The 132,790-nt window shown below is 44.0% G+C and overlaps 5 protein-coding genes across 6 annotated transcripts; 3 read left to right on the forward strand and 2 right to left on the reverse strand.

Moving 5' to 3' along the window:
• The first annotated feature begins 7,842 nt into the window (after positions 1 to 7,842).
• Hcs (holocarboxylase synthetase-like protein) lies at positions 7,843 to 34,388 on the forward strand. Of its 2 annotated transcripts, none has more exons than XM_075673476.1 (10): positions 7,843 to 7,997; positions 8,385 to 8,597; positions 9,065 to 9,421; positions 11,369 to 11,551; positions 11,670 to 11,941; positions 14,217 to 14,272; positions 16,315 to 16,475; positions 20,011 to 20,125; positions 22,740 to 22,959; positions 29,310 to 34,388. In XM_075673476.1, the coding sequence occupies exons 2-10, from the start codon at positions 8,451 to 8,453 to the stop codon at positions 29,470 to 29,472; spliced, it is 1,674 nt and encodes a 557-aa protein (XP_075529591.1). In that variant the 5' UTR covers positions 7,843 to 7,997; positions 8,385 to 8,450; the 3' UTR covers positions 29,473 to 34,388. The 2 variants fall into 2 exon arrangements, with proteins under 2 accessions (XP_075529591.1, XP_075529590.1); XM_075673475.1 differs by lacking the exon at positions 7,843 to 7,997 and adding an exon at positions 8,091 to 8,304.
• Positions 34,389 to 35,911: 1,523 nt separating this feature from the next.
• On the reverse strand, positions 35,912 to 63,468 carry LOC142561823 (zinc finger CCCH domain-containing protein 15). Its single transcript, XM_075673479.1, has 10 exons — positions 63,329 to 63,468; positions 60,910 to 61,011; positions 59,914 to 60,004; positions 59,320 to 59,460; positions 57,498 to 57,589; positions 53,764 to 53,955; positions 46,173 to 46,319; positions 44,576 to 44,695; positions 42,152 to 42,236; positions 35,912 to 36,102 (listed from the first exon to the last, which is right to left on the reverse strand). Exons 1-10 carry the CDS (start codon positions 63,398 to 63,400, stop codon positions 35,996 to 35,998), a joined length of 1,149 nt encoding a protein of 382 aa, XP_075529594.1. The 5' UTR covers positions 63,401 to 63,468; the 3' UTR covers positions 35,912 to 35,995.
• Positions 63,328 to 111,953, reverse strand: Ahcy (adenosylhomocysteinase). The gene is made up of 9 exons (XM_075673478.1): positions 111,755 to 111,953; positions 103,025 to 103,215; positions 95,324 to 95,452; positions 85,451 to 85,550; positions 80,939 to 81,051; positions 76,452 to 76,659; positions 75,315 to 75,520; positions 73,671 to 73,838; positions 63,328 to 69,861 (listed from the first exon to the last, which is right to left on the reverse strand). The coding sequence occupies exons 1-9, from the start codon at positions 111,783 to 111,785 to the stop codon at positions 69,703 to 69,705; spliced, it is 1,305 nt and encodes a 434-aa protein (XP_075529593.1). The 5' UTR covers positions 111,786 to 111,953; the 3' UTR covers positions 63,328 to 69,702.
• Positions 63,744 to 67,277, forward strand: HSPC300 (haematopoietic stem/progenitor cell protein 300). The gene is made up of 3 exons (XM_075673480.1): positions 63,744 to 63,877; positions 63,965 to 64,047; positions 66,949 to 67,277. The coding sequence occupies exons 1-3, from the start codon at positions 63,757 to 63,759 to the stop codon at positions 66,976 to 66,978; spliced, it is 234 nt and encodes a 77-aa protein (XP_075529595.1). The 5' UTR covers positions 63,744 to 63,756; the 3' UTR covers positions 66,979 to 67,277.
• Positions 111,954 to 121,567: 9,614 nt separating the features above from the next.
• LOC142561855 (uncharacterized) lies at positions 121,568 to 122,881 on the forward strand. Its single transcript, XM_075673481.1, has 3 exons — positions 121,568 to 121,872; positions 121,985 to 122,039; positions 122,174 to 122,881. The coding sequence occupies exons 1-3, from the start codon at positions 121,865 to 121,867 to the stop codon at positions 122,792 to 122,794; spliced, it is 684 nt and encodes a 227-aa protein (XP_075529596.1). The 5' UTR covers positions 121,568 to 121,864; the 3' UTR covers positions 122,795 to 122,881.
• The last annotated feature ends 9,909 nt before the right edge of the window (positions 122,882 to 132,790 follow it).

The following is a 132,790-nucleotide window of genomic DNA, read 5'->3' on the forward strand; positions in this document are numbered from 1 at the left end:
GCCCATGAGATTAAAGGGGGACACGCGTAGTGCGGATGCGAGTGAAAGCAGTCCGACCAAACGTAAAGAGACGGCGGCAGCCAAACGCAGAAAGCGGTTCGAGATGAGGCGAGCGCGCTTGTGTTACACGTGCCAGAAGCCGGGTCACTTTTCGGCGCAGTGTCCGGAAACAACACCAAAAGTTGTGTTTTTTTCAATAGGCAGCACTGACGAGAACATGAAGCTTCTCGAGCCTTACATGCGAGACCTCCTCGTGAACGGGAAAGAGTGCCGAGTGCTTCGCGATTCCGCAGCTACGATGGATGTAGTTCACCCGTCTTATGTAGAACCCCATATGTTCACGGGCAAGTGCGCATGGATCAAGCAAGCCGTGGAAGCTCATAGCGTGTGTCTGCCGGTAGCAAAAGTGCTTATTGAAGGACCTTTCGGAGCGCTTGAGACGGAGGCGGCAGTGTCATCTATGCTGCCACCCCAGTACCCGTACCTATTTTCAAACAGGTCCGATCACCTCCTGCGCGAGAAGGGGCTTTTGTTTGGTGAAGCTAGTGTTCAGGCCTTAACCAGATCGAAGGTTCGGGAGCTCGCTGCAAAGGCGGTAGTTGCGGGGCCGACGTTATCAAACAACGAAAAAGGGTCAGAGGCGCAGCAAGCTGATATTCCGAGCACGCCCGAACTGAATAAACTTGAGTCTGTAACGTTAAAGGCGCCAGATACTGGAGAGGAAACGCCCGACGCGGGAAAGTTAGAAGAGCTATCTACTGATTTGCTCATCGCGCCTACGTCAGACGGACTTGATAGGTTGCTAAAAGTCAGCCGGACGGCTTTGATAGCCGAGCAAAAAAAGGATGGCAGCCTGGAAAACGTGCGCTGCAATGTCAAAGAAGGTATCGCCAGGAAAACTGCGCGTTTTGTGGAAAGAGGTGGAGTCCTGTACCGGAAGTATCTAGACCGCAGAGGAGTGGAGTTCGATCAGCTGATCGTGCCTCAATGCTATCGTCAGGATCTGTTGCGCTTGTCACACGGGGGTTCGTGGTCCGGACACCTAGGAGTTAAGAAAACTAAGGACCGTCTCTTGCAAGAGTACTATTGGCCAGGGTGTTTTCGGGACGCAGACCATTTCGTGAGGACATGTGACACTTGTCAGCGGGTGGGCAAACCAGGGGACAAATCGAGGGCGCCGTTGAAATTGGTACCTATCATTACGGAGCCTTTTAGACGGCTCGTTATTGATACAGTGGGACCTCTGCCGGTAACAGCCACGGGGTACAGACACATTTTGACTGTGATCTGCCCAGCGACAAAGTTCCCTGAAGCAGTGCCGCTTAAAGAACTCAGCTCAGTTGAGATAGTTAATGCACTACTGTCCATATTTGCGCGAGTTGGTTTTCCTGCGGAAATCCAATCAGATCAGGGCACAGTGTTTACTAGCGCTTTGACGACAACTTTTCTCGAAAGGTGTGGGGTAAAGCTGTTACACAGCTCAGTGTACCACCCACAGTCGAATTCCGTTGAGAAGCTCCACTCCGTCATGAAGCGCGTGTTGAGAGCGTTGTGTTTTGAACATCGAACTGACTGGGAGCTGTGTCTGCCTGGGGTGATGTTTGCTTTAAGGACCGCGCCGCATGCGGCTACGGGGTTTTCGCCAGCTGAACTGGTGTACGGTCGCTCGCTTCGATCTCCGCTTCGCATGCTTCGAGAATCATGGGAAGGTAGGGGCGACGACCCAGTCGTGGTGGAGTACGTACTTAAGCTCCTCGAACGCTTAAGAAGGGCACAGGAGTTGTCAGGTGAAGCAATGACAAAGGCCCAGCAGGGGGCCAAGGTTTATTATGATCGGACAGCCAGGGCCCGTCGTTTTGAGGTTGGCGATGAGGTCATGATATTGCGCACATCGCTAAACAACAAACTAGACGTGCAGTGGGAGGGCCCAGCACGAATTGTTCAGAAACTGTCGGACGTTAACTACGTGGTAAGTCTACCAGGAAAGCGGAAAGCACAGCAAGTTTACCACTGTAATCTGCTCAAACCTTATAGACAAAGGGAAGCAGTGGTGTGCATGATGGTAAACGTTCCTGAAGAGCTTCCGGTCGAGCTTCCGGGACTAGGCTCAGTGACGAACAGGGAAGACACCGGTCAAGTCATTAGTGACCTTATCAGTAAAGCACCGCTGTCGCCCGAGCAGAAAACCGAACTACACCAGCTATTACAAGAGTTTCAAGGTCTGTTCTCTGAGAGGCCTGGTAGGACTTCTGTACTTACTCATGATATAGAACTTACCTCCACAGAGCCAGTACGATCCAAGGCGTATCGGGTGTCACCCCGCCAGAGCGATATTATGGAGGCTGAGGTAAAGAAAATGCTACAGCTCGGTGTTATTGAGGCAGGTGAGAGTGATTATACCTCCCCTTTGATTTTAGTTGAGGTACCGGGCAAGGAACCTCGTCCTTGCGTCGACTACCGCAGGCTTAATTCCATCACTAAGGATCAAATTTATCCGATCCCTAACATCGAGGAGCGCCTTGAGAAAGTTAGTAGCGCTCAGTTTATTTCCACCCTAGATCTTGTCAGGGGTTATTGGCAGGTTCCACTTACAGAAGAGGCTAGTAGGTATGCGGCGTTCATTTCACCAATGGGAACATTCCGTCCTAAAGTGTTGAGTTTTGGTTTGAAGAACGCGCCATACTGTTTTTCAAGTCTCATGGATAAAGTGTTGCGGGGACAGCAAGAATTCGCTTTACCGTATCTAGACGACGTAGCGATATTCTCCGCATCCTGGTCTGAGCATATGGCACACTTGCGGGCAGTGCTAACCCGCCTGCGCGAAGCGGGCTTGACAGTCAAGGCTCCTAAGTGCCAGATAGCACAGGCCGAGGTTGTCTACCTCGGTCACGTGATTGGTCAGGGTCGTCGCCGCCCCTCTGAAATAAAAGTGGCCGCTGTGCGAGACTTTCCGCAACCGCGCACCAAGACCGATATTCGGTCGTTCTTGGGTGTCGCCGGCTACTATCAGAGGTACATCCCTAGGTACTCTGATATCGCGGCTCCCCTGACGGATGCTCTAAGAAAGACAGAGCCTCAAACAGTCGTCTGGGACGAGACCAAGGAAAGAGCTTTTAGCGCCCTAAAGAGTGCCCTAACAAGCCAGCCTGTGCTACGATCGCCAGACTATACAAAAGGGTTCATTGTTCAGTGCGATGCTAGTGAGCGAGGCATGGGCGTTGTACTGTGCCAACGGGAAAATGGAGAATTAGAACACCCCGTCCTGTATGCTAGTCGTAAGCTGACCAGTCGTGAGCAGGCGTATAGCGCCACCGAGAAAGAGTGTGCGTGTCTCGTGTGGGCCGTTCAGAAATTGTCATGCTATCTAGCCGGCTCGAGGTTTATCATTGAGACGGATCACTGCCCTCTCCAATGGCTGCAGACCATCTCTCCCAAAAATGGCCGCCTCCTGCGCTGGAGCCTCGCTTTACAACAATATTCCTTTGAGGTGCGTTACAAAAAGGGGAGTCTCAACGGTAACGCCGATGGCTTAAGTCGAAGCCCCTAACGTAGGAATCAGCCTCAAAATTGTTTGTTACTGATGTTTTTCTTCCTGAGGCAGGATTTTTTTTTAACATATTGCTTTTGTTTAGTGTTTCAAAGTGATGATATGCTTTCTAGTGCAATTTTTCAATTTGTGGACGCGTTCTGAGTGATGCTAGACTACTGTAAGGAACTAGGCAGTGGTATAACAAGGGGAAAGAGCCTGGCAGGGCTTAGTGAGGGTTGTGCCGTGCTTGCTGACTGAGCGGTTGAGTTTCAGCGTAGTTCTAACGCTTGCCGGGAACGAGAACAAAAATGTGAACTCTCCCGAAGTCACTTTGCAGTGTCCCGTGCGAACCTGAACGAGAGAACGAGGCCTTCTCTGTGCGCTGCGCTCAAGAAACGTCGAGGGACGCCCGACTTCGGTTAGGAGCATCATCGAGCGACATCCCTCCGGACAGCGGATGCAGTCCCCTGTCCATCGGGATCTCCTTCCCCCGGCGGGGCGGTCTGTTGCGTTTCGCCTGCGACACGTGGTTTTGCCGGCGCGACTGCGGCGGGGCGGCAGACATTTTGGCCCGATCATCGTCGCCGCAACACTCATCGCCAGGTGTTTCCAGGCGCGACTGCGGCGATGCGACCGCCTAGGGATCATCCTCGCATTCCAGTCATTGTGCCCGAAACAGGCGATGCCAAAGCAGGGATCTCATTCCAGTCATTGTGCCCGAAACAGGCGATGCCAAAGCAGGGATCTCGTTCCAGTCATTGTGCCCGAAACAGGCGATGCCAAAGCAGGGACCATCCTCTCATTACAGTCATTGTGTCCGACCGGCAGCGCCACGACAGGGTGCTACGAGATCGTGCTCAACATGGTGCTACGGCATCGCTACGACAGTGTGCGTCACCATTAGCCCATTGTACATTCACGTGCTCGTCTTTTGAGGGGTTCCTTCTTGCCCTCAACTGCGAGAGTATAAAAACAGCTGCCCCCGGACGCCAAAAGGAGGGCTCCGATTTCTTCTGTGGAGTGAAGTGCTCTCCCGTCTCTCTACTACGGTCAAACCTGACCGCCAACTCTTTGCGATGTTAAAATAAACAAGTTGTTTCGTTGTTACCAGTCGACTCATGCTTTGCCGGGACCTTCGGATGCTTCCAGTTGTACCCCAGGCCGCCAGGCCAACGCTACCCTTGGGGCTTGCGACCCAGGTACAACCACGGGCGTCAGCGCCGAGTTCCCAACAGATCGTACCAGCGGTCGGATCCAAACAGTATTTACGTAAGCGGTCTGTACTCCTTAATTACGCAATGCCTATATGACTGCTGGTATATGACTGAATCAAATGCTTTTTCGTAATCTATGAAAGCCATATAGAGAGGCTTATTGTACTCTGCGGATTTCTCGATAACCTGATTAATGACATGGATGTGATCCATTGTAGAGTATCCTTTCCTGAAGCCAGCCTGTTTCCTTGGTTGACTGAAGTCCAGTGTTGCCTTTATGCCTGCCGGGAAACCAGGAATTTCACCAGATGGCGTCTTGCTCATGTGGCGGGTCTCTAAAGTCTACGATTCTGTGCTTTGGAGTGTGGTAATCAGTGATTTCTAATTAATTATAATTATTCCAGACACTTCAGTAACTCAACTTGTAACTAAACTTATGCTCTGATATCATATCTATAAAGAAACCCAAGACTTTTGCACTGTACTATTTTTTAAGATTTTATTTATTTATTTATTTTGAATTTCGTCCCTGGTTGTCTCGGAAGCTTCGGAAGTGCTGCGCAAGAAACAGAAGTGTCACTCGTTGCTCGTGCCATTAAACAGTATGAAAGCGCAGAGACAGTTGCTTATTTTAGTTACAATTTTCTTTCTTTCTAAAACAAAGGCGTGCGCAGAAAATAATAAGCTTGGTTCCAATCTGTGGAGAGTTTTTGCTATGCCACATAAACAATAAAAAGATAGTAGGGGACCTCCTCATCTGGAAGAAAGCGGAGGAAGAGCGTGCAGCGGAAGCATGAAGAAGCCACAATTGAAGCACCACCAGATGGCGCTCACGTCTGCGCATCCGCGGCACCGGCCGTGTGGAGGAAAGAAAATAAACAGAAAGCTCGCCTTCATGCATAGCGTTCGCCATACGTTCGACGCAAGCGTTTCTCACTAAAGATTACGGTTGCATATGCTGCAAAAGCGGTAACTGTGGGGATAGCGCCGCGCGCTGTGGCTCTAGCTGCCAGTCGGTGCGGTGATCGATACGATGTCTCAATATATATCGCGAAATGAAAAGACGAAATTTCGCATTAGGGAGTATCGTAATCGTCGCTGATTTTTTTTATTTTTGTACATCTGTTTCTCTATAGTAGTTGTCTTCACTTATCAGTGAAAACAATACTTGGACGCCTATGAGTGCGTAATCGAAACCGAATTTTCTCTTCACTATAACCACTGTATGCGGGTTCACAATAAGGATTAAGCAAAGCGGTCGAGCCAGGCATGGATCCAGAATAATACCTTCGATTAAAGGAAGGGGGGGGGGGGCGTCATGAGAATAACTAGGCTAGCCTTCCCACCCCACTCTGGATAAATCGTTGTCTGTATATGTCAGTGAGTTGAGCATGATCAAGACTGCATACAACCAGAGTCCTTCCATGTTTTTTCTGGTCACGAAACTGCCGCCTCAGTTTCATATAGCGCCAGCGCCCGCCGCTAGAGGCGCAACCGTGCATGAGAGGGCATGCGAACGCCGCTGCCGCTGTGGTTGTGTGTGGGGCAGCCTCGGTATTCTAGCTTTCTCAACTTCCTCAACCATCGCTTTAGTTTCACGTAACTATTTTTAACATTGAATATAATTAAATTACTGCCTGAGCGTGTCTTCTGCGATGATATGAGCGCACGGGACGAAAAAAAAAAAGCCGCTCATAACATGGAGCTTGCGGCGGTCTCAGACCGAAAAAAAAAAGAAAGATCTGGAATTTTAAGAGCCAGAACCGCTATACGATTATGAGGCACGCCGTAGTGGGGGACTCGGGATTAGTTTTGATCACCTGGGGTCCTTTAAAATGCGCCTAAATTTAAATAAACGGGTGTTTTGCATTTCGCCCCCGTCGAAGTGCGTCCGCTGTACACGGCCGGGCGGTCTCGGTCCGGATTTCTTCATCATCGCCGTTCGCCTCAACGCTTCGGTGGGCTCCGCTTTTTATTATTTGCCTTAAATTAAACACCGCGCATTCGCAACAAAACGCCAGTGGTCCCACTTATCACCAGATGAGTAAGCGCCAATTCTCCGTTGCGCATAGCGCCAGATTGTTCGCCGAGCACAGCTGTTCAGTTTCTGTTAAACTGTGGTAGAGAAGGACTCTGTGGGCAGTATCTTATAACGAGATCAAAAGAATGAAATTGCTATTGCAAAGGGCTGCTACCGTAGAATACTTCATGACAAAGAAAAGCGAACTGAGCTGCTCCATGCGCTTAAGATTTCTTGCAAAGCGATGCCATTTCTGAATAAGATAATGCAAGACGAACTTCGCTACTAAATGTCTTCGGTGCGGCTTTTAACAACGGATTAAAGCGAGCCTGAAGTGTTAGGTTCAGTTGAAACTAGCTGTAATTAGGCAATTGCCTTAGCAAGCAGTCGTTTAGAAGCGTCAGTAAGCCCAGCACTTATTCACGCTGCTCGTGGTTTCGACGCAGAAACGACGAGACTAGGTATTTTGGTTCTTAATTCGCAACTATTTACAATGTGTTAAAATGTTGCAATCACCGGTCCTGATATTCTTATCATGGTCGAAAAATGAAAAAAGAACTTTATAATTCGATTAAGAAAAGAAATAAAACGTGTTGGTGCAAAAACAAAATACAAGCACGATCATTTATTTATCATGTAAAACAAGCGGAGCGAAATACAGATAGTACAGAGGCGTCCGGTCATAAATGGTCCACCATTCACAATGCAAGAAGTTTGTTAAAAGCATCTTTGAAACGGCGTTAGTCTGGAAGGACTCTGATACAACCTAAGCATCACCAGGCGACAACGGGCTTCCTCGTTGCCTCATATTCCAATCTGGCCGTGTTTCAACATATTTGTAGAATACAGGGGTCGACATATGCCGGTAGGCGCCCCACGAGAGACTGCTGACAGTATCTATCAACAGAGGGGTTTTTCGAGCTGATTGTAACAGCCGCGGCGATATAGTCAGGGGTAGTCAGGAGTCGGAGTTGTTGCACTATAAGAACGCATCGAGCGGCCGTGGTTCTTGTTACCGCAGCTATCATCATCATGTTTTTGTATTATATCATTATGTTAATTTATTTATTGTAGGTTTAATAACCATTGGTAGTAGCAGTAGTGACGCTAAGGTGAACTGTATCGACAGCTAGGAATATCTCCGACATTTCAATGAACCTGAATTAAGCGTATTCCTTCCGAACGACGATGCAACGTGAAACTTGCACCACGTTTTCCTGTGATTGCACATGTGGTAATGTTTTTGGTTTTCGCACCATTTTCTAAGTTACCTAAAACATATATAAATATATATACATAAATTTCCCTCTCTCGTCGTTGCTTGTATGAACCACCTGCGCGATGTAGCATGTTTGAGTGTTCCGTGGCGTGGTTTTGCAGTGGCGCCAGTGCTGCGGCGCGTATTGCGCGTAGTTGTGTAGATTTGCGTTTCTGATTTTCGTCGTCTGCCTGTATGCGACCCTTATATTTTAACGTCATACCTATAAATGATCCTACATGTCTTTCGACGAGTGTCCTTTCGGCCGCATTCGTACTTCCTGGTGCGTTCGTATTGGCCGCGTCTTGGTAGCTGTGGTGAGGGAACTGTGGCCATTCGCTAACTGCTGGGTTTTGCCTGCAGCTGCCTTTGCGTGGGGTGGCTTCTCCCGCTGGAAGTTATGCCAGGGGCAACCTAGAATCAGCCGGAATGGCTCCGCAGAAGCCCCCAAATGTGCTGATATTCACTGATGAAGATGTCGGATCAAACCAGCCTCGTTTTCACGCCGTGAAGGAAACCTTGAGCATGTGCCTCAGCCCCGATAACTACGCCATTTATTCTCTGTCTGAGAACCAGGTCTGTACCTTTTTACCCGTGTCAAGAACGTTCACAATAGGTAGCACGAAACTTCCTTTCTCGTCTCTGCACACGACTTTTGTTAGGTGGTGCCGGCGAACTTCTTTGTGTTCACATAGAGCAAAACGTAATATCACCCAGGCCAATGAGAAAACTGCTCTGCATTCTGACTGGTACTGTTAATTAAAGAATTAGTCATTCTGTGTATGTAGAAATGTACCCCGAAATTATCTCTGAATGTGTAGTTTAAAATTTCGGATTATAACTGGTAGCTTTGACCACTATCTGTGTTTTGCCTAGGTGGTAAGTAAACTTTGCTTGCTGCTTAGCATCTTGGCTGCACACAAACTGACAATGCGGTTATTGTAACAAGACCTGGAAATGCGCAGCATGGTTAAATTTAGGTGCGCTTCTCTTTTGTCATTGTTTTGTCACTGCAAATTCTTCAATGTTCATCTTATTTGCAGGTCAAAACTACTCCTTGGTTGACCAACACTAAACTCCTTATTGTTGCATGCAGTGAAATGAGCAGCACAACAAGGCGCATCATTACTGAATATTTTCTACGTGGAGGGAATATTCTTGTCATGGCTGCAAAACTAGACTTGCCTGGTGTTAGGCCACTGGAACACATTTCAGGGCATCAAGACATTGCCAAAGTAACATATGACACTGCAGGAGACATTGCCGTGCTGAGAGGTGATGTAGTTTACCAGTTTGACCCAGGTACAAGAGTTAAAACATTGGCATGTGATCAGGACGGTGCCGGCCTCCTATTTGAGCTGCGAGGACGTGGCAGCAGCGGATTAGCACTTCTATCTCAGGTAAAGGCTTTCATTTCATTTTGCTTCAATATATTGGATAATCTTTTAAACCTATTTTATGTGCAAAAAATACTGTCATGCTAAGGTAGAGAGAATAAGCAATGAAAGATACACTTGTTGCATGTTGTGCCAAACAAAAAACGTTGCCTTAGAGATGTCAGAATTGCCTTTTTTGTTTATTTGTTTTTCAATATGGTAAAAAAATTCTGCATCACTTTCAAGAAAACACAATGTAGTTACATTACATCACAGTGTTTAAGTATGGGCACTGATATTATTAAAGAAACGTCTGCAAAGTCTGCTCTTGGTTTTTGTGGTATATGTAATTAAATGTTTGTGCAAGTCAGTTTAAAGAAATGGCGGGTGGAAGTCGTACTATAGAGTCAACATACATTATGAACAGGGTGATGGTCACAGGTAAATATTTCCTAAATTTCATGCATTGGCATGATCAAGCAAATAGGTTTAATGTTCCAGTTGTTCCTTTTATGCAACTGTCCCTTTTATGTTGGGAGACAAGGTAAGCCCCAGAGGCTGCAAACTTAGAGAGTGCTGTGTTGGCATAATGATTGTACACAAAGTGCCTAAAAGGGTTAAACTTGTTTCAAATTGGGGGTCCATACCCACTTTCTTAGAAGAAAGCATGTAGGGAGTTGTACAAAATTATTTTGGAAATTAGTTGTGAAATGAAAGCAATGTCAAATTTGCTTTTGTACAAGCAGCAAGAATAATTCATGCTTGTCCTATTAGCACCTACTTGTTAATGGTGCATCAAAGGACTGTGGCATTCAGCTGCTAAGCTCAAGGTAGCAAGAGTGGACATTTGGACTTGGCGGTGCTATATTCTAAAAGCAAGAAAAAAAAAACAGTGGTGTTAGGGCCATCTGTTTCTTTGTTGTTGTTTTTTTCCTCGCTCCTAGTTTTATCAAGGTTGCAGTCCAATTAAAAGCTGTGGCAGCAGCTTTCCAGCGAGAACAGAGTTCAACAGTGCTCACATGTTAAATTTCAGTGCGTGTTAGAGGACCCCGAGTGGTCTCGGTATTAATCCGAAGACTTTTACATTGACATTGATTTCGGGTAAATGACATGAACTGACATTTTGAACTGTTCAAGGACATGACCCATTTTTAGCACCATGCATGAATCCTGTTGAGGTCATTCTGTAAGTATTTCTTGGAAATTATACAGTCTACAACTTGTAATGAGGAAGGCAAGGTAAAAGCTGCAGATTAAGCAGCTTGACTGGACCCACTTCCCTGACCACTTGACAGCAATCAACAAAGCAGCTTAGTCGTACACATATGTACAAAGAATGGTAAACAAATAACATGAATAACAAGCGCATTCAGAACATAAACACCAATTAAGAAAGAAGCAGTGACTACCTATACACCGATTAATTACACATAAGCATTAACTCCTTGTTCGACATAACACAGAGGGAGCCTTCACTTGCATTTGTTGAGTATGTGTAGCAAAAAATATTCACTACAATTATAGCCATACTTAGTACATGTCCTTGGGACATACCAGTATTTGCTATGTCTTCTAAAGTAATAGGTATGTTTTTCGGTAAATTTGCGGCAGTTTTCATTTTAGGACATTGTTCATAAAGTTCTGCTTTAAAAGCAGATATGAGTTGGTAGTCGTAAAATACTGTTACTTCTTTAATGTTGTAGCTGAGGAATAAACTAGCGGTTTGAGCATTATAATCAAAACTAGCAATTGCTGACAATCTGATTTTCTGAAATGAAACTTTTTAGGTACCTTTTGTGCACTTTACTCTATATTAACACTGCAGTGTCTCTCACAGACCAGTAGTTGTTGCTTTGGGACATAAAGCCCCCATCTGTAAATCAACCTTGGTGCGTTGTGGACTTCATTATGCAATTTTAATGGTGTTTTTTGCTTTTTTTCATAGTTTCAGTATTCTGCTCCTTTTTTCAGATTCACCTGGAGTTTGATCCTGTATTCTTCAGTACATCTGAGGATGTGTTTGCAAAACTCAAGAAAGCAAATGAGAGCAGGATATCGATGTTGCGAAACATACTGTCCACATGCTTTCGCTTGAATTGCAGCATCAGTATCTCCCACAAGTTGTCAACAGGAAATGTGTTTGCAGCAGACAGGGTGAGCCAACGATGGAGGTTGAGAGTTTGCCTCACTTTGGAGTATGTACTTATTCTGTGAAGATTTGGTTTTTAACTAAACCTCCTCCCCTACTTTATCTTTTCATCCTTTTATGCAGGCGGTGCTTCTGGATTTTTTGTCTAGACCACAAACTACTTCTGGTGCATTTGTGGATGGCGGCACCACTTTTCATTATCTCACAGCAAACAATGCCGCATCGATGACACCTACAATTGACTGCTTGCCTGTGATCATCCCGTCTAGCGATACATTCTTCAGCTGTCCCTCTTTCAACAGTGCAATTTATTTCACTACATTGAGGACACACAGCTTGGGCCGACTAGCCCTTTTTGTTGAGAACGTAACTACCACCATGGCAGCTATAAAAGCGTGAGTTTAAATTTATTTTCCAAGTGTACTACAGTTTTTTTCTTGTTGAACACACTTTTCATTTTTACATAGTAGCCTCCGTGGAGTTTTTCACATTTGACATATTTCTGACCCTGCGTGCCCATGAACGTACTTTTGAGAAATGTGGAATTATCATTGAAAAGACATGACACAGTATCCTTATTTTTCTGTTGAATGACAAAGTTGCTGATTACCAACATACTTTATGCAGAGGTGTTTGTTGTTACAGGGGCCCTGCACAACAATTTAACAAAGTAAATAAACCCGCCCGGCCATTATGCCATCTCATGAACACCTCAGCCAAGTGTTCACAATTGCATATGTCTGAGAGCATACAATCTTACTTCAAAGTTGGCATGTCTGCTCCTGAGGCCATTTGAATTCTCCAGCAATCTTGGGTAACAAGATCGTATGGTCACAAAGTAAATTGGCGGCTGTTGGACAGGCTTTGTTTAATTGATTCAGTTGCAGTGAAATATCAAGCACCAGCTCATCAACAGGTGTCATAGCAAGAAAACAGATTGAGAAAGCATTATAAATAGGGGGGGTAACACAGTGGCAGAGAAAAAACTGAGTGAGTGTGGCTAGTGTGAATGAGGCTTAGCATAGTGATAAATCACTGGTAGGAGAATTGTTCACACTAATGAAGTTCCAGCCTCCGTGCTCAGAATAATGAAAAAAGAAAGCCTGAAAGCCATCAAAGGGCAACTTAAACAGGCCCTACAACACTGCTTCAAAACTGAGAACGCACTGGAGTTGGTATGATGCCTTGCGAAGGATATATTCCCGAAGAAATGTTTTTAAAAGAACCTAATAATAACTGATGTATATATAGAGCATAATATTTACTTTTACCATTCCTTCTCAACACAGCGTTCCCTCGTAGTTGGGATGTGGGACTGATAGCAGTCAACTGCATATTGACCCTTTCTTACTTCTTCTTTCTGTGGGGTGATTACGGTAACCTTTCAAGGTTCGCATCTGACAAAGATGCCGATGAGTGATAAAGGGCTGGCAACAGGACGGGCAGGACGCTTTAGCAATCCCTGCTTGCTAGAAGATTGGGGGGGGGGGGGGGGGGGTGCATGTGTGCACAGCAAGCTTTTCTCACTTGAGGGTAAACAATGATAATGAACAATTGCCCCATGGCTAGCGTGTATTTGAATGTTCATGGCAGTGTTTTCTGCAGATTGTCAACATTTTCTTACACTGTTGAAAAAGTGTTGCAGTGGCCTTTAAGCTCAATGTAAGATCACTGGTAATAAGGCTTCGCGTGATTTCTCAGAGGACAGGGCATGTTGATGAGGCAGCTGTCTTTATCTTTTAGGGGTTGTTTTTGAATAATAATAATAAAGCAAAATTAGCAATGCGCCTTTAAAATGTCTGTGCAACAAAATGTCTGTACAAGCAAAAAGAAAATTGCTTCCTTGCCGCCTCCTGCCGTATACGAGCAGCATCTTGTTGCATCGGTTAACAACAGTATGATGCAAGACAACATGTGTTGTGGGGCAGCAAACATTTACACTGCTGTGAACAAGGCCAGAATTTGCTTAATTTTAAAAAAAGTTTATGACTGCATTTTTGCTGCTTCAAAGGATTACAAGACTAAAAGCAGACCATGAAAATTACTTTACAACATTTCAACAAGGTAAAACCGATAACAAAGGATGCTTGCTGAGGAGAGATGGCACAGTGGCAAAAGATTAAACTTTTTCATACTGTAAATGTGCTGAAAATTTAATTGGATTGCTCATTGTGGATTATTGAATGCCTGCCACTGCGGTTAATCATGGTTAGCAAATATTGTCCTCAGTTGCATGTCTTTAATTATTGAAGATAATCATTGCTCAAACACCTCATATAGTAAACATGCAAACTTTAGACTGTGCCATCCGCTGAAAATGGTGGCATGCTGCTGCTGCGCACACATCTCTTTAGAGAGCAGTAATTTTTTTAAAAACCAAGCTCACATTCATGTTCCAGCATTAAATATCAGCAGCATATACTTTTTGATCAAAATCTAAAGTGTCAGTAGACATTTCTTGGCCAGTCTCATCCAAAAATGCTTTACTATTCTTGCTATTAAAATAGTGTCACCAGCAGCTGCTGTTCTGGGCTGCCTCGGCACATGATGCATCTACTTTTGTGGCAGGTTTTTAGGGACTGGACCAGAAATTTCAGAAGCGGTTGTGGGTTATGATGCACAGAACAGTGACATTTGGTCAGTAACATGCGTTTACTCTTTTCTGTGCAGTTTACAATCTATCCATGGATCTATTGCTATTGCCACACGTCAGCTGAACGGAGTAGGCAAGTACTGTTTTAACATGGAAAGCTGTTGCAAAACCATTTAAGGTACAAAATCAGTGAAATTGGTTTTACTGAGTATGTTAGGCTGATGAGCCCAGCATACCTTTGTGTCATCAGGAAAAAAACAAAAAAGAAAGAAATGGAGGGTGCAATAAAAATTGTTCATTTTTTATTTTATTTGTTAATTTTTTTCGCCTTGTTCACATGCAAGAGTTGACTAGTCTATCGATCCTAACTTTGTAGGTGATCGCAAGGTTGGTTGGAAAAATTGCTCTTCTGAAGTGTTTGTTTGAGAGTGTTAGTGAAGGCATTTATTTTCACCATTTTGATAGAGACAGACATCTCTTCTTACAAGGAGCTTGACTGAGAAATTTACAGCAGCGATTTTGTCCTAGCCCTAGAAGTATTCGAGGTCTACTCAATCTAGATGGTAGGTGTACTCATCACTTAGTGCACATCATGATGTTGCTTAATGGCTATGTCATTTCACTGCAAAGGACAAGATAAATAATGGGTTTGACTCCCACCTTGGTAGCCACATTTTGATGAGGGCAAAATGTTAAAAACAGAAATTTTGGTTCATGTCCAAAAACCTCAGATAGTAAAAATTCACAGCACTTCTATAATAGAATAGAGATGTTAAGCCTATCAGCTGATAACGTTGTTTCATTGTCAGAAAGTCTGCAAGACACTTCTCATCCACTTGCAGGCATGGTGCTGAATCATTTGATGCAGTTGACCAGTATGAAAGGGAATACTTATTCAGTATTCAAAGAGCATTTACAACAAAAGTAAATGCTCTTTCAAACCTTAGCTGTTGGCAGTTGCTGAGTAGTTCTTATGTTGAAGAATCTGACCTGTGGAGCTGCATTCATTTCAGGAAAAAAACAATGATAGCTAACAGTTTTGAATAAGGTTTCCTTTTTTGTATTGTTTCCAATTCTATAAAGGTTCAAAATGTGCTAAAATGTTTTAATTTGCTTATTCTCAGCCTTTGATCAAACCTTACGATTGAAAGTAATACTACTAAAGCAGGCAGGATGACGGAGAGTGTTTACATAGGTGCATACTCATGCATTTCAGAATTGCCATTTGTCAGTCTTAAATTCCAGAAGTTTTCATGCAATGATTAGCTCTATTTAACATTGATGTAGCCAACAAATGTGGCGAGTGTTCTGAGGTTTAAATTACTTGACATACTGTGTAGTCCTATCCCAGAAACTAGCTCAAGATATTTTTTAACTACTAGTCATAACATGTATAAGTTATGCTTACAGAGCTTTTATACTGTATTTGAAGTGTATTTCACAAGGCCTAGAACCTGCTAAATTTTTTGATCACAAAAGTAGTGTTTCAGGTTTACCCGCTGTGCTTTTGACAGGGACAAGTGAAAGAACGCAGGACATGTATCACACACCTTGTGATGCACTTTTTGCCACATTAGAAATATATCTTGGAAAGCTAAGGTTCAGTCCACATTGCTATTTATTTTATACAAATAGTTTCCTTGACATTATGCATAGAGTTACCATACTTAAATGAACATGGCCACATATAAGTGGCAGTCTAGACACATAATTAATTCACTATGGTTTGCTTTTAAATTTAAATGCAAGAGCCAGTCATATTTGGCAGTCCAAACTTTAGATAAATTATTGACAAAAGCACTGAGATGCATTGTACTGATATGGTTCATTAATAATCTAGCATTGATCTATGCCCATGCTATTCTTTGGTCATGAGAGTCATGACTTAGTTGACAGATTTTAATATGGACAAGAGTTGCAAACTAGGTGGGCTGGCATATCTGCATCTTGGCAAATAAACAGCACAGTGACTGATGACATTAAGAAAAAAAATGAACAAAAATGAGTGCTTGTTGAGTGTTCTTGCAAACAGGGAACCTTGTTGGCTTCTTCAGTATAAATGCCTGTCGTTACATGCACTTAATATTGTTTTTGTCATTGATTTTAAGAAAATAGCTGATGAAGCTGTACTTAAAAAGCAGCACCAATAAGTCGTCTGTGGTCTTGTAATTGCAGGTCGAGGAGGAAATGCCTGGCTTGGCCCTGCTGGCTGTGCCATGTTCACTGTGTGCCTGCAGTTGCCACTGCATTCACCTCTGGGCCAAAGAAGCCCTTTTGTACAGCATCTTGCTGCCCTGGCTATGGCCAAAGCTGTTCGTAGCACACAGGGCTATGAGGTACTGCATCAGTGGCGAATCGCCCTGCTGATTGACTTGTCATACATTCAACTTGCTGATTCTTGTGTGCAAAACAGTTTTGTTTGAATCAAAAATTTACATGTGCTAATTAAAAGTGCAGCATGTCGTCACTTATCAGTTTATTTATGTCCACTGCAGGAAGGGCTCTCCAAGTAATCTTCACTTAACCCTGTCTTGCATCAACTGGTTTTCATCCTATGCTTGCAAATTTCCTAATCTCTTGACTATGCTTCTCTTGGTACCCATTCTGTTCCTTTAGTAAATGACCACTTATCTGCTCTACACACTACATGGCCTGCCCAGTGGCACTTATTCCTATTGATGTCAACTAGAATATCAGCTACATGTGTTTGCTATCCATGCTATTGTCATCCCGTCTCTTGATGTTATTTATGCCTATCATCATCTATTTCATTGCCCATTGCAGAGTGCCTAGCTTCCTCTGACGTTTCTTTAATATACCGTATTTACCCAATCCTAACGCGACCCTGAATCTTTAACACGCACCCAATTTTCATGGGTTTAAAGTAAGGAAATAAAAATGCAGTCGAATGTGACATGCTCCTGATTTATAACAGGAATATACAGCACACACCCAATGTTCGCAATCAGAAAAAAACATGACGTGCAGAATTCACCTTCACAAAAGGCAATTTTTTAATTAGCTTTCATAATGAAAGTGGCGTGCCGTCATCATCATTTGCATTTCATTGGCCACAGATACCGAACGCACAGGGGTGGTAGTCTCGAGCGATCACGTTTTGATATTTTTTTCATATTTTTGGTAACTGTGCATTGGACTTGTCGATGTAGGCGGCCGAAAGTGTTCGTAGCACAGTGCCTGAAACGCTAGTGGTCATATATGCCAACGCATCCAGTGCCGAGTCACAAGCCGTCTCGCGAAAGTGATAGTATGTCCGGGAGTCATAGACCGAAAATACCGCTCCAGATCGTAGTCAAGCGTGTGCAGCTTAAAAGGTGCACCACAAAAGGTGGAACTAATTCTTTTACAGACAGTTGTATCATTTGTATTTCACAGACACCATTGCCATCTCATAATTCACGACATGGCAGTGCCTGAGCAAGGGAAAGGGGAGCACATAAATAGCAAGGAAAGGAGGAGAGGAAGAATTGGACAACGTAGTTCACTGGTGCATGTATGCATGCTTCCTTTCAGAGGTGTTTTTGCCACTGCATTCTTGACCCGTCACTGACTATAGCTTCAGAAACAAATTTTAAGGATGAAACCTTAGGTATAGATGTTGACGTTGTAGCACTGTTAAGAGTTCAGCCCAAAAAATTTTTATGTTGACTTTGTAGTGACTATTGCAATGAAGCTGAAGACACTGCTTTGACCAGTTAACTTCATGTCCATCTGTTTATGGATTCTAGTGTGTACTTGCTCATGGTAATTTCTGATAAATATATGAATTTGCAAGACAAAAGATATGTTAATATTGAGCAAACAGAAGGGCCACGCACTGGAATTAGTATGTGAGAGCTGCGTGAGCAAAGGCCCACACACAGGTTCAGGAGTGTTCACATTTCATTAAAAACAGCTTTGTTGAACAGAGTGCACATGGTGCTGTGAAGCAGTGACCTACACGACTTTGCTTTCTTGGCCTGAGTGGTGGAATGAATTGCTGATATAAAATGGGGGCTTTCTCTAGATAACCGAGTAAAGGATGCTGAGTGAATCCTGTAAACAAAAATCATTCTGAAGCTCTGGGCCAAAGCAAGGCTAAAATATGTAAGACTGCAATGCCAAGGAAACTGCTGAGGAGTGAGATGTAGAATGTACAATGTGAAGGGAATGCTGATCATTGAGACAAACAGGCTCCATTCGATAGCTTGCATGAACTCTTCATGTGTGACAGTGTTTTCCACATAATACAAGATGATGATTAATTAACCCTTTCAGGGTCATTGACGTAAATGTATATGGCGCCGTGAAAAAGTCCAAAATGGTCTATGCTGTATATTTACGCCGCCATCTGTACGTTTAAAAAGTGCGCTGATTTCCTAACTTTTTCTTTCCTGGCATGTGTTGCCACTATGGGAATACAGGGAATTTTTTTCTAGTGCTTCCGTCTTGGTTTTCGTTGCATGGTTTGCTCCAGCGAGTCTATATATTACCGCTTGCGCATTGGCGCGCGCGTAGACAGGCAGCGGTTAGTTTGGGTTTTGTTCGACAAGCGATTTCGGCTTCTTGCGCTCGCAAAACTGATGGCTGTCTCATTACTAATCGCTCACAGGGTGACCGCCTGTTACGCGATCGCTCGTTTATTGCTCATACGGGTGCGCATACGAAGGATGCCGCCGTGCATGCGTTTCCTTTTTTTTTTTTTTTTTCTGGAGACTCTCGAAAACTAATTGCCTATGGTTGGCAATAAGATGAAGATTAGTAGAAGTTTGTCACACGTTTTGCTTTTTTGACGGGCGCACAACCACACAGTTTTCTTGAGTGCACTGACCTACGCAGTTTGATTACGCTATGGATGTATATATTACTGTAATAGCAGGAACATTTGAACTTGCGAAATATTCTCGTGTGTGCATTTTCTAAGCCTTGAACTATGTGTATAACAGTGCATCAAATTTTTAATTATAAGTTTATTTCCTTTTTTTATTGTTGTTATTCATGAATAAACAGTACCTATTTACCAACGCAAAATATTTTTTTCTCACTTTACGGTCGAGCTAGAAAAATTACGGAAATTTTTTTCGAAATAGTTCCCTCTGAAAAATTTAAATCTGCAATAAAAAAAAAAAATTGGCCCTGGGCGGTCACTTATGGTGAAAAGATTGACCCTGAAAAGGTTAACTAGCAGGTTTCAGTGTGTAGCGCAGTGAAGTACTCTCACTGGTTAACAGCTGGCTGAAATGCTGAAATAGACTGTGCCATCAGTCTAAAGCAGGCAAGCGCTAGCAGTACTGCCATCTTCAGAAATAGAGGAGCATTCATGTAATGTGCTGTTGGGCTGCTGAGCACGAGGTCGCGGGATCGAATCCCGGACACGGCGGTCTCATTTCGATGGGGGCGAAATGCGAAAAACACCTGTGTGCTTAGGTTTAGGTGCACATTAAAGAACCCCCGTGGTCGAAATTTCCGGAGTCCTCCACTACAGTGTGCCTCATAATCAGAAAGTGGTTTTGGCATGTAAAACCCCATAATTTAATTTTAGTTAATGTAATGCAAGGTTGCCTGATTTTAGGGCGAGCAGGTGATAAAGGAGTGGCTAGTACGTACTGCTCTCGTGTGCTCCCAGTTTTATGAAGCTACTCCCACTCTACTGAGCTATCAATGGACCATTTGACTGCTGCTTTTGGTGGACAGCTGGAGAGCATCAGTGCTGACGGAAGAATTTTTAGAACACTTGAAACGTAGAAGTGTTTCTGCTTTTTCTGTGGATTTTGATGTAACATAGGTAAAATAGCAAGGTTGTCAATACTTGATTGATGAAAGTACTAACGTTATAGATGTGCTTATAACTGCTGCTTGCTTTCTTTTCAGATGGTAAATATCAGAGTGAAGTGGCCAAACGACATTTACTATGGGTCCCATGTGAAAATAGGAGGTGTCTTGGTCTCATCAACGGTTAACAAGGATGCCATTACTTGCTTTATAGGTAACCTCAATTCTTAATAAGTAAAAATGTTGGTTATGAAGAGTTTTCCCCTACACTACTTACGCTGTGTACAGTTATAGGAACTGTTACAGTAAAATCTTGATGACATGACCCTCATCCAAAACAAAATTGGAACAGCAAAGAAATGTGTGCTATTGTTGATGTGTGTTCAACTCTTGTGGGATAAGAAGCCTGTGGTGACCATGCTTGAATCTCCCTCACCGTGTCAAATCATTGCCATCTCAGCTTCATTTTCAGTTTTAGAAACAAAAATTAGCTGTAGAGTGTGAGGTAGGGTAAGTAGAAAGGATGTCAAATCAATGTCATGCTGTTCACCAAAAACTGTCAAGTCACAAGGGCAGTATATTGTTGTCATGGAGCAGCCATGTGTATTCACACTGATAAGGTTGTTTTATTCTCACACCTTGCCATAGATACATTGAGGAACAGATTCCTTATAGATCAAAATTTTGTGGGACCCAAACGGGGAAAACAAAAGTCAATTATAATTTTATGTTGCTTCTCATTTGCCTATTCGTCATTAATCAAGAGGGGTTTTGACTTTTCCATTGACTTGCATCAGTAGGTGTAAGCCTAGGCTTTGTCACCTGTAATAAAAACTCTAATGACATTTGCAAAGAATGCTGGAGTCGTTTGCAGGAGTGAGGTCAGAGCAAACGTCAAGTCTTTGCTGTTTTTGATCAACGTTCAGTAGTCTAACCATTAGTATTGATGCATTATCTCACTAGCATCAGTGGTATGACAATGGTCCTTTCAGGTAATTTGACAGGCTTTCTTGATGATTGTGAATGTTAGGATTGGCACATTGCAAGGTGTGATGCAGTAAAGATGAATTATACAAGGTGTTTTGTTTGACGTAGTAGTACTGCGGAAACCCGCAAGGTGGAGAGAAGCAATTAATAAAGGGAAAATCATACATCCACCTGTTCGTAGCAATTGCTACAAATTGCTAAATTCGTCCCGGACCAGGACGAATTTTTCTTCAACTCTGAGGCTTTTCTTTCGAGGAACCCGTTGGGTTTCCTTTGTAGCAATTGCTATGAACGGGTGGATGTCTGATTTTCCCTTAATTAAGGTGTTTTGTTACGGCACAAAAAAATATTAAATTGGAACACGAACACTACACTTATGAGAAGCTCAGTCAAATACAAGGGGTTATAAAATAAAGCTTGTCAGACTTCACAAGTTCGCTGGCAAAGGCTGAAGACTTACGGTACTGGTGGTGCCCATTGCGATAGAACTATCTTTGGTGAAGTGATGCCTGACATGGAAGGGAAGGATGGCAGAATGGGCAGAAAAAGTAGATGGTGCCAGGCTTGGCAGACGGCAGCAGGCAGCAAACTTGAATGGATGATGGCAGCGGTCTCGATTGTGACGGCAGCAAACTCGTACCGCTCCAACATCGCGCTTCTGGCGATGAGCCGAGGCACTCTCCGTCCTGTAGACGTGCATGCTCGGTCTTCAGAACAGTCCACTTAGATGCGGGTTCGGCTGTCCCTGCGGACTTAGTCACGCCCACCTGGTACGGTGGCATTTGAACAATCTCGTCCGACTGCTATTCACTTGTGCTGCTACGAGCAATTTTTTCTTGCACTGCACGAGATCTTCACTTCCTGTTTTGTCATCCTCTTGTTAGTGTCAGCTGCTCTGTTATCTGCTATCCTTTCTGCCTAGCAGTCTGCTATGTACTTCGTCACAATGATCTCTGGTGTTGTACTAGTCACCTGTGGACTAGAGCATTTCTCGTCATTAATCGAATTTCTGTGCCTAAAACCTGGAAAACCACTCAACAGTTTGAGGACAACATGTGGCTTCTACCCCAAAAACCATCTTCAACATTTCATAACATTCTGCTGTAGAGTATTTATTAACTTGAAACAGAACTTGAGGCAATTGCATTGTTCAGAAAACTCCACCATGATTATATTTGTCAAGGAAGAGAGGTGCATCTCTATGTAGGAGCTAGGATACCACCATCCTCTATGTGCTCATGATGCTGGCTTTCAGCACACTAACCCATCGTACCTCAGGTACAATACCCCTTGCTGCCGGTGTGCTAAAAAAGTCTTGCAGCAGCACATTTAGTCTGGAAACTTACTGTCTAGACCTCGTACTTTAGCCCCACAAAGTAACCCTGTTCTTGGCACATTATAGCTGAAACTGGCTGCTGCACCTATAAGATCCAACTTTACTTACCGTATAAACCGTAATATGGGTCGGCCTGAAGTATAGGTCAAACCCTGCCGTTAACTTGGCCAGACGATGACTCCAGTATGCTAAAGAACACTATATAAGTTGAGTGGCAAGTTTCGCTGTTCTTTTTCAGGGGAAAATCTAGACCTATATTCCGGTTTATACGGTACTTTAAGGGTGGGTGTAAAGTTCTTTGGAAACATTTACTTATCTGGAATTGCAAAGATCACAGGGTCATGTATTTTGGAACCATTTTAAAATGAAGGCTTGTCAAACTATGTTGGGACATGCTGATTTTCAATAAAAAGTCAGTGATAGAGCAATCCTGTTCACGTTTCCATCTTCTTTAGTGCACTTTCTCAGTTCTCTGATTCTGCTCTTTCCTTGATTTGTTCCCCAGGCTGTGGCATGAACGTTTCCAACAGCCAACCAACCCTATGCATCAATGACATTGCAAAAGTAGTGTCCTGTAAATTTAATACGCAGCAAGTGGTTTGCCCGCTGACACCTGAAGAAGTCATTGCTAAGGTGTTAAATGAAATAGAGTTTTTGGTGGCAACATTCCAAAGTGGAGGGAGCAGCATGGTATTACAAGAGTACTACAAGTACTGGCTCCATGGGTGAGTACCATATCACTTTCAGAGACCAACTCTAAACAAGTGGTATCCTAAAGTTGCTTATTTGTCTTGGATTATGCCCTCAAGCATATCTTTCTCTGATATGAAAAAAGCATGATGCGTGTGGTGGTCCTACCTTGTGTCAGGATGAAATTAATGCACTTTAGCTTCAGCGCTTTATCTCGTGTAAGGTGATGTTTCTTTGTCCATCTCTCAGTTGAGTTGCTTTTGCATTATGCAGTGCAGTCTGTATGCTTTATTTTTCTAACTGCTTCTGACAGCTTGGCTTGTACAATGCATGCCATTGCTATTTTTTCTGCCAAGATTCAGTGCCATTTGTGTGCTTCAGGCACTGTGCTCACAAAGAAGTCGGATACTTAAGATCACCACTTGGTTAGCACTTATGAATTTAAAACTATAATAGGTAGGGGCGGAGAGTTTCCAGTGCTGCCCCTATTCATTTATTTGCTGCTAATGTAGAAGTGTGGAAACCACAATACTTCCCTAGCCAGCCATGCTGAAAAATAAATGAGGCTGATCATTTCTGCTTTTGAGCAGGGGAACTTGAGCTTTGAATGCTCTCAGAGGTGATAGCTATGACACTTGACCACTCTCTACTGTAACAGAAAATTTCTTAATGTTTAGATATTTATGAAGTGTTAAAGGGCGACTGAAACAAATACCTTTTACAAATGGGCATTGTTTGGTTTAAATGGTGTTCTTTGGGAACTATGAAGTGAGCCAAATCACGCAGTATGAGTTGGCATGAATCCAATTCCTGCGAAAGATAAGGTGACACAGTTTCAGTATTTTTTTGTGCCCTAAGACCAAAGCATCTTACCTGCCTTGGTGGCATAGTAGCTCTGGTGTTGCGTTGCGGAGCCCGAGGTTGCGGGACCATATACCAGCCACGGCAGCTGTGTTTCGATGGTTGTGAAATGTAAAGACATCCTTGTACTGTGCTTTCGAAGCACGTGGAAGAACCCCAGGGTGTCAAAATGAATCTGGAGTCCCCCACTACAGCCTGGCTCGTAATCATACCGTGGGTTTGGCGCGTAAAACCAGATAATTTAGTTTTTTAGAGCATCTTGCATCTTCTTACTTTTCTGCCAGTACAGTGCATAAGTTGGTATAACTTTTTAAGCTTCGAAATTGCAGACTTGCCCAAGTATATTGTTTATACTGAGATATGCTGTTTGCTGTACAAAAATTTCGCGTTAACTTATTTGGTTAAGATATATAAAATTGGTCTTAATTATCAAGAGTATAACTCTGATGCATATGGAACTTGCGTGCAATTATAAATGAGAAATGTTTCAGTATGGATGCACGTCTGGTCCTGTCCATCTGGCACCTGCCTTCTGCCTAAGCTTGTAATTTCTAGAATAACTGTTCTACAATGTAGAGTGCAATTTGCATTAGAATAGCTGCACTTAGTTGCCACTTTTGGACCTATTGTATTGTGCTAGATAAAATTAAGCCATGTTCATTAATTAGTCACTCACATACTTCTGCTTCAGTGTCAGGTATTCTTTGATCTTGACTGTGTATAGGTCGCCACAGTTCAGCCCTGTTTGTTAGGCTGCCACCAGAGTGTGGTGCCCCCTGTGACCTGTGTGTGTCTGTCTCTATATATGTTCGGGTCGAATAAAGGAGGGTCATTCCCTTTTCGTCTAAGCAAGTGGCGGTACGTGGCGGTCCGTCCCTGCGTGCCCGTGCCCCGCGACATGGTGTCAGAAGTGGCCGGATAATGCCCCCCTGCTTTAGCCTTCACCTCATAGGAAGGCACCAACATGTCCCTCGAGACCGGCGAGCCGCCGAAATTGTACGGCGTCAACTTCCAGCCGCCGGCACTGTTAGACTTCGCGAACCCGCCAACGTGGGCAACATGGCTCAGCCGCTACGAAGACTACGCAGCAGTTTCAGGACTGACGCAAGCGTCGGGAGACATGCAGGTACGCTCGCTACTGTACTGCATGGGCCCGGAGGCCCGCCCGCTTCTCGAGACTTTCTCGCTCGATGTCCAGTCGCTCGCTTCATACCAAGCCGTTGCTACCAGCTTCACTCAGCACTTCGTGCACCCGGCAAACAAGCTTTACGAATCGTCACGGTTCCACAGACGTGTTCAGCTACCCGACGAAAGCATCGACACGTACTACGCAGAACTGCACAGGATGGTTAAGCGCTGTAACTATCCGTCAGCTGCTGTCGAGGAAAGGCTTGTACGCGACCGGTTCGTCGTCAGCCTCCGCGACTCCCATCTCTCGGACCAGCTGTGCCGGACGCGAAGCTGACACTCCAGGACGCTTGGACACAAGCCCGTCAATCCGAAGACGCCAACAGGGAAGAGGCGTTGCCCCAGAATCGCACCGAGCACTCCCGCGAGCTCAACCTCGACGCCACAAAAGCTAACAAGTTCCCCTTTCGTCGTCGCTCCGGCACAAAGCCTCGTTCGCCGCAGCCGCAAGCAGAGCGCTCACGCGAGCCGTCCACTTGTGAATTCTGCGGCCGCGCGCCTCATCGACGTTCAGACTGCCCTGCCCGACGCTCCGCCTGCAACTTCTGCAAAAAGAAAGGCCACTTTGCCGAAGTATGCCGCTCGCGGAAGTTCAAGCAGTACAAGCTCAGCTCCATTCACCTGCACAACGTCGCGACGCCCGCCGCGGCGAAGTTTGTCGACGTCACCGTTGACGACTACACAGCGCAGTTCAAGGTTGACTCCGGAGCCGAAGTATCTCCCGTTCCCAGCGACTTTCCTACGTTGGCCGACAAGCTTGACCAAGTCGACACTCTGCTCACTGGTCCGGGAGGACAGCCACTGCGCGTGCTGGGCTCATATGTGGCACGACTTCAGTGGCAAGGGAAGGCAAGCTGTCAGCGTCTCTACGTGATCCAGTCTCTCACTGTGCCTCTTCTGGGACTGCCAGCGCTCCAAACCCTCCAAGTAGTTCGATTTCTTGATCAACTCAATACTTCAAAAGCGACGCTGCACGCCAAGCTCTTCAATGGATTGGGCGCTCTCAAGGACGAATACAACATCTGGTTGAAACCCGATGCTGTACCTTTCTTGCTAAGTGTACCTCGCAGGATCCCCATCCCGCTGCTCGAGATCGTCCGCCGCGAGCTGGACAAATTGGAAAGCGCAGGTGTGATCCATAGGGTTGACAAGCTAACACCATGGTGCTCCGGTCTCGTCGTCGTCCGGAAAGGCGATGGTTCCTACCGGCTCTGTGTTGACTTGACACAACTAAACAAGGTCGTCCACCGGGAACGACACATTCTACCAACTGTCGAGCAAGTTCTTGGCCTCCTTGGCGATGCAACAGTTTTTTCGAAGCTGGACGCGACCGCAAGCTTCCACCAGGTGAAGCTCTCTGAAGACTCCCAAGAGCTTACGACATTTATCACCCCATATGGTCGATACTGCTTCTGCCAGCTCCCCTTTGGCATCACCTCCACATCAGAGTACTTCCAAAAGCAGGTGGCAAGAATCCTGGAGGGCCAAGAAGGAATCGCCAATATGATAGATGATATTTTGGTTTTTGGACGCACCCGCCAGGCACATGACGCCAGACTGAGCCAGGTGCTATCTAGCCTTGCAAAAGCAGGTATCACATTGAACCAGGACAAGTGTCGTTTTTGGGTACCCGAGGTCTCCTTTCTCGGAGTTGTCGTCTTAGCACAGGGCATCAGGCCAGATCCGGGCAAGGTCGAAGCAGTCAAAGCCATGGCAGCTCCAACGGACGTCGCTGGTGTTAGAAGACTGCTTGGAATGGTGAATCATCTTGCCAGGTTCTTGCCACACATCCCAGACGTCACAGCGCCCATCAGAGCCTTACAGAATAAGTCTGCGAGTTGGGTGTGGCAGCACGAGCAAAAGGCAGCATTCGAGAAAATCAAGGAACTCTTGACGTCAGACAGGTGCATGGCCAAGTACCACCCGTCGTACGCCACTACGGTGTCTGCAGACGCAAGCTCATTCGGACTCCGCGCAGTTTTGCTACAGACGCAACCCTCAGGAGAGCGCCGCCCAGTCGCGTTCACTTCGCGGTCAATGACCCAGACCGAGCAGCGTTACAGCCAGACTGAAAAAGAAGCAGTGGCAACGACTTGGGCTATCCAAAGGTTCGACGAGTTCGTCCGTGGCATCCCCTTCGACGTCGAGACTGACCACCTGCCACTCGTTCCACTTCTAGGCAAGATGGAACTGGACATGTTGCCGCCTCATATTCAGAGACTACGGCTGAAGACCATGCGATACCAGTTCCATACGCTGCACATGCCAGGAAAGTTGCTAGCCACAGCCGATACGTTGTCGCGCATCACCTACAAGCCACCCATTCCTCTGGACACTATCGAACTTTTTGCAGCACAGGTAGTCGGCTGCACGTCGGAAGTCTTGCCACTCAGCCCTAAAGACTTACGACAGGCACAAGAGTCCGATGGCGAGTGCAAGGCCCTGGCCTCCTACTGCCAGCATGGTTGGCCACAAAAGACCAAGATACCACTGCACCTCTCAAAGTACGCCTCTGTGGCAGACGAGCTCTCTGTCTGCGACGGTGTTCTGCTGAAAGGCGCCCGGATAGTCATCCCATCGTCCCTTCGACCAGCGGTCTTGACGCTGTTGTACGAAGGTCATCAGGGCATCAACAGGACCAAAGCCCTAGCTTGGGAGTCAGTTTGGTGGCCTGGTATCTCGGCAGAAATCGCCTCTCTCGTCGCCAACTGTGAACAGTGCGCTTCCATCCGCGTGAACTTTGCCGAGCCCCTGCTCTCCACGGCCCTACCTGGACATCCCTGGGAATTCCTTGGAATGGACTTGTTCCACCTCAACGGCCAGACGTTCATCCTGGTGGTGGACTATTACTCAAGGTTCCCTGAGGAGCACGACAGCTCAGGCAGTCATCGACTCTCTCAAATTCATCTTTGCCCACCATGGAATCCCGCAAGAAGTCAGGTCAGACAACGGCCCACCGTTCTCGTCGCAAGAGTTCGCGGCGTTTGCAGCGCCATACGGCTTTAACCACAGGACCAGCAGTCCACACTACGCTCAATTGAACGGAGAAGCGGAGAGGATGGTGCATACAATCAAGGACCTGTTTCGCAAGTCAAAGGATCCTCATCTGGCTCTGCTCAGCTATTGGGATACTCCAGGAGTTGACGGCTTTAGTCCAGCCCAGCTGTCGATGGGACGCCAACTCAGAACCAGAGTCCCAAAGCAAGACTCCCAGTTACGTCCCAACTGGCTGCCAACGAAAGACGTCGTCGCCAAGGATATGGCTTACAAGCAGAAGCAGGCCGACAACTACAACAGGCATCATGGAGCTCCAGACTTACCGCCACTCCAAACAGGTCAGCGTGTCTGGGTACGACCTGATCAAGTGCAGGCTGCGGTCCTCAGTCCGGGGCAAAGACCAAGAAACTACTTGGTCGAAACTGAGCGAGGTGGCACCCTACAGCGCAACCGGCATCACCTAGTGCCTTCTGGGCATACTGCCTCTGGAGAGGAACGACCGCCACTGCAGCAAGTTCGCTGTCAGGAACCTCAGCCTGCCAACATCGTGGAATCAACGGTCCCCCTCGGACAGTCTGTGCAACAGTCCCCTGCAGCCAGGGACCGCAGTGATGGTGTGACACGAACACGTTTCGGCCAGCCTGTTGTTCCGCCGCGCCGTTTGAACTTGTGAAACTTTTGACGCGTTTGGCTTCCTGAGTTCCTCCCGTCTAACCTTCAATGTTTCAAGGGGGGAGATGTAGAGGTCGCCACAGTTCAGCCCTGTTTGTTAGGCTGCCACCAGAGTGTGGCGCCCCCTGTGACCTGTGTGTGTCTGTCTCTATATATGTTCGGGTCGAATAAAGGAGGGCCATTCCCTATTCGTCGAAGCAAGTGGCGGTACGTGTCGGTACGTGTCGGTACGTGCCTGCATGCCCGTGCCCCGCGGCACTAACCACGTGACAGACTGTGGCTAGAACTGGCTTGGCTTTGGCTAGTGCCATTTTGACCACGCCTTTCCCAATGGCACCATCACACAGTGGTGGGAAACTGCTCTGCCAAAATAAATTTGTAATCGTTCACAACTTGAGAGTGCTTCCATGCTAATGTGAACATGAGCAGAGTTTTTTTACGTGATTACTAGAGCTTGTGATGGAGTCATTAGCAGCATGCTCTAGTTCAAATGATTCAATCTAGTACCAACATTCCAGCTCCAACATAACAAGCTTCATTTTCTGATTTTCTCGATGGGCTACCTTTTCTTGAAGTCGTCGTGTGACACTAGTTTCGGTGAATTAGCTTGTACCCGAAATATTTCACTCGTTTGGTGACTTGCTTTTTTTTTATTCTCACATTCCAGTGGCCAGGAAGTCACCCTGCAAGATTTCGGATGCAAGGCTTTAATCAAAGGCTTGGATGATTATGGCTACTTATTGGCGGAGTGCTCGGGGAAGCTATACAAATTGCAGCCTGATGGAAACAGCTTCGACCTTATGAACAATCTTATCGTTACAAAAGTGTAGCATTTATCCGTGTTATAACATTCCTCACATAGTTGAACCTCAGTGTAATGAAGTTGCATCTTGCATCAAAAATGTGCAATGAACACAAATCTCTGCAGTCCCTGAGCACATGAAACATGAGTGGAGCAGGCTGTAGGTGATGCTCTGCTAAAACTGTCTAATGTCTTAAAGGGATATGGAAGGGAACTTTTCAATTAAGCTACAAAAGAAAACACTTCAGGAATTACGAACAGGTTAGTCTCACCATGAGCTGAGGCCTCTTGGCCAAAAAGCATACAAAGGCAAAAGATGGGTGGCACTGCTGTTGCACCTCCTCCTTCTGTGTTCATAGATCTTTGCTATTTCTAGCTGGGGCTTGTTAATCATTCATTAGCAAAATATGATTAGATTGCATTTTCAAATGAGCAAGGACTCAACCTGCTACTTTTGTTAACTCTCCTATGCACCCACCATATTAGCTCTGTGGCTATGGCGTTCTGCAGCTGAGCACGAGGTCGTGGGTTCGATTCCTGGCCATGGTAGCCGCATTTTGATGGCAGCAAAACGTGAATACACTCGTGTGCGTAGTCAAATAAATCCGGAGCCCTCCGCTTCGCTACGAAGTTGCTTTGGGACTTTAAACCCCATGAATCAAATCAATCAACTTTACCTTCAATAACCAACCTTCAATTTTTCTACTAATAAGCCATCTTTATCTGCCAAATAGATGCAGAAATAGATGCAGTCTTTTCAGTGTCCCTTTAAAGAACCGTGAGGTGTCCTTGATGAAGTTAGCAAAGAATATTTCATGCAATATCATTGACACTAATTCCTGGAAAGGAGTGGATTGATTGCTGGACGCTCCTTTGAATAGATTGTGTGCATGTTACATATCAGCTTATTGCTCATGGACATGTAATTAGCATTTTGCTTATCAGCTAGCCCAAGGGTGTGGAATTCAGTCCTAGTCGCACGTTGAAAAACCCCAGGTGGTCAAAATTAATCCGGAATACCCCGTGCCTCTTAATTATATCATAGTTTTGGCACACAAAATTCTGGAATTTGTTTATATTAATATCAGCTGTTGGCAAAGGTCATTCTACAATGTGTATAAATGTTGGGTGTCAGACATTTTGAGTTAACAAGCTTATGTGTAGAGTGTTTAGTCATCATCACCAGGCCAAATGTTATTTATTAGTGCATTGTGAGGAGTTGGGAAGTACAAAAGAAAAACTGCACATTCTGTCCACTGGGTGGTTCCAACGACATTCTAAAGTCATAAATAGCAGAATAGCTGCTGCAGAAGCACTTTCTCACTGGTTGCAAGACACTCGGCAGGAACTGGCAGTGCAGGTGAGATAGCTTGTGCAACCAGGAGTGCATGCTCCCCTCACAACAAAAGAAAGTCAAAGGAGCCCAGCAGGGCATGTTGCTCTGACGCATACTCGTATCTCCTGTGAAAGATAGGCACTTGCCATGGCAGGGAGAAGTGTTAAGGAAAGGGCATAAGGGAGGAGCAAGGAGCATTTTTAAAATGTGTGAAATTAGCCACATTTGTAATTATTTTTTAATAGCATCATGCATGCAAATAGCCCAAGAATGTATTCTGTTGTTCACTGCATTTGATGCTGTGAACAGTGATATAAGGGTATCAACTACAATGAAATACGTTTTTCACTCTTGGCACATAACAGTTGATGGAATCACCGGCTGACTATTCTTTGTGCATTTTATAAATAAATTTGATAACAGGAACCCAGTAGAATAGTGCGCTAACGACATAGATGACATGGTCTAGTTTTTTCGTCTCTATGTACCTCCCCCAGTGCAAGGTACCAACTGAACTTGCGCCTGGTTAACCTCCTTGGTTTTCCTCCTTTTATGCTTTCTGTCTACAAGATGTGTACAAAATTAAAATTTGCAATAATGTTGGAGCCTGAAATGCTGTTTGCTTAGCTGTAGTTTTTTAATGCTCTCTTATGGCTTTTCTTTTTTTCCTCATTGCAAGTATGCTGGATGCTACAGGGGCGGACAGGACTGTAATACCCGGCCACTCTTATGTAGATGCTTTACCTTTTTTAAATATTTATTTTTATGTGCTTTTGAGCATGGTCTATTCTTCCAGAAAGTGAAGTGGATGATACTAAATGATGGAATATGCCTAAGATTGAAGTACAGAAAAAGGCAGACAAGGGTGCTTTAAAGGGACTTTCCAGTACTTCTTCAAGACAGTACTAACTGTGGCTCAGATAAGATTGAAATGTTGTTTGAAGCAAATGCAAGAACGGCAGATATTGGCTCATGTGATCAGCGGTTATTCAACCAAGAAATTTCAAAATGCAAACCAACAAGAAGTTGCTTTTAGCCTTTAATCACTATTTGCACTCGCCTACTGTCGCAGCCTATATGAAGCGCCTATCACATATATACGTGGAGGGAAGTTCACATGCCATCATTTCCTGTTCTTTGTATGTTTCTACAGGCATTGATGATGGCACTGTTGCTACATGCTCACAACAACCATGTTGAGTAATCTAAAGGAATTTTTAAACAACAGAAGTGAGCACTTTCAAAAGAGAGACAACTTGCCAATGCATGCCAGTTATTTATGGGAGCCGATTTTCTTTCCTGTCTGTCCTCGCACACCTGCTCATCTCTCTTGGCCATTCTAGCCAGAGAGTATCCTACAAAAGGGGCTAAAGAGAACTCTGGCACTACGATCATTCAGCTACTGTAGCAGCAATGGGTAATATACATGGATTTGTACAATCTTTGTGCTTGTGACATTTTTTTGTGCTTTATTTTTATGAATTTCCAAGCAATTGTAGTTTTATAAATTTGGCTAGGCAGTAAGTCTTAGTTTAGTGCACATGCATAACTATTGCATATAGTTGCCTTTATAACACAATATAGTGTTGAAAATGAGCAGTTTACAAGTCTCAAAGCCATCTGAAGCCAGAAGGATGAAATTTAGGCAAATCCATTTACCGCTCTTCATTTCCAGACTGGTTGAACTGGCATGCTTGCGACTCCCATAGACTCTAGTGCCAAGGTTCCTTCTAGTAATTTTTGTAAGAAACTGATTCTAGCCACTCAACCTTCACGCCAACTGTGTGCTCTCCCTTCACTGGATAATTCAATTCATTTGGAGGTGGTCACTCCCAGTAATGCAGCAAATATGTAATGACAAAGCCCACTGAGGATCAACCAGAGTGTGGTTGGCAACAATTGTAATGCTGAGGTTGAGAGAGCATTCCACAGCCTGCTTTTTCCCTTCAGTTGTTGCAGGGCACATTGAACCCCATGAGAGGTTGTGTGTAGGCTTGATCACGGCTGTGAAGTTGTGCTGCATGGTTGTAACAAGACGCAAGGGGGCATGATCACACACAGAGCCTCCTGTGGGTGTGATGGTGCTCTTTTGTTTGTGTCTTACATTTTTGCAGTGCAACTTCACAGCCACGATACTAAACCTGTTACCCAAACCACCTTCATGTTCTAATGGGCAACTGCTCTATTTGTGCAACACTATTTCATCTAGCCTTCCTGCCACCGAAGATCCTGTGGCTCTGTGCACAGATTTTATTTTTTTTCCTGCTGACTATAACGGGTGCATTTTTCATGGCTGCATTTGTGCACATGCAGGTGCGCTTGTCCAGTTATGAGTGCAAATGTGGTTGCATTTAATAACTAACCACCTGTGCTTTTAGCACTGCACTGCACACATTCTTGCTAGTGTGTCTTTTCTGAGGACAAAACTTTTGGCGACTGTGCAGCTACCATGCTTGCTATAAAAAAAAAAAAAAAGCCATCTTAATAGAAACAGCTGAATGCAGCCTTGGATTTTTTGCTACCCATAACAGTGGTTCAGTGGCTATGGCATTCTGCTGCTCAGCAGCAGAGTGGCCTCCTATAGACACCTTGCCTTGCTTTAGTATGTTGAATCCCAAGATTCAATCATTTCCTACTAAGCCCATGTAGGCTGAAGGCTAGCAGGTTGCATAGATGCATTTTGCTGATTACTTATGTGTGGTAAGGAAACCTTGCATTTCTTTTGCTTCCTTGTGGAAGCTGCCAATATGAATGTGCAGTGCACACAGTCCTCGTTAAGTCAAAAGAGCAGTGCTGGTTTGGTTTGCTAAACTAAGAAAAATGTGTGTTTGTTAAACCACAATTTCATTGCATTGAGGTTCATTATGTTGAGATTTGATTGTGTCATGCCTTTTATTTTTCTTGCCACCAAAGATGTATTATTATTTATGCTTATCTTTTTCTCTTCTTTTTCTTTTGCTAAACACGAGAGAGAGTGATTGAAGAGATTGCATTCCGTAATTTGTATGCACAAAGAACATGTTCTAAGGAGCATGTTCAAAATTCATAGTCATGACAGTCTTTCACAAATAATTGTTTGTTGTTTCCATAAATTGCGGCTTGTTGTAGTGCATTTATGTGTACAGTATAAGTTAGGAAAAATGCCCATGTTTAGGCTACTTTTGTTATGTGGTATTTTTTATTTCCCTGCTGCATTAGTACACTAAACGTTTTATTTTCATAAGCTTCCTCTAAATGGGTGCAGAAGCTTTCTTTCCCACCATTTTACTGGTTTGATCTTCATGACTTCTGGTGGAGGTGCTACTGTGTTGTGGAACTTTATGCTGGTCTACTACACCTGGGATGCCTTTATTTTCTACAGGAATTCTTCAGCATTTCTCTTCTTTGTCCAGTCAAAAATTTTTATTTCAAAGCACAGATTTAATACTCTACAATGTAGCTCAGCCCGTGTTAGCTGATGCTGGCAGCTGGGTTACAGTTTTAAAATCTTTTGGCTTCAACCTTCTGGGGCCTGCTTTGCGACATTTATATGTTTGTAGTTTTTACCCTACCAATATTTGTTACCCATTGTGATATATGTTTTAAATAAACAGTATTTTGAAAGAGTGTGTAAGTTCATTGTGTGATGCTGTACCCTTAAACTCCAGCAGAACCGATCTCACGATAAATGTTTTATCGATTTTAATGCAATTGGTATTGAAGCAATGTGGTGACCACCGTATTCTTAACGCCGAGATGTGTATGCATCCGGGCTCCTCTCTCGCATTTCCCACTGAGCCATCTAGTGGTGCCACTACAAAGTCTGCGTGTGACTTGTGTTCGGTCCGCTGAGCATTGGATAAATTTTTAAGGATCTTTTTTTTTTTATCACTGAAGAGTGGCACATACGTAGTGGCAAATACCCAGTTACTCAAATTACCATCAAAGAGGCTAATTGAAGAGCAGCACATACCTGGTGCCACATACCCAGTGACCAAAGTTGGTCCGACGGTTGGTTTTGAACCATTTCCTCAGCACGTTAGCCCAATCTGCTACTGCAGTAGAATGAAGCTATACCAACGGACTGCTCTCCACATCAGGCCAACCAATGCAGCATCAAAACCCATTGGACGCCGCAAAGAAAGGTTCACTTTAAAATCTTGTGCAAGCAAGGTGATGGGCGACAATCTGTTGTTGGTGGCCTCCACATTTGTTCTTGTAAATTTACGACATGGTGCGTGTATGTCGTCCGAGAAATCTAGCAATATGCGGTACGGCGTCCAAAATTTCGGGAGCCATTACGCATTGTTTTAGTATTAGTTCTATGACTAAAGAAGTCTGTTTAATCTGAAAGGTGAAGCAATGATAGCAATAGCAAAGTAGTGAACTACAACAGTTTTTTTGCTTACTAATTAAATAACAAGCACAGAATCTTGCAAGCACAGGCAAACATGAACAGACCTTTCTCGATGACTGCGAACACTCGCTACCACAATGCTGGCGCAATGAAGAGCACAGGCAGAGGGAACCGAACTCTTTGTCTGCTTGATGCTTCAACATGTCTTCGAAGCTTGAGATTCCACACTATGTGCGCAGGAAGACAGCGCACATTAAGCCACCAGCCATCTCGGCTCGCCCAGTTTTTGCCCCTTCCCGCGCAGATTACTTCCAATGCTCAGTCACAGTGACAGCCATGTACAGCCATGGCCGCACACTTGATCATGTTACTGCACACTCCCCCCCCCCCCTCCACACACCCCTCTCCCTCGCACACAATTCAGTTACAGAACTTGACATTGTTCACCTAGGAAGAACAGTGCTGCTGTCTGTTCTGTTCTGTCCTTATGCTCTACCCTACTGCATTTCTTTGAGCTAAAAACTGTATAACGAGCTTGGACTGCAGCAACTTGTGCTGCTCTCTCAAAACTGTGCAGTGTACTTGTTAAACAGTTCTCTTGCTAATGAATGGAAAAAAATAATCCATGAGTGCAGCAGCTTACTTTTCAGCTAGCCAATGTCAGGTCCTTTAAGACAAAAGTAGACAGGTAGGTGTCCCCACTACATGTGGCCAAGGTTCTGGAGCAAAACCTTAACATTTTGCTTTCCTGCCAGAAACTCTTGAGCAACAGCGGAAAGATGAGAAAGAGCACTGTTTCAAATTTGTTTCACTCATGTCCATTTATTCACAAAAATAAAACTGCAACAAGCAGCGACAAAGTCCAATGAACCTACCAAATCACTTAATTGCAAGTTCCTCCAACTCGTCTTCAAGTTCTTCAAGATCTTCCAAGTCATCATCTTCAAAGAGTTTCTCGTCAATTGGTACAGAAGTAGCCATAGAAGCTGAAATGACAACAAATGTATTCGTAAGTGCCAGCGAGGTTGTGCACAAATGTGTGAAGTGTCACAGCATAATGAAAGGATCAAAATGATAAAGGGAATGTTGCTGAAATTGACCTCCAGAGCACTACATGTTACTACACACCCTATAAGATGTACCCCACATAACTGGAGATAAGCTTTTAAACAACAGTCTCAACAGCTGAATGGGTGAAGCAATGCTATTCACTGTCGCGTCATGCAAGTTGGTATTTTTTAGAGCGCAGCTCTTAGGAGCCTGTTCCTGCATTGAGCCTTGGCACGCCTCAGCGTCCCTAGGCGTAACAAAGCGAATGAGCACAGCGAAAGATGAAAGAGTGAATGTGGAGGAAAGCGGAGGAGGGCGCAGCAGAACCATGAGGGGGAGGGTATGGTGAAACCGTGAGAAGCGTAGTGCCGCACAAGATGGGCTCTGTGGCAACGATGGTTATGAGATGGCGCCAGAGTAGCGCACATTGTCTGTTGACTGATGATGCCACTCATACCATATATGGAAACAAAGCATTGCATGAACGGAGATCTGTCTGTGGTGGCTGCTGTGATTCGCACACATGCATCGTCCACATGCTGCCTCTCGCTATTTGCCGATTAGCGAGACAGTCGCGCCACACTTAGCTCCGTTTGCAATGTGCGACATGAGACAGGTTGTCCACGCAATCCAATATATTGCGAAATGAAAACACGTATAGAGTTGCGCTTAAACTTTGCATTAGGGAGTATCATAATTGTCATTCAACGATGTTGTGCCCTGCTCAATTTAATTAGTGAAAATATCACTTGAAGGCTAGCTTGCACGCAGCAATGCTTCAATCCTACTGCAAAAAATCAAATCGGAGCTTTTAGAGCGCAACTCTTAGGCGTCTGTTCCTGCATTGAGCGTCGGCGTGCCTCGCCGGTGTAACCGTGTGAACGAGCACAGCAAAAGATGAAAGAGCGAACGCGAAGTGTGGCGAGGGATGAAATACGGCGAGAGCGCAAGGAGGAAAGCGGAGGAAGCCACCGTGACGCACCACCAAATGGCACTCGCATCTGCGGTAGCGGCCGTGTGCGGGAAAGAAAAAAGAACCAGAAAGCTCACCTTCGCGCACAGCGTTTGCCGCAAGCATTTCCCGTTAAAGATTATGGTTGCATAAGCTGCAGTTGCCAAGAAGTGTCAACAGTGTGGCCGGTCTATAAATAGCGCCACATGCCATGGCTCTGCCAGTGAGTGTGGTGATCGGTGCGATGCCACAATATACCGCGAAATGAAAACACTTATACAGCTGCGCTAAAATTTTGGATTATGGAGTATTGTAATCATCAGTGATTTTTTGCCAACATGTAGCCCCATTGAAGCCAAAGGCCAACTCTCCCGATTTGTCCAGAACACTCCCGAATTCTGACCAATCCTTCCGATTGTATACACGGCCATAAATCTCCCGAAAAACAGCCCCTACTTCTGCGAAAAAATAAAATAAAATAAAAATACAAATAAACACGCAATGCAGCACAGACACATCATGATTGCCATTATGCACTGGGTAGCTAGCTGAAGTCGTATTTAAATCTAAGCCATTTGTGTGTAAGTAGTGTAGGCCTAACTCTGTTTGCTTCAGATCAAGAGATGCATTGAGCAGTGCGTGTGAGGCAAAGGTTTAATACAGTGCAGTCTACTTATAACGATACCGATACCGATACGATACTTATACGATATATCAGCTATAACGACATGCTGATTTACGAGTATCTACTTATGCATTAGGGCTATGAGAAAAAAAACATATATAACAATATGCTATGACTGCATGTCGGATAACACAATCAAAATTTTGCCTTTTGGCTTTTCCAAGTTCCCCTTATATGAACGATGCCAAGATGGGGCAAAAAATTTGCCTACGTGAGTTTGTATCTGCTGCCATTACCGCACAGCACAATTGCAATAGCCACAGAGAGCATTGCAAGTTGGTGCAGTGTGCCACAAAATGGCACCAGCTGCTTTGCACTTGTATCGCCCATGTTCATAAATTACATTGCGACGCAATTTTGTTTTTTCCCGCTCTAGTCGCAGTACATGAAACTGGCTATATGTGTCCAGAGAAGAGAAAGAAAGAAAATAGAAAAGTGAAAAGCGAAACAGCATGGTGTCGGCTGCCCTTTCTACAATCTCTCTCTCTCTCAGCGAGCGTGGAAATGCTCTGCGGAAGCAGCCCCAAAGCAGCGGACAGCCTAGTTTGCAAAGCACAAAGTTGTGTCCCTTGGGACAAAGCTGCGAACTTTGAAAGACTAAAATAAGTATGAGCCCATGCAGTCAGTGATATTGACAACTCTAAAACTGGGAGCGCTGCGATCATGAACCAGTGGTCATGCTGATCAACACAAAAGGCGAACTTTATGCACCATGGCGAAGCCACCCATGATAGTGAAACCAACACGGTGGAAGCCACTGACATTACCGAGCTCTGGGAGCACACAGTTACTGACGATGAGACAGTTGGTGCTTCAATGGAGAAGTTTCTGAGTGCAGATAGTACTGCCTCATTCTGCGAAGAGATCTCTGATGAGGCAATCAGTGTCATGGCAGACGCGGCACTGTGCGAACGAGGCAACTAGAGCAGTGGCAGTGATGAGATTGACAATGACCCATCTTTGACCCCAATGTTCACGTAGAGTGCGCTGTTGTCGATCGAATCACTCATTGATTTCATGTGCACTTAAGTATTGCCGCCAGTGCTCATGCAGCAGCTGGACATGATACACACTGTGGTTGTAAACTTGAAACTGCTGTGAAAGCAAGTGCAGATTTCTTACTATTTCAGTGCGTCAAACGTTTGAAACGGTGTATAGAGGTATAAATAAACATTTTATTTTCACAGCCTACTTTCTACATCTATTCCTTAGTGCAAGGGGCAAATTTGGGTTCAAAGCTACAAACGTATGTTATGCAGATTTTCTTTACAGCAGTCGTCCTCAATTTAAGTAGAACCCTTTTCGTAAGCCTCCAGGTCTCTGCCCCGTAGGTGAGTACTGGTAAGACACAGCTGTTATACATTTTTCTCTTGAGGGATAATGGCAACCTGCTGTTCATGATCTGAGAATGCCTGCCAAACACACCCCAGCCCATTCTTATTCTTCTGATCATTTCAGTCTCATTATCCGGATCCGTGGTCACTACCTGCCCTAAGTAGATGTAGTATTCCCTTACCACTTCCAGTGCCTCGCTACCAATCGTAAACTGCTGTTCTCTTCGGAGACTGTTAAGCATTAGTTTTCTGCAGACTAATTTTTAGACCCACCCTGCTGCCTTGCCTGTTCAGGTCAATGAGCATGCATTGGAATTGGTCCCCTGAATTACTAAGCAAGGCAATATCATCAGCAAATTGCAAGTTACTAAGGTATTCTCCATTAACTATTATCCCCAATTCTTCAAATCCAGGTCTCTGAATACCTCCTGTAAACATGCTGTGAATAGCATTGGAGAGATCGTATCTCCCTGCTTGGCGCCCTTCTTTGTTGGGATTTTGTTGCTTTCTTTATGGAGGACTACGGTGGCTGTGGAGCCGCTATAGATATCTTTCAGTATTTTTACATATGGCTTGTCTACTCCCCGATTCCGTGATGCCTGCATGACTGCCGAGATTTCGACTGAATCAAACGGTTTCTCGTAATCAATGAAAGCTATATATAAAGATTGGTTATAGTCCGCACATTTCTCTATCACCTTACTGATAGTGTCAATATAGTCTATTGTTGAGTAGCCTTTACGAAATGTTGCCTGGTCCTTTGCTCGACAGAAGTCTAAGGTGTTCCTGATTCTATTTGCGATTACCTTAGTAAATGGTTTGTAGACAACTGACAGTAAGCTGATCTGTCTATAATTTTTCAAGTCTTTGGTGTCTCCTTTCTTATGGATTAGGATTATGTTAGCGTTCTTCCACGATTCCGGTACACTCGAGGTCATGAGGCATTGCGTATACAGGGTGGCCAGTTTCTCTAGAACAATCTGCCCACCATCCTTCAACAAATCTGCTGTTACCTGATCCTCCCCAGCTGCCTTGCCCCTTTAAATGCAAAGAAAGCCTTCCCCAACGCTTTCTTTACTTCTTTCGGCGTTACCTGTGGGATTTCGATTTCCTTTAGACTATTTTCTCTTCCATTATCGTCGTGAGTGCCACTGGTACTGTATAAATCTCTATAGAACTCTTCAGCCACTTGAACTATCTCATCCATATTAGTAATGATATTGCCGGCTTTGTCTCTTAACGCATACATCTGATTCTTGCCAATTCCTAGTTTCTTCTTCACTGCTTTTAGGCTTCCTCCATTCACGAGAGCATGTTCAATTCTATCCATATTATACTTCCTTATGTCAGCTGTCTTACGCTTGTTAACTTAGAAAGTTCTGCCAGTTCTATTCTAGCTGTAGGGTTAGAGGCTTTCATAGATTGGCGTTTCTTGATCAGATCTTTCGTCTCCTGCGACAGTTTACTGGCATCCTGCCTAACGGAGTTACCACCGACTTCGATTGCACACTCCTTAATGATGCCCACAAGATTGTCGTTCATTGCTTCAACACTAAGGTCCTCTTTCTGACTTAAAGCCGAATACCTGTTCTGTAGCTTGATCCGGAATTCCTCTATTTTCCCTCTTACCGCTAACTCATTGATCGGCTTCTTATGTACCAATTTATTCTATTCCCTCCTCAAGTATAGGCTAATTCGAGATCTTACCATCCTATTGTCACTGCAGCGCACCTTGCTGGGCACGTCCACATCTTGTACGATGCCAGGGTTAGCGCAGAGTATGAAGTCTATTTCGTTTCTAGTCTCGCCATTAGGGCTCCTCCAAGTCCACTTTCGGTTATCCCGCTTGCGGAAGAAGGTATTCGTTATCCGCAAATTATTCTGTTCTGCAAACTCTACTAATAACTCTTCCTTGCTATTCCTATAACCTACGCTATATTCTCCCACTGACTTGTCTCCAGCCTGCTTCTTGCCTACCGTGGCATTGAAGTCGCCCATCAGTATAGTGTATTTTGTTTTGACTTTACCCATCGCCCATTCCATGTCTTCATAGAAGCTTTCGACTTGCTGGTCATCCTGACTGGATGTAGGTGCGTACACCAGTACGAACTTCAATTTGTACCTCTTATTAAGTTTCACAAGACCTGCCACCCTCTCGGTAATGCTATAGAATTCCTGTATGTTACCAGCTATATCCTTATTAATCAGGAATCGGACTCCTAGTTCTTGTCTGTCCGCTAAGCCCCTGTAGCACAGGACGTGCCCGCTTTTTAGCACTGTATATGCTTCTTTTGTCCTCCTAACCTCACTGAGCGCTATTATATCCCATTTACTGCCCTCTAATTCCTCCAACAGCACTGATAGACTCGCCTCACTAGATAACATTCTAGCGTTAACCGTTGGCAGGTTCAGATTCCAATGGCGGCCTGTCCGAATCCAGAGATTCTTAGCACCCTCTGCTGCGTCACAGGTCTGACCGCCGCCGTGGTCAGTTGCTTCGCAGCTGCTAGGGAGTGAAGGCCGGGGGTTTGATTGTTGTATTCATATAGGACGTAGAAAGTTGAAGGTAGAATATAGTAGAAAATTAACAGTGGTCAAACAGTTAATAGCGGTCTTTGTACAAAGACAAGTCCCCTTTCCGAAACATTGGTTCAAACTACAAGCTCATTTTTATTTCTAGTTGACAACCACAAGGAGCGATGACTATAGAAGTCTCACTAGAAATTATTACAAACCAAATGGCACAGAAAAAGGCCATAGTCTATGTGCTGCTAGCGTAAGCTGGTTATGATCAGTTGCAATAATCATCACTTTTATGAGACAGAAGCTTTATCAGGAGGGGCTAACAAGCTTCAGCACATCTAAAATGTCGTAAACCCTGTAAAAGTGGCACAACTTTCCCTTAAAAGTGCACAACATTTCCTTTAACTAAGAGCTGGACATGTCTCAGTTATTTTTTGCTGCGCCAACATTTGACACTGCAGTGTTTAGAGAACATGCAAAACTAACATTACCTATTGGTGAGGAAGCTGCAGCTGCCATGTCTCCACTTTGCAGTGACTCTGCCATCAAGTTTTCCAGGGTGATCTCTCTTATAACCTGGTAACCAGAAGCACAAACACTATAAAGAGCCATGGCACAATTATGCTAAACACTAATTTTATTAAATAGTGGATTAGCCTTTAATGCCAAATTTTAAGAATTTGGTCTTTTGAGATAAATGAGCGTGCTGCCATGTTCTAAGACAACACAAGTTGTACATACGTCCATGTGCAGACTTGTTAGTTATTGAGCACTACTTTCTGTCAAACACATCCAGGTATAAAATATAGGTACAAATACAGCAGACATACATATGACGTATACTCATGACTGTGAACTTTCACTAAAGCTTTTATACTGAAAGTATTATGTATTAATAAGATCTTGCCATGGCCTGCAGGAAATGAAATTTCATATTCTTACTAAAAGTTATTTCAAAACATTTCGGCAGTCTTTATTTATAGTGCTTAGAGATTTCAGAAAGAAAAAGAAATAAGCATTTATTTCTGAACTAGTGATAAAGTGAAAGAGATCTCTCTTTGCCCTCAGGTGAGCGGCTTCCTCATTCCAGGAATCTGTGGGCTCTCGCTGCCACCCTGGCCCGGTTCACCAGCTTTCACTAGTCATCCAGTTCTGGGCAAGACAGCATGGTCTCCCACAGTTCTTCTTTGTCCTCTTCTGCCTTCTCTTCTTTGGCTGTTTCTTCATCTCCCGTCTTCGGTTTCTGTGGGGGTCCCGCGGGCATGTGGCATAGGGTGCCCGGGACTCCGCAAAACTTGCAGAGGTATGGGAATTGCGTTGGAGATATTCTATGCAATAGGATACCGTTAAACATAGGAGTTCATTTACATTCTTAAAATAACCATGCCTTCTCTGTTGAGTTTCAGGTGAGGTAGTGGGCACATTCTTTGTTCGAGTCTATGGTGCTGGAGAATATTGGTGTATTTATTCGAGATGTCTTCCTGTCTTGTCACATTTCTGGTCCCCTCTGGCAGAAAAGCCCAGCTTGTATGCTCCCATGCTGCAGTGTTGGCCGCTTCGTTCTCCACCAGGGACTCGTGTCTCGGTGTCTAGATGATGTAGGTCTCTGGAAGATCTCCTCCTCTTCAATTACAGGTTTTGGTAAGGATGCTTAGGGCTTTCTTTGAGATTTTTCCTTTTTGGTAATTGTGACACTGCTTGTGAGTCGCTGATTATGACGGCGCCAGTGCATGTGGAAATGGTGAGGGCGATTGCCATTTCTTCTGCTGTGTCTGGGTCCGCGGCAGTGATCATGATGGCAGCTTGTTCCTTGCCCTGGGCATCTATGGCACTCAAGGCAAAGGCTGAGCGTTTCATGACATTTTTTTTTCTCTCATCACACTCACAGTCGAATATACACAGCAACCGAGATTTTACAGACGCCTTTGTTTGATGGCACAGGAGTGCGAAAGATATTCAGTTAATTCTGAAGTATCTTGGAGCTTTTGTAAGTTTAAATTCATGTATTTATTTTATTATGACAAAAGTGCAAAAACATAAACAATAAAGTGACATTGACATAGTGATTCCCACTATTGCCAGAATCGGCAATTTGGTGGATCCAGATGGAGAAAAAAAAAAAGAACAGAATCAGAGGAAAATAATCCCTACAAAATATAGACCTAGAACTATGCTCCTGCAAAGCTGCGTACTGTCTTTTGGGCCCATTTATTTCCTCAATCAGGCCTCTTCCTTAGCAAGCTAGCCTTGAATGTAGGACTTGTTTTGGAACACCATTGGAAATGCAGATGGCTGTACTGCCATTTCGTTCATGTACACATGGGAATGCAGCTATTTCTTGGTATATTGCTGCTGCAATGCTGCAAATGAAAGAAGCTAAATAATTCAGCACAGATGCCGCCGCTGAACACACAAGAAAACTAATTCGTGCCACAATGTGACACTTTGCAGCATACCTGTCTACCTGTCTACTAGCACCCCTGCGAAAACCATGGCCAGGGCTGTAAACAACAAGCTCTCTCGCTCACCCGTGCTTGCCAGCTCAACACAGCAGGCCGTACCTAGCGTGCTTTGACCGAGCAACTGTATGATAGCTGATCCCAGTGTAGCAGAATTATATTTTCTACATTAATGAAGTTATATGGCGCAGCGCCAAATTAAGCCATAATATGCCAAATACTCTTTATATAAATTAAATGTATACTAGGATCATAACCAAAAAATTTAATTCATATGTTTCCTGTAATTCCTTTTGAGAACTGAGATTCGAACTATCAGCAGACTGCGGCTAAAACAAGGCATTACCTACGAATATTCAAAGTGAGCCACAAGTGCAGATGAAGAGTGAAATTTGTATGAGATTTTTAACAAGCACAGAAAGAAAGCAAAGAAAAACAATAATCAAAGCCTCTCACCTCAACATTGTCTTCCTCACCGTCAAACCGAGACAAGTCATATGCTTCTTCACCCTCTTCATCCTGGCCATCATCCTGTGCCAGCTCAGGCCGAAATGTGAACATGTCCCTGCCACTCAACTGGATACAAAAAAGTATAGTGTCACAATACTGTAGTGAGTGGCTCTTTGCAAATGCCCCTTTAATGGGCATGGTCAACTAAAAGACAATAAGACGGCAACAATTAAAATTATGTTCTGGGGTTTTACGTGCCAAAACCATGATTTGATAATGAGGCACGCTGTAAGGGGGGACTGAGGATTAATTTTGACTACCTGGGGTTCTTTAACGTGCACCCAATGCACGTTACACAGGCGTTATTGTATCCCCCCCCCCCCTATCGAAATGTGAATGCCGCGGCCTGGATTTGATAACGTGACCTTGTGCTTAGCAGCGCAACGTCAAAGCCACTAAGCAACCACAACAGGTAACAAAAAGCTCTGCAAAAGGTTTTCAAAGGTCCGATAAACTGACACCCTGTGCAACAGGACAAAAAGACTGGCCTTCACTGGCCTTTACATAAAAAGTTTTAGCAATGGATACGTCATAGCTGCAACACAAGTTGTCTACAATTCTGATAATCATAGGTTAATGTGACAGCCCCACAATCCATTAGTACCAAGATCAAAAAGACACTGTAAAGAGCTCCATTTCCGTGTAACCAATAAGTTTGATTCCCAGTGATTCAGTAACTCAACAGCACTACCTATGATGTGTGCACTCTGATGAAGTGATGTTGGTGCAATGAACACAAACTGACTTTCATGGATGCAGTAGAGGATCCTGTCCACTAAAAAAGGACCTGAACATTGAGCACCTATGATTTAAGGAATATACACCTGCTTACTATGAGAAATCATGGCGATATTGTTACATAAACAAGCAGAGATGAGGACTAGCTTGCTTTTGTTGGTGATGAAAACCTGCATGTGCACACACATCCCCCTTCCCATTCAATATCCCACTCATTTCTCTATCATCACTATGAAATTGTGCCACACAAGCATTTCTACTATACTACCATAGATACGACTATGGGACAGTACAGTTAAACCTCATTTTACTTAGTTGATGGGACTGGAGAATTGTTCTGTTAAATCAAGAACTTCTGCAAGTCAAGAACACAACATTCATGCAAATAACAAATTTACTTAAGAGTGAAAAAAGATGCCATTTCTGCCTGCGTGGGCTTTGTCAGTTGCAGGCACAAGCATTTATCAAAGATAGTAAGCCTGTACATCTTTGGTTCCTTCATGGGAGCCAGCAAATTTTAAAAGGTCAGTCGCATCCATCACTTGAACTACTGCCAGCATGAGAGATTTAGAGGCATCATTACTGTTTGCATCTTTGAACCACTCACACATAAAAAAAAAAGAAAGGAGAGAGAGAAAAGCAGAGTGCACTTTTAAGTTCCAGGACACATCCATCAGCTTCAAGGAAATTTTTTTTCCCCTTTTTTTTCTGCAGTAATGCTCTGTAAAATTTTGTGCTTGATAGCACAAAAGTAAAAAACCTTACTTAAGGCTGAAAAGTTGTGAAATGTACTAAAAATACTTACACCAATGCTGCGACCAGCCTTGAATTCATCTCGCTTGCGATCTCGCTCTTTCTGCTCCGTGTCCTGCTTCTCTCGAATTTTAGCCTTTTTCCATGCAAGGAAACTCTCCAAAGTGATGCGAGGAAGGTTGCCACCTATCTTTGCTCTCTGCAACAAGATAATTCAAAGGCAAATACTAGGTCAACATGGACTGTTTAAATACCATTCAAGAAACCTTGCAACACTTGTTTTGTGCCAAAAAAGAAAAAGAAAATAGATACTTAGTTTACAAGAAAATTGCACCTGAAGGGCCCGAATACCTTTATCGAAATTCAAATCTCCGGCCACCCAATCAGGGGAGTAGTGACGTTGCATACACCGTCACCACCCTTTGCTGCCATCAGTGAGTAAAACGGCGCCTGACAGACGGCGGTACTGAGCCAAGACAGAGCAGCAGATTCGCCGCTGCAGCTGCTTTTTGGTCAAGTGGCGTGGACCACTCGGGACATTGATTGGACATTGATGGATCACGTGGACATTGATTCTCTACCACTTTCAGTTTATGCAAGTTTCGTGAGCCAGCAAAACTAGCGCCGCACTATGCAATAACTACTGAAACACAAAAGCGTGGGCAGGTGAATACAGTCGAACCCACTCATAACAACCTTCGAGTGCCACGAAAATTCCATTGTTATAACCGATAATTGTTATAACTGGGCTGCATAAAAAAATCAAAATAGGGGGATGACAGACCTGATGTGAGAAAACTATAATGGTGGGTAGGCCAGTGCCCCTCCCCACCACCTTCCTCCATCCGGCTGCTGATTGTGTTAATTCATTTAGCTGCTTCCTGGGCAGTCCGATTGCGTCTAACAAGCCGTGGCTGTCGGCGTTAAAAGAATGGCACTGCTATAACAACTGAAAAGAAAGGTCACAGGTGGCAAGCGATGTGCGAGCAACACCGAGGCATCGTTTTGGTGTTGCTCTGGCAGCCCGTCAGCTTGAGAAATCCAGAAGAAACACTGAGGCAAGATAGCCACAAGCATTTTGCCACGTACTTCTCATTGGCTTGCACGAAAAACCCTATGTCCTTCTGCCTTGCATGCTTTACGCGAAGCTTGCCAACATCCTTCTCTAAGGCATCCAAGTGCTCCACGTAGTGCAGCGGAAGGTTCCTCGCGAAAACAAAGCCCCAGAGGGACTTACTCATCTGCCGGGCCTCTTGTGAGGACAACGTTGAGGCAGCCTGCCCTACTGAGTCATCGCTGCCGTCGTCGCCGTTGCTATCTGATGCAAGCATATTCACAACGATCACTTCATCGGTTAGAAGCACTTCGTTTCCAAATCTATAGCCGTGCGCTTTCTTTTCATGGCAATGTCGTTCATTGCCAATGATTAGCGGGCGCATCAGCCATCTCCAATTTCAGCAGCAAGTCAACCCAACTGTTGGTCAAACGAGGCTGAGAAACCACGTGGCCAGGAACGATTTCGATGCAACCAACAAAGACGAATGTGAGCGAATAAACTGTTAGCAGAACTGCGCTGAATGAAAACCCAGCGAGCAACATGCGAGAAATCTACGAGCAGCTCAGTTGGCGCAGTCCATTCGTTTTTCCGGGGATGGGGGATGGGGCGGCTTAAAGCTATGGGCGCAGCCCATTCGTGTTCAGAGGGGTGGAAGGGCGACGGGAGAGAGGCGCTCGGAGATGGCTGGAAAATGAACGCGCGGCGGCTGTTGAAGCAGCAGCCCATCGTGCAGCCCATTTCTCATTTTCTTTTTTGCTTTTCAAGGATTTCACATTTCACTACCTTTCGGCTCGGACACCTAGCAGCCAGACTTCATCGTTACAAACGATAATGCGGCATCGGGACATTGTACTAAGCAGGTTATTTCACCATGGAAAATATACAAAAGTTGAAGGTGCAGCAGCTTCTCATCGTTATAACCAATATACTGTTAAAACCGGTATCGTTATAAGTGGGTTCGACTGTAGTTTCTCAACAACCAAAGTGTTTCACAAGGGGCATATCAGAAAGCTGTCCACTTATAACGAACCGTTAGCCTGCTCAATTCGGTCACAATGAATGGAATAAATCATGGAGCAACAGCGTCTCAACGAGCCAGGGCAAAGGAGAAGGCTGCAAGGGCAACCACTACTGTAAAGGCTCCTTTATAATCCAATGCAATGTCGGCACACATGTGCGCATGGATGTTACGTTACATTGAGGAGAGATGACCACTTTTTAGACTGGCGCATGGAGGCGGCATTGATGTTGAGATGAAACATACTCTATCTCACGCCTATCTTCGATGCTTGCATTCCAGAATGCTCCATCCATAAGACTGGCAACCTTTGCACGCAGCATACTGTGAATAGACCTGTGGCCATGAAGGAAGGCCAAAGTATTTTTCCTTTCTCCATGGCTGCAGTGGGAGAAGCAGCAGTTAGGCCAGCGTGCACATATAGACCTTTTCATCGGGCGAGGAGGATAGGGCGCGCTGCGAGCCTTTCCTCCTCTCTGACTTGGGCGATCCGGCGCGACGCTGCTTGAAAGTATTGCTGTTGCGTGCTGCGGAATGATTTCGGAATGTTTTAGATCGTACTTTGTGAAATTTATGCCATGTCCGTTCATATAAGGTTGTCAGGGAAGCTTTTCATGGCAGCGGTAATTACAGTAGGCAGAAATATGTCTTGGGGGCACAAAAATGTGACGCGCATAATCAGCCGCAGTGTAAGCGCATTATGAGTCCTGGTGTGTTCATACGTTGTGAACTATTTTGCTTATATCGGTTTTAATTCAACAAAGAAAACCGGTGTCTCTGTATTACCAGTATTAAATGGTAAATCAGCTCATTGTCTGATCGCTTGGCATAGGGAGTAAAACATAAAACCTAAGAATGCATGCTCGTGCACGGCCAACCTAAGGCAACCACGAAACATCTAAGCTGCAGGCGCTATCAAATATTTGTGATAAACCAGCATCGTTCTCATGCATTTCAAGTCTAGTAGGCTTGAAATTACTATTTGTCTACGCTAGCCCTCCCGCATGATACATATATAAGCTGTGTGCGTCAGCATTGCCTTTTTGGCCTGTATACAGCCATAATACATGAGAGGGATCGCATAAAAAGAATGCGATGGCTATTTTTGAAGACAAAATTTCCGTAATATGTGTCAGTGCGTTGTAGCAAACAAAATGAGGTCGAAAAAAAAAGAAACGGTCATCATCCTCTTTATCGAAAAACCAAGAGAAAACGGGCTAATGCTGTAATATGACCTCGCATGCGTAGTCACGCCGCACGACGTTTATTATTATAACCGCCGATATATATAACGATAGATAAATGCTGATGTCGTGTGCTTGGACCATGCACTATACATAGAACAAAGGTATCTGTAATCCAGCACCTACCACTGCTTAGGACGCTCGCGCAGTTCATAAATGGTCGCTTTGCTGGACAAGCTTAATTCAGACTGTAAGGTATGCTGCTATTACTAGCCAAAACTATTTTATTCATGGGTGGAAACCTCATCCATTGAACCAAGTAGTCACGCAATGTAACCTGCAGCAAACAGTTTGAATGCTTGTCAAAGTAAAACAGCACAGCTCCTATCGTAGCAGAACGGTACCCACGCTGTTAAAATTGTCGCAAATGTTTCATTTCTTCTAAGCCGCAGCTTAGAACTAAAGGATAATACTGCAATAAGGTTACATTAGTGGATGGAACATTCAGAAATACACAATTCATTTCCGAGGCTGATTGTAGGCTCAAATATGCGCGCACACATCGCGCGGCGTGCTCCATCCGCGCCAACGCCAGCAGAAAGTACGGCCGTACTGACCTAAACCACTTGAGTACGTCTCACAGAAACATTTACAACGTAGAAGACACCACGGCACATAAAACAGACTGCACAAGCGCAAAAACAAATGCCAGAAACAACTTCAGAGCGTATACCTGCCATGCAAAATGGAGCGCTCGCCCAAAGTGGCATGCCAACTGCCCATAGATGGCGCCCATGAAAAAACGGTGTATATGTATGAACACCCCGATTTGAAAAAACGCACATAGCATGTTTCTCCATCGCTGCATTATTGACACTGGTCATGGTTGGGCAACTTTAGGCAATAAAAACAGTGCATTTTAGGTGTGTACTTGACATGGTGGACCAGCGCTCACTGCCACAGTGGCTACGTTACCTTGTTTTTCCCCCTCTCATATTTTTGTGATTTTGGTGCTCTAGGACTGTCAATACTCTTTAACAGCATGGGCCAATCTACTTCTGTTTCTGTTTTCAATTCAGTTTTGGGATGCTGTTAAAGTGACTGATCCTGCTACTGACGATGGCACAGATGTTTCGACAAACACCTCTGATGAAGCAAACACTGGAGAGGTGCAGCAACTTCCAGAGAAGGAGGCCTGCAGTGGTGTGGATAGCCAGAAGCTTTCAAACGTCAAGCTGTACCCCTCAATTGCTAGGGGCTTCATCAACAATTTCGTCAACAGCTTGACCAAATTCGAGAGTGTAAGTACCTGGTTTACACTACTTAAACTTACTTAAATCATCGATTTGTGCCATTAAGCATTGTGCACTTCATGTTTGGTAATAAAACGTCTCTTTTGCACCTTGTTCAGTTCCTTATCAGTAGTTCAGAGGGCAAGCCCAATTATAACGAACTCGTGATACAGCAAACACATTTTGTGCAATGAAGGTGTTCATCATATCCGGGTTCGACTATAGTACAACGGGGGACCAGCAGAAAGGCTCACAATGACTACCGTATTTACTCGCATAATAATCGCACCCCTGAATTTTGTCGTCAGAATTCGATTTTTTTTTATTTCCTGTGTAATGATCGCACCCTGAACTTGCCGCAGCAATATGTCGTGTGCCAAGTCAAGCTAATAATGATCGCACTTACCATCTGTCGAATGCTATGTGAACGACTCTTCAAGACAAACCAAGCGGTCTGCACACACCAATATTCTTAAGTAGATGCCCCATTTCATTACTTTCATCACTTTCCGCACTTCCATGACAAAAAGAGGTACTACCAAACTTGCCTTTACTATGTGTAGGCTTTATAAAGGTTGTGGTCAACAACAACAAAAAAGGCACCTTTCGAGTCTTCTCATCTGCACTCGTGAGCTTGCAACAAATCGCGAGCAGCAGCGATAGTAGCCACATTTACACTGATACATTAGAAGTGTACCCTATTCATACGCCGACGCTTGTAACACAGCTAAGATATTCGCCCACCCTTAGTGGAAACATGCCGTATTAGGATAGTAGTGATGACAGAGGCCGCAGTTTCCACAGCATGCCGGCCATGTGTTTCTATGTCACTGGCAGCTAAGCGCGCCCATATGTTTCTGTCCCCTCAAAGTGGACATGGCTACGTTATTGCCGCAAACTTGCCGATATTAACAATATTATTCATTACTGATACGGAAGAAACTGTTTCAATGCACGTAATGTACTCACGAGAAGAAAAAAAAATCGCGTTCGGCGCGTTCGGCTTGCTCCTTCGGCCGCCATTTTTGTTTTGGTGTCCCGCACTACATCCTGCAGCAGCCGCCTATTTGTTGACCTGTTGTCATCCCGCAGCAAACGCGGGATGAAAAAAAATTTCTTTTCGCGGGAAATTTAACCCGCGTAGTGATCGCACCCCTGAATTTGCGTAAATTTTTTAAACAAGAAAGTGTGATCGTTATGCGAGTACGGTATGCACATGAGATATGCTGGTCTTGCGACATACAGAGTTAAGTCCAGTTTGTGTCCAATGTATGTATTATTGTGTTGGGTCTTTTCACTGGTTCAACCACAGTTATAAAAGCACCATTTAAAGGGGCCATGACATGACTGTCGTACTGTTCTCAGTTTATCATTGTTAGTGATAGTACTATAGGGCCCAATATGGTTATACTCATAGAAAAGCTGGACTCTCAGCACACATTTTAACTAGAAATTTCAATTTGAAATCACTGCCTCTAAACCCCTCTCACTAAAAGCAACTGCCATTTTGGCATGGCTGTGAGACATCAGGAAATGAGGGGCCACATTCAAGACCACACTGAGCGTCTTTCTCCACACACTCTGGCACCCAATGGCACAGCAAGGCAAGGGCGTCGGCGTTCAATTGTACCCACAGTTCCTTCACTCAGTCGATAAAATGCAGCAGCAAACCACCAATACGCACATGCAAAAACAAAACAATGCATGGCAGCCATGACGTGTTTGTAAATCCAGCGATCAGTTCCTGCAATTCCTTGTGTTGGCAGTACACAAAAGCATGTCCTTCAAGATCGGCTTTCGTTATCTAAGGGAGCCATTTCCGAAGGTGCTACTTCATTTCCTTACCACCCAGTGTCGCCAGACTGAATTACAGTTTAACTGCAACATAAGTTTAAATACAAATTTTCTACTGCATTTAATGCACTCAAATTTTTCCAGCTTGCTGTGGGACGCATACGGTTTAACATGCAATTTTCGAAAGCTAGAAAATTTGGTGTCATATATGTGCGTTGCTGGGAGGGGCCACATACAGCCACGCCCAACAAGAGGTCTTGCTAGAGCTGAGGACTATCCCTTATTGCCTCCACACTCGATCAGCCCAGACTCTTCAAAACTGTCCTAACTGGAGTTGCCTCCATCTCCACTCTTCCCGCACTACAATGTCAGAAGCAACACTGCTCATTAGCCGCACAGCCTGTTGCTATGAGCAATGTGTAATTCACAGCATTGTAGCATAGAAATTAGCACTCCCAAAGTACACCTGAACCGATTTTACGGTCTTCTTCATATCTTTAACAAAGAAGCATGACTGTAAACAGGAACAAAATTACTTCCCAGCCTCCCCCTTCCTAATCAAAAGATACTAAAATCCCCCTGTGCTTTTAGCATTGGTGACAGATAGTTTCCTTATGATGAATATGAACAAGAACATAATCCCAATCTCCCTACAATGAGTGAGAAGAATGAAGAGAACTGAGTGATTCGATTTCCAGCAACAACCATAGCGCTGCGTCAGTTGTCTTTCTTGCATTCAGTGTGGTTTCACACTACTATTACAAGTATCACTTAATACCTACATAACTACTAAAGTTACACAGATCATACACAATGTCACTGTACCCATAGCATAACTTTACTGTTTTCTGACATTTTACATTCTGAAGCACATCATATTGAAGAATTCCAAATTGTACTGTATCACAGCAAATACGGGAAAGTGCTGGGAGAACTTCTTACTATGCACTTAGCACCAATGCATTGTTTAATGTTCTTATACTCTGATGAGTGCATCAAGCAAGAATGAGAAAATATGAGTCATGCATGGAGTTAGGAGCAACAAGAATGATTCCAGCACACAATGAGGGGTATTGCACACTGTTTCAAACAGGAGTAGTGCAAGAGGTGCAAAATGCAGCATGCGTTTGATTTACAACAACTCATTGATAAGGATGGCTTTGTTAAGAAATCTTATGCTTGGTATTCCTAATCTCGTATGCCACAGACAAATGCAAGACTGAAAATGCGCTTGCAAAGAGTGCTTGCACTAAATTTCTTAATGATGATCTCATGACAATGTAATAACATGTGCCAACCTCTGTTTCAATGAGGTCCTCTATTGTCAAGGTATCTTCTGTTTTAACCTCATCAAGATTCTTTTTATTCTTCTTCAACACAAACCCAGGAGGCACAGCATGGCGGTAGTGGCACTTCTGTCCTCCATTCGGGCATTCCCAGAACCAGCCATACTTGTTTTGCTCCAGTGCATCCAAAAAGTGCTTGCAAATCTGCAACGAAGGTTACCAAACATCATTCTGTAGCGAGTTAAAATTCATGGTTATTTTTTTAGTACATCAAATTTCTTATATAGTGTAATGAGTAGTTATTTGTTCATACTAACAGGTGTTAGAAGTTAGTTCCCCTGAAACCTTAGCTATGCACACATACATATAAAACAATGGGTCTTTATATATACAGTGGCAGGCATTTTTACTACATATGACAGATGACTCAATGAAGAAATCATAGGAGTGCTTGGTCTGGCTCCTCTGGCCATGGTCAGATGGAAACTGTACCATCATTTTGCATGCCACTGCTAAATTAATGTTTTTAGCCATCAACAGACCGGCAAGGCGGTACAATCACTCTTTCCTTATTCCCCACATGTCTACAAGACACATTCGAAATGCCAGATTGGGAAAACGGGAAATACCTCGGCAACCTGTGGTTTGCAGGCGACTAGAGCTGCTATATTTGGACTTAATATACATTGCACAGCACATTGCACACAAGAACAAAAGGAAGAACAGCAGGACAATGTCCTATTAACAATGCTGGAAATGACTTACAGCAAAAGATTGCTTACGACAACAACAAAGAATTGACTTATAACAAAGGAACTGATCCAGCAAAAGTTAAAAGGTAGGCTCGAAGATGAGTACCCCAGTCACATGAGGAACTTTCAATCACAATTGAGCCCTATCAGGACAAAATTTCTAGGTCGCAATTGACTCCCTTTTGCAGCCTGTGCAAAGAAGCCAATCGCGACTGATAAATTTGGTCCTGATCAAAACTGCTCTGTGTGACTAGGGTATTAGATTCAAAAAGCTAAATAAACATTCAATAGACTGGTGAGGATGGAGTAGTTTATGATTGGCAGTCAGTCTCTTAAAGCAGTAAACAAGCACATGCACCTAGGCCAAGTAGCCACAGGGACCCCAATCAGAGGAAGAAAAATGAGCTGTAGATTACACTTTGTAGATTGCAGTGTAATCCATAAAAAAGCACATCACACCCATTGCCCAGCCTTAAAATCTCCTTTGTAAAACACTGCAGCTTGGTTTTGAAGACTGATATGATGTGACAGCAGTTGCCAGGTGTCAAAAGCTACATCTGTTCTCTTGAGTTTTTATCACCTATTGCCCATTAGGCTTACACAAGCTTGGTTGCCATACATTAAGCTTGTTTCCCTCTGAAGCTGTAGTTGTATATTAAGCTCTGTTCCCAGCACTGATGCTTGTCTTTCTAGATGTTGTTAAGGCTCATAGCATTAGAACTGTTCCTGACAGACCGGGTACATACCAATTTGCTCAAATTTCACCTCCCTTGCAGTTATACAATAACACCTTACTTCACAAAAAAAAAAAAAAAAAAATGTCTTGAATTTCCAGCATGTCAGTCATAAAATGCTAAATCCATTTCTAGCATAATCCCACACTCAAATATTTTCAAACAATTAAATATCTGCATTCCAAAGATTTTGTTTCATATGGAGCTTGTACAGTGACTTAATGATCCTACCTTTCTTTTTTGCAAACTACATGTAGGTAACTATCAACATTGTAGTAAATTGCTGCTTCCAAGAGTCAATACATGAATGTCATACAAAAGACTGCAGCTCATGTATTGCAGGTCACAAAGAAATTCCATACTAAAGAACTTGCTGAAAACTGCCAAGAAAGCTGGCTACAGGCAAGAATAAGTAGCTGCAACACAGGGTGTTTCATCAAATTCTGACAAAAATTCATTATGAGACAATGCAGTACAGAAAAGGAGCCAATTTTTTTCAGCAACACGTTAATTGCAGTTGTAGAGGTGCACCAGTAAGTGCATTATGTACTATATTCTACTAATTACCCTTAAATAACTGATGCAAAAACACACCACAGTGTAAAGGGGAAGAAAAGCCCATCTCTGCTTAAAGGGGTCCTGAATCACTCCTCGAGCTTGATGAAAAAGCAGTCCGCAGATAGCATATGCTGCTGCGAACATCCCAGCCAAATTTTGTAGTAGTGTGCGGCTCATGGACCTCTCAAGTGGAGTGCGAAGTCACCTTTTTCTCAAACGCTCTCTTTTCAACGGAAGCCTGCTTCTCACTCTTTTCCGGACACTTTATTTCTCAATATAGCAGATTCTCATACGCAGAGGTTTTTGGCCAATAGCTGACATCAATCAGGAAGGCTGTTTGAATCAATGCATTTCGTTGCATGTATATTTATTGAAGCAGTTTAATAAACGGGCTGAAGTAAGCAAAAATCTGCTTTCGAATTTCGATAATAATTACGTACTTCCGGAAGAAGCCGACTATTGTCCGCTCCCACTCGCCTACGGCCACCCAGGTAGGAATTAAACTTAGCCACCCTGCTTACCGGTGTCTTAGCCATGAGGTCTCGCTAATTTCGACTAGTTTTCAACACTCAACTAGCCTCGAACCACATGAAACTTAAGGTCAACCACACACACGCTTTCCAGCACGTGCTCACTTCTGGCCGCTCCTGGTAGATGCTTTGGCAGACTTCATCATATAGCACATCAAAATGTGCAAGTTTTATGTGGCTACCATTCGTCGATCAAGCTGGTGCAGGAAAAAGCTGGTCTGCACCATGTAGCATGGCCATAGTGAAGCACATGGGCGCGAGTGAGCAGACACTCAAGCCCTGTCGTGTACAAAGCAAATGCTGTGCATACACACTGCAGTCTGCTACGTAGCATAGATACTGCAGCAGCTGCAGGGTGCTGCGACAAGTCTACTGGCTGAGCACACTGCAGCTCACTGAGGACTACCGGGTTTGGCACATTGTAGGCCCCAAAGTCAGAAATAATGGCGTCTATATGAACCTCCAAAATCAAATTTGAACTGCTTGCCACACTGATCAGTACGCAGAGTGTTGTGGGCACACTCTGCTCCGCCACAGCCTTCGCAGTGCAAGTCATTCAAGAAGCAGCAGAAGCACTGCGAACAGGATGTTTGATTGACAATAACTCCGTTTCTGCTGAACACATTAAAGTACTTTTTGTGGTAAAGTGTTTCTGGAATAGTCTACTTTAACTTCAGATGCATTTCTCGACTTCTATAAGTGGTTCAGAGCCCCTTTAAGGCATGTTCCTTTACAAGGAATCATGACGCTCACCTATTTCAAGATATCTGGCCCCACAATGTGGCAAAGAAACATGTTTTTATATTTCCTAAAAGCTGAATTGTCGACTTCATGCCAATACTACATGGAACACTAATACAGTCAAAATTTAGTGGTGATCTTCTTGGAACCTGTCCTAGTCTCAAGATTCCTAGTAATTGGACATGACCTCAACACCTTGCAATTACAAAATGCACCCTGAAGATATTACTAAACAATTAGTAAATTTTAGTATATTACTAGCTTATTAATCATTATCGCGCAATTCTTGATGCCCAGTGCAAGGAAAGTGTCCTGCCAAAATAAATATCTTAATCTACTGCACTGTCTTTAGGTATTTCAGTCAGCCTTTGCAGAAACCACTGATTATGCATGCAATGTTGGCTTTCTAAATTTACATTGAGCATACATACAATGTCCGTTTTTGGCATCCGCCTCTCAGCTTCTCCATGCTTCTTTTCTACAACTTCTGCAAGCTTGGCTTCATCCCAGTTGTCCATGGTATCTGAAATACATATTATAATATTTAGAGGTTTGCCAAGTGGAAGCTGTGGCCGAACACAAGAGCTTATAAAATTGCATCATAATACTGAATACAATTCTGCTTCTGTCTGTACATAAACAAGCCACAGATTCCAACAGGAGAGCTGCTGGCAGATTTAAATCTGCATTATGCAATATTCCGCACAAAACTTTCTGCTTCCTTTCCAATGTGTCCTAAAACCTAAAATATAATGCACCTATTAGAAAAACATGAATCAGAATGTCATGTTACTCTTTAAGTGTGTCATATGAGCACTGCTACATGCTGTTGACAAGCATCCTGATCCTCTGTATACAAGTAGGGCAGCACTTAATGAGGGTTTATTACGATAGGACAAAAAGGAAAAAGAATACACTGCAATTATTTCTAAAAATCTTGCCTTAATTGAAAAGTCAACATCTAGGGGCAGTATAGCACAAGAGAAAAGAGACACAAAGAAAATTATGCTTGGGAATGACAATTTCAAATGTTTATATGTGCAAACAGCAACTAATTAGCACACATTTGCCATAAAGAGGGTCTTGAAAAGTGCATTTGCATTCACTACAATCACAATCAGTTTGCAATGAGGAAGAAATTGAACAAAAATAAATTTTCCTTGCAGTCAACACTAAGTGATGATCAGTTTAATACCATGTCAATTTGCTGCAGTTTATACATCTTTAGTATTACAAGTGGATGCTTCTTACAATGAACTAGTCAATACTTGTACAATGCTCATCATCAGATATTTAGATACGACCATCACAGCGTATGCATACTACTACTGCATACACTTCTGCATGGCGCTGTCTCAACAGCACTACTTGTGTAGTGGGGCGGCATTTTTCGGTGATCACTTTCGAAGATACTTTCATGAGGTTTCACGTGACTAGCGCCGAACATATCAGCATCTACTAACGATGGCATCCCTGGCACAAGGCCTAGCATGCTGTCTTAGCACAGCTGGCACAGTTTCAATAACGCTGTTGCCAATAGACGCCAAGAACATCCGGCACTAGTCATGTGAAATCTCATGATAGTGAGAGCATCTTCAAAAGTGATCACCCAAGAACATCACCCCAGGAAAGAGGCCCAGAATTTCTACTGCTTCAAAGCAGCCCCACTAGGCCATAACATGAGTTACACTGACTTGAGATACTGCACATATTACCGAAAAGCTAGTAAATGTTTACACACATGGACACGCACTCTTTAAAGTGTAAATCTGGTTAGCGTACAGTATGGCATGACTTAATTTTTTCTACTTTATGGGAAAGAAGTGCCTGATATGACATCTACAGCAGATATCAATATATGGAAGGTTACTCTGCAGGAACCCACTTCAAAGTGAAGCAGCTACAGGTGCTTAAATACAAATGAAGTGTTCTCCCAATAGTGCGCAGTCATGCACAAACCCTTAAAGAGAGAGAGAGAGAGAGAGAGAGAGAGAGAGAGAGAGAGAGAGAGAGAGAGAGAGAGAGAGAGAGAGAGAGAGAGAGAGAGGAAAAGGTATCGTAAGTGCACATGCGAATGATAATAATCACATTCTTTCCCCCCAAAAGAGCAAAACTACCTTTTTTGATAACTGAAAAACGTGGACATAAATTAGCAATATATATATATATATGCACTGCACACAGTTTCCTTCACCAGCTGTAGCATAGATGTTTCAAAGGCAGAAAAACCAGCACTGGCTGAATGCAACATACCTTGGTCTCTCATATCGGTGTAGATATCCCTCTTTTCTGCTTTCCTCTCAATAGTTAGATCATGAGAAAATTTGCACTTATCACCTTTCCCACAAGTTCCTTGCTTAAAGAATGCACAAAGCACTGACTTTGGATCAGCCCCTGTAAACAAAATGTTTGTAGTAAGGGAATTTACTCAACATAAACCATAGCAGCAATATAAGCCAAGTGGTGACCATGTACTCAATGCAATAAATATCTTGTGATGTCCAGACTTTGTAAATACCCAGTATTCCACTTAATTTCAAATTTACATGCATGCATCTTAGTTCTACGATTAGCATTGAATTCTCATGGCTCATTTATTCGAGTTCCATGCATCTATTCATCCGCAGCTTTGTGTCATATAAGTCATAAAACATTTCTGGGCACTGTAACACAATAGATATGATGACCTTTGGAGGTTCATTTTATCATGTTTGAGTCATTTGGAAAATAAATTCGCACATACAATTTATGAGCTATTTTTGTTGTACTGTAAGCTGTTGCAACCCATACTATAAGGACATCACTCAACGAAGAAAGAATTCTGGCCCACAAAAAAGAGCAGCATACCTTTCTCTACCTTTTGAACAGGCCTGAAAAGTAGCTGGTTTAAGTCTTCAGTTTCAGTTTTCTTCTTCTCATTCTTTGCTTGTGCTTCCACCTGCAGGAAAGAAAGAGGTCTTGAATATGTCTGCCCTGATAGCTTCATCTGCCCTGGAGTAGAAATCACCGATGGTCCTTTGTATAAATATCTGGCTGATATTTCATTAAGACAAGACCTAATGCTGTGTACAGATATTTTTGTGCATTTCAACTGGAACATTTCAGATTTAGGTCAACTGATTTAGGTCAACTGATTGATTCTGTCACAAAAATACATTCATTCTGTAAGGATTGTCATAGTGGAGGGTTACCAACTAATTCTGACTAGTTAGAGGAGTTTTCCAATGTGCTCTGGTAGCTCTGTACAAGTTTTTTACATCACTCCTTCATTATGATGAGGCCAGCATGGTTGGGAATTGAACGTGGAATACAGTTAGAGGAGACAGTTGGTCTAGTTGGTGCTTATTACAGACTTGAGCCATAGCACACAGGACAGAACTTACATTCTGTCCTGTGTGCTTCTCGCTGTCATTCATTGTCTTTTTTGCACTAGTTAATGATGTCTGAAGTCTGTTGCAATACAGTGCTACTTACAACTTGACTAGCTGTGCAACGCTCTACGGTAGTAAATCTCTTAAGGAACTCATATTTGATTCACGTAATGTTTCCACCTAAAAAGCAGGTGTAGAGGTCCAAAATGAAGCAATTCAAAAAATTTCATCACTCCCTTCAAAAGAAGCCTACTCGTATTTGAAACATCATGTGGGCAAAACAAGTAAAACTATAATAATGCAACACACCAGGACCGACTGCTGCACAATGTGACCAAACTGTGTTTCTGGATTACAGGATACACAAACCTTTGCAATAAGAAACTGAAGCTGTCAGGAATGGAAGCACAAGTATCAGATAATTTTTGAGCTTTTTATTATGCAAGACTGTACAGTATGGTTGGTACAATACCTTTTTGGCAGGCTGATTGCCAAACTTCACCTGGTGCTGAACCTGCTGGATAAACTTCTGCGTTTTTGCTCCCTTCTTGTTTTTGAGGCCAAATGTTTTGTCCTGCAGTAAAATGAAGCAAAAACATGAAGCATGGGATGTCACAGATATTTCTTTCCCATGCTTTTTTTCACACTTGCAGCCCCATGCGTATGAGCACAGTAATAAAATCCCTCCCCTCTCTCACATTTCAAACGTTGCTTTCACACGATCTGGTTGGTAATAGCGTAGTGCTGTTTCTAATGAAAGCCTGGAAGAAAATGGCAGTATGGCTAGTTAGTTAGGCAAAAATGCAGCTCAATATAAGTGCCACAAAGGAGTGAAGGAATGAGGGTGTAGTTGGTTTACAAGAGAATTCTCCTCCCTCTCAGAGGAGCTTAGCCATGCATGGAAACAGCCATGATGCACTTTCTATATATAGTTTTTCTTGATATGGCCCCCCACCCCTGTCGCCAAACAAGACGCTTATAAATCTGTTTATGTGGTACTTAAACAAAAATTAATTATGGGGTTCTACGTGCCAAAACCACGATCTGATTATGAGGCATGTCATAGTGGGGGACTCCACATTAATTTTCACTACCTGGGGTTCGTTAATGCACTCTTGAATCTAAGTACGTGAGAGTATTTGCGTTTCGCCTTCATCAAAATGCAACCTCTGCAGCTGGAGTCAAACCCGCAACTCGTGCTCAGCAGCACAACGCTATAGCCACTAGGCTACCGTGGCGGGTTACATGATACTTTCACCAGCAAAATCTTGCAAAGGAAGTCTTGCAGGATACAATTATCTCCTGCTTTAAACACCATCAATGCAAACAACTAATTTAACTGCAATAAAATGATACACACCAGGCAAACAGTTAACCTATAATTGCTTTTCTTTAGGCGATGGTACAGGACTTGTCATAGACATTCTCTCATAGACATACAGGACGCTATAAATGACAGCAAGAAAGAGCAAGCTGTGATATGCATGAGACCTGGAGAGTCACAAATTCAGAATTACAGTTGTGTTTCAGAACAAATAAGAACAACAGCAAATAAGAGCTGACATGGTTTTAAGTCAGTTCAGTTGACTGAATTCAAGGATTGCAACCAGCAGACAATGCACGCATTTTTTTCTGTGTGCACCTTGTCATCGGCTGGTTGCAACTATTAGCAGTAAATCTTCCTTAAGCATAGAAAAATTTGTTTGAAATAACTGTTCTTGTTGTGTAAATGACAATGTTACTTCACAATAAAAGCAAAGTGGATTAATTACTTGCACAGAGCTTTTTCCCAGTCTCAGCTAAAACAGCACATGGTGAGGGAAAGTAGGAATGCTAATTACAAGCACGGAAATATTACAAAAGCAATTTGGTCAGGTTAGTATAGGCTGCCGCATCGAAACTTCTTGTAAGTAGTAAACTTCATAAACCAAACTATGCGCACGTGTTGCCATCAACCACTGGTTTCTGTCACGTGTCTAGCACAGTATATTTTATTTGAGGCATTCTTACATGTATTATGGCGAAAGTTCTCGTGTTTTCTGTTATGCACAGCAAAAATTTATAAAATCTTTAGGGAGCAGCTATGCATGCAATTTTCGCTGCGAAGACTGAATCATGAACCGGCCCGATCACTGGTTGCCCAAGTAAAACGCACGCATGATTTGTGTTGCATATTGTCATTTACGTTTTCAAATGAAAATGCAAGCCGTTTCATAATGTGGAAGCCGATCAAACTCCGTCAGCCACTTCAAGGTTAGCCTCGCATAACAGTACCCTGTTAACAAGAAAGAAAACGGTCGTACGAACGCAGCTAAATGTTCGATCACCCTGCATCATGTACGATTCAGATTGTCTAGAAACAGGTCTTGCTTGAATTCGCGCACTTCTAGGGATTTCTAAAATTAGGCCATTCTTCGCCCTACTAACTTGCTGCCTCGTGGTAGAGCATAAACACATACTAAACTTCATAATAGATCTGAAACCTCGCGAATATGAAACACGAAAAGCAGCAAACCATTCTAACAAACCATTACAAATGTTGTGAAGGGCATTTTGCAGGACTACCTTTATAGCACACCTATGCGTAATCTTTATTTATTTATTTATTTTGGCAATCATCTGTACTCATGGGTTAAAGAATAAAAAAAGAAACCTAGACACACGTTCCCTCCGCATGAGCACATGATTGTCAGTACTTGTCGCGCATCTAAGCACAAAGTGAATGACACGTTCTCGCTGTTACAGTTGAGTAAGTGTAAGACAGTAGTACGTGTAATGGGTAATTGCGCTCTTTGTAGCGATTTATTCGATCAATCCGGAAAGTCTCACTAACACGGTGTCCGTGGAATTGACGTGATGTGCAACATACATAAGCCTCGTCATTGGCTTACCTCAATTACTTTCTCTTTTTTCTTCATTTCAGTCTTTTTACTCGGCTCAGGCGCTTTCTTCTTTGGAGGCATAGTGACAGTTTTAATTAATTGCAAAACCTAGAAGGTACCGTAACACACGGCGAAATGGTGAATAGCGAGCACGGAGACAGCGGAAACTACCGAACATAAGCAGCCGCGGTTTGGCATTGATCAACATCATTGATACAGTTATAGATTGTAGAAGTAATTTGAAAACATTAAATGATAATAAATAATGTTAAAGTAATAGCAAACTATTTATAAAATTCAGAAACATTTGCGCCGAAATTTGCTGCAAAGAATCCAAATGAAGCTTATTGCCAGCATGGTTTTCAGCCACATCCAGTCGACCGGATGCTAACTGTTTTACTTTCTGTCAAACTGAGGCATCTTGTTTGCTTAAGGCAATGTCTGTGTTAGAAAGAGAAGCTATACAGAAGCAAATTCAGCAAGACTGGGCGAACAGGGAATATATTGAAATCATTAGCGGGAGCATCAAGAAAATCGTGGATTTTCTTACATCGTTTGGTAAGCATGCATGTTATGTGTTCCTACGTTACGTGAGCATGACTGTTTCTCTTCTGTTTCACACAACTGCGCCTTATGCAATTACAGATATGTCGTGTAGAGCGAGGCTCGCTACCTTAAACGAAAAGCTGACGTCACTGGAGAGAAGAATTGAGTACTTAGAGGCCAGGGTGAGTAATACCAGTAATACATAGCAGAATGTTTTGACGCGCTTAGAAGTTACGAAGCTGATCTCGGAAGTAAAATCTCGGCTGGTTTGAGAAGGAATATAACTTCCCTTGTTAGCATTAATTGGCATGTGTAGTATTGCTTGACGGCCGAAGCTGTGCCAAAAAAGTCCGAGAGTTGTGTGGTGTTGCACTTGCATGTTCAACGTAAATATTGAAATTCCGAGGCCACAGCTATGTTTAGTGCCGTTTAAGCACTGTGTGCTGCAAAGCACCGGGTCGCGGATACGATTCACGACCGTGACGGCCGCATTCTGGTGGAGGCGGAATGCGAAAATGCCCGTGTACTGAAATATCGTAGCACGTTAAATACGTACAAAATCAATCCGAAACCCGCCACTATGACGTGTCTCGTAGCCTATGTGCATCATCAGAAAGTGAAGCCCCATTAACTCTGTCGTTACCGCGCATATAGAAATCAATCAATCAATTTGATTGGTTTTTTTAACACGTTAAATATTTCTGTTGGAATTCTGCCAGCAGCATTATACACCGTGTGAAATTACGACTATTTGCCAGATTTGACCCTATTTGACAAATTGGGGAGTCTGGAAAATAAAACTTCCGACTGGGAGTATCGTCGAAACTAGCACCCAGTGCTCCTAGCACTTCAATAAAAACGCAAAATTTACGTTTTGGTTGACTTGGCAACATAATTTTTAAATGACAGCGGCAGTGAAGAGAAGCTTCTCGCGGGTTGTCAATGTTCTGATGTGTAGGCTGTTTTAACAGTGTCTCAAATTGCAGATGCTTACGAGTGCATGTTATTTTGATAATTGTGTTGACATTATCAAGTGCGCCTTCCCCCCTCCCCCCCCCCCTTCGTGGGTTGCTTTTATCCATCAATGCTTCGACAGCGTACATATAAGTTATTACGAGCAATCCTTCCCGTCATGTGGGATTTTCGCTTGCACAAGAGCACGCAGTCAATTCCAGACCAACCTTTGACCGAAGCTTGACTAGCTGTCTGATCTCTTACATTTTGAATATCGCCTATGCAAGCTTATTCAAATGTATTTATTCAAAATACCCTCAAAGGCCCTTATTACGAGGGTATTACATGGGGGGGGGGGGGGATCACAGGCACTGGTCATAGTTTGTACATACTAAAAACAAGAGAATGTAACAGAAGTAATAATACAGTGGAACATAGGTAATATACAAGATAATTAGGTCACAATTATTACAGAGAAAACATTATTACATATTAGGAGAACATAAGGCAACTGCAACGAAAAACACCAACAAACATTGAAAACACTGTAAAAGTCCCCCCCCCCCCCCCCAAAATAATATGATTAGTCAACAAGTCGTGAGCGAATTAAATGTTGAAACTTAGTCAAGTCTGGTTCCGTGGCAATGACTAATGGTAAGGCGCTCCATTCAGTTATTGTGCGTGGTAAGAACGAATATGCATAATGGGATGACTGGCAGTTAATGTGTTCGACTTTGTATGGATGGTCATGGCGTGGAAAAGTGCCCTTATTCATTACTGTACAACATTGTGCAGCAGTGTACAGGAACTGAACAAAGCATGGGGAGGCTCCAGCACCAGTTGAGCGCACTATACCACCTTGCTTGCACAGAGAAGCTGACCAAACGCAATAATCAAGCATGAGGAACCTTCTGCATGCTCATTGAACTGGCAAGCCTGAAGAATGCAGTAAAAATGCAGAAATGCTACCTGTGCAATAGGAACTTACCTGTTTCCACATTTGCAAAGCTACTGTGTTCCCACATAGCATGGGCGTCACTGTGGCTAGTATTTACGCCAACAAATCTTCATTTTGTTGCATTATCAGACTTAAAAAAGTTGGGAACTAGGAACCAGGTGCATATTTCATATATCTTACTTTTTTTCAACTGAGTACTTATACTAAAAATAGCAAATTATTACTTTCATTGCTGTTCCTTGAGGTTTGAAATTTCTCATACTAATTCTAAAATATTGTCTGAGCAATTGTTACTGCTATACAACTATTCAAAATGCCAGTGATCAGGCTATGATTTTACGTAGTATAGGTTGCAACTACGAAGTCAATGAAATAGAATGTTAAAACATAGAAGCACCGAAAATGGGCACATTTCAGTGGTAACGAAAGAGTTAGTTAATATTAAACATTTTATGCCGTGGACATAGAACGCATGCTCAAATTACCATTTGGCCATTCATAAATCATGTTATGCAGCGCCATGCGGCAATTCATTGTTGAGTTTGTCCAAAGCTTTACTGCTTCATTCAAATCTGGAGACAAAGGCGTCTCGAGCCTCCCCCTTTCCATTTTGTAAACCAGAACTACCATGGTAAAATGCTGAGGCACAGTACTAAGCACCTGCGCTACTCACCCTTTTTCTTAACACTCTTGCAAGGCAGTTGGACCATCTAAAGCCAATCTTTTAGTGGAGAAAATGCATGTGATTAGATTACTTGGGTGTAGTAATTACTTGACAGTTATGGGCTCCTTCCTTGGCTGAAAAAACCCTAGGAAGTCGCAGAGCATTCGAGTTGCTTGTTTCAATTGACATATTGCAGCACCAATGCAACTGTTAGAACTTCACAAAAGTCTTGCGAAAGGACTCATCCATTCCCTCGATATCGGAACATGGCTAAAAGTGTTTGTCTAGTATTAAAGTGCATTGCTCACATGTTTTTACGGTAACAACCCTGCACATTTATTGAATATATATAGTGAAGCTTTTGCCTGTTGGATCACAATGAGCAAAAAGTTATCAAATTACAGTACGAGTGGAACAATCAACTGTATTTCAAATATTTGTGCCATGCATATATATATCTTTTTTTTTTTGCTTCGTTACTTTAACTCCCTATTCTTTTCTTTTCAGGTCACAAAAGGCGACACAACATTCAATTAATCACTATGCGGTTATCTGCACACTTGCTATGCAGGTTTTTTATGACATGCATGGTGCAAAGTAGGTGGCCTGCCACATTCACGAACACACCATGATGGACTAATTTCATTTGTGTGGCATCAAGCTAATGAATGCTGAAGTGGAATTGTGGTGTAATTTAGCATACAAACTCCCATTGCCTAAGCATTGCATTTACTGACAAATATAAAATATTAAAGTTGTTGGAGTTGGTAAATTGATGGGTTAGTTACTCTTGTAAAAGTTGCTTGTAACTGCCATTAAAATGCTTTGTAACATTCCTTGGTGCTTTTTATTGTTTAAATGCTTAGATTTGATTATTACAAAACAATGTCTAAATTTTAGCAAGGGGGCATTTCAGAAATCTCATCCCTCTTCAAAAGGCCATAAGTGCCATAATACACTTTCTATATAAAATGTGAAAACTGAACCTTCTTTTGACAGTGTTGTGCTAGAGCAGCAAGTGGTTTGGTGTAGTCTTCTGTCTGTAGATAGCAGCGGAGTACTCTGCTGATAGCACCATTCCACATGTCAATGCTTTTTGACCATGGGGTTTCTTATGCAGTAAAACCTTGTTAAAAGGAAGTTATAGAAGTCAGAATTACTTCGTTATATTTATTAAGTGTTCTGCAATATAAATCCTTATGGGGATTTCAAGGAGAATTTCTCTGCAATATATTGCATTTCGTTATGAGGTTGGACTAATTACCTAGAGGAAAAACTGGAGCTGTTCTATACATGGGGATGCTGGAATGCAAGGGCTTCAGATTGACATCTTTCTTTTGAGGAGTTGAGACACCATGAAGATGCATCTGGTAACAGCATTTGATCAGTCGCAATGCTTCGTTTCTTACTGCAACATTTAAAATGCCCATTTCTTTTAATATGGAGAACCATAAGAACTCGTACTGACTTATGACAATTATTCAAATGTGAATGGTACCAGCAGCTGCTTAAGCTGGAAGAAAAGCTGCAAGGTCTGTGCTCCCAATGTCAGTTTGAATCGTCTCTTCTTGTTTCCCTCAGTTCTATTAAACATGCGTAAACAATAACGAAATATTTATTGCAGGCAAATAAAGACTTCAAATGGCAATTTCATTTTAGGAACACATTTGTGTGGAAATGACTAAGCAAAGCCTTATTTAAGACGAGCGTTGAACATTCACATATCAGCATTCCCATGGTGGAACAGCATCTGTTGGGAGACTGATATTGGCACCAGATTTACTTCCAAGTAGTTATGCAAGAAAATCTGTCTTTGCTAAATAACATGGCTTTCATATTTTTTCCGGTAGAACACAGGCAATTTCCAATTCAACAAGCAACAACTTGAATAAAAAAAGCCATCTGGGTGTAAAATTAACACACTAACAAACCTGCAGTGATCACAATTCTAACCTTTTTACATGTTGGGTTAGACGCGAGGCTTGCACCATTGTGTAATACGAGCGGTTGAGAGCAGATGTACGATATACAACTTGCATAAGCGCTGACATACATGCAGGAAGTGGCAGATATTAACTCTTACCCAAACATGCCCATTGGGCATCGTTAGCCCACTAACGATGTTCTTGAGCGCCAATTTCAAGACCTTCCGTGCCGCTCACGGACACTACACTATTGCTTCTTGTGGAGTTCGTATTTGCCCCGCTGGGTGGCGATTTTTGAACAAGCTACAATTAGTACGGTTGCTTGTTAGAGTCGTGAGCAAAAACTGCCATCTGTGGAAGTGGCGTGCACACTCCGAAACATAGCAGATCTCCAGATTCCATGGTGCCTGCGGCCGATTTTATTGATAACTCAAGCAAGAGTGAACTGGAGGATGCTACCTTTTAATCTGACCGATTACAAGAGCGACCCAGAATTTGAGGATGCGCTGCTAGTTCGTGCTCCTCCACCAGCTGAAGCCATTCAACCCTAGCCAGCTAACATGGTGATACTGTACTATATAGAAACTGCAAAACGTAGCAGAAAACAAGAGCTTACTACTAGGTTTGCAACATTCTCCCGTTTCACATCAAGAAGCAGCTTAGCTGTGTGGCACACCAAACTGTAGGGCTTCCAATCAATCCTTTGTAGCGCAAGTAGATTTTAAGGAAAAATTTAAATTTAGATTTGGCAATTTATATATTTTATGACATATATCTTGTTAATAAAACTTGTATGCCTGAAAAGCGGATTCATTTTGCTTTACTTTCATGTAATGCATAAAATTTTAAGTGCACTAGTTTCTTCGGGGAAAAAAAAAAAACCTTTTGTAACCTAAAAAAAAAAAAAAAAAACGGCCACCTTCCCTATGGTAGGGAAAGTTAAATGAGCAACTACAAAGAAAAATCGCGTAAGGTAGAATATTGTCGTGGCCCTGGAAAGGTAGTACTAGCTGCCGATGTGCAGTAGTCAAACCTCTTTATGTATAATGAAGTCTCATCCGACACAAAAATACCTTTTTTATAGCCAATCATTTGTAACACTGGGGTTCAACTGCAGGTGTGAAGTAACGTATAGCAAGTGTTAAACATATGCAAATCAATACACAAGCTAGGTACACAGAACATTGCTCGCTTGCTACTATTTCCCTTCTTGAAATGTGAAGACTCTCTTTTCCAATTTATCAACATGCTAATGATCATTTCAATTTATTATCATAAAAATTGGCCAACAAATTTCTCAAGAAACAGCAGACCATAGCGGCAAATGCCATCAAGTCTAGTATCGATAGTAATCCGGCTTATAAGGGCCTTCAGAAGGAATGCCAAGGTAAGAGGACTGCTCCTTAGTCAGCTTGGACAGTTTCACTCCAAGGTGGCCGAGGTGAAGTGCTGCAACTTCCTCATCAAGCTTCTTGGGCAAGAAATACACGTCCACCTAAAAGAAATAAACAAGCTACATTACTGCACCTATAAGTGGATTACATCTGTCACATACTGCAAATAATATGATTTATACAGTTATGCCAAGTAATGTACCACAAGTTTTAGTGCCCGCACGGTTTGCTGTAGTCATGAACGCATTTAGACTAACGATCAACTTGTTACATTTGCTAGGTAATGTGGTTGTACTGGAATTTTCCACTTACTGTACTGTTTTGCCACTTCCAATGCTTTTTCTGAGTAATGTTCATCTACTGTTAGCACTGGTGCTGCAAGGATAGCAAAATGCAGCAAGACTGCTTGAAGCCATGCCATATAAATATATGCTTCACTCTAAGCTAGTAATCATGACTGTTGTACACTTATGTCACCCCAATTTGATATACTAAACTCTGTGCAAGCAAAGCATGCTGTGCTTTTGCTCTACCTTAGGTTATAACACGGTCGCCAACTGATAATTCAGACATGCTTGATTATTTGAACAGCTTTGCGGAAATGCCACTGGCCCTAAATTGGATGACCAAATTTTGGGACATGTGCAACTGTAATACCTTGCTTCACCTGCATGGCCAGTGCTAATTCAGTCACCGAGTCCAGTAAGAGTGATATTTTGGAGCACAGCTCTTAAGCGCCTGTTCCTGCGTTGAGCGGCGGCATGCCTCTGTGGCAGCATTATACCTTGTAACCGAGCGAACGAGCACAGGAGATGTGATGAAAGTGAACACACGGAGGAAAAAATGAAAAAGCACGCAAGGAGGAAAGTGGAGGAGCAAAGGGGAAACGGCCTGGCACATGCGTTGCCGACGGCCATGGCATCCGCTGCTGCGTGGGCGACGTCATCAGCGCTTCAGAAGGGGAGGGGCTACGCTTGTCCACAGTGTCAGCTGCTGAAGTCAGTCAGCGGTATTAGCGTGTGTGAAGTGTATCACAGCTTCTGCAAGAGGCGATGGCGAGCGGCTACGAGTAAGGCTCGATGTGATGCTCCCTTGGGTGTTGTCACCGCTGACACTGGTGGCACGATTTTTCCTATGGCAAAGGGCCACTCTCATCATCGGTGGAACGGAAGTGTGAGAAGAAAAGCGTAGTGCTGTGCAAGACTGGCTGTGCGGCAACAATGGCTATGATATGGGGCCAGAGTAGTACGCATCGTGTCTATGAAAATGAAGCATGCTACTCGCAGTGTTCTCTTCCTAATATAAACCTACATAATCAGAATACAAAATATTGACATGCAAAATGAAAACATGTACAGAGCTGCACTCCAATTTCGCATTAAGGAGTATCGTAATCGTCAGTGAATTTTTCGTTTTGAAACATCACAAGTACCTCGAAGCCGAAATTAGCGAAACTTAGATGATCCAGTAGTCGCCAACCACCCCAAACCATAGGAAAAGCTGAGCCAAGCTGCCGATTGGTAAACGCTGCATTTACAGTTTGTTGTGCCAGTTCCACATGTCCAGTGTCTATTCATTAACTAATAAAATAGCGACACAGCCCCTGGCGACTTCATCAATTGTTGTTGTTCAGAATCGTCAAACAGCTTCAAGTGGAGCCAACTCAATCGCAGATGTCTGCACCGATGAGGACAGCAATTAAGTGAGGGAAATGCCGGACAATGATTGTTGCAAAGAAACCTGCAATCATTTGGATATCGGAGCACTGTCGACCTCTGTGGAGATATAGATTTGATGCATGCGTTGACTGTACTTTCGTCTATTTGTAGGTATAGTACAACAATGGTCAAAATACGAACCGACCAGGTGTCAGGCAAGGGTATGTGTGTGTAGAAATGCGTTCACAAGCTTTCTCTTGTCAACTTGTAGAATAAAGTCACTTATTTTCTGGCAAACCTGATCGGAATCCTGATTATTCAGACATTTAGACCGTCTCTGTTGAGTTCAAAATGTCAGTTGGCGACTATATGCAGACGGTAAGAGGAGGAGCCGCAACCTCCTTGCATTGTCCGACTGTTACGTTTATTTTTCAGAAGACATCACTGCATGTGTGAGGCACCTACAACACATTTTGTAACCACAAGGGAAAACTTTAGCCCGTGGCTCTTATCTAAATATACACGGAAATGAAAAATTCTATTTTTTGGCAACCACTACACGGAATTTGACGAGGTTTCTTGCATATAAAGAAAAAATTCGCAGTTCCGCCCGAAAGGTGAAGCACCGATTGTGATAGCAAATTAGTAGATAGCCATACGAAGTAAGGGTAGTTTTATTGGCCAGATAAACTTGTAAACATTCACTTACTAACTAAATTAACACTGATAGAATGTGTAAGCGTGACTCAACGAGCACGTAGAAAGAAACAGACACACAGAGACAGCGCTCTTGTGTGTCTGCTTCTTTCTATGTCCTCGTTCAGTCGCGCTTACACATTCTATCATGGATTCAAACCAACTAGCCCGCCAACATGCTTTAAATAAATTAACCAGCACGGTGTCAGCGCGCACAGGTAAACATGAACACATCTCGCTCAATGAGTACGGAGGTTTGCTGTCAAAATGCTGAAGTGAGGAATCGCGGCAGCAGCAAGTGAATTGACCTTCGTGCATCTCTTGCTTCATCACAAACGAAACGTCCAAAGCGCAGCACATATGAAGCTACCGGCACTATGCGCACTCTGAAAACATCGCAGATCGCTTTGAAGATGAGGCCTGTGCGGGCGCGCACTTTGACCACGTCGCAGATTGCTTTCAAGACACACGAGCGCCGGCCACGCATCCCTACGGTATCTGCCAAAGGAGTCTACTACAGTGTCCGCGATTCGCGTGGTCAACGCCATAGTAGATGCTGCGGTTGTCTCCACTCTGTACGGAGCAACGGGCGAGGAGGACATTGAGGCAACGTAGCAGGCACCGAGGAAGAACACCCCTCCTTCCTTGCCTGACCCCACACGCAAGAGGTGAGGGCACGCATTTGAGCGGCATTCCTCGCTCGCGCACGCGAGATTGAACGGCATTCGCCGGCTCACCCTCACATGCTTTCACTCGCACGTACAGCATACGACATGCGGCGACGGCTTTATCGCCCTTGGACTTTATACGGAACCTCACGGCGACGCTGATGGCAGAAATGCGCCTGGAGCTTCCATATAATTGCTATCGCAATAAAAGTTAAAATCTAGTGACAGCAGGAAGCAGATTTTCTACTTAGGACTTAAATTGAACAAGCTTACAATTATGTAAATTGGCAATAAAAAATCAATATCACAATTTTGCAAACTGCACCTAGTAATACATCTAAAACTGACATAATTGATGTACTTATTATGCACTGCTCTAAAATATACCAATAGCTTGTGAGTACGACATTTCCAAAATCCTCGTAAACATCATAACAATTTCACTCAAACTGTAAATTCATATATCACATTTATCCGCTTAAAATCCTCTAACAGATGCAGTTTACAGAACTTTGATATCTGTTTTTGGTGAAGAGCTACGAAATTGTAAACTTTGTGCTTCAAATTTTTTTAAACTTGCCAATTTACAGAATTTTTTGTAACACATGGAAGGCCATAAATAAATATTATGCATTCAATTTAACTCTCTCTCTCTCTAATGCAACAAATTTCTTTCAAATCTGTCAAGCAGTTGTCTCATACAATAAATCACGCATTTTACATGTATTTGAATAGGGAAATCAGTTGGCCCCAAGCTAAAAGGTCCCTCTTAAATTCCCATGGCCGCCATTTTTTTTTTTTGCAATATTTAAGAAATACAGGACAGAGTCCTGGTATGTTTCTTATTGACCTCTATTGGAAGCAAAATTGAACAATTAAACAGAATACCTTGTACTTGTCAGTTTTAGTCCACAACTCAATCTGAGCAAGCACTTGATTTGTGAAAGAAGTGCTCATGACGAATGATGGGTGTCCCATAGCACAACCCAAATTCACGAGGCGACCTTGAGCAAGGCATATAATGTGATTGCCATTTTTCAGCTTGTAACGGTCAACCTAGGAGAAAACACAAAAGGAAAATAAAAGGGATATTAGACATACACTATTGGTGAGGTACATTTCTTTCCATTTCATAATGGTCATGTTCTGCTGTTTCTTTCAAAAAAGGTTTGCCCTTCAGTCAATTGCAACACAAGAACATGTTGTTAGCTGCTATTTTTGGTGATGAAAGAGAATGAAAGGCAAGGAGGTTAACTACCCAGCTTGCTACCCTACAATACGGGAGGGGCAGTGAAAAGTAGAATGTATACACACACATGTTTGGTGAAACTAACGCCTAACAATATATACAGGCTGTTTCAGAAACTGAAACTGCTAAAAAATAGGGAACTTGAGATGAAAGTTTTCCTTAGGATTGCTTTTACAAAAGCAGCACAGATCTTAAAGTGATTCAATGTACGATGTAAACAAAAAGGAGTCTCGAGACAATATAAATGAGACTAATGAATTAATATTTTAGCTTAAGACTCTGATAATCCCTCTTAATGCAAGACATGAAGCCCATTGTCTGAAGAGTTTGTATTTGTGTATAGACTTGCATAAATCTGACACTGGTAATTCCTGCACAGTATTGAATTCTGGCCAAATTCACAGAGGAAATTCAATCTATAATGCACATGAACGCAAATGTCATGCTCCTTGCAGACACCCATGGATGACGCTACCGTTTCTGCCTCACCGTCAAGCAAGCATGGCCAAATGTCCTCCATCAAGCCGCAAATCACATCACACGGCTTCACACTAAATCAGGACGTAACTATGTACTGCTTCCCATAACTGCATCCACAACCACTGCAGATTAATCCATGATCGCAGCAATAGTAACTACACTTGAGAGACATACGGCTAATGTGGTGCTGTGTGCCACAAAATGCAAAAATATAAAGAAACCATCACAGTGGCTATGGCATTGTGCTGCTGAGCACAAAGTGACGGGTTCAACCTGGCCATGGCAGACACATTCGGATGAGGGTGCAAAGCAAAAATGCTAACGATTCAGTGCACATTAAAGGAACCCCAGGTTGCCTGAACTATTCCAGAAACCCGCACTATGTTGGTCTCTGCAACCCACAGGCTTTGGGACATTAAATCCCACCCTTTAATTTTTAGAAACGAGAAGGTTCAAAGCATTCCTGCATGTTTTTTGAAGTTTTTTCCAAGTAACGATTGTAGCAAAACATACTTGGCTACTTTGCTACTGTTTAACATTAGTGCTGCATTTGCATCGCACTTTTGGAACGCTTGCTGTACTCAAAGGGCTTCTCCGAATTAATTGATGTATGGCCCAATAGCTCTGAATAATTGAGAGTTTGATGTCACCGAATAATGCACACACTTGGCGAGTCAGACCTGAACTCCATATTAACGAGGCTGCACAGCAGTACCTTTCATGCATACTAAAAGAAAAGTAAGGCATACTTTTTTTATGTAAGTATATGATTACACTAAACTAAACTAATATAGAATTCCTACCTGAGGCTTGATCTCAATCTTTTCTGCGGCATTCTGTTCCAGCCACTTGACATCAATTTCGATATCAAAGTGGCCAATGTTGCAAACAATGGAATCATTACGCATCTTCTCAAAATGTTCTCCTCGTATAATATCCCGGCATCCAGTAGCAGTCACAAAAATAGAGGCCTTTGATACAGCATCCTCCATGGTGGTGACCTCAAAGCCTGCAGCACAAGTAAACATTCACTGCTGTCACAAGAACAACAGTTTGGAAAAAAAAAAAAGGGGGGGGGGGGGGGGGCTTTATCCAGTTGTTCTTCCTAGATTTTTTTTTTCTCTTTGTTTGCATAATCGGAATACAGACAGAGGTATTCCTTGTACTTCAGAGACCACCCTGTTTCCCCCCAAAAGACAAATGGCATCTTCGGATAGTCGCTGTGATCCTTCCGAATCCAAGTGGATGGATTCCGGAAGTGCTCTGGGCCCAAGTCGGAGATATCTTGCACCAACCAAACAGCCAGCACCTTTTCGGAGCAGTGAGAGAGAAGGAAACAAAAGCTGAGGGGAATTTGCAGTAACGTGGCCAGTACCACCGCCACTGGCTGCGTTTAGATGTGAAACACTGTGGCAATGGTGGCGTAGGTGGATAATAATTGTCATTGACGTGACCGGAGTGAGAGTCCCTCTTTGCCAGTGCAACCATGGGAATGGGTGGCGTCATGTGATCAGAAAGGACCGTTCAAACGCAGCTGTAGCACCCCTCTTTAACCATCCAAACAAGATTGGTCTTTTGGGAACACTTTACAGCACTCAAAAACAACCATCCGAAGATGCCGAAAAATCCACAGCACAGCAGCACCTATGCAAGACAAAGGCACTGCTCCGAATAGCAAAGTGAAGTGAAAAACAAAAAATACAATTGCCACTACATTATTAACTTTTCACCGACTATGACGCGAAGCCCGGCATCTATTCAGCCTACATGTTCCCCAGGGTCCCATACTCCTGAGCATGAAGGGAAAGCAACCAGCACAAGTGCCAACGAGGCACAGGGCCAGCAAAAATACAGCAATGCATTTTTCTCACCCCCCCCCCCCCCACACACACACTTTCTTTTTTAATAAGTAAATGCTGGAGAGTGCAAACGCTACATACCTTCCATAGCAGCCTGCAGGGCATTGATGGGATCAACCTCAGTGATGAGCACACGACATCCGAAGCCACGCAGGGACTGTGAACAACCTTTACCAACGTCGCCAAATCCAGCTACACAAGCCACCTTGCCAGCAAGCATTATGTCTGTTGCTCGTTTGATGCCATCAGCTAGCGACTCACGGCAGCCATATAAGTTGTCAAATTTGCTCTGGAAATCAAAGGGAGTAATACTTCACTGTAAAAACACTTTGACGTGATCAAAAGATTCATTAATCATTTGTCGGTAGCATGTCTGAAGGAGCTAATGTCGCTGCGCACAAGCAGCTAGTAACATGGTACTTTTTAAAATCTTGTAAATTTTGCTCACAGTCTTTTGTTCACAGTCACAGCAGCTATGTTCATGAATATAAATTATTTGGATGCAACTTCTGCACTGAAGGAGAGTTCAAAGTAATACTTTAGAAGTTGGTCAGTAATTGTTACTAAATGATATGAGCTCATAGTAAAATAGAGTTGGGTTGCTCAAGAGGACAGTGAATACTAAGTTGATTGCATTCTCCTAATGCGCATGTGGATTATTTAAGGCTTGGCACAAGTTCTCTGAAACACCCTCTACAGCACTCGCCTTAATAGTTTATTGAACTTCCAAGACAGTATAAAATATTCGCAAAGAAAAAAAAATCCTTATGGGTAGAAATATTCTTGCAAATTACCCGTCACAATTCATACATACTAACAACACCCAGTACATACAGTGTTCAAAGTAGCCCACTTCGCATACTCAAAAGTGTCATTCTTGCGCAAGTTCCGCTGCTACCACCCTCCACAGAGGATACACCGGAACACAGACTTGCCTATCTCACAATCCATTTGGCGCAGGCAATAAGTGTCCTAGCACTGTGCCATGCCCAGCATGTTCTGCTCTTCTCTGTGCCTTTGCAACATGTGGCTTCTCTATCTCCCTGCTAGCTGTTAGCTCTAAATGTGTATGCCACCATACACACAAGACAGAAAGAAATAACAGACTTGTATGTGAGAACGAAGGTGCTTGTCAGCCAGTTGGACTGATACATCATGGACCGCTTATAATGTAAGTGGCCGGAGTCGCAAATTTCCACTGTAAGCGATACTGCACCATAATGAAAACATGTAGACCAAGCAGCCACGTATGCCTAAGAGTCAAAGCATGTGACCGGGATGTGCCCTCACTTTCGTTGGTGAGATGGTTCCTCCACTTTCCAAGTGCCGTGCAGTCACTGCAAAACATCTTATTCTGCATGAAACTGCAACTTTGGTCACCGATTGCTGACCAGATGGTGCTGGTTAGGCCTAGCTGGCAGGATGTTGGGTGGCTTGCCGTTGTGGGAAGCTCACCCTCGATATACGTTCATACCCGTTGACAAATACACGGAGATCTGGTACAAGATCATGCGCACAGGCTGAACTGAGGGTAGTGCACACGAAGTGGGGTTCGCCGGGAACTACCCGTGAACAGCTGGCAACAACTGCCGACACGTATAGCGAAAGTTTGTATGTGCACATACTGGCAGGAATGATGAAAGCTCGAGTATGAACAACACTCTGAACTGATGAATTTGCGGAACACAGTTCGTGACTGACAGCATCACGGAGCTAAAGTCACACATGCAATATATACACTTCGCGACGGGCAAACTTGAAATGCCCTTGCAGAGCTTCAGCCGCATTTTCTGTGGTGGTGGTGTTGTGAAAAACAAACTGATTCTACTGTCGAAATTCGTTTTTACGGCCTGCCCGTCTGATAATTAAGACCTCTGCAATCCTATCTGTGTTCAAAAAAATCTGTCAGTACCTGTATTTAATTTACACATGGAAACTGAAGAGCCAAAGTATGCATTCGGTGCAGACTGCGTGCCACTAGGAAGCAACTGGAGCAAAGGGCTCTGTTGCCTAGGCAACCTCCATGCGCCTGCTGAGCCAGCACACTGCCGCCACATTTTTCTTTTTCGCCCTCCGTTCCTTGTTTGTTTGCCTGCTCCCGGTCTCCTCCTTCACACCGCCCTCGTCGCTATTCCCTCGACTGGCGCACCTCGTTATGAAGCGCGCTCGCTGCTTTGCTTGACTAAGGGATTCTCTGGCAACCGAATTATAACCAGTATTTCCTCTCGAGCAGTTGCACTATAAGCGGTATGCATATACATTCAGTTCTATGGGAAAATAAACTGGAGTCATAAAAGGGCGCATTATAACCGGTTCTGCACTATAAATGGCTACATTATAAGTGATCCAAGTTGTATTGTAAAACCTGGCAGCAATCGCCTCACATCCATATTAAAGTGGATGTGAGGCACAATATTAGGAGATAAATTCTAAGCAAGTGTCACAACAATACGCCTCAGCCAGCTTTGGAGGCACTCTTTATTAAAATGAATGCTATCTGCGACAGCAAGGCAACCACATGTTTGAACTACAAGTTTATGAGTGCTGATCCTTGATTTGCACTCCATTTCTTTATGTCGCAGTTCTAGTGCGCAGTGAGGCACAGATCTGGTAGAGCGCATGCACTCCAAATAGCATAATAAAAATGCCCCCCCCCCCCCCAAACACATATTTTTTTAAAATTACTATCAGACTTCTTTTTTAAAAAAGCTACAAGTGTAGTGAACGTGACATTTCTGCAGAGGATTTGCTAGGTGAGATGCTTTGAAAAGGCTAACAAAAATATGTTCATTAACTTTTTTTTTATTTGAAACTTGGGGACACTTGTTTATATGGTGAATTTGGAGGTGTTCACATTCCAATGCACCCCAATTTTTTTCTTTAATCTTGAATATCACACTAAGAGATATTCATCATCATCATCATTAATGAGCAACAAAGTTTGAATTACTGCACGTTGTGGCAGGAATACAGCAAGTGTTGCCTGGCAAGCATCTGCCACGACATGCCGCCATTCAAACTTCCATCAAAGGATGTCTCCAGCTGAAGTAATAGCGGGGGCTGCCTTTCTCGCACTTCCGGTGCACTTGGTTTCAATATTAGGTGCAATTTTCAATATTCAAAAACTGGGGGCACATTGAAATGTGACTCCTAAGATTCCACGAAAAGGTCCATGAAGAAATTTTTGATAGAGTAAACAAATTTCCATTACCTATGGTAAAGTATATTCACCTTGCAATGCAACTCCTCTGAAAAAACACCACATTTGCTTGCTATGCTTGTAGCCATTTTATCAAGTAGCTCTACTAATCATTTCATACTTAACCCATCTAAGTCTAACTTTATGGTTTTCCGATCACCACAGAAACATATACAGTAGGCTTTCATTAGATCCAGAACGAAAGTCCCGGCCGCGCCTGTGCATTTCTGTGGGCCTAAACTTTCGTTATTTCAATCCTGAACTTGGCCTTTGACGGATAATTCGACCATGGCTGGTCAGCACAAACATGGCTGACCCCAATGGTGACCCCTTTGGGGACTCCATTAGCGGCAATGGCTGCACTTAGGGCACAGCGACTGCACCGAACACAATAATCTCTTGTCAAAAGCACTTAATTTCGGCCTGCACCAGGAAGCTGCAAAAATGGTAGTTTACAATGAATTACAACAATATTTATCCGATTCTAATGAGCACCTTTTTTTTTTACAAGAAAATTTATCAAAAAATTGCCTCTGCAGTGCAATCCATTATGAAACCAAAACCAAAACTGTGTTCAGAACAGTCTACTGCTAGAGCCAGCCTAGCCAGCGTCGCCATTGCCATCACAAGATGACAACCATGGATAAGCGAAAAAACATTGTCGCATAGTATAATGAAGATGATGCGCCACCTTGTTTTATTACGAAAGGACATTCAAACAATAAGTTATTTTACATGTCAAGATACATGTTAAGCTAGCAGCAAGCTACCAGGTTCTTTGTATTCCCGATAATTGCATGCATTACAGGACGAACTAGCGGAGTAGTTAGTCTAGGCGTGAGGCACCATCCTGTTTATGATAGTTTCAGAGTTGTTTGATAAATGGACCATACAGAGGACGACATGTGCTTCTTCATGGACAGCGATAAGGTGCTGTATCTGAGTGACAGCAATGGCGATTAGGTAAAAAGATCTCAATTCTGTGAAGTTAAAGTTTGCTGGTTTCATATTTTATTATTGCCAGAATCGGAGGCAGGATACATTTTCCTTGCTAGGAAGTCAGATGTGCATTCGATTCCTACTTTGTTTAGTGGCACTAATTTCATTTCTACGTTAGTTTTCAACATTGAACACATAAAACGTAGGTACATGTTCAATTCGGGGACACGTTAGAATTTCGCAAATACTGCTAAATTACTTGGCGGTGTTTCTTTTTTTACTTTTTTTTTGCCTCTTGTTTGATTTGACCCGCTGCATAATTCAACCAATTTGGTCAGTCCTATCAGGCCCAATTAATACAAGGCAACTCTATTACCACTGGCACCAATTTTGGCTTGGCACAAATGCACAACAGTTCCCAATTGTTCACCTTTGTGACAGAGTCGTTCACATTGATGCAGGGAACTTTGAGCGTCCCTTCCTTTTTCATCTTATAGAGTTGATGGACGCCAGTAGTGGTTTCCTCTGACAAGCCTCGTATGCCTGGTAAGTAAAGAAGTAAAACGTTACAAATATAAGACAATGAGTGGGAAAACAGGAGTACTGACACAAAATTTTTGAGGCTGTTTTTTTGCACTTAATCAGTAGCTATTGATCCAGTAATCATGGTAAAGAAATTCCTTTTTTCCAGCGCACAGTGATTGTTTAGTTATATGCTCGTATGTTAAGACCAGTTGGGGTTTCAATTTCGAAGAGCATTTTGCCCCATAGTGCATGAGGCATGCTTGTAAACAGCAATGATCACTGCACATGCTTGGGAGTCTCCTAGCATTGCATAACAAGAATATAGCAAATTATCAGTAAGTTAAGTACATACAAATCAAGACATACAGTACAGTCTACTCTTATTAAAGGGAACTCCAAATTGGTACGCCAGCACTGATTACAGCTCAATTCTAGTATATGAAGGTCTGGAAATATCTTTTTATTCATAGAAGATCTGTTCAATAAAGCAAATGCTTTTGTCCCTCTGAAGCTAAAGAGTTAACAACATCGTATTGTGCTGAATACCAACGAGGTTCTCAGTTTAATGATTTCGAAGATTCCATTGTGCTACGGGCGATAAAACTTAAGCTGCTACATAATTTAACCACCAACATAGTGGACCTGTGTTTTATGGCAACCTTTTATTCCATAGAGAGCTTTGCTTTCCAGTTTTCCTCTAAAATACAGAAGGGCATTCCCATCTTCACGGAATGTGGGTTATCCTAAGGCCAATCTGCATGACAAACGTGCGGACCGCTCATCACCTGAATCGGCAGTCATCGTTGGTGCTAGCATCGCTGTGCATAAGAGCGCCGTGCACAGTGCTCCTTTTGCGCCAAAAACAAAGCGAACTGCTCTCTTTCGCAGCACCAAGCGCAAGGGGTTAAGCAGCACACGTGAAATGCGCAGGTCTCTACATCAAATGTACTGAAAATTAGAACAATCTAATAGTAGATATTCGTTTCATGAATCAAATTATTCGAGCATTTACTATTCAATTTAATGATATTGGGGTATTCTCACACACTCCTAATAAAATGTGTTCCTTATACATGCGCACACTCGCTATCTCCTGTCACAGTACAAGCACTGATACACCCAATATAATTGTACCGGCAGGCCTTTAAAGCTTTTAACTATTAACCCTTTATTGACAAGTATTGCTTCCAGGCAACAGACCAGAAAAAACAAACGAAACAAATCAGAACACTGAACACCAACACTGGCACAGCAAGAGCAGGAACACTGGACGAGGAAGAAAAAGTTTGGCACGCAACTCACTGTCTTTCAAAAGCAACGTCAGAGGAGACATGCCGATGCAAGATATCGAGCTGCAGTGGTGTCACACATGCGACGTAAAGCAAATGAAATGTACATATTGATGCTTTTCGCGAAGCAGTTTGTTCCAGAGAAACGAGATGGCGTTTTTGGTGGTGTGCCGCATGTTGCCTCAGCGCCCTGCTTCTGTGTGACCAGCTGTCAAAGTGCAACTGAGTTTTCACTGATGCACTATGCTCCATTCATGCTGCGAAATACGGAGTGGTGGACTGAAGATGGTGTGCAGTAGTTGGCTGCAAAAATTGTGACTGGAATACTAAAAAATGGAATGATCCTGTGCGTCCAAGTTCATGGACCGATGCTACATAAGGACTGCCTGCATTGCTGTATCCTTTGTGATGCACGGCTTCCCTCGAGGATTTAAAAAAAAAAGAAAAAGAAGGGAGAGAGAGAGAGAGAGAAGAAAAAAAAAAAAGTTTACTCATTCCTCAGCGCTGTAGCATTAACCTCGAAGGAATCGACTTCAACAGCACAAGTGAGTACCGCTCGTTACACGGTGTCAAAGGGAGTAGCACTGCTTTTTGGCATATACAGTAAAAGCTCATTAATTCACAACTCATTAATTCGAAATTTTGGATAATTCAAGGTAGCTGCTGCGGTCCATCCAGCAATATATCGAAAGCAATGTGTAATGTATCCCGCTAATTCACACTAAAATCCACACTGCCACCAATAATTCAAACTCCGTGCCATCGTGGATGGAGAGTGCTAGTGCGCAGGAGCACGTTGGCGATGCTGGTGTCACCACACGAATTACGAAGCTTTGCTCTTTCTACAAGCGACCCTTTGTTTAGGCCTGACTGGAGAGAGACGTGTTTGCGCCTGGCCAGGCATGGCCAAAGCCTGCCTCTGTTGCAGGTCGGTTCTCTCCTTCTCTCACAACCTTCAAAGTAAAAACACGGACGCAGCGCTGCTGGTTTCTTTTTTCTTCTTCTTCTTTCTTTTTTCATATTACATATTGGAGGCTGTGCGCTTTCTCTACAAGGTGTTCTGTCAAGAAGTGGCACCAGGTAATGTCTAAAACATGTGTCTAAAACATGGCGTCCGTGACCTATATCAGGGCTCGCAGTACCAAAAAGCATAGCCTTTGAGATTCATGGTTGTTACTCAAAGGAAAGCATCGGGATACGCGTTTGGGCGCCACCTATACATATAGTGTAATTCAGCAGCATGCAGCTGGTGCAGCTACGAGAGTACGACGGAGACCAACGTCGCAGCAGGTTGTGCGTTTCGGGAGTGCATATTAGACCACAGCTCTTGTTCCTGTGGCGAGTGTCGGCAGCACTTATCCTTTACTACATCCTTTTCTCTCACTTTCCCCTCTCTGTTCGCGCTGGGCCGTGCTCCCTCAAGGACTGCAGAAGATAGCGCTAACCTTTCCTTTCTCAATACGAACCACTTCTCTCATGGCAGCTCAAAGCTACGTTTATAGCGAAACGTTTTCGATGCACACCGTCGGCTGCTCTCTTCGGAGCATGCACAGAACAATCCCCAACCCGCGCCCCACTTTTGAATGGCTGTCTGTGACCATCAGCGAAGCAGCGTGGACACCTTTTTTTTTTATCCATGCCATGCATTGAGGGTCGGTGCGATGAACGCACGGATGGAGCAAGAGCCAACCAGGGCATGTCACACTCTATTGGCTGCGTCCGGTTACGTTGACTGCACCAGTGTGTCAACAGACATTGTTCTCGCCAACGTGACATAGCGTGTGCGTGCTCACGCTACGTCTGGCTATATACATGACTTAACCTAGCAATTTTTTCTGACTTTCATTCCTTCAATTTTTTTGTAATTTGAATTTTCGTAGCATCCCCACGGAGTTCAAATTAATGAGCTTTTACTGTAGTAAATGTCTCGAGCGTTATCTACACACATACGCCCCAACTCGGACGCAAACTTACGCCCACTTGATCGCCAAGTATCAAGAATAAGTGAACAGCCGCACACTTGAATCATTGAATCAATGCGCCGAAGCATGGATGACGGCAACTACACCGACAGCACACTAATGTTCGACGTTGAACATTTCGTAACACTGTACACAGTAAGCGAGCAACTAATGTATTTACTACAAGCTATTACAACATACAGAACATCTATGTTATAAGCCTTATGCCCAGCAAGAACAAATCTATTGCAACTGATCCCACCCGCGAGCAAGCAGGCAGAAAATAAACAATCAAATAGTGACAATGTGGGGAACTTTATCGAGTCAAAAACATAACAAGCCACTGTGTAAAAGTATTTGCTAAATAAAGAATGAAGATCTATACACATTGATACTGATTTAGTTCATAAGCAGCAAGTTAGGATAGCTTGGAATACATTTTTAGCCCCGCTTTTATTACAAGCACCGTATGCGCTGCTAGCGCTGTTTGGACAAAGCGCAATGAGCTCCAAAAGCATTTACATGTCCTCTGAAGCTGTAGCCAAAGCTTCGCGTGCCATCCGACCAGTCACCGTCTACAATTTCCGCCGAAACAGGGGTTTGCAGAGCTGCACCGGCGACATGTACATCCAATGTAAACACAGAAACAACGAAGGCAGCAGAGGCAAGTAATGGACGTGTCACCATGTGATCAAACATGGCAGCACCCTCAGGATCGCCATGAAAAGTGTCAATATGGTTCACCTATAACTTGCCTCTACAAATTTGAAACGAAGCCTTAGGTGGCTTGAGGTGAAGCCCACTTCCAGTTTCCTGCCTGGGGTTTTCCCCCTATTGCCGAAAAAATTCCTGCAATTCTTTTTTTCTTCGTTTTGTTGATTATGCTTATTCTTGTGTTTTCCACATTTAGATATAAAATAAATGTTTTTTTTTCTGGGTATCTATACGTCTCGTCCTTACAGGGTTACAGGGCAAATTACAGGTATGCATTCATTCTTTTTTCGGACTGCCTGATTTTTTAGGACATTTGCATGGTTCCTAGAGAGTCCGAAAAATCGGATGTTGACTGTAGTTGCCTTACAGCGAATCAAAAGGGTGGGGCAGGCAAAATTTCAGTACGCTGCCTACCAAATAAATCGCTGAAATAATTGCTTTAACAGTGCATACCAGAAAGGTACTGGGGATACTTGGTATGGACAAGAGCTGTTAGATCTCCTCCGTCATCGAGGATCATGTTGAGTGGCTGGCCGTCCGGGAAAACAAGAGTCTGCAAAAACCCACACAAAGAAATTTCTTCAGAAATAGAAGAGGGAGAATCAGCCATATCCAGTAAAGAACAATGCTCACTCCAGGAATACCTGTGTAAAGCAGTTAGGTTTACTGCAGTGGGAAAATATTAGTCAAACATATGCACAAATGAAGGTTGCAAGAGGAGAGACCACATACAAAAGATTGTGTTGTTGGCAACATGCCACTACAGGTGCCATTTGAAATGCCATGCAGGACCTCACATGATGGCACCATTTCACAAAGAGGCACACAAAAAGAAAAGCGGGGGGGGGAGGGGGGACAATGAGCTGATGTCAACAATGAGAACACAAATAAATGTGCACACAATTTGCAAGTTTCAGCAATGGAAGTGGCATTGTGCATTTTTTTCTTCAACCAGCTACAAGATTATCAATCTGTGCGACATCGTTAATTGTGGCAAGCACTGACTTTACATTAGAAAAAAACAACAAAAGACACAGATAGCTAATGTTGAATTCCAATGGCGGAGTCGGAGCAAGTTTTTCTGCTCGTTTCGGAGCAAGTTTGTTCCAATGGCAGAGTGAGGGCGGGAGTAAGGTGTTCCAATGAGAGTCGGAGCGGATTCAGAGCGGGAGTCACTCCGTGGAGCAGAAAAAGATGCTCCGCCAAAATCGGCGGAGTGGACCGAAACTCTGCACGACGTATTTCCTTTACCACGTTTGTCTGCTGGGAGGCGCCGCAGGTCACGACTCGCGAGGAAGCAAAAGCTGCTGCACGCTTGGCGAGATATCCATTCCGCACTTTTAAAGAAAAAATAGGTGCACGGCGCTGAAGAGACAAGTGACCGGTGCGGCGGTGCTGGGAGCAAACAGCGGAAGGAAATTACAAGCAAGGTATCCTGGGTAACTCGGTGATAGAACTTCCGCTTCCGCCTTGCTCTGGCGGCACAGGTTGTGTTCCACTCGCGAATCTGGAGGCGTTGCTCTGCGCCAGAGTCGAGTGCTCGCTCGCGGAGTCCGTCGGCTGCTCCGACTCCGCCATTGGAATTCAACATAAGCATCACATAGCGGTGATCACAGCCAATAACCATGTGGCCTCACAGCTGATCCTCCCCCCCCCCCAAATGAGTTTAGTTTCATAAATGATCCCTAACCAAATTTTTTTTGGTAGGAAAATTTTCACATCAAGTTTAAATTTTGTTTTCCCGATTCGAATATCTGGTTCACTATTGATGCTGAGATGTGTTGCTTGACTGCACATCCGGCTCTTAACACTGAATTCGCATCCAATACACGAAATAACAAAGTCTTGAGGAAGCAGTCTAACAGGAAAGGCACAATGCCATACGACAATGTGACTATGCAATAATTAAAGAGTGCTTGATATTCAACCACACAGAATAATAATAAGAAATATTTGTAATGTCCTTCGTTTAACAAAAGTATGTTTCCTAATTCAACATAGAAAGCTTTAGGTTATATGAATTCACAGTAGCAGTTGGACAATTTCAGCACGAGGAGGCATGGCATACATGGAAAGCTGTTCGTAGGAAATGGTCCCAGCAAAGTGCCAATATAGCCAACTGTGATCCCTGCGCTCAGCTTCACAAGGAATTAAGTGTGTGGGGGATGGGGGGGCACCTTGTATATCCAGCAACTTCTAGTACAAGTGAATAAGCTGAAGAGAATGAGTAGGTACTTCAGCGCTATCAGCACCAGTTGAAAAAAGAATGTAAATGAATTAAGTAGGCGAGACCGAAGCACCCACAGCCGGTAACTAAGGAGGACGCGAGAGCGTAGAAGCTCAAATAAAAGTTTATGCTTGCCCAAATTTGCATTTCTGTCGACGCAGATATTACAAACAAGACTGCAGTCCTTATGTCACAGCATGTCTTATGGCTCCCCATGCTCACATTTGGTTGCTCTTTATTCTATTTGTTTAGCAAAGCACCCCACAGACGTAAAGCGCTTTGCCGAATTGTGGACAGCTTATTTAAGTGCCCACTTGTTGAACAACAGACGACATTTCTCACCAGTAGCACTACAAAAACAAACCTCTAAGTAGCTTTTGGCACAATTCCGATGGATATGCCATCCAGCCCCACACCTTGCCCCCCCCCCCCCCCCCCACTTCCCCTTGATGGGCATATTCAGAATCTTATTGGGGAAGGAGTGGGGGAAGTAACTACGACTCTGCTCGTAGCGACGGTGAAACCATGCAACCAAGTTGGAGGAATCAATAGCAGTGGGGTTGTACAAATACAATTTCGATTTCTACCACTTCGAGATGGAAATCACACTACACTGCATGAAATGCGCAGCCCGTGCAACGGTCTAAAGTGGTTTGCATGGAACGTCACAGTTGGCCCAGAAACCACAGCACACATCACGGTGTGCTGCAATTTGAAGACAGCCACTCATGCTATCTTTAAGCCTATATCAAGATATTTTCTCAAACCTTTTCTTATTAATACACCGTCAGCGATACTTATGTACACTGAGGAATCAAACAACACAAACATCTCAAGTATGAAACTTTGTGTCAGTACTCCTTTAACAATGTGCCATTCCATTAGGTAGGCCACCGAACTTACAGGTGGTGATACTTTTGCATAAGGTCTGGAGCTGCTCTAATCATACTAGAAGGAGAAAGAGGAGGCTAAATTTGCATTATGTTGAGGTAAGCTCTTAGCAACGCTTCACAAGATATTAAATTTGTTGTGGTCGCACCGATGGTACGACCTGTTGGGAACTCGGCGCTGACGCCCGTTGTTGCACCTGGGTCGCAAGCCCCAAGGGTAGCGTTGGCCTGGCGGCCTGGGGTACAACTGGAAGCATCCGAAGGTCCCGGCAAAGCATGAGTCGACTGGTAACAACAAAACAACTTGTTTATTCTAACATCGCAAAGAGTTGGCGGTCAGGTTGACCGAAGTAGAGAGACGGGAGAGCACTTTACTCAACAGAAGAAATCGGAGCCCTCCTTTTGGCGTCCGGGGGCAGCTGTTTTTATACTCTCGCAGTTGAGGGCAAGAAGGAACCCCTCAATAGACGAGCACGTGATTGTACAATGGGATAAGGTGACGCATACTGTCGTGTCGCCGCCGGTCGGGCACAATGGGGAGGAGCAGGTGGCTCACACTGTCGTGTCGCCTCCGGTCGGGCACAATGGGGAGGAGAAGGTGACTCACACTGTCGTATCGCCGCCGGTCGGACACAATGGGGAGGAGAAGGTGACTCCTACTGTCGTATCGCCGCCGGTCGGGCACAATGGGGAGGAGAAGGTGACTCCTACTGCCGTATCGCCGCCGGTCGGGCACAATGGGGAGGAGAAGGTGACTCACACTGTCGTATCGCCGCCGGTCGGGCACAATGGGGAGGAGAAGGTGACTCCTACTGTCGTATCGCCGCCGGTCGGGCACAATGGCACATACACTCACACACGCACATGAAGACACGTGGCATCGGAACATGCCTGGACGCGCTTGGCGGGGAGCGTAGCGGCGACGCCGAACGGGCCAAAATGTCTGCCGCTTTGTTGCAGTCGCGCCGGCTAAACCGCGCGTCGTAGGCGAAACGTAACAGACCGCCCCGCCGGGGGAAGGAGATCCCGATGGACAGGGGACTGCATCCGCTGTCCGGAGGGATGTCGCTCGATGATGCTCATAACCGAAGTCGGGCGTCCCTCGACGTTTCTTGAGCGCAGCGCACAGAGAAGGCCTCGTTCTCTCGTTCAGGTTCGCACGGGACACTGCAAAGTGACTTCGGGAGAGTTCACATTTTTGTTCTCGTTCCCGGCAAGCGTTAGAACTACGCTGAAACTCAACCGCTCAGTCAGCAAGCACGGCACAACCCTCACTAAGCCCTGCCAGGCTCTTTCCCCTTTTATACCACTGCCTAGTTCCTTACAGTAGTCTAGCATCACTCAGAACGCGTCCACAAATTGGAAAATTGCACTAGAAAGCATATCATCACTTTGAAACACTAAACAAAAGCAATATGTTAAAAAAATCCTGCCTCAGGAAGAAAAACATCAGTAACAAACAATTTTGAGGCTGATTAACTACGTTAGGGGCTTCGACTTAAGCCATCGGCGTTACCGTTGAGACTCCCCTTTTTGTAACGCACCTCAAAGGAATATTGTTGCAAAGCGAGGCTCCAGCGCAGGAGGCGGCCATTTTTTGGGAGAGATGGTCTGCAGCCATTGGAGAGGGCAGTGATCCGTCTCAATGATAAACCTTGAGCCGGCTAGATAGCATGACAATTTCTGAACGGCCCACACGAGACATGCACACTCTTTCTCGGTGGCGCTGTACGCCTGCTCACGACTGGTCAGTTTACGACTAGCATACAGGACGGGGTGTTCTACTTCTCCATTTTCCCGTTGGCACAGTACAACGCCCATGCCTCGCTCACTAGCATCGCACTGAACAACGAACCCTTTTGTATAGTCTGGCGATCGTAGCACAGGCTGGCTTGTTAGGGCACTCTTTAGGGCGCTAAAAGCTCTTTCCTTTGTCTCGTCCCAGACGACTGTTTGAGGCTCTGTTTTTCTTAGAGCATCCGTCAGGGGAGCCGCGATATCAGAGTACCTGGGGATGTACCTCTGATAGTAGCCGGCGACACCTAAGAACGACCGAATATCGGTCTTCGTGCGCGGTTGCGGGAAGTCTCGCACAGCGGCCACCTTTATTTCAGAGGGGCGGCGACGACCCTGACCAATCACGTGACCGAGGTAGACAACCTCGGCCTGTGCTAACTGGCACTTAGGAGCCTTTACTGTCAAGCCCGCTTCGCGCAGGCGGGTTAGCACTGCCCGCAAGTATGCCATATGCTCAGACCAGGATGCGGAGAATATCGCTACGTCGTCTAGATACGGTAAAGCGAATTCTTGCTGTCCCCGCAACACTTTATCCATGAGGCTTGAAAAACAGTATGGCGCGTTCTTCAAACCAAAACTCAATACTTTAGGACGGAATGTTCCCATTGGTGAAATGAACGCCGCATACCTACTAGCCTCTTCTGTAAGTGGAACCTGCCAATAACCCCTGACAAGATCTAGGGTGGAAATAAACTGAGCGCTACTAACTTTCTCAAGGCGCTCCTCGATGTTAGGGATCGGATAAATTTGATCCTTAGTGTTGGAATTAAGCCTGCGGTAGTCGACGCAAGGACGAGGTTCCTTGCCCGGTACCTCAACTAAAATCAAAGGGGAGGTATAATCACTCTCACCTGCCTCAATAACACCGAGCTGTAGCATTTTCTTTACCTCAGCCTCCATAATATCGCTCTGGCGGGGTGACACCCGATACGCCTTGGATCGTACTGGCTCTGGGGAGGTAAGTTCTATATCATGAGCAAGGACAGAAGTCCTACCAGGCCTCTCAGAGAACAGACCTTGAAACTCTTGTAAGAGCTGGTGTAGTTCGGTTTTCTGCTCACGCGACAGCGATGCTCCACTGACTAAGTCACTAATGACTTGACCGGTGTCTTCCCTGTTCGTCACTGAGCCTAGTCCCGGAAGCTCGACCGGAAGCTCTTCAGGAACGTTTACCATCATGCACACCACTGCTTCCCTTTGTCTATAAGGTTTGAGCAGATTACAGTGGTAAACTTGCTGTGCTTTCCGCTTTCCTGGCAGACTTACCACGTAGTTCACGTCCGACAGTTTCTGAGCAATTCGTGCTGGGCCCTCCCACTGCACGTCTAGTTTGTTGTTTAGCGATGTGCGCAATATCATGACCTCATCGCCCACCTCAAAACGACGGGCCCTGGCTGTCCGATCATAATAAACCTTGGCCCTCTGCTGGGCCTTTGCCATTGCTTCACCTGACAACTCCTGTGCCCTTCGTAAGCGTTCGAGGAGCTTAAGCACGTACTCCACCACGACTGGGTCGTCGCCCCTGCCTTCCCACGATTCTCGAAGCATGCGAAGCGGAGACCGAAGCGAGCGACCGTACACCAGCTCAGCTGGCGAAAACCCCGTAGCCGCATGCGGCGCGGTCCTTAATGCAAACATCACCCCAGGCAGACACAGCTCCCAGTCAGTTTGATGTTCAAAACACAATGCTCTCAACACGCGCTTCATGACGGAGTGGAGCTTCTCAACGGAATTCGACTGTGGGTGGTACACTGAGCTGTGTAACAGCTTTACCCCACACCTTTCGAGAAAAGTTGTCGTCAAAGCGCTAGTAAACACTGTGCCCTGATCTGATTGGATTTCCGCAGGAAAACCAACTCGCGCAAATATGGACAGTAGTGCATTGACTATCTCAACTGAGCTGAGTTCTTTAAGCGGCACTGCTTCAGGGAACTTTGTCGCTGGGCAGATCACAGTCAAAAGGTGTCTGTACCCCGTGGCTGTTACCGGCAGAGGTCCCACTGTATCAATAACGAGCCGTCTAAAAGGCTCCGTAATGATAGGTACCAATTTCAACGGCGCCCTTGATTTGTCCCCTGGTTTGCCCACCCGCTGACAAGTGTCACATGTCCTCACGAAATGGTCTGCGTCCCGAAAACACCCTGGCCAATAGTACTCTTGCAAGAGACGGTCCTTAGTTTTCTTAACTCCAAGGTGTCCGGACCACGAACCCCCATGCGTCAAGCGCAACAGATCCTGACGATAGCATTGAGGCACGATCAGCTGATCGAACTCCACTCCTCTGCGGTCTAGATACTTCCGGTACAGGACTCCACCTCTTTCCACAAAACGCGCATTTTTCCGGGCGATACCTTCCTTGACATTGGAGCGCACGTTTTCTAGGCTACCATCCTTCTTTTGCTCGGCTATCAAAGCCGACCGGCTGACTTTTAGCAACCTATCAAGTCCGTCTGACGTAGGCGCGATGAGCAAATCTGCAGATAGCTTTTCTAACTTTCCCGCATCGGGATTTTCCTCTCCGGTATCTGGTGCCTTTAACGTTACAGACTCAAGTTTATTCAGTTCGGGCGTGCTCTGAATATCAGCTTGCTGCGCCTCTGACCCTTTCTCATTGTTCGATAACGTCGGCCCCGCAACTACCGCCTTTGCAGCGAGCTCCCGAACCTTCGACCTGGTTAAGGCCTGAACGCTAGCCTCACCAAACAAAAGCCCCTTCTCGCGCAGGAGGTGATCGGACCTGTTTGAAAATAGGTACGGGTACTGGGGGGGCAGCATAGATGACACTGCCGCCTCCGTCTCAAGCGCTCCGAAAGGTCCTTCAATAAGCACTTTTGCTACCGGCAGACACACGCTATGAGCTTCCACGGCTTGCTTGATCCATGCGCACTCGCCCGTGAACATATGGGGTTCTACGTAAGACGGGTGAACTACATCCATTGTAGCTGCGGAATCGCGAAGCACTCGGCACTCTTTCCCGTTCACGAGGAGGTCTCGCATGTAAGGCTCGAGAAGCTTCATGTTCTCGTCAGTGCTGCATATTGACAAAAACACAACTTTTGGTTTTGTTTCCGGACACTGCGCCGAAAAGTGACCCGGCTTCTGGCACGTATAACACACGCGCGCTTGCCTCATCTCGAACCGCTTTCTGCGTTCGGCTTCGGCTGCCGCCGTCTCTTTACGTTTGGTCGGACTGCTTTCACTCGCATCCTCACTACGCGTGTTCCCCTTTGCTCTCATGGGTGTGAACTTCGGCCTCTCAAACTTCGAGCCAAATTCACCCTTTTGACCGTCCTTAGCTCCGCGAGCCCGACGCGTCACAAACTCCTCGGCTAGCTCAGCGGCTTTAGCCACCGTACAAACGTCTGGCCTATCCAAGACCCAGTACCGCACGTTCTCCGGTAACCGACTATAAAACTGTTCTAGCCCGAAACACTGCAGAACTTTCTCGTGGTCACCAAACGCTTTCTCTTCTTTGAGCCACTCCTGCATGTTTGACATAAGCCTGTACGCAAACTCTGTGTATGACTCACTTCTGCCTTTCTCATTTTCCCGAAACTTCCGACGGAACGCCTCCGCTGACAGCCTGTACTTTTTTAGCAGACTCGATTTCACTTTGTCGAAATCCTCTGCCTCCTCTCTATCCAAGCGAGCGACTACGTCGGCCGCCTCGCCGGGTAACAAAGTGAGCAAGCGCTGTGGCCACGTTTCCCGAGAGAACCCCTGCTTCTCGCACGTTCGCTCAAAGTTAACCAGGAACAAACCAATGTCCTCTCCAAGCTTAAACGGCCGCATCAGGTCAGTCATTTTGAACAATACGCGTTCTCCTGCACCGTGTGCCTGACTTCCATTACGAGCGCGTTCGATCTCTATCTCGAGACGCTTCATTTCCAAAGCGTGTTGACGGTCGCGCTCTTGTTGCTCTCGCTCTTTCTGTTCTTTACGTTCACGCTCTTCTTTTTCTTTCTGTTCTTTACGTTCACGCTCTTCTTTTTCTTTCTGTTCTTTAAGTTCGCGCTCCTGTCTTTTTGCAGTCTCCCTCTCCTCAATGGTCTCAAGGCATTCCGACAGCTCGTCATCCTCAGCTTCTAACTCAAGAATAGCCTTTAGCAGTTCAGGTTTTCTGAGTTTGTCTGAGACATCCAGACCCAACTCTCTTGCAAGCTCCAGCAATTTCGGTTTGCGCAACGACTTCAAATCCATGGCTGCTCTGAATGCTGCTTTCTCTACTGCTTACTATTGTCTTGCCGCAAACTAACCCGGCAGCAACGACAACCACAATTACCAGCTCTGTTTCTGACACTAACAAAAGCCTGGCAAAGCTCAGAAGAAGAAAGTCCCGCACTCACCAAACCTCGCAGCCAAGAGTTCAGCGCAGTCGTTCCGCTGCAGGCAACCAGTCATCACACAGGGCTCGTTGCACTGCTCCCGGATCGTCGTTGAGCTGCTCAGCATACAGTCAACTGCATATCTTCGCTGCTGGCCTCCGTTGTCGCGATCTCACCGCTGGCAGACAGTTGTTGTGGTCGCACCGATGGTACGACCTGTTGGGAACTCGGCGCTGACGCCCGTTGTTGCACCTGGGTCGCAAGCCCCAAGGGTAGCGTTGGCCTGGCGGCCTGGGGTACAACTGGAAGCATCTGAAGGTCCCGGCAAAGCATGAGTCGACTGGTAACAACAAAACAACTTGTTTATTCTAACATCGCAAAGAGTTGGCGGTCAGGTTGACCGAAGTAGAGAGACGGGAGAGCACTTTACTCAACAGAAGAAATCGGAGCCCTCCTTTTGGCGTCCGGGGGCAGCTGTTTTTATACTCTCGCAGTTGAGGGCAAGAAGGAACCCCTCAATAGACGAGCACGTGATTGTACAATGGGATAAGGTGACGCATACTGTCGTGTCGCCGCCGGTCGGGCACAATGGGGAGGAGCAGGTGGCTCACACTGTCGTGTCGCCTCCGGTCGGGCACAATGGGGAGGAGAAGGTGACTCACACTGTCGTATCGCCGCCGGTCGGGCACAATGGGGAGGAGAAGGTGACTCCTACTGTCGTATCGCCGCCGGTCGGGCACAATGGGGAGGAGAAGGTGACTCCTACTGTCGTATCGCCGCCGGTCGGGCCCAATGGGGAGGAGAAGGTGAGTCACACTGTCGTATCGCCGCCGGTCGGGCACAATGGGGAGGAGAAGGTGACTCCTACTGTCGTATCGCCGCCGGTCGGGCGCAATGGCACATACACTCACACACGCACATGAAGACACGTGGCATCGGAACATGCCTGGACGCGCTTGGCGGGGAGGCGTAGCGGCGACGCCAAACGGGCCAAAATGTCTGCCGCTTTGTTGCAGTCGCGCCGGCTAAACCGCGCGTCGTAGGCGAAACGTAACAAATTGAATACTTCAAGACAAGCATTTCATACCTGCTCAATGCACCAGATGTATTCCTCCTCCGTTTCACCTTTCCATGCATAAACAGGAACGCCACGCTTAGCAATAGCTGCAGCAGCATGATCTTGGGTGGAAAATATGTTGCAGCTTGACCATTGAACCTGAAGGACAAAAAAAAAAAAGTATTCAATTTTGATACAAGTACTGTAGAGATGATAAAGGGCTTCTCATTGAACAACTGCAGTTGCAGGGATGCCGTTGAGCGACCAAATCATGTACTTAAGGAGCCAGTTGCATGCTCAATTTTAATTTGTAACTGAAGTCCAGGGTAATAAAAGAGGGAGTGGGGGAAGACTAGGTCGAGGATCGTGGCATTTTACATTCCACCGGAATGTTGTGAAATGTTGCAGTGGAAACTTTCAGAATTATTCAGGCCACTTGGGATTACTTAACACACTAACATTTTCTTCCTTTCTACTCACTTATACAACAGTGACAAAAGTTTCACATTCATAGAATGGTTTACATGAAAAAATAATTCAATTGTCCTTCAACCACTTGCCACCTGATTTAATTTCTAGCATAACAGAACCAAAAAGAAAGAAAATCCTACATATTCATGCACAATTGGCGTCTTCTCTAACAATGACATGCATAGCAACTTTAGCACCGAAGATAATGTTCAGAGTTATTTTTCCTTTACAATATGTGTGGTGGCAGCTCATCACATAATGGACAAAAAGTTTCCAAATAAACTGGTTAATTTCACAATTTATACACTTTAAATCATATATCATGAATGCTGTACCATATAGAGTGGGCACAGCGAAACGACAACAATTATGTCGCTAACTACGAAGCTCTTCTTCGCTGTACAAGTTTCACTGATGATGATGGCTGGATCACCGAGCAAGGATGACACATCACTGCAGCCGGTTGGCATCAACTACTTTTCCGAGGCAGATCGGCATGCGTGGATGCTAATACCGAGCTTTCGGTGTGGTCGCTCTGACGCATCGACAGTTACACGTGTCCGCAAAATCAGCGCCCGAGGCTATTAAGCATCTGCTGCTGCACTTCGTCGACAGTGGCACGACGAGACGACAGCAACCATGTCGCTAACCATGAAGCTCTTCTTGCCTGTACAGGTTAGCTATTCCGTTTCCAACATAAGATCTGGCGGTGCAGTTGTTCGTAGCTGTGCCGTGCTGAAGTACCTGTTTAAGTATTGCATATGACTGCTTTGTGTGTGCAAAATGTTACTTTACGGTGACACTGAGACAAACCCAGATCCTACAAACGCAGATCTGCTGCACAGTGTTCTTTAGGGACAAGCTGATATGGAGGCCGAAATATCGCAATTAAAGTCGATGAATGAACAAATGATGTGCGACATGGACTTACGATTTCGACTAATTGAAGACAAACTACAAGAACTTAAAGTTAAACAAACGGAAATTGCAGCTCTTAAATCTACAGCAGCTTCCTTTAAGACTGCCGACGTGGCAGAGTTTATATGTTAACTGCAAGTTAACTGATCTTGAAGACCTTAGTTGCCGAGCAAACACGATGATCCATGGTATTCTTGAAAACACAAAAGAAAATCACACTTTTCTTCAAAGTGCTGTTTAACCAAAATATTCAACAAAAAAAAATAAATAAAAGGGAGTAAAGTGCAAGCCTATTGCCCAAATTCACCATCTTGGCCACCAGGGTTGTCATTGCTTACTTTCAAGATTACCAAGAGAAACAAGAGGTCTTATCAAATTGAAATAAACTGAAGGGCTCCAATATTTTTGTGCAAAATGATTAGTCAGTGCATGCTGCGCTAATGCCACCTACTTCAGGAAAGAGCAAAAACTGAACGTGACAGCAAGAAACGGTCACTCTTATCCACAGCACGATCAAAATTGATGGCAAACATTTTTCTGATATGATGCAAAAGATGCACGTGTGGGCCTTCATCCGCAAGCTATGGGCTCATAATGATGCTCTCGGCAGATTGCTTCCAAAGAACTGAGAGTGTTTAAGGTAAACGAGCAAAGTTTGTCGAATAAAGTTCACAAGCTCGAATACTTCCTACTCACCTAAGACCCTCACATTACAGTAGTTACTAAAACCTGGCTGCACGAAGCTATAAATGATTCAGTTCTAATTCCACCAACATACCAAATCTTCAAATGTGACTGGTTTACTCGAGGAGGTGGTGTCACAACAGTTCTCTGAGATGTCATTAGTGCTTTGCTCCTAGAACAAATTCACGACCATGGAAGAGAGAGAGAGAATAAACATTTTTATTGGGTAAATGCAGCTTTTGAGAGGCGTCCTCATTCCAGAATGCCTTGAGCTCGGGCCGCGTCCTGGGCCCTCGCAATCAGCCGTTGCTGATCCTCGAGGTCGGAGCTGGCCAAGGCTCTCTCCCAAAGCTCGTTAGTGGGGTAAGGGTTCGGAGGATTTAATGGTGCCGCTCTGCAACCACCTACTATGTGCCTGAGGGACCCGGGCTCTGCGCAGAAGCGGCATTGCGGAGAGGATTGTGTAGGGTCTATGAGGTGATTTCTGGTTGGGTGGGGGAATGTATTAAACCTGTAGAGCTCGGAGGAATCGCTCCTGCTCTCTAGGTAGTGACTTGTGTGGGGGTGCATATGTTCTGCAGGTTAGCTTGTAGTGTTGTGTGATGTCTTGGTAAGAGACTAGAGGGTGCATGCGCTCAGGTTCAGATTCCTCGGCGTCGGCTCGGTGGGTCAGATCTCGAGCCACGTGGTTGGCGACCTCGTTGCCAGGAATGCCTTGGTGAGCTGGCGCCCAGATGATCATGACTGATCTCATTGGCGGCTTTTGATTGATGATCCGGAGCGTAGTGGTATGAATTCTGCCGCTAGCAAAGTTGCGGCACGCCTGTTGGGAGTCGGTCACTATGACTTCAACCTCTGTTTGGGAGAGCGCGAGGGCTATGGCCGCCTCCTCGGCTTGGAGGGGATTGTTTCGTGTGAGCGAAATGCTGCTCCGATGTTCTGTGTTGACGACTATGGTGGCTGTTGTGGCTGCGCGTCTGGAGTAAGAAGCCGCGTCCGTGTAGGCTGTAGAGGAGTTAACTGCTGAGCCATTCTTTGACCGTGTGTGCTGTCTACAGACCACAGTTATCAACACCTGAATATCTGACTAAGTTATATGACCGCATGTACCTGTTCAAAAATGATTGTCTGGTTCTTGGAGGCAACTTTGACTTACCCAATACTGACTGGCACTTTCCCGATTCTGTCTCTGACATACATAGCCCTAAACCCACTTGCTGTCATTGCCTTGATGTGTGATCGTGAACAGACTGTTACCGAGTACACCAGAGAGACTGGCAATGCCCATTCCACAATTGACCTAGTCTTTTTAAATTTTAATGCATATAGGTTTGCAGTCACAGTTGAAGATGGCACGTATGATCATAAAGCAGTGTTTCTGTGTACACAGGGAACAAGACATGTTAAGGATTATTCGAAGGCTGATGACCAGGCCATTTTGGATCACCTGTGGCTTTTATGTGATAATCTTCATGATGTGTTCACTGTTTGGAATGAAATAATATCTGTCATACATTAATGCATTGATAAGTTTGTGCTGACCAAACGTGTTAGGAAGAATAGAAATAACCCATAAGTTACTAGAGATATGTGTTTGCACTGCAGGCTAAAATGTGTCAGAAAGAGAAAAACCCACTGTATACTTACTTCGTTGAAGACCCAGCTTGCAGCTCGGCTAACCGAAGCCAAGACAAGATACCTCAACCACTCGCTCCCTAACTTCTTGAAAAATAACCACGATATATTCTTGCGGTACTTGAGCGAGAAGCACAAAAAACTGACCAAGATATCAGTGGACGGCCATATTGTCTATAATGCCACCAAAATGTGCGAACCAGTTCAATTGCTATTTCCACTTATTATTCACTCTGGAAGACCATACTGACAAGTAATAATTCCCTTCCTATCATATCTACCGATTTCATAACTGTAGAAGGTGTCTTTTCTTTTGTTGCTGAATCTCAACACTAAATCTTCTGTCGGTCCAGACGGCCTACTTAACATATTTATGCAGCGGTACGCTGAACCTATTGCACATGCTTTCACCCATCTTATTAGTCTTTCACTGAACGATTCAATTCTTCCCGATGATTGGCGTACGGCGCCCATAGTTCCTGCCCTTAAGAAAGGTGATCGCCTGAACATTGAAAACTACTGGCCTATATCGATAACTTCCGGTCCCTGTAAACTTCTAGAGCACATCATCACGCATTACGTAATGTCTTTTCTTGAAGAAAACGATATTTTGACTCCCTTCCAGCATGGTTTTAGGCTTGTCGACCACCACCCAACTTGTCACCACTATTCATGACTTTACTTGATAAGGGAGGTCAAATAGATGTGATCTTGTTAGATTTCAGAACAGCCTTCGAATGTGTCTGTCATGGTAAACTAATCATGAAGCTTTCTAGCATTGGTCTACCCATTAATCTAATCAATAGGATCTGCTCCTACCTCACCAACAAAAAACAGTGTCCAGGTCGAAGGCTGCAGCTCTGAAGTTCTGCCTGTAACCATGGGAGTTCCCCACAGTAGTGTCCTTGGCCCTGCCTTGTTTCTTATCTTAATCAAAGATATTCTTTCATCAGTAAGCACCTCCACCATAAACTTAAAACTTTTTGTAGATGACTACATTCTTTACAAGCCAATTAAAAGCGGAAAGGATCAAGAGTGTTTGCAGAACCTAAATTCTCTCCATGATTGGTGCAACACCTGGTCAATGGAATTAAACATTAGCAAGTCAGTCTTTATGCAAATCTCAAATAAAACGAGTCCATTCACATCTAGGTACAGTGAACGCTCGTTAATACGAACTTCAATAATTCAAATTTATGGATAATTCAAGCTGTACTATTTGGTCCGGCCAAGCTCCACAGAAGTCTACGTATAAAAAAACCCGTTAATTCGAATGCGAGAAGGTTCCACCACGGGTAATTCGAACTACGCGCCACCGTGCCGGCGGCTTGGCGCCTGGCACACGACCAGAGAAATGCGCCTACTGCCTACACACAAGGCTGCATCGCCTCCTGAACAGAGAGAACGGCGAGAGAAGGTAAAATCGGGAGAAATCTAACCGGTGCGGGATCGGCCAGAAGGCAGCGGCGGCTGCCTCACATGACCTCCGAGACTTCTTGCCCATCGGGAATCTCGAAGGCTTTGAAAATCTTGTGTAGCTGCTAATGTTGTGTGGCAGATGACGCGGCAAGCACCAAAACACAGCGAATCAAGTGCGTCCCAGCTGCGCTAGCAATCAAGAACCAACAAATCAGGGCCTTCGCCACCTTCACATGTTCATCGTCTTTGTCTCGGCAGTCTTCATCAGTTGTGCACGTCTGTTTTCAGCTTAGGAGGTACCGGCCGTCGCGATGCTTTGTGATGGTGTTAAGCCTCGTCTTAACGAATCGCCAGTGTGGCCCTCCGCTGCGGAGGTCATGGTTTGATTGAATGCTGTCCGTCCTTTCTTCAGTTTTGAAGAAGGTAAAGACGAGGCATTCCGCCACATTCACTCGTTAGAGCAAAAAGTGCTAGCTGTCGCCTTCAAGGGAAAAAGGCAGACTACGATCACAGGCTTTCTCGAGCATTAAATTTCTGACATGCCATACTGCTTCCAAATCGCAGTCTACTGTTGTTCTCTTTCACTTTCGTTAGTTCAAACTTTCATTAATTCGAACAGAAGCGGCTTCCCCTTGCAGTTCGAATTAATGAGCTTTTACTGTATACATTAAATAATAATCCCTTGATTGAAGTCGACAATTTTAAATACTTGGGAGTCAAGATTACAAATCGACTATCATGGGGTAGCCATACTGATGACGTTTGTTCATCTGCTTCTAGAAAACTGTTTTGGTTTTTTTTTTAGACACATACTAAAGAACTTGCCATCCCAGATCAAAGTTCTTGCATACAATACTTTTATTCGACCCCGTCTAGAGTATGCATGCGTGGCCTGGGACCCGTATTTTAATAAGGATGTTTATAAACTAGAAATGGTTCAGAGGAGAGCAGCAAGATTCATCCATAAGCCTATCACAAACTTAATTTGCCCTCATCACCGACAGCTAGTAACGACATCCCCCTTTTGAAACAGCGCAGAGCTATCACCAGACTCAAGTTTCTTTTCTTGCTCTAGATTTTGCAGTTTAATATCAATCCTGTAAATACCTTTCCTCCACTTTTTCCCGGCAGGCTATACGTAGTCACAATCACGACTCAACACCACACTTTGCACATACTAACCTTTTCCACACTTTGCACATACTAACCTTTTCATACAATCGTTTTTCCGTGAACCATCAGCGAATGGAATGCACTGCTTCCAAATGTTTTTTTCAGAACGTGGCCTTCCCGAGTTCGAAAATCACATGCATAATTTCAGGTAAACGTCATTGTTGACAATGCCATACTCGTGTCTATATTTTAATTACTCATGAACTTGGGTTTTTTTTGTGTGTGTGTGTGCGCCTAAAAGTGATTTTACAGAGTAGTGCAATTTTTGTCCCCAACATATTTTTAATCATGTTTGCTAGTCTATGCTTGCCTGAGTGGTAATGCTTGCTATATGCTTTTATCTAATTTGTTCAGTTTCATTCACTATGTTCATTTTTTCGCCCTCCCTGCTTTGTCTTCGGACTGCAGTATGTACTAAATAAAATAAATAAGATACAGCATACAATTATGGGTTGTTTAGTTGAGGTCATTACAGATATGTTTCCTCACAAAAGAACAAATTTGGAGGCAAAGTTATTTGTTTGCATGAGCTTTACTTTTTCTTAGGACCAATCTTGGTGCAGAATATGTAAGAAAATGCCAGCAGTGTTAACCATGAAGATAGTGTGGGGCTTGCCATTTGCTTGGAGCTATTAAGAATGGAAGCAACAAATAGCCCAGAATAGGAAGACAGGCTTTTTAAACACAGTGAGAATCGTAGGTTTCTTACAAAGAAGTGACAAGTTGCAAACACGAAAGAATGCATGTATATCCCCAACTTTATCTCATTGTACATCTTTTTTTACTTTGAAAGCTTAGTACCTTGCACCTGATGTAATTGCAAAACAGTTTTTACAGCAAAGGTAATGAACCTTGCAACTTGTTTGTCCAAATGTATGCAGCCACATGGTTTTTCTTGGAGTGCTCACCTTCACTGTGTCATTTCTTAAACGACAGCCAGTAACAACACCGATGCCTTACCATAAGACTAACATGTCAAAACCCACTAAGTTCTCACTTAAGCACCCCAATCCCAATTTAACAACTTACTGAACCACACTGCACAGCATTTCAGACCTTGCAATAAGTTTTTTGTAATAACAATCCCACTCCTTCACAAATAATACAAAATGAAATTATGCTGAATACCTATGATTAGAATTCATATTTAGTTAGCGAAGTAAAGCACCAGTATGGATGGTGTGCAACGCTGTCTCATACCTTCTCATTTTTCCATTCAGTTGCCCTCTACCCACAGTGCTGCATTCTTCCCTCTCCTAACCACATGTCTGCCTCCATTTATATAGTTGCATCATCTTCCCATAACTTGAGGAATGGTTGGCATAGGTATTGTTAATAAAGATTAATTTTTCCTACAGTAGCTGGCACTTGATATGCTCTGGTCATACACCAACAGCTAACATGCTAGCCAGTCGTCCTCGGCATCCTTACCTCAGCTCCAAGTTCAAGCAAAGTTTCAATTAGAACAGCAGTCTGAATGGTCATATGCAGACAGCCAGCAATCCGAGCACCCTTCAGTGGCTTTGATGGTCCATACTTGCGACGCAGTGCCATAAGCCCAGGCATTTCATTTTCAGCTACAATGATCTCCTTGCGACCAAAATCAGCCAAGCCAATGTCGGCTGAAAGAAAAGGAGAGCAAATATACTATTTGCTCCTTTATACCACATAGAAAATAATCAAAGTGGACAACAAAAGGCACACATTTTAGTCAACTTGTTTGAAAACATTACGATTTTTTGCCGTATATTCTACAGAAGTGCAGACATGGGCCCACATGTGCTTCCATTTGAATACAAGCTTGGGTGAAAATGCCAGACTAATGTTTTAGTTTTCATGGTGTCCACGATTAAAAGCTTACAGTATGGTGTCCAGTGTCTCTCACCACAAGGTGCGGTCACCTTGGCGTCATCCAAAAGGTATTTTCTCCACTTCATAGCTTTTGCATCATCCTGCTCCCCAATAAGCAACACAGAACATCGCAATGTGGCGCCACCAAAAAACAGCACCACCACAAATGGGGGCAAAATAGAACACCGAAGAATGTAGATCCATGCGGGCACGTTGACATGGTCCAACAAGGTGAGCACTGATTGTGGACCGAGTGTCAGTGACTGAGTGCAGTTCACTCAAAGGGAAGCTGGCCACAAAACTTGGGTTGGCTGTGAAGCTACCCACAACATGCCCACATAAGAAAGCAACAAAAGATATAGTGGGAAGACAGGGAAAGAACAGGGAAGGGAACTGTCCCACTGCAAGCAAAAATTATTGCCCACATGGGTTCTAGGTTAGAATACAGGGGCCTAAAACTTCTGTGGAGAGGAAGAGCTGTTGTATTTTTTTTTTCCAGAATTCTTGGTCATGAAATGTCCCATCAACCATACTTATGTATGCTTTATCCAACTACTGGAGCAATTCTTGTGCCATGCTGTATAATATGAAATTTATATTTTTAAAATGAATGCATGTCTGCTTTGTCTTCTTTTCTATGGCGTGCCCATGAATCCAGACATTACGATAATGAATACAAACTGTTGAGTACAATACAATTAAAATTGTCAAAGCATTGCATTAGCATGCACTTGGCAATACACTAAAAATTGTAAAAGATATCTGCTGAGAAATTGATATTTTTATGCCCTCCATGCTCTCCTACAAGCTTTACACGAGAGAAATGTTCCAGGTAAAATGCAATTTAACAAGGAACATTTCGACAAGAAAAACTCAACATACTAATATATAGCACTAGCACCACTTTTCACCAGGACTAACGCATTTAAGAACAGCTTATTTTGCAAAACTGTCTCGGAGCGGAACAAATTACCAGTGTAGTGGACAGTACTCATAGAGCCTCGCAGGTAGAATAAAAGACTGGATTAGCTCCATCAGGCATATAAGCTCGACGATGGTAGCCGCCACACCAATGCAGGCACTTGTTTAATAAATGGCAATTCTTTGCGGGCCTTCTGTTCCTACGCCTGCAAGTGTCCTTGATTCGAGTGATCTTGTGGATGAACTGGAGTATTGTTTTTGCAGCTGTTAAACATATTATATCTTGCGTCATTTACATTCTGCATTTATTATCTGTTATTAATGAGGGAGCATTATATGCCCCATTACGCAAAAATCCGGCATTGTAGTCAGTGGCGTGACCAAATGATGGCGTCAAAAATGGCCGACAGCAAAGAGTAAAAATACATTTTAAAGAAATACTCGAATTGACATCAAATTTCTCAGGGAGGTTCCTGTAAACAAAACAAACTAATGCCTTTGAAAAGAATATTAGGTAAATTTCGGTCTGGGTTGGAATCGAACCAGAGCCTCCAGGGTGGGAGGCTAGCACACTTCCCCGACACCACACGGCTCCATGGTTCCGATTGACTACTGTATGCTTAGTGTGTGCGTCATTACGCGTATCACGTCACAGCCATCTGGCTGGCTGAACGTGTGGCCTTTTGCTTGCATTGTTGGGCACATTGCGGCGTAGCCAATGATTAGGAGGTGGCGCCACATCACAAGTGTATAAAATAAAAAGCATTAATGTCCATTTGAATGCAGCTGAGCGGTCCTTCGAATTATGAATTCCTCGCGGGCAAGCGAGCGCATTGAAACACTTGGCACGTTTTCATTTGGCCTTACCAAGGCACAGTTAAAACGTAGGCGAGAGCTTGTGCAGACAAGGAACACACAAAGAAAAAAAAACATTTCACCAAAAAGACTACAATGCTTTTGCATTCTTACATGTAAGCAGTCTTAAGTGTGTCTGCCGAATTTTTTTTTGCTTGTCGTTTGCTCCTATTTTCACAAGTGACAGCCCCTCCTGCTTGGACCACAGTAGTACTTCACAGTATGTACGTATAAATAAATAATAAATAAACTGGTACAGGACATAGACATTTTCCTACTTTCATTTGAACACACGTGCAATGTTTTGTTACAGCTGGCTCAAAAAAGAGAGAAGTTCCCACATCCTGTGCAGAAATGCAGCTGGCACAACCTGGCAGCAAAGCACACAAACATCACATCAGCAGTCAAAAGCTAGCAAGTTGCAGTGAAAAAAAAAATAGCATGTCAATGACTGCACGAGAGGAGACAGGAATGAGGGCACCATGATGTTCCCATTCGATTCCTAGGCTGTCTGTGGTGGCCTAAAAACTAAAAATAAAACTAAGGTCTGATTGCTGTACTAAATGACAGCCAGCCCCAGAAGCAGATCAAAAATGAAAAAAAAATTTCCTTTATGAAGTGTCCATGATAGCAAATATTACAACCTTCAAGCTAGAACTTTCACCTCACAGCAGCAAATGAACAAATGAATATAAATGTCATGTTGCAACATCATTATCGGGAGTTTCAAGAAAATTTAACAAAAGGAGTCCTGGTGCAATGCATGCATATGTGCATGGCTATCTGGCAAGCTACAAGAATACACTACCTTTGTTTTAGTTGCGACTTCAAAGAATTATAAACACATGAAATAAACCATATAACTACATGTTTGTTGTACATTTCTATTTATGCCTGACAAGCTTGAGCTCCAGACACATTTGACATTCTCATATCCAGCTTTGAGGTTTCTGGACAATAGATAATGGTCAACATAGGCACAGGGAGCAAAAAGATTCATTTTGACCTCTGCAATATATATGGTGTCTAGAATCAGGCTGTCAAAGGATTCCACATGCACTGTTCACCAATTATCAAGCCAGGCCTCGAGTTTCAGGTTAAAAAAAGAGAGAGATCTGTCATAAAGTACACTGTCATAAAGTACACTTCAATCCTCAAGCAAGGACTTTAACCTCACAAAAAACACATGGAACGGATGTATGGCTGACAGGCTACAATTGTGCCGGATGTGTATCAGCACAGCTGCGGTTGTCCTTCAACTCAAACGAAGGCATAGTAAGCATTCGTTTTGGCTCTGCTTCCAAACAACCAATGCAAGAAAGCTGAAGAAGGTAGCTCAATTGCTTTTATTTTAATGGGGACATGGTCTATTGAACATGTGTTAAATTGCACATTTCTTTTTCAATTACACAAATAATTGTTACAATGATTATCTGAAGTATATCGAACAGTATAGGTGCAAGAAGATTTACTACCGAACCTATCAAGAGGTATGTAAAGGCAACAGTACTTTCTACAATGAAATGCGGTACCATACGAACAATATCTTGAAATAAAAATGCCACACATAATTGTGCCCATTACATCCACATAATGTTCAAAGAAAAGCTAACTTCAATATGACATTTTTATTTTTCATCAGGAGTCTTCAGGTCAGCACTGTACTCCCCGTATAGCATGTGCAACCAATTGGTTCACAAATGAACCAAACTTTGTTAGAAGAACCTAAAATTGCCGAACTTGAGAACACAGTCTCTTGGCCTTTATATATATATATTTTTTGCAAAGAATTGGACAATAAGAAAAAAAAAACAGTGCTGGGAGCTTCCTTTCTTGTCATATTATTCTCAGTCACACGTTTGCTGAGACATGGAAAAAAAAAAGAAAAAGAAAAAAAAAAGGGAGAAAACTCAGTGTCCTTCCACTCTGTGAAGAATGATGACCAGCGAAGCTGTGTATGTGGGCCCCTTAATGGCAAACTGCACCTCCGCCGCAGGTCGGCCCGGCATTTCACTGTCTTTGGGATCGGCCCACGTATGGGGAATGCTTAACACCTGCTTCACCTTTGCCACAGATCGACCCAGTATTGCACTATCTTTGGGATTGGCCCACGTATGGGGAGTGCTTAATGCCTGCTTCACCTCCATCGTGGGTCGGCCTGGCATTGCACTATCGTAAGTATCGACTCAAGTGTGGGGAGTGTTTAACGCCTGCTTCACTTCCGCCATGCGGGTCAGCCCAGTATTTTACTATCTTTGGGATCAACCCACGTACGAGAAGTGCTTAACGCCTGCATCACCTCTGCTGCAAGTTGGCTCGGCATTGCACTATCTTCGGGATCTTTTTTCTACCCGCGGACACGATAGCGGGCAAAGTAGCCTTTAACAGCTTCGCTGTATAAGTTCAAATAAGAATGCTTGTGCGAGAGCAATGTACGAGTAGTAAAGATGCTGGCCTCCACAAAATCCCTGCATGCTGCCCACATTAATAGCTGCCAAGATTAATAAACGATGCAAGGCTCCAGGTGTCTAGGGGGTTGTAGATTAGGGCTAAAGTTCGTCTTTTAAGTGTCCCAACTGGATGCTTAGAACAAATGTAGTGCTCCAACTTCCGATATACAAATGTTAAATAGGCACTGAAGCACTATTTGCTGTGAACATGCAAGTCAAATGTTATTCTGCTGCATGCAGCAGTAAACCTAAAATGTAGCATAATGGATTACCTGCTCTCTTCTGTACCATACTTATTTCCCCCTGCCCTATACGACAAATTCGATGGTCCCCAGCTGGCCATCATTTGCGATCATAAATTACTCACAAGCATAAGCTCCTGCATGCACACACACCCTTCCAGATCTAGGAAACAGGGAAACAACAGTTCTTAAACCCTACCGCACTATCTGTCAATGCTCTTTTTCTTTTTTTTTTTTTTAGGCAATTTTTAAGACGCCAACCTCGGCCCGAAAACAAGAAGAAAGAAAAGAGCAATAAGGCAGGGCATTGTTATTGGTGCGGCCCCAACTGAGAGGAACCAATGAGTTGAGGGGAATATGAATGTAAACATTGCACTCGTGTCTTCACTCATATTAGGTAGGTCCTTTCTAAAAAATGTATTCAGGAAAATATTCCTTGAAAGGCATCTGCTCAGATTGCAAGAAAATGTCTTCCAGTGCTCTTAATATATTTCACCAATGCTCCTTTTGCTCTTTCTTTCCATCACCAGGGTCCATAAATGACACTGCATTTTATTCCCAGGATTTTTGCTTCACTCTCATAAAAGGTAATGAAGCTAACAGAAAAATCAAACAATTAGCAGGGTAAACAAAATTAAATTTAAATTAAACAAATTAGATTAAGTTAAACCACTTCCCGATTATGAGGAATGCCATAGTGAAGGAGTCCGGAAATTTCGACCACCTGGGGTTCTTTAACGTGCACCTAAATCTAAGTACACAGGTGTTTTCGCATTTCGCCCCCATTGAAATGAGGCTGCCGTGGCCGGGATTCGATCCCACGACCTTGTGCTCAGCAGCCCAATGCTATAGCCACTGAGCAACCGCAATGGGTCATTTAGCAGGGTACAGATAAGGCACAACTTCAGAGAACAGATGCACCCTGCTACTGCCAACCCTTTACATGTGCTGACAGTACAAGCAAATGGAGCATGTAGCAGGCAGACAATATGGATAGCTCAGCACTTGTACTCTGCAGCCTTATAGCTACCCTGTAAAGTATGGAGTACACTGTGTGTGAAGCAGTGCCACATGATACTATCTGAGGCATATAGTGAATATGAAACACAAGGGAAAGGGTTTGGAGTGCATTCCCTATCTGTCACCAGCTGAATAACTTTCTATGAAGAACTCTTATACTCCGTTTCATACTTAGCAGGCAACAATGCGGAAGCTACACAAGTAGTGCAGTCATACAAATCTCAATACGCACACTTTGCAGTGCACTTGTTTTTTATCCGGGATGCTTTCTACAGAATGAAACACCTAGCTCATATATTACTACATCTGAGCATAAGGCTGCGTCAAATCACACATTATTCAGCCACCTTTGTGCTTACAGTATGCAATGTATTATGTTTTGGTCGCAGAAACGGGCCAGTTACAAAAATGTGCCCCTCCACTTGTAGGGTGATAAAACAGGTTCAGTTCTGCATTGCTTGCCATGTAATAACTGCATAATTTTTTGCAATCGAAGGGTATTAAACTTAATGTTACACCAAATAACATGACACATACCCAGATCTCTCTTTCACATGCGACATTATTTTTTCGTCGCAAGTGCAGGCAGTGAGAGAAACCTTTGTATCGTTAACTGCAATGTATGAAACAGAGTATAAAACACTTACTTGAAGTGCTTAAGCACTTCAAGTAAGTGTTTTATTCACTATCACAAAGCAAACATGGAGGGGTAAGTAAAAGGAAGATATCATTATTTGCCAAAATTTTCTTTCAAGTGCCCAATTATTAAAATTGACCAAATGATAGGCGCTACGCCTAGTTTGCAAGAGACATCATAGTGGAGAGCTCTGGAGCCATAGCACGTAACTTATGCCCTTTGTCATTGGCTTTCTTAATTCCAAACATCGGCCACTCAGTGTGACAGGCGAGAAGAAATGAATAGAATCAAAGGAAAAGAATCCTCACTTAATATGGTCCTTGGATCTTGCCCATTGAGATTTCATAATGCACATCAAAAGATCAGCACATGGACATTTCTTCATGCCACTCTCATAATAAGAATTGACTGCAGCTGTCATGATAAGAGATTCAATGACATGGCTGCACAGCCCCCATGGTAAGTCAATGAAAATGGACTCGCCCTATTTGCTGGGGGAAAATGTTACTCCTTTAATTATTTACCTGTTCCTTGAAACAAAATTATATCGTTAAAGTTATTTTCCACACACAAGCTTCACTTTACACGAAAACATGTAAATTCAACTCAACCATAGAAGCAGATAAGTGACCATCTGCAGAAAGGCCAATGCAGCCTAGGTTGGTCTTTTCGCACCCAAGTGAATTAGTTCTAATATTTTAAAGTGAATGGTGGCTAAAAGTAGTACCGTACTGTTCAGATTCCAGCCTTATTACCGTAAGAACGGCCAAAAAATACTGCTCTCGTTGCACTGCAGATGTACGACCGCATACTTCAATGAGATTTCTAAATCGTGTTTTCTTCAACCTTTAAAAACACAAGGTCACGGCTGGCTCCTTTCAACACTGCCATGAGATTTGCTGGCTGGACTTGCTGGGCGGTTTCCACTTTGTTTTCATTCATATACTCGCCGATGACTGAACCTCTCCAACTGTGAAATCCACTTGCCAACATCTCCATTTGTGAAGACAATTTTTTGAGCAAGGATTCTTTTTTTTTTATTCCTGCACGTACCAAACAGCCCGCAAACAGCAGGTACTTCAAAACGTTATCTTGCCAGGTCCCTCACCGTCCACCGGAGACAATACTTGGCGTGGCACTGAGAACAATTGTGCACGAGGGCGCTATCTCAACTTGTACAACAACGGGCACAACGCCATAGAAACCCGGCATTCACCCAGCATCAACATATCATGAACAGCGCCTACTTCTCCTGATCGAGAGCTTACAGAGCACGGAGCGGGACAGTCCTCCAGACCAAACGCAGCATACACGCGCATACATGAAATGCTTCCTTTCTTCAAGCCCAATATTGGGCCCATGCTACAATTATTTATTCAGGCAGCTGCGCGAAAGTGAGCATTTTTTTTTTCGTAGTCATATAATGCACCATCAATAAACAAAACTATACCAACTTTGTATACCTTTCTAGACGTCAAGAGGTACCTGACAAAATTGAGCCTGCTCTTATACCACATTGATTTTATAGCGAACGCACCTTTACAACAAAATGTGGTAAACATGTTTCATTGTTTTCTTTTTCCCCACCAACCATTAAAAAAATCGAATTCGGCGGACGGATGGCCCGAGTTCGCGCAGATGTTGCGGCCGGAATGATCGCAACTGAAGCTTAGAAAAATTAACCGCCAAAATGTCGTTGAGGCTCAAAATTTTGGTTCCGCTAAAAATTCAAAGAAACAGACGCTTTTACAAAACGGGGATAACGCAAAACTTTTAAATTAAATGTAATCACCACAGGCTGAGCGCCAAATACTTTCAGTACTTTCTTGCGGCACTTTCGCGCGCACCTCGCGAGTGGCGTAGAGCAAGTGCTACCTTCAACTTATCAAGATCTCTTATGTGTGCAGAACATAAGCTTCAGCTGTGACATCGATGTTCAAAGAGCAATATTTATTTTTACTTTTAATCAGTTCCCTGGGACCTGTACAAATTTTCGAGATCTACGGCGCACGTGTACAGTAGATAAAAATACAATGAAATCGTAATTAAATACCCGTCGAAGACGAAATTCAAGAATTACTGTCGACTCCTGGAAGTACCTACTATTGAAAGCGAACTTTCGCGATTCGGATGAACTATCCCGCGAAAGTTTTTGGTCGTGCTGATGCACACGGATAAAGCTTACCTATTTTGTAAGCTGGCTTGCTTGCAGACATTGTGAGACCTGATGCGAGACCGATGATGCGAGACCGGGCAGTGTAAACCTACGTGCGGCGAACTGACTTTTATACGGGCGGAGCGATTACGCGCAAAAGAAATCCTTCTATCGCAACCCGCGAACACGTGCGCTTCCCGAGCTCTCGCCGCGCCGCACCGCACTCCCGTGACTCCCGCCCAAAGATCGCTGCGCCGCCTACGCGCAGAAGTTGGCAACCGCGCCTCAGGTGATGGCGCTACGGGATGGCTACGTTTAGAGTCCTAATTAATTAAATTATGGGATTTTACGTACCAAAGCCACGATCTGAGTATGAGACACACCGTAGTGAGTGACTCCGGAAATTTGGACCAGCTGGGCTTCTTTCACGTACACAGATGTTTTCGCATTTCGCCAGTATCGAAATGCGGCCGCCATGCATCCGAGAACCTCTATAGTTACTTTTAGCCGCGTTAGCTTTTTCCAGACAGCAAGCTAGGTCGGACGGACGTCCGATTAAAATCCGCACGTTCGAAGCAAAGTAACAACATCGATCAGCGGGACCTACATTATGCGTCCCCAAATGGACGTCCTGACATGGATGTCATACACTCTAAAAACAGTTGCACCATTTGGGGTGTGTATTTGTCCCACAACGATAATCGTCATCTGTCTTGCCCGCGTTTCCTTTCTTTAACGCTGCGAGCCCGGTACTTCCCAGTCACGAACGGCATGCGCGTTATCAGTGTGACGCAGCATTCTCGACAGGAAAGTAGCAAGCGCCGAGTTTTCAAGAAAGGAAACTCGGGCAAGACAGATGACGATTATCGTTGTGGGACAAGATAAGCCCCAAAGGGTGTAAATATTTCTAAGAGTGTAGTAGTGCACATTTTAAAAACGGTTACACTCTTTGGGGTGTGTACTTACCACACAGCGATAATCGTCATCTGTCTTGCCCCCATTTCCTTTCTTGAAAACGCTGCGCTCGTTAATTTCCTGTCGAGAATGCTCTGTCATGCTGATAACGCGCATGCTGTTCGTGACTTGGAAGTACCAGGCTCCCAGCGTTAAAGAAAGGAAATGCGGGCAAGACAGATGACGATAATCGTTGTGGTACAAGCCCCAGAGCGTGTAAACGTTCTTTAAGAATATATATAGGTTGTGCAGGAGGGCACTGCGTCCCTCGGCACTTCATGGTATGGGGGGCAGAAGGAAATACTGGGGGGTCGGCCACTCCCCCCTCGCCCCCCTTAAGAACTGCCCTTGCCCAGAGGGTCACAGTTTTTCTTTTACATATCGCAATCTGGAACGTCCAAGGGATAACGTAGGGGAAAGGAAACTATTTACCTATCGCACAGTGAGAAAATAAAATAACATAAGAGAGATAAAACATGCTTTTTATACGCTCAAATAATAACCCAAAGCTGGCTGATATGGCTGTTTCAAGTTTTGCAATAAATATATTTACTCCCGTGAGTCGTATTAATTAAAAGGTTAATGAGAGCTCATTAGTAAATGTGTTACCAGGAAATATCCCTAGGTCTCAAACATTAGTTTTAATATTTACTTATTTAATAAAGCTTTCCTTGAAAAACCCAACCTTGTGTAATATTCATACATATGTTAGCCCATAAAAACGACATATCACACCAAAACTACTACAGACTAGTGCGAATTTCTACAACGCCAATACATCACTGTATTGTAAGGCTAATAGAAATGTGTTATACTAATATGAATCCCTATTAGAATTTTTGCTAGGGTGTCAAAAACTGAAATGTGTGCGAGAATATTTAGGCATATAAATTAAGAACTATAAAAGAAAATTTTGCTTTGCCCTGCACATTGTGGCTGCGTACATGAAAAATGATTGTTGCTATACTGCCTACACGATGTCTCGACAGTTGAGTTTTCCTCCTCCCAGTCATTTCAGTTACTGTGTGTGCAGCGGAAGCAATAGCTAAATGTAGAACGAGGAAAAAGCGCATACGGCATGGCGTCCACGGTTGAGCGTAAATTTCCGCCAAGCTTCGCGCGTGTGCCAATACAGAACTCGTCTAAGAGGAAACTCGCAGGCCCTTCTTATTCAAATGCAAGTGAATCGCATGAGTGCTCTCGTTACGCTACCGAGGAAACAATTTTCAGTTAAATATTGTTCTATTTAAAAAAGAGAAAACATGCCGTCGCAGCTTCTAAACTCATGTAGGCAGCCACGCTGAAATCCTTCGCGGCATTCCCGATGACTATGCAAGGACGATCTGCAGAGAGAACCGCGCGTGCAGCGCACTAACATTTTTTGTGAAGGCAGATAAGATGAATTAGAAAACGTCCGATACGGTACATGCTGTTGCATAAGTTCGCTAACTCTATAGCAAGCTATACTTTTGCGCACACAACGCGCTTTGTGGAAGCCTGGCATGACGATGACAATATACAGGATGTTTCAGGAAATGCGCGCGAAATTTCTTTGAAATAAAAAAAAAAGCACGTTTTCCTCAGATTTTCTCGGCCGGGATTGCCTTTACCACAAATAAGTACATTGCATTTTAAAATGGTTTGAGGTAGTAATTTAAACTATAACATTTTAACCGAAAGAGTGAAATGATTGATGCTAGTGCAATATGTAACCATAGAAACGGGACGGATTTGGCTAGATGGTGACTCTCCATGGTTCTTGGGTGCACGACGAGGGCTAGCGCGTTGAGTGCCAAGTGGCCCTGTGTCTTTCTCATTTGCCTTGTACCCAAGAATCAAGATCTGAAGGCCGCCAGACAAAGAGTTCGTAACCGGTGTAAGACAGGCAAAAAGCTGGCGGTGCTAATATCTGCAGCGTAATGAATTTCGGCCAAGTTCATCAAGAAGACCGAAACTGCCGGAGAGCGCAACCAAGGCGGGCGCGCCAGTGTCGCTCTCTTAGCACGAGACTATCAGGCGCCCAGAGTTACGTAACTTGACGCCTAATCTCCACCACTAACTCGCGACTCATTTCTAGGCGCCGCGAAAGCTGACCCCTCGATACCTGTAGTCTTATTAAAGGACACAGATCGGAAGGGTGAGCGCCTGTGTGTTTTGCATAATTACGCGAACATCTGCGGACATTTGCGAAATATATTGTACATGCATGCTTTTGTGCGCAATAGCAGTAAGTTCCATAGGCGGAAAGCTTTCATCTTTTCTGGGGAGGGGGGGCACCAGGTTTCCGAACCTCACACATATATTATATATTTCTTGCACTTGAAGAAACTTCGTGTGACCTTGAAGAAGTGTTCATTGAAATGACGGCCTTATATGAGACTTAACAAGACCTCATAGTAGGAGACAGTTCAGTTTCACAGCCTGAGGCCTCTTCCACCACCAAGAATACGTCTCTCAGGGGTGTAATCTTCCTTCGTGTAATTGTCGCATACTTGGCTATCACTAATACTGCTTCGCCTTACCGCCGAAAGTGCAGCCGCTCTCTTTCTCCTTTTTCTGTTGTGGGTTCCTCTCACACCCGTACTCTTGGGACAAAGGAACGACAGTACACAGTATGCAAACAATCACAAGGGCATTTATTGCACCTTTCATAGATCAGTGCCTGCTAGCCGAGTTGCTATTCACAACACATGCCGATGGGCGCGCGACAAATCTAGAAGTCTGACTCACCGCGACCGGAAGCGAGCGAATATGTTCGCCCCACGCTGGATCCCAAGGCCTGGTCGTTCGCGTGTATGGTCACGCGAATCGTGGCGCGTTCGAGGGCGGCCACGCGAGGCGGTCTCGCAGAAGCATGGGTCGGCGCGCACGCGGGAGACGTCCCCGCCGCGCGCCGACCGGGCAAGAGGGTCGCTGCACGTGCGGCACGATCGTCCCGCTTCCTGTCTCGAACCCAACAACCTGAGCGCCTTGTCTCCCGACGCCCGAGTAACCCCGCAGCGGCGCGACGCTCGCGCCATCTCTCGCACCGCGCTTGTACCACCCGACCGCCGCGGGCGCCAGGCCACGCGGGGGGCGAAGCCGCCCTGCAGGAGACGAGCCATGCGGGAAAACTAGATCTCAGGGGAGGCGTGAGAGTCACGCATCCCCACATCCCCCCAACCTTAAATCACTACATATTCCGGCGAGACATGTGACACGGTCTAACATCAAACTGTGCTTCGCAAACAAGGTAGAACATTAAACAGTGGTCGCGCCGAAGAAATGTCCGCACGCTGTCCATAACATGCGAGCCGACATTGTCCTTGGGTGCACCGCTGGCGTCCGCCGGTGACAGCGGCAGCTTTGCAGACTCGACGGCACGATGCCAGGCCAGGACTCCGGAGACGACGACGCAGTAGTCGGTACGAACAAGCGTCGCTCGCGCCGCCGCGCCCTGCTGGGAAGAGCCGCCGTAGCTGTCGGTGACCGCCGGCTCTTTTGTCCGCCACCGAGGGTTGTGAGCTGGATGCAGGAGGCCGCCGAAGTCGCCGCGCCGAACTGGCCACAGCATCACCATCGCCCGGGGTGGCTCGATCGTAGTCCGGGGCAGCAGCAGACGATGTGCAGGTGACGGCAAACCAGGGGTGACTCCAATCACGCTGCGTAAACTCAACACACTCGGCAAACACTAAAGTAGTGCAAGGGAGAGGAATTATGCATGCGCATCGCCCACGTGGTACGATGTTCAACTCGGCTAGAAAAAGATCGGGCAGCTACTCAGATGCTAAGTTCACGTGAACGAAGCTCGCTTTCTTGAGTCGAACGAGTAATTTCAGTTCGTGCGAGGCTAAATAGAATGAGGGAAGCGAATTGCAACACCTCAACGCCACGGTCCACCAGGTTGTGTCCCTCCACGTGCGACAGGCAGCTTCGTAAAGCCTTAGGCCTAAAGCGTCGCTACCCTGACAACAACCGGCATCCAAAAACAACACCCAAAATGGGCGCAAAACAGGCAGCCGCGAGGAGACGTTAGCTCTGTGAGGTGGTCCTACTCCGCTCGGTGCACAAAGCATCCGAGTTGACGGCGCCCACCGTCCCAGACGGTGTCGGAGCGCCCGGTGCCAGGCCGCAATACAAGTCAGCCCGTAGTGGCACCCGTGGCCCGCGGCCACCCGGCTCCCAGAGCCGCGACTTCATCCGAGTCAAAGAGATAGAAGAAGCTATTTACATAAGAAATTCGGATCACCCACGAGGCTTCCGTACTCACTCGCTTCAGGCTTGCCACTGCTCTGCGGGCGCTCAGCCTCGCTCTCCCAGGATGCAGACCACGTGGCTCTCGTACCGACGAATGCCATTAAGAAAAAACACTTGCGAAAAGGCTTAGCATGTTGACATGTTCAAACACACTACAGCCACCATCACCTCGCTCAAGAAAGCACGCCGCCGACGCTAGCGATCAAAATTCACGCTAGGCCTACGCTTCGGTTCAAACAAAGGTCTCGAACGAAGCAAACTGTTAAAACTATCGTCCGATGCCCCAAGAGTCCCACGTTGGGCAGCCAGATGTGGGTTCCTCTCACACCCGTACTCTTGGGACAAAGGAACGACAGTACACAGTATGCAAACAATCACAAGGGCATTTATTGCACCTTTCATAGATCAGTGCCTGCTAGCCGAGTTGCTATTCACAACACATGCCGATGGGCGCGCGACAAATCTAGAAGTCTGACTCACCGCGACCGGAAGCGAGCGAATATGTTCGCCCCACGCTGGATCCCAAGGCCTGGTCGTTCGCGTGTATGGTCACGCGAATCGTGGCGCGTTCGAGGGCGGCCACGCGAGGCGGTCTCGCAGAAGCATGGGTCGGCGCGCACGCGGGAGACGTCCCCGCCGCGCGCCGACCGGGCAAGAGGGTCGCTGCACGTGCGGCACGATCGTCCCGCTTCCTGTCTCGAACCCAACAACCTGAGCGCCTTGTCTCCCGACGCCCGAGTAACCCCGCAGCGGCGCGACGCTCGCGCCATCTCTCGCACCGCGCTTGTACCACCCGACCGCCGCGGGCGCCAGGCCACGCGGGGGGCGAAGCCGCCCTGCAGGAGACGAGCCATGCGGGAAAACTAGATCTCAGGGGAGGCGTGAGAGTCACGCATCCCCACACTGTCAGTCCGTTTATAAGCGCCCCTGCATGCGCATGACTCCTGTTGATTCTGATTTCGAGTGAATCCGGCTTGGCCTCCTTTCGGTTACTGAGTGAAATATACAGGGTGCCCCCAACTATCATGCACCAAGACTTAAAAAAAGAGCAGTTGCGTTACTCGAAGAAAACCTAGTGCATATTGTTTACAGTGCAGTGGAGTAGCCGCCCGTAATTCTCTCGTTCCTAAAATTTAATCCGCCTATTGCAATTAATTATCTAATTTGAGAAGTACTGTCCTAATTATCAAAGTGCCAATGAGGCATTTGTAGGCACCCTCGCATGACATCTAACTGCTGCGTTTTCAGCGACGTACTAATTGCGTGCAATTTCTTCCGACTGGCAAACAAACCTCACCACCCGCATGATAAAACAGCACTATCAAATAGGCCGATTAAAAGCAACTGCACTGCCTGTCGCAAACCCGAAGAGACAGCGCATCCCCTCAATTGATAATGGTACGGAAGGGGCACCAACAGCAGGTTTCGCGGCTTTGCAGCTATTCCTTCGTAAGTGAAACTTATCCGTCTCGCAAGGCCGACTGTTCACATTGATAACGAAAGCCCCTTGATAACACGGCCGAAGCGCCGATCTGACCACGCACGAAACGCGCAAAACAATGTAATAGGCATACCATGTTTCAAAATCCCGGTTTTGCTCGCACCGCATCGACAAAGTGCGCGCGCAGCTATATTTCGCACCAGAAACTTGCTCCAGACCAAAGCCAAATTAAAGTGACGGTTTTAGCTTTCATGAGAGTGTATACGTGCTGCAAATACAGGCTCGATGTCATAAAATAAAAGCGAAATAAACAGACTGGGAAGCGACCCACGTGTTGAGAAAAGGCAAAACCGATGCGGTCAAGCAAGTAAATAACCACTTCTAAATGAGCCGAATTGGCAATCGGGACGCTTGCACACACACACACAAAAAAAAAAAAAACGTCAGATTTTAGTGTGCCCTTGTGCCCTTGTGATGGCGGGTGCTGCTGCATTATAGTTAATAAGGACACCCTGTATATATTTATGACATCTGCATGCGAGTGACGATGTTTCCATCCCTAATAAATGTAAATTATTAGAAGTTTTTTTTCATGAGTCGTTACCTTTGCTTACTGAAGAGAGAAGCGATACCGAGACACACATCATTCACGTGCATTTCACACGCCGTTGATAAAAGACTGCTGACCCGGGTAACTAAAGTCTACAGGTTTTTTTCAGGGTAAGAAAAGCACACAAAGCATTTTGAAGCGAGGTGAACATACAGCAACATATTCATTCTCTAGGCATAATTTATCCATACCTGTAGAAATAATTGTTAATTGGCTACCTCCTTCTCTTTAAAAATATAATAAACTTTGTCCTGTGTATATATTTAAATATATTGTATATGTGCATGGTGTTTACAACGGAAATTTAAAACAATGGTGAAGTGAGAAAATACGGATGAGGCAGCCGCCGCTGGTAGTTCTAATGCGCTCGTTCTCCTATTGTCAGGATTTGCAGAAATAAAGCAAAGTATGAATCAAAATCCGTGCACGTCCGTGCCAACAGTGATGCAGTAAGCTATTAGCCCCAATAAAATTTTAAGTGAAAAGGTCGAGGCAGGTCAAAAGAAACCTCAAATGATGTGGGTGACAAAACTCTGGCAATGACACGTTAGGTGGTGGGGAGGGGGGAGGAGGTAGGCTTCGGCATCGCCGAGGGGGGGGGGAATCTCCGGAGGGGACTCGGGCCCCGGAGCCCCCTGTAGTCGGCGCCTATGGCAGCAACATAATTACAAATGCTATTTCAGCACCATCTAAGGCAGAGATTGGCAGAAAGAAACCTCATGACGCCGTCATAATTGTTACCGTATTGGCAAAAAAAAAGCCCCTCTTACACCCCTTGAAATATGCCCTTTGTACATTCTTAAATACAGCATGCGTGGCCGCGGGTGCTTTAATGTCAGTGTTAATTACGCCCTTAGGGGAAAAAGAAAGACATTGTTAAACTAAGTCTCAAGGGCGTTATGCGCGGATGTGTATGCCATATAAGGCCCGTAACCAGAGGGAGGGTAAATTGGGGTTCTGACACCCCCCTAAATTATGAATACGGTGATACACTGCTCAGCACATGCAACTTGCGCATACACTCTACACTCTTAGAAAAATTTACACCCTTTGGGGCTTATCTTGTCCCACAACAATAATCGTCATCTGTCTTGCCCGCGTTTCCTTTAACGCTGCGAGCCCGGTAGGTACTTCCCAGTCACGAACGGCACGCGCGTTATCAGTGTGACGCAGCATTCTCGACAGGAAAGTAGCGAGCGCCGAGTTTTCAAGAAAGGAAACGCAAGCTAGGCAGATGACGATTATTGTTGTGGGACAAATATACACCCCAAAGGGTGCAACCGTTTTAAGAGTGTACGCTCTTAGAAACATTTACACCCTTTGGGGCGTATCTTGTCCCACAACAATAATCGTCATCTGTCTGGCCCGCGTTTCCTTTCTTTAACGCTGCGAGCCTGGTACTTCTCAGTCACGAACGGCATGCGCGTTATCAGTGTGACGCAGCTTCTCGACAGGAAAGTAGCGAGCGCCGAGCTTTCAAGAAAGGAAACGCAAGCAAGGCAGATGACGATTATTGTTGTGGGACAAATATACACCCCGAAGGGTGCAACCGTTTTAAGAGTGTAAGAACAGTTTACACCCTTTGGAATGCCTCTTCTGCCACACAACGATAATCGTCATCTGCCTTGATGCGTTTCCTGTCTTTAACGCTGCGAGCCCGGTACTTCCCAGTAACGAACGGCACGCATGTTATCAGCAGAGGAGGAGTGCTGGCCTGATAGGCGGAGCAACGACATGAACAACGCCAACACCCGGCTTCACTTTAGCCACTGTACTTCAGCTTCACAAATGCTTCACAAAGAGTGACGTAAGGGCCACTCCTGAGTTTCTTTCCTCCATGACGCGAGCCAAGGCGGCATGGAGGAAGGAATGCATGCATGCAAGGAGGCATGGAGAAAGGCAAATAAAAAAAAAAAACACCTGCGGCCATGTTTTCGGGGGCAATATACGCACGGCACTAGAGTGCGTTTTCGGTTCACCGATCAAAAATTGCACAAAAAATATTTGTTTATGTTACATAAATATTTTACTTGCGATGAGGCAAGTTAGTTGCAGTAATATATGATACATTTATTTTTTTTGTGTGCATGAAAGTGTTTTAGCGATTATCTTTTTATGCGTAAACATTCTTTGGTGAGTGCCCCAGCCCAGTCATGCGACAAGTGTAATGTGCAAAAAATGCACAATTTGCGAAGTTAAGACATTTAGTCGTTATAGTTATGCAAATGTATAGATGATTGATAGCATAAGCGATTAGGAACAATTTCAACCAATAAAAAAGAATTGATCAGAGAGAATACCCATACCAATAGAATATGCACGGGGAAGCTTATAGTAGGGGTAGGCCAACTTGAAACTGGGGATGGGCCAACTGAAATTTGGGGGTTTCCGAACGTGAAATGTATGGGAGGGCCTAGTTCAATTTGGGGATGGGCCAAATTTCATGCTGGGCCACCCCCAAATTTCAGATGTTTTAGTAAATTAATTTCTACTAATTCCAGTAAAATAAGCAATTTTCCTTCCTCCAAGAATCAAAATGCAATATTTTAAAACAAGATTATTACCTAAACCACTCATCACCATAATCACTACCATCATCGTCATCAGCTGCATAAGTTCTGCGGCGCGCACGTGCTCACTGCTGAGTACGGTTAACGCGGTTACGCGGTTACTGCAGTGTACTAAAGCCTTCTAGTACAGTTGGTTCTTTATTCTATGCTACACTGTACGGTTACAGTGTAGTGCGGTCATGCTTTTCGTCATATTTTGCTTAGCAATCAAGCAGCTCAGTGTGCGCCGATGACCGGCTCGCGTTGTTGCGTTTGACGATTGAAGTGAAGATGCTAATAGGCGAAATGGATTCGCATTAACGTGTTTTACCAAGGAAAAGAAGTCGAACATGTTAAGGTGCGAAAAGGATGAATTTGTTCTATCGCGATTTATAACTGGCATGATTAGATGTAACTTAACACGCGCAATGGTTGCAACTGCCTCACAAATGCGAACTTGCTGCTTTCAGAGGGTGCTTGCTGAGCGTAGGCAAAAGATTCGCACTGCTGAAGCCAAGGTGCTCTGTAAGTAAGAACTGTTGGCTGCGTTTTCCTGCACCATTTTTGTACTGGCCGACACTGTTTGCTACCTCTATAACGGCGTTTCGAATGGTGTAGCAAATTGCCTGGTGATTAATGTACTTCTTATTTTGCTGCAGAAGGTGTTTCACGGCCAGGAGCGCGGAGAAAGCACTTGGCGAGAAAACACCAAACCTTTCCTGAAGAAAACTCGCGAGCAATATGCTCGTTACGACGGCTTAAACCCAACTCAAGACCAGCTTGTGTATACAAGCGGGCTGTACAATTACATGCATTTGGCTAGTATCACTGGAACGGGCGTGATGGCCGCCGTCGTCTGCTATGCGGGCAGTTATTACTTTCGTCTGTGGCCAGAGGTCTCAAACACTATAGATCGCCTTTCGAATGAAATTCCAAATGGCCAAAAGGTGATCGGCACCTCCGTGCTCGCCGCGTACGTGCTCGCATCATTTTATTTGTTAAGGTCCACGCCAGTACGTATCTACTACAACAAATCACAGCAAATGTTTAATTTAGTGTTTCAGGCAGCATTACCTGGGTTGCGAAGAAAACGGAGCTTTAAGCCTGGGGCACTAGAGCCTGTGTATGTTTACAAAAAATCCACACTCGCGCAGTTTCTTGGCACTTTGAGGGTGAAAAATGGGTGGCAGAGGTTTGTAGTGTTTGAAGAGCGTTTTCACAGGACGGTTTTTTACAATGTCCTAGTTGGCTATGATAGTGTTGATGTGCTCGAGGACTAGACTAGCAAGAGTAAACTGTATAAATGCTTCTAACTTCGTTTGGCTGTTTCTGTGCCTGGATCCATTAAATGCATTTGGAAAATTTTGCTCGTAAGCTGGTGTTCATTACTTTCTTCAATTTTTTTTTCTTCACACACCTAAAGACGTTAGCATGTCATAATTTCAGTAATGAAGTGTAGCGTTCTTGTCTACTTTTCATTTTTTCTGCTGACATGCTCGTTAGAAGTGATGCCACTGCAGGACAAAAAAAAAAAAAAAAAAGATTCTACCACTTCTAGATGTGGCGGACTTAAAATTCCTGGTAATGATTTATTACTTGAGAGGCTGCATCAAGGTACAATTTGTTGTGTGTTATGAATTGGCTACTCTAGCAGTTGAGGTTTGAAACATTCTGCGTTCTGAGGATCAAGCAGGGGGCCATAAAAGCAGTTCATAAGATAAATTCAAACACTATGCTAAAGTGAACATAGTCAACTTCTGGTTCAGCATGCCATAGTAAAGTAGGTATGTAAAAAAATACAATGCATGAAAGCAAAACTGGTCGAGCACATTCAGATGCAGTGATTGACAGCCATCACGGGACAGTCATGGACAGAAAGACAAATGATTTTCAAAGACTAATCACCAAATGGTTCAGGCGGTGATGCGCTCCACTCAACAGTATGAAAGAAAAGGTGCATGAAAAGATTCATGCATGCAGACTAGAGTTAAGGGTATGAGTATGTGTAAGCCTTATAACTTCTTGCCGCATGGTGTATGATATATAATACTCCTGGAGCAACTCCTGCAAACTTAATGAAAAAAAAGTTTAAAGAAAAAATCACAAATTTACTTATAATCCATGCCACATGGAGAAATGAAATGCAAAGTGACTGTAATGCTGAATAAAATTTTCGAGTTATTTTTTTCTTGAAAATATGGTGGCAGCTTGTCACACAATGCACAAAAGGTTCCTAAACATGTTCTTTTGACGATTTTTGTGTATGAAATCAGTACAAAAAATATTGGGGTGTGTTTTTATTATTTATCAGCCTATTGTAATGTTTTGAACAAAAAAGACATTAAAGTTTTTTCATCTGTGAGGCAAGCAATAATTGCAGTATCATATGTGATACAGCATGGAATTATGGGTTGTATATTGTCGATCAAATATTTGTTTCCTCGTGACGGAACCAATCTGACGGCAAAATATGTTTCTACAAGCTATGCTGTTTCCTAACATTATTAATGTCATGAAAATGTCATAAAATGAAAATGCTAGCACTGTTACAATAAACATAGCATGGGGCCTGCTGTGTTCCAAGAACTAGACAACAGCAGCAAGAAAGAACTCCCGGAGGAAGCGGAAGAAAGCATTCTTCTGACTTTCGTCAGTCTCCCAAAGACTATGCAAAACAAAAATTCTTATAAAAAAAGGTGTCTTGAAGGTTCTGGCTTAGATATTAGGGCTACCAATGGGTCAATCAAGAATGATGTCATAAATTTTAAAGAACCTTGTACTTGCTGGAACTGCAAGCAATACACTCCATTTTTTACAGCAACATTCTAAGTTTTTTTCTTTTTCGAGGTTGAGATATTTTTTGCGGGTTGTCTTCAAATGTTTTTCTGTATGGTCAAAATATATGTAACTGCCAGGGGTATTATAAATTATCTACAACAACTTATAAGTTCCAGGACTAATACTAAATTTAAAGGACTAAAGCAAGTGGATCATATCATATGAGAAGCCAACAAACAAAGACACCAAGGAAAATATAGGGGAAATTACTTGTACTTACTAATTGAATTAAATAAATTATAATGGCAATGAAAGTGAATGAAGAAACAACTTGCTGCAGGTGGGGAACGATCCCACTTCGCATTACGTGTGTGATGCTATGTGCTGAAAGCAAGTGGATAAACTTTAGCCTAGCAATTGCTCTTGGTGTTATAAGATATGAATATTAGTGGCTATAATGTTAATGGTGAGGCATTTCTCTAGTAAATTTGCAAGATGAAACAAACCACTTTTCATTGTACAATTTCTAGTTAACATCTTTTTGAAGGTAAGTATCCCTAAGGATATTTACATATTTTCTTTGTCTTATGAAAGTATTATAGGTAAATAGTGTGATGTATGTGTCGTAAAATACCAAGCTTTTTACGGTCACATGAACAGGTTTTATTAAAGTGGCTCAACCATGTTAAGCAGTTTGTAATTGTATCGCCTAAATGTTTGTACTCATCACCTTCAGTGAAAGGGCACTTGTTAAGGGAATACATATGCTTCAGAGGAGATTTCTTATTTGTAATATGCACGAAGAAAGATGCCTCATTATTTGGTTTCATAGACTAATCTTCGCACCACTTGAAAACGGCATACATTTTAATTTGCAGGCACTGCTGGTTGTTCAGGATATGAATGTTAAAAAAAAAATATGACTCTTCAAAGTCTCTTGTCCAGTCTGCTCTCATACAAAAATTTGTTGAGAGCCTTCAGACTATAGGGCTGATGATGAGGATCAGGCAAAGGCCCCAGTAGAATCTTTTCAAATATGGCCCAACGACACATTTTGACAAGATGTCTGTTAGCAATTTTCTCTGTATATCAAATCGCCGGCAGATGCACAAGAGGTGTTCTGTCGTCTCAGGAATACCGCATTCCTCACAATTCAGACTGCCCGCCTGGCTGATGAGATCTAGGTAGCACCGGGTGAAGGCCACACCTAGTCGTAATCTGTGCAGCACGCTTGCATTACACCTCATATTTTCATCTCTGGGTCAAGTTTGTGAAGCTGGTGATGACAATGATGTGGCGAGGCCCAACATACTGCAGAATTGTGCAAAAGTCTGCACACCAGGGCATTAATGTTTGGTCATGAAAATGGAATGGACACTGGCGTGGCATTAATGTGGGCCTTCTTTGCCTCCGCTTCGGTGAGCTAATTTCCATGTAAGCCACACTGTCCCGGCATCCACTGAAACCTTATGCAATGACCAGCACTTAGGGCGACATCGTGCGATTCGATCACCTTCTGAGCAAGGACATAGTCAGGTCCTCATCTAAGGGCAGAATCGATCACCTGAAGTGCCGGCTTGGAATCGCAAAATATAGTCCAAGCCTGATGCGGCTCCATCAGTATATAACAAATTGCCTCCCGAATGGCAACAATCTCTGCGGCCATTGAGGTAGTTTGGTGGTTGAGATGGAAGCGCTTTCTGACCTTCATATTCAGTATCACGAATGCCACAGTTGAAGTGGTTGTTGACACCAACCCGTCAGTAAATATATGTATTGAAGCTACATATTCTTCAGATATACGGGTTAAAGTAAGTTGTTTAAGTCCACATGAAGGTACACGCGATTTTTTCCTGACTCCTGGAATTGATAGATTCACCACAGGTCTCAACAAAGTCCATGCTGGTATGGCCGCTGCTTTTGCTGTAGTAAATCCTGAGGGAAGGATGCTCTCGTGACGTGAAAAAGATTCCGAGAAAGTGCTGTCTGGACGTAGAATGCGAATAGTCGATAGACGGTGACGCTCATGGCAGGTCAATAGTCGAGGATAACCCTTAAAGGTTAGCATGAGAGATAAGCGTCTATAGGAGGTACGCGTGCTTCCGCAATCACGCCCTTTGTCGAAGTGCAGCATGGCAGACCAAGACATGTTCTCAGTGCCTGAGCTTGTAAGCCCTCCAGTGTATGTAGGCAGGAGGGGCGAATGTTTGTAGTAATCAGTAAACTGTATCGTAAGTAGCCTACGAAAAGTGATTCATATAGCTGGAGCAATTATCTCTCTGACGGGCCCAACTTCATGCCTGCTATATATTTAAGCATTTGTATGAAGCTGCTTAATTTGGATTAAGCATTGACACTTTCTTCGACCATGACAAGGTTCGGTCAATCATCACTCCTCGAAATCTCTGGTGCGTCACATACGATATGGCTGCACCGTTAATCGTAATCTGGTAGCGGTGCATCGTCTTGCGAGTAAAAGCAAGGGCCGCACACTTCGCAGGTGCTAATTGTAGACCTCGCTGCTGCAAATACTTCGAGGTGACCGGCACTGCATGTTGCAGTCTTGCACAAAGTTGAGGGCGCAAAACACCAGAAGCTCATATGCAGATATCGTCAGCGTATAGGCTAATGGTTGTAGTCTCTGGCACTATATGGGTGAGTCCAATAAGGGTTATATTGAACAGCGTAGGGCCGAGTACGCCTCCTTGAGGAGCGCCACGGCCGATTTGATGACGACTGGTCTCCCCATCTGTTGTCGTCATAAATATGGTCTGGCCTGTAAGGTAGTTTATTAACCATTGAAACGTCCTACCTCCAATTCCTAGCTCCTCAAGTGCGTCAAAATGGCATCATGCAACATCCTGTCATATGCACCTTTGATGTCCAAAAATAGTGCTCCTGACAAGCGTCGACGCTTCTTATCCTGTTCGACGGTTGACGACACCAAGTCAATCATGCTATCAATGGACGATCTTCCTTTGCAAAAACCCATCATCATGTCTGGGTTTATAAAGGTTGTGCTTTTCAAGAAGCCACTCTAGACTGATCAGCACCATTCTCTCCATGATCTTGCCCACACAGCTTGCCAGGGCAATAGGTCTGTTAGAAGATATCGCGTGAGGTGTCTTGCCAGGCTTCAGAAGCGCTACAATACGACTGGTTTTCCATTTCTCTGGCGCAGTGCCTGAGCTCCACGATGCATTGAAGAGGGAGAGGAGAATAGTGCGTGCATCTTCCTCCAGAGAAAGCAGCGTATGTGATGCCATCTGGTCCAGCCGCTGATGATTTTCAAGATGAAGCCAGTGCAGCATCTAGGTAACAAGGTCAAAGGCCTTATTAAAATCTAAGTAAATACCTCCAATTGACTTTCCTTATCAAGAGACGAAGTAAACTCTTGAATCATCATGACATTGTGTCATCCACAATTTTTTTCTATTGTTGCCGTGTTGGATCAGCGACGGAATTCTATTTTCTCCTAGAAATGGGCTGATATAATGCGGGACTATGTGTTCTAAAAGCTTGCATGATATGCATGCTAAGTATCTAGGCCCGCAATTTGCAATGTTTAGACGGTCACCTTTCTTAGTCACTGATGCTACAAGTGCCCTACACTAGTAATTGGGAATAACAGAGCTATCGAAGGAAAAATGAAATATTTGACATGTGCTACAGGCTCAGCATACCTGCATGAGAATGCGCTTGATATATTGTCTAGACCGGCAGAGGATTTACTTTCTAAGGTTAAGCAGCAAAGAAAATACATCCTCGTTGCTTATAAAATCGGGGGATATAAATGAAAGAGCTACTTCATGCGTTAATTCATGCTGTGAAGTAGTAAATACAAAACAGAAGGAATGTTTAGCTGGTCAGCAATTTTTGACACATCATCAACAAGATATATATGAATGCATATCTGATGCGGTAAATACCACCAGAATTTTTAAAGGCTGTTTGCCAAAAAGTAGGCCAACAATTCAGTGAAGTATATGATTTTGGCATAGGAAAATTTAGGAGCAAGCTTGTCTTTTAGATCAGAGATTACGCTAGAGGTTTCTTCTGATTTTTGACTTGTTTGTATAAATAATTTTTTCTTGTCATCAATGAATTGTTTTGTTGGTGCGAACTCACTGTTGGGAGCAATTAAACTTTTCAATACTGTAATAAGTAGTCTGTTTCAGAGCATTCCAGAGTGATCTGACACTGCCTGCCATGCTATCGCAAAAGTCTCACGAACAGCCAGTCGTCAGCTCTAGAAAAATCTAGCTCACTCATTTTTTTTTTTTCTTGTGTGACCTTGGATCACCAAGTGGAAAGGACAGGTGCACTGCTGTGTGGTCTGAGACACCATTAGCCACAGATTATGTGGATGTGTCATTGCTAATAAAAATTAAATCTATTGTTATCTATTGCTGATATTAATAATTAATCTGAGTGGTTCTGGTTGCCTGTTGACAAAAAAGGGGGGAAGGATGTGTGCATAAGCCTGAGTGTTTAAATGATGGCAGGATGTAAAACTGGACGAGTTGATGTTCTATAATGGCAATGCAAATGGGATAGCAACACACAGAGTAGAAACACACAGAACGAGCTCCGATTCTGTATTTGGATGTATTTTGCAATGACCTATTTAATTTTCTTTTTTTATTTCTTATTTGTCGTGCTGAGTGGCTTATCCTGGTGGTAAGGGTGACATCTGAGCCAATGATGGAAGGGCGCTAGAAAAATTTAACATAAGACAGATTGAGATTGTTACAAAATATGGCCCCTGAAGTGAGTGTGGCTTCTTTACCCTCATGGGAGTTGGGGGAAGCAAATTGGGCACGGTGGTGTACTACGGGAGAAAAAGAAACAGGCACTTAAGTATCATAGGCATTTGCACAGGCCAGCCGATCTGAACAACGGCAGCAGTGCTCTTCTATTTTGACAGCAGCTGGGTGTCGATACGATTTGGTGTGCTGGAGAGCGACAGTCTGCATGCCATGGGCATCGATAGTGACAGAAACATGTACAGTAGTATATGTAATAAAAAATTTGAGTACTTGGAATTTGATGTGAGACTAGTGAAACCATGTTCTACTAACAGTACAATATGAAATATGACCAAAATGCACATCAGAACTAATACTTATCTGCAACTAAATGACATAACTGCTGTATTTCGCTTTTGTTGTCTTCAGGCATGCTAAGGCCATGCAGGATAGCATTTAAATTAGAGGACACACATTGTTACGAGTCATATTTTGCCAAATTTTGTTTGAGCTAATTGTTATAGTTTAAACAATTCCCTTTGCTCTGTGATACCTTCACTAGTGTTCTTGTATGTTTTGTTGCACATTTGTTACTGCATGATGAAAAATTGTAAACTAAATTATTGGTATCAATAGTTTAAGAATCGTATAGCTATGCAGTGGGTACTGTACAAAGGAAAATTGTGTTAAGAATTGGAAGCAATATGTGTAAAGCAAAATGTGCAAGTACCAGAACAATTAGTTGTGTCCATTTTGTACTTTGACTAAATCATGCTGTTCATCTGCGGTAGTAGTAGCCCAACTAGCCTACGAGCATTTGTTGAATGCTGTATACATGTTTAGAGAAAATTGAGCTTCCAATACCCTCCCTGAATTCAAAGCTGCGTTATTCACATCTGAATCAAGGATGCCCGAGTAATCTTCTAGAAAACATCTTTCTGGGTGCTTGTGCATCTTGGGACCAAGCATGCCAAGCTCTACTTCATTTAAAGGGCCCTTCACCAGGTTTGGCCAATGCAAAGGGACAAGTGCAAGGCATAGATCACACACTGGCAATTGTGTTTGTAAAATATTAAAACCACTGCGTGGCACAAAAAAGCTGAAATTTAGAACAAAAGGCTGTGCACCCTTTATCTCCAGGGAGCCTCACTTCCTGTCAGAGAATTGTCACATCACAAGCATTTCTATGTCAAATGCACTGCCTGCAGCGTCACCGATTATGGCATGCGACTTCAGTAAATCATGTACTGCAGAACACACAAAACTGCCTCTGGAAGTGCACCATGTAGCAAAAAGAGAAGCAAAATAAAAAAAATTATAAAGGAGCTAGGGCTTGTGTCGTGGACAGTCCCTTGGGTCTGGTATGGGAGAAGGTAGGGAAAGAATGTTGCTTGCAGACGCTAGTGGACGTAAAGGGAGATGGTGTCTGTGTTGAAAGTGAAGCTCGCCTCCTGGCAGCATAGCGACATGACATTTCAATTCCTCCTATCTCCTCCAATAATGAACCAATTTGAAAAATTCTTACAGTAGAACACTCCTAATGGTGCTTTACAACTATAGGCGTAGAACCAAAATTTCCGATGGGGCTTGGTGAGGGGTCCTTTAACATAAATGTTCTGTTGAATCATTTGTAGTCCGAGGACTTCAGTTGTATGTGCCTATATTTTTATACACATTTTACATTGTTCTTAGCTTAATAGACTGCTGTTTCTTGCAGCATGCTTTCATATTTTTTTCCTTCAACATTCTTCTTTTCTTTTACCATTTTTACTGTGCTAGAGGCTAAAGTGCACTTCTTTTTTACCTTTCTGTGTGAACTGCATGTGCATGTCATGGAGTACACAAGCTGTGCTGTGGCATTCAAGCTGCATCTCTTTTTTTGTGTTTGTCATACTTTCCTATGCCTATTTTATTCCCTTGACTTTCGGGCAAGTCCTAGAAGTATTGTGCCCCTTCTCAATGCAGTTGCATCAAATATTTAATGCTTGTGCATTGTGAGAACGTTCCACCTGTGCACCTGTTAGTTGTGCTGCAAGTGCAGCCAACTGCAATGGTTGGCCACATGCGTGCACATACTGTGAAAAAGACTTTTGGAGATTACTGAAGTCTCTCAGGAGTGCAAAGTGCATGCTTACTACTCTGAGTGCCACATCTTTCACAGTGCTTGGTTTTTACTGTCCTTTATGAGATAGACTCATTAATAAACATTATGTAGGATGTTGATTTGTTTAAATAATTTTACTCAATATAACATGAGATTTATCTACCTGAAAACACATCTACACATCTTTATTTATTTTTTTCATGGATTTTTCACCTCAATGGGAGACGTAAGCTTTTGGCAGTTATTCAGGATGAAAGATCTGTTTCCTGCTGTTTGACTAAACATAAGTTAGGGTGCCTTCGATGTCCACTCCAACTCGGCCGCATTCCAGCTTGGCAAATGGTTTTGTTTAAGTTCACTGCTCAGCAGTCTCAGTATTCATTCTCTTTGGCATGACAGGTGGGTGACTGGGGATAATGTTTCTTCCATTATTGCTAAATGCATGATAATTGTGCAAGTTTAATTGATAAATTTGCAGAGGCTTGCTAACACACTAAATACGCTTAAAGAGTTCAGCATGCAATGCAGATGCATTCAGGATGGGCAGCAGAAAAATTCCATAGTCTGCGTTTATGTTGAGCATTAGAAAAAAAAATCGCTGAAGGTGAAATACTGGGCTTCTAGTGGCTGATAATGCTCTGGTCTTCACAGCACTATGGCTTTAATGAAAACTTTAAAACCATTTTCATCTGTCACTTGGACAATTTGTTTATTCCAAGCTGCACTTGTCGTTCACAGATGGCAATATTGCACGACTTGAAAGCTATTTGCCCATCATCGACATATAAAATAAAATGTGCGTGGGAAGCGACTGTATGTAGGCAGCTCATTTTTACTTTAAATAGCGTGCAGAACTTTTTTTCACCGAAGTACAAAACACATTCTTAAAAAAAATGTTCATCAATTATTTGCAGCTGAGAGCTCTGTAGCTGTCTACATAGGGCATTCCTGTTAGTAAGCATGCAGTAGCTACCAGTTCATACAATCACATTCTTCCCGTGCTGTAACAGACAAACTTTTTAACGATTCACTATCCAAGCAAAAACAGCTATAATCATTCTGTGCTTTTAAATGAACTAAAGTTTCACAGATTTGCATTAATACATTCAAGAATTTCAGAGAAAAATGGGTTATATGAATACCTGCTCACTCCAGCTAGCCTTGCTACGTGCACAAGGACCCTAAAAACAGCATCTGCAAATTGTTTATATCTTAATGTACTACAGCGTTTTCAAAAGATTGATGGTTTGGCTACTTTCCAACCATTTAACATTAATCTTAGGAGCATCTTGTCACCTTGGTTATACTTTCTTTTTTGGGGGATTGCTTTATAAAAAAGAAAGCTTGGTGGCACCTGCCACCACACCATTTCAAAGATACTCACAATATCTCTCCATTCTTTCCATATTCCCAACAACCAGGATTTTTTCCCCTTTGACCTCCTTGTCATTTGCTTTACTGGACACCTTGTACAGCAAATAACTATGGGGTTTAAAGTCCCAAAACTGCACACTCGAAACTACACAATGGGTAATGAGGGACTTCATAGTGGAGGACTCTGGGTTAATTTTAACCACTCGGGTTTATTTAATGTGTGCCTAAATCTAAGTACACAAACCCTCTTGCATTTTGTCCCCATTGGGATG

This window comes from Dermacentor variabilis, chromosome 1 (assembly GCF_050947875.1).
Source record: "Dermacentor variabilis isolate Ectoservices chromosome 1, ASM5094787v1, whole genome shotgun sequence".
Classification (NCBI taxonomy): Eukaryota; Metazoa; Arthropoda; class Arachnida; order Ixodida; family Ixodidae; genus Dermacentor; species Dermacentor variabilis.

Bases quoted from the DNA above. Each gene is read 5' to 3' on its own strand.
- HSPC300 (XM_075673480.1), top strand. From the start codon at position 63,757: ATGTCTGTGTTAGAAAGAGAAGCTATACAGAAGCAAATTCAGCAAGAC. The intron at 63,878-63,964 runs GTAAGCATGCAT...ATGCAATTACAG, and splicing joins GGATTTTCTTACATCGTTTG to ATATGTCGTGTAGAGCGAGG. The intron at 64,048-66,948 runs GTGAGTAATACC...TTTTCTTTTCAG, and splicing joins TTGAGTACTTAGAGGCCAGG to GTCACAAAAGGCGACACAAC.
- LOC142561855 (XM_075673481.1), top strand. The intron at 122,040-122,173 runs GTAAGTAAGAAC...ATTTTGCTGCAG, and splicing joins TGCTGAAGCCAAGGTGCTCT to AAGGTGTTTCACGGCCAGGA.
- LOC142561823 (XM_075673479.1), bottom strand. From the start codon at position 63,400: ATGCCTCCAAAGAAGAAAGCGCCTGAGCCGAGTAAAAAGACTGAAATG. The intron at 53,956-57,497 runs GTATGTATGCTC...CCTTCGTTGCAG, and splicing joins GGATGCCAAAAACGGACATT to ATTTGCAAGCACTTTTTGGA. The intron at 42,237-44,575 runs GTGAGAGGCTTT...TCTGGTTACCAG, and splicing joins GTGAGGAAGACAATGTTGAG to GTTATAAGAGAGATCACCCT.
- Hcs (XM_075673475.1), top strand. From the start codon at position 8,251: ATGATCCTACATGTCTTTCGACGAGTGTCCTTTCGGCCGCATTCGTAC. The intron at 9,422-11,368 runs GTAAAGGCTTTC...TCCTTTTTTCAG, and splicing joins GATTAGCACTTCTATCTCAG to ATTCACCTGGAGTTTGATCC. The intron at 11,552-11,669 runs GTGAGCCAACGA...CCTTTTATGCAG, and splicing joins ATGTGTTTGCAGCAGACAGG to GCGGTGCTTCTGGATTTTTT.
- Ahcy (XM_075673478.1), bottom strand. From the start codon at position 111,785: ATGTCTGCAAGCAAGCCAGCTTACAAAATAG. The intron at 76,660-80,938 runs GTGAACAATTGG...TTTGATTTCCAG, and splicing joins TGAACGACTCTGTCACAAAG to AGCAAATTTGACAACTTATA. The intron at 69,862-73,670 runs GTATTCTGTTTA...TATTTCTTTTAG, and splicing joins CTAAAACTGACAAGTACAAG to GTGGACGTGTATTTCTTGCC.